General features: G+C 51.8%; 6 protein-coding genes across 7 annotated transcripts in view; 2 read left to right on the plus strand and 4 right to left on the minus strand.

The window, feature by feature from the left end:
- The window catches only part of Bcan (brevican), a 12,026-nt gene extending 7,844 nt beyond the window's left edge, over positions 1–4,182 (minus strand). The window contains exons 1-5 of the mRNA XM_026405044.2: positions 4,092–4,182; positions 3,178–3,549; positions 2,784–2,958; positions 2,425–2,552; positions 1,757–2,050 (exon numbers count right to left, since the gene is read on the minus strand). Of these exons, the coding sequence (XP_026260829.2) occupies positions 1,757–2,050; positions 2,425–2,552; positions 2,784–2,958; positions 3,178–3,549; positions 4,092–4,182 (1,060 nt within the window). The remainder of the gene's footprint in view (positions 1–1,756; positions 2,051–2,424; positions 2,553–2,783; positions 2,959–3,177; positions 3,550–4,091) is intronic.
- Positions 4,183–23,386: 19,204 nt separating this feature from the next.
- Positions 23,387–25,428, minus strand: Hapln2 (hyaluronan and proteoglycan link protein 2). The gene is made up of 5 exons (XM_026405079.2): positions 25,341–25,428; positions 24,764–25,117; positions 24,466–24,582; positions 24,172–24,354; positions 23,387–23,871 (listed from the first exon to the last, which is right to left on the minus strand). Exons 1-5 carry the CDS (start codon positions 25,426–25,428, stop codon positions 23,591–23,593), a joined length of 1,023 nt encoding a protein of 340 aa, XP_026260864.2. The 3' UTR covers positions 23,387–23,590.
- An 11,847-nt stretch (positions 25,429–37,275) lies between these two features.
- Gpatch4 (G-patch domain containing 4) lies at positions 37,276–46,461 on the plus strand. Its single transcript, XM_026405011.2, has 8 exons — positions 37,276–37,355; positions 40,867–40,995; positions 41,456–41,529; positions 41,625–41,717; positions 41,817–41,900; positions 44,016–44,107; positions 44,493–44,543; positions 44,752–46,461. Exons 2-8 carry the CDS (start codon positions 40,917–40,919, stop codon positions 45,572–45,574), a joined length of 1,296 nt encoding a protein of 431 aa, XP_026260796.2. The 5' UTR covers positions 37,276–37,355; positions 40,867–40,916; the 3' UTR covers positions 45,575–46,461.
- Naxe (NAD(P)HX epimerase) lies at positions 41,961–49,570 on the minus strand. Of its 2 annotated transcripts, XM_026405013.2 has the most exons (7): positions 49,323–49,570; positions 49,116–49,224; positions 48,883–48,993; positions 48,686–48,799; positions 47,256–47,403; positions 46,561–46,768; positions 41,961–42,119 (listed from the first exon to the last, which is right to left on the minus strand). In XM_026405013.2, exons 1-6 carry the CDS (start codon positions 49,502–49,504, stop codon positions 46,566–46,568), a joined length of 867 nt encoding a protein of 288 aa, XP_026260798.1. In that variant the 5' UTR covers positions 49,505–49,570; the 3' UTR covers positions 41,961–42,119; positions 46,561–46,565. The 2 variants fall into 2 exon arrangements, with proteins under 2 accessions (XP_026260798.1, XP_026260797.1); XM_026405012.2 differs by lacking the exon at positions 41,961–42,119 and having other exon boundaries at positions 46,550–46,768.
- A 3,213-nt stretch (positions 49,571–52,783) lies between these two features.
- Positions 52,784–60,110, minus strand: Ttc24 (tetratricopeptide repeat domain 24). The gene is made up of 9 exons (XM_026404903.2): positions 59,420–60,110; positions 59,083–59,286; positions 58,073–58,201; positions 57,794–57,906; positions 56,873–56,971; positions 54,833–54,930; positions 54,634–54,725; positions 53,314–53,407; positions 52,784–52,865 (listed from the first exon to the last, which is right to left on the minus strand). The coding sequence occupies exons 1-9, from the start codon at positions 60,108–60,110 to the stop codon at positions 52,784–52,786; spliced, it is 1,602 nt and encodes a 533-aa protein (XP_026260688.1).
- Positions 60,111–66,722: 6,612 nt separating this feature from the next.
- Positions 66,723–105,671, plus strand: Iqgap3 (IQ motif containing GTPase activating protein 3). The gene is made up of 38 exons (XM_026404980.2): positions 66,723–66,759; positions 69,205–69,292; positions 71,070–71,226; positions 71,957–72,034; positions 73,763–73,839; positions 74,476–74,543; positions 74,632–74,745; positions 74,968–75,146; positions 75,601–75,679; positions 76,236–76,399; positions 77,633–77,720; positions 79,362–79,525; positions 81,337–81,494; positions 83,276–83,397; positions 83,500–83,663; positions 85,782–85,872; positions 86,815–86,982; positions 87,076–87,215; positions 87,307–87,477; positions 90,822–90,905; positions 91,063–91,134; positions 91,235–91,304; positions 93,114–93,322; positions 94,706–94,858; positions 95,069–95,232; positions 95,961–96,185; positions 97,111–97,251; positions 98,548–98,632; positions 99,036–99,268; positions 99,619–99,751; positions 99,878–99,980; positions 100,577–100,703; positions 102,375–102,462; positions 103,239–103,451; positions 103,892–104,058; positions 104,298–104,399; positions 104,876–104,984; positions 105,558–105,671. The coding sequence occupies exons 1-38, from the start codon at positions 66,723–66,725 to the stop codon at positions 105,669–105,671; spliced, it is 4,899 nt and encodes a 1,632-aa protein (XP_026260765.2).
- Positions 105,672–111,452: the final 5,781 nt, after the last annotated feature.

Genomic DNA, 111,452 nt, shown 5'->3' on the forward strand with positions numbered 1-111,452 from the left:
TGCAGGCAAGGGCTCTGGGTTAGCCTGTCTGACACCCCGGGATTGTCTCAGCTCTCTCCAAAACTCTCCATGGAGGGTCCCAGGGGCAGCACCCACAACATGGTCACCAATTCCCCAAGTGCTCATCAAGGGTGTCATGCTAAGCCTTCTCCTGGGCATGGAGGACACAGTGTAGAGTCAAATAGCAAGCTTCCTGCCCTCGAGGGGATTTATACTCTAGATACAGGCAAAAAACAGATACGCACAGTTATAATGAAACCATATAAAGGACAACTGAGCGGGACTAGAAGACAGTGATGGGAAGTTCTGTGCCAGAAAGACCCAGGTGAGAGCTGATCCCTTGAGTGAGGGGTTGGAGGTGGAAGAATGGATGGGAGGGTCTCAGCACCTTGAGACCCTGGTCTTGGATTAAGGTGCCAGTCATCTTTTTTTTTTTTTTTTTTTTTTTTTTAAAGAGAGAGTGAGAGAGAGAGAGAGAGTGAGAGAGAGAGAGAGAATCTTCAATATTCACTCTTTAGTTCTCGGCGGACACAACATCCCTGCCGGTATGTGGTGCTGAGGATCGAACCCGGGCCGCACGCATGCCAGGCGAGCGCGCCACCGCTTGAGCCACATCCCCAGCCCGGTGCCAGTCATCTTAATTTTGTTTTTGTACTGGGGATTTAATCTCAGGTGCTTTGCCACTGAGCCACATCCCCAGCCCTTTCTATTTTTTTTTTTTAAATTTTGAGACAGAGTCTCACTAAGTTGCTTAGAGCCTTGCTAAGTTTCAAAGGCTGGCCTTAAACTTGAGACCCTCCTGCCTCAGCCTCCAGAGCTGCTGGGATTACAGGCATGACCCACTACGCCTGGTGGGATATTTGAAATGGATGGGGACAGGCTCCAACCCCCTGGTACCGGAGAAACACTTGACAGTCTCTACCTGAGGATCTGAGTGTTGACACAAGAGGGCAAAGGAAGGGGCCATGTCCTAGGGGCACCTGCTGTTTTCAAGTATCCAGAGGTTTGGGACGGATCACCTCATCCTCTGGGAAGGGGACTGAGAGCAGAAAACCAAGGAAGCAAAGGGCCAAGAAAAGTCCTGAGGGCTGGTCTGTGTCCAGCCAGGTGGAAAAGGGACAGTGCGTCCCTGTCCTCGTCACCTGCCCCAGTGAGCCTGGCTCCACGGGACCAGGAAACCTGGTCTCTGGGGCCTGTGCTCCACCTGTAGTCTTCCTCCCTTCCTCCCTGCTCCTCCTCCTCCATCTCCTCCTCCTGCTTCTTCCTGGAGAGAGGTTCTGGCCTCATAACTGTGCCCAACTGTCCTTGAGGTCCTGCTTCCTGTGGGGGTGGGGATCCTCCGCCCATCACTGTCTGGTGGCTGCAGATCTGACACCTCTAAGCTGCGTTCTAGTTCTAGAACCCTTCTGGAGGCCTGGGGTTAGCAGGAAGAACAGGAGCAGATGGTTTTCATTGGATGCAGAGGCTGTCAGTCATCTCTGCTCTGCCAATAAGCAGACAGGAAACGAGAGGCCGATGTGAAACTGGAGGAGACAGGCCTGGACTAGTGTTGGGAAGGCGACGCCAACGGTGACCACTCCCTGGGGCCACGGAGTGGAGTGAGACCACCCCAGGGGCAGCCCAGGAACTCGAGTCCTGGCTGAGAAACTGGGGACCAGGCCAAGGACCCAGGAGAAGGGCTTTGGCTGAAGCTGGGGCCGGACTTCCAGGCTGGCCCTGGTCCCTGAGGGCGGCCCCCCTCTGGGCAGGGGCTCACCTCGGAAGCAGTAGACGTTGAAGCGGCTGTGCTGGTTGGGGAAGCCGGTCTGGTTGGGGAAGAGGAAGAGGGTCTTGACGCCCGGCAGGCCCCCGCCACAGCGCTGGCTGGGTGTGACGATGGGGTAGCGCACACTGCCGTCGGCCAGCCAGCCCGGGCTGCAGCGGTCCAGGCCACCATCCCAGGCCGCGTAGAGCTGGCCCGTGGTGGCGATCTCGGCGCCCCGCTCCCGGCAGTAGGCCCGCGCCTCCTCCAGCGTCAGCTTGTCTGGAGGGGCACCCAGGAAGAGTTCTCCTGGGGAGAAGAGGAGGCCGGGTCACCGGCGGTCAGTGGACACTTCTACCCTGGACACTCACGGGACCCTGAGCAAGCTTCTCCGGGCTTCTGTCCCCTGGTGTGTGGTCAGCTGTCCCCCCAACCTCACGATGGATATGAGGGCTCAGGGGAACCTGGCCCCACTTCCTCGTTCTGCAGACCGTCATGGGCGGAGATCTATGATGACAGTTTACAGAGAGGGACACTGATGTCTCCTTACCCCCCCCCCCCCCCGCCTGCCTCCCTGCCTCGGGAAATGCATGAGGGACAATAAGGCCCTGTGAGGCGGCAGGAGGACCTATGGGCGGTGCTGGAGAAGGGACTTGTCCCCGGGAGCCCTCAGTTCCAATCACCGTTCAGGTCTTCAGCGTAACAGTAGACGTCGTAGAGGTCCTCCGGGTCCACCACCCCGTAGTTCCGGACCCCCGGGAAGCCGTCCATGTCTCCGTAGCAGGCCTCGCGGGGGGTCTGGATGGGGTACCTGGGACGGGAGGGCAGAGGGTGAGCAGGTGCCTCTGCCCGGGGGGCCAGCCTCCATGCGCCCTGCTCAACCCTGACCCTCTCAGCGCAGGGCTGCCAGCCCAGCTCTGCAGGGAAGCAGGTCCTCTCCCGTCCTCCTCGACCAGCCTCCTTCCCCAGAGGCCAGGAGCCTGGTGCCTCCAGCCTCATGCAGAACCGGAGGCCACGGCCTGGGTCACAGCCCCTCACGCACCTCACGGTCTGGTCCGACAGCCAGCCAGCGTCACACTGCTCGTAGCCCCCCAGGTAGGCGGCGTAGAGCTGCTCCGGGGTGGCGATGCGGGCTCCAATTCGGGCACAGGCTTCCTGGGCCACGGCAAAGGAGAAAGCATAGCGGGCAGAGCCCTCCCGGTAGAGGAAGACGACCCCTGAGGACAGAGAGGACCTGAGCCAGGTGATCACCCAGTGCGCTGATCCCCATCCCCCAGCCTCCTTGTGCACCAGGGGTAAAATCCAAATTGCTCTCACTCTACAGCATGAGAGACTTAAGTTAGACTGTGGCCCCTTTTCCAACTCAGACTGCGGGCTCCCCAGAGCAGGAGTCTTTGCCTCCCTCTTCCCGGATCCTCTGGGCGGCGCACTCTTACCTTTGACCTTGACCTCTATGGCGTCGCTGCTGTCGTCGATGCCGTGCTGGACCTCGCAGCGGTAGATGCCCGAGTCGTTGGGCCGCAGCTCGCTCAGCACCAGGGACACGTCGGTGAGCGACGCGGGGTAGGCGGGCAGCGCCACGCGGAACCGGTAGGCCTCGCTCACCTTGACGCGCAGCCCCCGCGCCACCAGCACCTCCGCCTCGCGGCCCCCGGACAGGAAGGTCCACTTGACCCGCGGGGACCCCGGCGCCGCCCTGCGGCTTGGCGGCCGCAGGTAGTGGACGTGGCAGGGGATGGTGAGGTCGCCGCCCAGCACCCCCCGCAGCGGCGCGGTGCCCGCGATGCGCACGCGGAAGGCGCGGTCCTCTGTGGGCGGGAGGGACACGGAGCTGGACTGGACCCTCGGCCACCGCGCAGTCGCCACTCCACCACCTGCAGTCCCTCTTCCACCCAGCACCCCGGCCGGCTGGACCGGGTCCTGCTGCCCTGACTTTAGGCCCTCCAGGACCGTCCCCTAGGGTCCCCTGATGCCACCCCAGGGTCCTCACTCTGCACCCCAAGGTCCTCCAACCAGGACGCCCAGGGCCTTCAGACTCCCAGACTCCCCGCCTCTCCCCTTCAGGGTTAACTCCAATTCCGCTCCTTTCTGCCTCCAGATCCACTCATCTGCCCTAGCCTCCCCCTCTGTCCTCCACTCAGAGGCCCTCAGCCTCGCCCTCGTGCTGCTTCCTAGCCCTGCCACCAACCAAGACACCCCTGCCTACCGTGGGACCCGCACCCTCTCCGCAGGCCCCCTATTTGACCTCCTCCCAACGCCCCCCAAGGCTGGAAGCAATTGTTAGGGTTGAAAAGAAACCAGCCTCTACCGCAGGGGACAGAGGGAAAGGACCCTGAGCAGGGATGCTCACCTGAGCTGTCCCCTTCCAGGACATCAGCGAGGGCTGCGGGGACCTGGGTCAGGGCCAGGGCTGTCAGCAGGCCTGCCAGGAGTGAGGCCATGCTGCAGGCTGGTGAAGATACTAGAGGAGGAAAGATGGAGTTAGACTTCAGGATGGACTTCCCCTGACTGACTGCCACACCCAGCTCCGGAGGTAGACAGCGTCTGCGGCACCATCAACTCTGTGTCTGGTCCCTGTCCCCTTGCCAAGGGATTCCTCCTCAGAGCCAAGGTCTTCCTCCTAGTCAACACTGTGTGACCTGGGCCAGGTTCCTTGCTCTCTCTGGGCTTTTTTTCTTACTGTGAAAACAGCATTATTAACTCCCACTTCATAAGCTGCACTGAGCCTTGGGCTTTGTGAGAACTTTACATTAAACAACCAGCATTGTCGGCCACGGTGGTGCAGGCCTAGAATCCCAGTCACTTGGGAAGCCCGGGCGGGAAGACCTCAAGTTCAAAGCCTGCCTCAGCAATTTAGAGAGGCCCTGTCTCAAAATAATAAATAAAAAGGGGCTGGAGGGCCCGGGTTGTGGCTCAGTGGTGGAACACTTGCCCGGCATGTGTGAGACACAGGGTTCCATTCTTAGCATCGCATATAAATATATGAATAAAATAAAGGTCCATCAACATCAAAAAATATATTTTAAAAAAAGGGGCTGGGAATGTGGCTCAGTGGTTAAGCACCCCTGGGTTCTATCCCTGGTATCTGCACCCCCCCCAACAAAAACAGGTGGCACATGCTTGTAATCCCAGCCACTCAGGAGGCTGAGACAGGAGGATCATGAGTTGTAAGCCAGCCTCAGCAACTTAGCGAGGCCCTGAGCAACTCAGTGAGACATTGTCTCTAAATAAAAACTATAAAAATGGCTGAGGATGTGGCTCAGTGGTTAAGTGCCCCTGGGCTCAATCCCCAGTACCAAGAACATAAAAGAACCCCTGTATCAATGCACAGCATGAGGCACACAGTAGGAGATTAGTAAATGCTTATAACATTAGTAAATGCTTATAACAGTTGGCCTTCCCTATCCGTGGGTTCCATATCTGTGCATTCTGCAGATCAAAATATTCAGGAAAACCTGTCTGCACTGAACGCGTACAGATCTTCTTGTCATTAGCTCCCGAGCAGCGCAGTGTAATAATAATGGTTTCCGTTGAACTGGGAAGTATAAGAAGTCCGGAGATGACTTAGAATCACAAGAGGTTGTGCACAGGTCATAGGCACATAGTAGGCCACTTTATATAAGGGACCTGAGCCTCTGCAGAGTTTGGTATTTGTGGGGGGCAGGGGTTCCTAGAACCAATGCCCCCCCCATTCTGGCAATAGTACTTAGAACTCCACCTGCCCTCCCGGTGCCACATGCCTTCCTTGAACCAGAGCCTCCTCTTCCCCTAGGACCCCTCCAACCTTTCCTGCCCATTCCTTCCTCCCTGGGGACCATACCCACCTGGCCTCCTCCAGGAAGGCCTCCTGGCCGGAACCTGGGCAATGCACAAATCCTCCCCAGCCCAGCCCCTCCTCTTCCTCTGTGTGGGGGTTTCCTTTTGGTTTTTGTGCAGGGGATTGAATCCAGGGCACTCCACCATGGAGCTAAGTGGTTGAGGGTCTTGCTAAGTGGCCCAGGTTGGCCTCGAATTTTCGATCCTCCTGCCTCAGCCTCCTGAGCTCCTGGGATTCCAGGCGTGGGCCACCGTGTCCAGCCAGCCCCCTGTCCCCTGCCTCTGCTCTGCAGGCCCGTCACCCTCGGACCCCCCTTCCCCACCGCCCTCCCTCTTCCTCCCAGCTATTCCTTTCTGCCTGGCGCGGGCTTTCCCACCGGATCTCCCGCTCACAACCCAGCTGGGACAAAGCCCCCGTCTCTGCCGGTCTGGACCCCATCCAGCCTCTCCTCCCCCACCCCACCTTTTGTAAAGGCCCCAGGCTGGGGGTAGGCTAAGGGGGGGTGAGAATAAGAGGGAGCGAGCACCCCTTCCTACCCCTGGTGGTCAGACGCTCCGGAACTCAGAATCATCTTCTAAATATCTCAAATCTTCTGAGAGGTGGAGTGGGACACGGGGAAACCGAGACTGATGCCCAGAAAGGGACAGAGCTGCCCCTAGGTCCCCAGCAAAGACAAGTCGGGCACATGCCAGCGTGCCCCCAGGAGGGAAGGCTGGAGAGCTAGTGTCCAACATCAGCTTTAAAGGTCAGCTAGACTTAGAAGAATATGGGGACCCGAGTTGGCCATGGAAGAAGCTGATGACGCAGCAGGAGGGATGAAGGTTAGACTGTAGGCAGGACTCCTAGAGATCAGGCTTATTCTTACTGGCTACTCACGGCCGCTCCTGGTACACTGAATGTTTAACCTCCATCTTCCCTGCCCTTTCAGGGTCTGCCTTCATACATGTCCTCTCCCTCCTGAGCCTGAACTGATGGGAAATTGTCCTCTCCTCCTGGATCCTCTCCTAGGCTCTCCTGCCTCTCCTCCACTTCAACCTCTGAGTTGGTCATACTCAGGGAGGAGAGGCAGGAGGCTCAGGGCCTCTGACCGGAGGAGGTTGCTGACAGGACCAAGCAGGGGGTGCTGAGGCCAGCTCCGGGCTGGGGACCCTGGGCTGGAAGGGGGACCTTTTGGCGTGAGCGGCAGGGCTCACTGGTGCCAGGAGACCGTGTGCCATGCATCTGAGCTGGCTGGGCCCCTCTCTCTGGTGGAAGCGGAGCTGGGGCCAGGACCCGGGCCACCCTCCCGCCTCTGCCCTACAGGAGGACGAGGGAAGAGGCTCTGAGGTCAGGGAGGACCATGGAGACCTGGAGGCCAACCCACCCCATCTCTAAGAGTGGGAGTCCCAAACCAGAGGGTCCAGTTCTTGGAGAGCGCCATCTCTCCTCTCCCCAGGGTCACACGGGAGCCCTAGATTTGGACACCCGGATCCCCTGCCCACACCACCCTCTCCGCTCCAGCCTGAGTCTCTGCCCTTGTCTTATGTCCCAAGCTGTTCAGGAACTTTCCTCCTGTTACAGGTCATTGCTGTTGACCATGGACGTCCACCTCCTGCCCAGACCCGGTCCACAGGGAATCAGGAGCCTCTGCACACGTGCCAACTTGAGCGTGTGGGCACGCGGGACACCCACCACCTGCATGCTGAGTGCCCACTGGGTGGCAGTCCAAGGTCTGCTCCAGAGGACCTGAGCCCCAGCCAGCACCCAGCCAGCAGGGTCAGTAGGGAGGCACTGAGGCCAGACCTCCACCTCAGCAGGAGGGAAGCTCTGGGTCACGCCTTGGTGACTGTCTGAGGAACAACTTGTACATACACAATACCAGTGAGGCCCAGGGGCACGATCCTGTAAATGGCCCTATTTATTGCAAGAACAACTAATAATAGTGTGAGCCACATCCCCAGCTGAGCTGTTACAGACCCTGTGAAGTCTGAGATGTGGGGGACACGTCCTCAGAGGCAAAATCAGCTGTAACCACCCAGGCGCTGGGACCCTGTGGGAGGACCTATTGGGAACACGGTTCACCAGGGATTGAACCCAGGAATGCATGACCACTGAGCCACCTCCCCAGCCAAGATCTGGCTGAGTTGCTTAGAACCTCTCTGAGTTGCAGAGGCTGGCTTTGAACTCTCCATCCTCCTGCCTCAGCCTCCCCAGCCTCTGGGACTAGGGAACATGGTTTCTGGACCCGACTGGTATCAACTGCCATCTATGTGATGCAGATCCCGGTGCCAACAAAATCAACATCCGTCCCTTGCTGGTCCTGCTAGAATCCTGACGTTAATGGGATTGGAGGAGGGTGTGGGAATACCTGGGGCAGGAAGCCTCCAGCGGGGGGGGGGGGGGTTAAGAAGGGAGGACAAGGAATCCCAGTCCCAGCCAACTGTTCCCGGGGTCCACAGGAACCAGGCCCCCTCCAAGGGCCTTCATGGATAACCTCTTTGTGCTTCCTTCAAGTAAGAAGGAGCCCAAGGTTCAAGGAGGTCGCCCAACTTGCCCAAGGTCACACAGCAAAGTAAGTGGCGGAGCTGGGAGTCCCGCTCCAGAGTGGGCGCCGCCACCACCCTGTGCTGCGCGCCCTGGGGAGGTTCCCAGAAGGCGGCCGCTGCTGCCCGCGGTTCCTCCCGGGGACCCACCGCTCCTGCGTCGCCCAGGGCCAGGTCGAAGTCCTCCCCGCCTGGAGGGGCGCGCATCGGGCAGCAGGATAGGGGGGCGCTCCCGTTGACAGGACCCGGGCTGCAGCCGGACCGCGAGCAGCCGAGTGCGCGGGTGTGCGCGGGTGTGTGCAGGTGCGCGGGTGCGCGGGTGCGCAGTGTGCAGTGCGCGCGCCCAGGCACCGCTCAGGGCTCCGGTGGCAGCAGGAGCCGGCGCCGGGACCGCTCCCCCGACCCCCCCCCCCCCGGGCGCCCGGGTCTGCGAGCCGCAGCCTCCGAGGCGGGGGCTCCGGGTGCGAGGCCGGAGGCCGGGGGGCGCCCCTCGCCTCGCCCTCCCACGCCCGGCGGCCAGGCTGCGGCGGCACTCACCTTCCCGGGGCCGGGTGCGGGCGGCACTGTCCAGCTCGCCGCCTCCTCCTGGGGCTCCGGGACCCACGGCCGGTCCTGCAGCCGGTGCGACTGCGGCGGGCACTGCGCGGGCGCGAGGGGAGGCCGGGCCTGCAGGACGCGCGGAAGAGGGCGCCGGCCCGCCGGGCGCCGCACAAAACCCCCTTTCTTCACCCCCCACCCGCCCCGCCCTTCCCTGGGGCCACCCCCCGCCCCCTGTCCCGGAACGAGAGGGGCTCGGGGTGGTCACGGGACCCGCTGCCTTCTCTGCGTCGGTTCCCGGCGGCAGCGGAGAGGGCAAGGACAAGCGAAGTAGGACATCGTTCCGGGGATACGATGAGGACTTGGAGTAGGAAGGGAGGGCAGAAGGGGCGGGGAGGGAGCGCCAGAAGATGATGTTGTAGCTGGAGGGAAGTTAGACAACTGGAGGGACTTCCCATTGGTCAAAGAGGGAAGAGGAGGGACTCAAACTTAGTAGGGAAAAGGATGAAGGATCCTGGAAGGAGCGATACCCCGCCTCCCACCCCCAAAATGGGAAGCTGTCTTTTGGAGACAAGGATGAGGTGCAGATGACCGCGGCCGCCTCCCTGGGGGATGTTCTGATTGGGTTCTGACGCCCGCGGTGCTCCCACTGCCTGCCCAGAGGAGGAGCTGACTTTGCAGCTGGGGCGATGGAGGTTAGACAGCAGAATCACGGGTGAAGCAAAGCGAGTCAAGAAACCTCCTGCCGAGGGGGTGCCCGGGGCACTCTGAGCCGGTGCCGCTGGTCCTGCAAACCAATGTGCAGAGTCGCCGCGTTGCCGGGCGCCCAGAGCCCGCTGGCCAGGGCCGCTGCTGCTCAATGTGCGGGCGGCTGCCAAGGGGTGGGCCTGAGGCCCCAGCAGTTGTCGGGGCTCCGCAGCGGCCAGAATACCAATGACGCTTCCCTCCGCTTTCCCAGGCCCTCTGCCCGGCTCCTCTCTCCCTCCCCCTCCTGGGACTCAGGGACACCCCTGGCACGGACCGCGGGCGACGGTGCCTGGATCCTCTCCTGGACAGGAGGGCAGCTTTGTGATCCCCGTAAAATGCAGCCACATCCTCAAAATATTGCAAGCACAGTGGGGTGTCCACCGCAGGCAGAGGCTCCCGCAGGCCCTGGCTCCCGCGGGACTGCACCCCAAGTCCCTCCTGGGGGTTCTGGACAGCTCCCTACCAGAAGCCCACCCCCAACCCCACGGCCTGCGCCTGCACCCCTGGGCCACAGGCTGAGTTCCCAGAGGCTTTGAGATGTCCCCAAGAGCTCCTCCCAAAGGCTTGGGGTGGAAGAAGATTCCAGCCACTCCCCAGAGGTCCCTCTACTGTAGGGACAGAAAGATCTGGGGTGGCAGTGATCAGGTCCCTCAGCAGGTGGCTCGCACAGATGCAAGACTAAAGGGCACAGGGCAAGGTGCCTCGGGAGGCCGGGGGAGGAGGAGGCCTCCTTGGTTCATTTCATTAAACAAATTTTTTTTTTTTAAGAGAGAGTGAGAGAGGAGAGAGAGAGAGAATTTTTTTTTAATATTTATTTTTAAATTCTCCGCGGACACAACGTCTTTGTTGGTATGTGGTGCTGAGGATCGAACCCGGGCCGCACGCATGCCAGGCGAGCACGATACCGCTTGAGCCACATCCCCAACCCTCATTAAACAAATATTAACTCAATATGAACTAAATGCCAGCTAGGAACCCACGTGGGCCAGGCACTGTTTAGGATCCAGGAATACGGGGCCCGGCCCTCACTGTCCTGCAGAAGCTGAAGAGATGGAGAGGTGGTACCCAGAGGCCCTCTGGGGACAGGTCTGAGCAGTGCCTGGTGGCTCCAGGGCCTGTTTGCTCACCTAGACCTCCGGACTCAGGGCTGGAAGAGAGCCCCCGCCCTCAGGAGGGTATTGACAGGGTGGCCTGTGTCCCCTGCCCCCACAGGCTGGGGCTCACCCCGACCAGGGCTCCACAGACAGGGCTTCAGGCCAGCCAGCCTGAGCCAGGCCACCAAGTGGCTGACATTCAATCCCAGTGGCTGCTGGATGTAACCACAGTTCCTGCCCCCGGAGACCTGCCTGGGACCAGAGAAGGCCCAGGAAAGTGACCTTCCCGGCCACCCCCCTCATGACCAGAAGTCCAGGTGCACTGCTGCTGCCCTGGGGGAGTCCGACCTTGACCAGGGCCAGCACCAGGGGCAGTGTGTTCAGGAGGCGGGCTCCTGGTGAGGGAGCAGGCACAGGGAGGGACCGGAGGGACAGGGAGGGACAGGGAGGAGGGGGAGTCTCAGCACTGCAGCCAGAGTCTCCACCTGCCATTCGCAGTGGGAAACCTCAAAGGGTGTCACTCCTCTGACACCATTTTGTCACCTGTACAACGCTCTGATGGACACCATTCACCTGCACTGGGAGAGGGGTGACCCAGTCCACGGCTCCGGCTCTGAGAAGATCTGGATTTTTTTTTCTTTTTTCATGTTTATATTGATACTTTTTTTTACTTTTTAAAAAAGTATTATTATTAGTAGTAGTAGTAGTAGAGTAGTAGTACGGGGGATTGAACTCAGGGGCACTCAACCACCAAGCCACACCCCCAGCCCTATTTTGTATTTTATTTAGAGACAGGGTCTCACTGAGTTGCTTAGTGCCTCATTTTTGCTGAGGCTGGCTTTGAACTCGAGATCCTCCTGCCTCAGCCTCCCCAGCTGCTGGGATTACAGGTGTGGGCCACCAGCACTGGCATAAAGCATTATTTTTTTTAACTTTTATGTTATTTATGTATTTTTATGTGGTGCTGAGGATCGAACCCAGTGCCTCACAGGTACTAGGCAAGTGCTCTGCCACTGAGCCCCAGCCCCAGCCCCACATTATTTTTCAAAATTGTCTATTTGTTCTTTTTAGTTACACGTGAGGGTAGGATGTACTGTGGCTTATTGAACATGCATGGAGTGTAACTGCCCATTCTGTGGTTGAACGTGATGTGAGTCACACTGGCAGTGTGTTCCTATGTGAACATGGGAAAGTGATGTCCCATTCAGCCCACTGTCTTTCCTGTCCCCATCCCCCCCCCTTTCCTTCATTCTCCTTTGTCTAATCCAGTGAATTTCTATTTTTCCCCCTCCTGTTGTGGGTTAGCATCCACATATCAGAGTATATTAGGCCTTTGTGTTTTTTGGGATTGGCTTATTTCACTTAGCATGATAGTCTCCAGTTCCATCCACTTACCAGAAAATGCCACAATGCCATTCTTCTTTATGGCTGAGTAATATTCCATTGTGTATATATACAACATTTTCTTTATCCATTCATCTATTGAAGGGCACCTGGCAGGCTGGGGATATAGCTCAGTTGGTAAGTGCCTGCCTCGCATGCACAAGGCCCTGGGTTCAATTCCCAGTACCCCAAACAAGAAGGGTCCAGAGCTTACCCATAGTGAATTGAAGATCTGGGTCTTTTCCTTTGCCAGACAGTGTTCTGCGTGTGTAGCCCTAATCTGCGCCAGGCCTCCTGGCCAGGAGCTCACAGCCCTCCCCTGTGAATGGAGACGGGGCTTGTCATTTGGGAATGGAGTCTTCCTGAAGTTTTCTCAACAAGACAATGAACATCTCTTTAAGATCCTTTCAACATCTCTAGCTGGGAAAGCCTACATGTCTAACCTGCACTCTGAGGTGGTAACTGCAGAGGGGACTTTCCTTGCCTTTACAGAGCCCTTCATCTGGATACACAGCCATAGGACTGTCCCCCATTTCTATTTGCTTTCTGAGAAAAAGCCCCTCCAAATCTGCAGGCATTTGCGGGAATCAAGCAGGACCCACAGAAGCAGGAAGGATAAAAGTCAGACTTCAGGTAGAAATCTCAGTTATCTTCGGGACGAGGACACTGAGACCCCCAAAGGTGAAGTAAGGTTCAGGGGCACACAGTAGGGAATTAACTGAGACCAGCACAAAAGCCCAACTCTGCTGCCTCCAGGGCCAGCGGTCCTGCCAACTCGGTCTTCTCAGGGGAAAGAAAAGGAGCCGGAGAGAGAGCCCGAGGGGGAGAGGGTGGGCAGGGGAGAGAGTGGGCAGCTCTCCCTGCCTCCTCCACGTGCAGCCCAGCTGGCCGCCTCCCAGCCTCCCTGCCGGGGAGGTTTCCAGCCTCTGGTTAAGAACAATCCACCTCCTGCGTCCACCCCACCCCCACGCAGGCCCAGGCCAGGACCCAAGTGGGGAGAGCCTCCCCATCCTCCTCCAGCCGTCAGCCCTGGCCGCCCTTGCTGGGCTCCCATCCACAGTGGACGCTGGGAGAGCCCATCCTTCCAGAGTTTTCTACGCGCTCCCACACCAGGAGGTGGGAGCCAGGCAGCTGAATTCCTCTGAGGTCTTGCCCGTCATCACACAGACACCTGGGTCCAGGCCTTGGGGACATGGGATGCACGGCTCGGCGCTGGCCCAGCTGTGTTCAGAGAATGGGGGCTTTGACAGCGTCTGAAAGACCCCAGCGCAGGCGGGCGGAGGGGAGGGCGCCTGGGGCAGCTCTGAGGGCTCTGCAGCCGCGGGGGCTGGTGGCAGAGATGTGGGAGACCCTGCTGCATCTGCCCGGGCCGCCTGTCCCCGACTCTCACCAGGGGGTACAAGTGAGAGCGTCCAGAGGTCACTCCCAGCCTGCTCCAGGGACAGCAGCCATGAAACCAAACCAGGGCTCACCCCAAGTCTGTGCCCATCTACTCTGGGGCAAAGTCTGTCCCCCCAGGAGGTTCCCTACAGCCCCTCTCCCCGCCTGCCCAGGGAGGCCCCTCGCTTCTCCACGTGGCTGGGACCCTAATCTCTTAGCTTCAGTGTCTTCATGCTTAAGATGGAGAGAACACCGGGCTGGGGATGTGGCTCAAGCGGTAGTGCGCTCGCCTGGCATGCGTGCGGCCCGGGTTCGATCCTCAGCACCACATACCAACAAAGATGTTGTGTCCGCCGAGAACTAAAAAATAAATATTAAAAAAAAAAAAGATGGAGAGAACACCGACTGGATTTGATTTTACTTATTTGGTATTGGAGATTAACCCAGGGGTGGGGTACCACTGAGGCTGCCTTTGAACTCTCCATCCTCCGGCCTCAGCCTCCCGAGCCACCATAATGACAGGTGTGTGCCACCACACCTGGCTCAACTCCCAATTCGGCCAATTCACGGGGTACAGTGGATCCAGTGAGTCTCCCACCCGCTCCCCCTTAGCCGTCACCCCTCCAAGCCCAGGGCCGCTTGCTCCTGAGGCTGTTTTTCTGTCTGCAGGGTTTTGCTTGACCTGAGTACACAGCCATCAGGAAACCAGAGGGTTGGTTCTGTTGGTGGTGATCCAGCAGTGACAGATGGGACAATGGACAATCAACACCTCAGCCTTCACGGCCGGGGTGGGAAGACTCTGAAGGAAGTCTGTCTCCCAGGGTCTCCCAGCACGGCCACGAGCTGTTCAATCACACACCTCTCCCGGACCCCGTCCCTGTTCACATGCCTGTCACTATCTGAGAACTTTCAGTGTCACCCCATCACAAGGACACCTCGGCACAGCAGCAACCCCCATGGTGTGTTTGTGGTTAGGTGTCAGCAGGTTCAGAGGTCCAATGAGCAGGTGGCCCAGGTCCCATGTCACCTACCTCTGCTGCCCCTGTGTCTTATCTTGCCTCATCCTGTACCTTGTGCAGTTTTCTTTAAGACCAGACTTCAGAGGAGCAGACCTCCAGGCCTGGTTTATGGACCCATCCATCCATCTGGCACAGTGGTGTGAGCTCAGTACGGGGGCACCCCGTAATCCCAGCAGCAAGAGGGTCACAGGTTCGAGACTGGCCTCAGCAACTTAGCGAGACCCTCTGCAACTGGCAAGAGCCTTGTCTCAAAATAAAAAGGGCTGGGATGTAGCTCAGTAGTTAAGTGCTCCTCCTGGATTCAACCCCAGTGCTACAATAAATTAAAAAACGTTAAAAATAAATAAGCCAGGGCTGGGGTTATAGCTCAGTGGTGGAGTGCTTGTCTTGCATGTTCGAGGCACTAGGTCCAATCCTGGGCACCACATAAAAGTCAGCAGATAAAGTAAAGGTCTCGTGTCCATCTACAACTAAAAATATTATAAATAAACAAATTAACCAGGTATGGTGGCGCACACCTGTAATCCTAGCAGCTCCAGAGGCTGAGGCAGGAGGATTTCGAGTTCAAAACCAGCCGCAGCAAAAGCAGGACCCTAAGCAGCTCAGGAGACTGTGGCTCCAGGGTTAAGCCCCTCCTCCCCCGGTGCTCAGTACCTAGTGCCAAATAAATAAAGGAACAAACATGCACTGTCACCAGACTCCAGCCACCTGGGGAGGGCAGGAAAGACCAGAGCGAGGGGAATTCTTCCAGGAGGAGGTGTCCAGCGTGGCTCCTCTGCCGCAGGAGAGGCGAGCAGAGGGCAGTATGTAGAGATGGACTTCTGAGCAGCAGAACGGCTTGGCTGGCTGGTCAGGAACCAGAAAGAGCGAGATGGGAGGGTGGGAATAAAGAAGTCGGGAACGGAGGTCTGTGGATGGACTCAGGGCAGGGAGCACACGGTACCCAGAGCTCTGTTTCTTAGGTCAGTGCCGTTACAGAGCGCCCACTGCAGAAGAGGCCTTGAACAGCTAGGGGACACAGGACTCCAGGGCATGACAGGCAGCCTCTGTCCTCCTCCATGTGCAGGCTGGCACGAGGGGACCTGAATGAGGTAGCTGTGCCATGGGTATGGAGACTGGGCCAGGATTTGGCAGCAGCAGAGCCCCGCACTCATCCCCCAGGAGCCACCACCCCCGAGTCAGCCCCCACACCAGGCAGGGTCTCTGAGCACGGTGGTTACAATGTGTCTTTCCAATCTGGAAGGAGTGGCCGGCCATCTGTCCTCCTGGGATTAGTGCATATTCTGGACGTGGATTTGCCTTACCTGACTAAGTGCGTTGGCCAGCACCGACATCCAAGGGCACGATGGAAATGAGTCCCCTTATGGTATCAACTGTCAGCGAGAGGATCCACTTCAGCTGGGCGCAGCGGCCCACACCTGTAATCCCAGTAGCTCTGGAGGCTGAGGCAGGAGGATTGCAAGTTTGAGGCCAGTCTGGGCAACTTAGCAAGGCCCTCAGCAACTCAGAGAGACCCTGTCTCAAAATAAAAAATAAAAAGGACTGGGGATGTGGCTCAGTGTAGAATGCCCTGGGTCCACTCCCCAGTGCTGTGAAACAAAACAAGGTCCACTTTATAGAGAAGGAAATGTGACAGTAGGCACATGACCCCTGATCCGTTGGCCCTACAATATACCACATCACCGTCAGTGCCCAACTCGATAGTTGACCAGCATGGCCTTTTTTTTTTTTTTTCTTTTAATACTGGGGATTGAACCCAGGGGCACTTAGCAACTGAGCCACATCCCAAGCTCTTTTCTTTTTTTTTATTTTTAAAAAATATTGACTTTTTAGTTATAGGTGGACACAATATCTTAATTTTATTTTTATGTGGTGCTGAGGATCAAATCCAGGCCCTCGCACATGCTAGGTGAGTGCTCTACCACTGAGCCACTACCCCAGCCCCCCAAGCTTTTTAAAAATATTTTATTTTGAGGCAGGGTCTCACTAAGTTGCTGAAGCTCCCTTCGAACTCGAAATTCTCCTGCCTCAGCCTTCTGAGGCACTGAGATTACAGGCGTGCGCCCCAGCACCTGGTTCAGCATGGTCTCTTTACAGCATATCCAAAACCAGTTTGGAGAGAAGGTCCTCTGGCATTGGGCTGCTGCTTCTCAAAATGCAGTATATTCTTTGGAGCCAACGGTCCATATGCAGTGCTGAATCCTAGGTAGCTAGGAACCACGGGGACAGGAACTAAGGCCTGAAAACGACCACCTCCCTCATCATCAGTCCTAGTGGTCCATTTGGGGAACTGGTGCTTCCACTTCCTATCCAGTTAGGCTCTGCAAGATCAGAAGCCCTGGTTCCTGGGGCAGAGGACGCATTACCAGAGGTCACAGTAAAGGTACCACTAAACCTAAAGCCACAGCAACTACAGGGCCATTTTGGGCACCTCATGCCAATTGGTCAGTAGGTAAAGAAAGAAATTATATTGGCATAGATATTTGATTTGTTTTATACTGTGAATGGACCCCAGGGGTGCTTTATGGGCCACTACCCCAGCCCTTTTCATGTTTTGAGACAGGTCTCACTGAGTTGCTCAGGCTGGCCTTGAACTTGCAATCCTCCTGCCTCAGCCTCTGGAGTTACCGGCTGTGCCACCATGCAGGATCTTGATCTTGATTATCCCATCAACAGGAAGTTGTAGAACGGTGGTCGGTGAAGGGTTTGATATTGAAAGACTGAGACCTTCAGGGACGAGAGTCTGTTTTTCCATTGGGAGAGCTCCAGAGAATGAATCGCAGAGGAGGGAAGTGTTACGTGTGATGCAGGTTTGGAACTCACGGAGCTATAGTGACTGTAGTTGGTCCCACTGACCCTTCTGTTGTAAGACTTTCTTTCAAAGCAACAGAAATCGAGCTAGGGATGTAGCTCAGTGGCAGGGCGCTTGCCTAGCATGCTGGAAGCCCTGGGTTCACTTCCCAGAGCGGAACCAGAAATAGCAATGAGAAGCTGAGGCAGGAGGATCATGAGTTCAGAGCCAGCCTCAGCAATTGGGCGAGGCCCTAAACAACTCAGGGAGATCCCCTCTCTAAATAAAATACAAAATAGGCCTGGGGAGGGCGCTCAGTGAAAAAGCAATGAAAGAAAAGAACTAGCAATCAGTCGTCACCTTGAGGCATCAGCGTGACAGGACAAAGGGAATCAGTAGATCTAACACAGGCACAAAGGATCTGAGCAGGCAGAGTGCATTGCAGCGGTGACCCAGTTTTCCAGCATTCACCTCTACAAGGAGAAGGGATCTTTGTGACATCTGTGACTCTGCCTGAGGGATTTTTTTTTCTTGTTGTGAGAACACTTTTGGACTCAGGACAAGCCAGAAATGCTTGAGAGCTAAAGCTCCCAGAGGGGACTCAACCAACAGTGGAGGTGACAAATAAAATGTGTATGAATATATGCATATATGTATATATTGGTACCAAGGATTGAACCCAGGTATGCTCTACCACTGAGCTACATCCCCATTTTTTATTTTAATTTTGAGAAAGGGTCTTGCTAAGTTGCAGGGACTGACCTCAAACTTGGGGCTCTTCCTACCCCGGCCTCCAGAATCACTGGTCTTACAGGTATGAGTCACCACGCGTGCCCCCTAAAGTACAATTTTGATAATGATCAGATTGGACAATGGAGTTCTTCATTATACCATCTTCTCTCTGTTGAGTATCTTTGAAATTCTCAGTAAGAAATAATCAAAAAGATGTAATGCTATGAGCGACATTCAGGGTAGTGGTATGATTCAATGGCATCGTCTCTACGGGTGTCAGAAATGGAGCGTTGCAGCAGATGGAAGGCTCTTCCCATGGCCTTTTTTGCTGCTTTGGGTAGTTTCGGTTGTTTGTTTTGGTACTGGCCATCAAACCCAGCGCCTTGACCTTGGCTCTGGGCCTACCACTGAGCTGCACGCCGAGCCCCCGGTCATGGCTCCTGTGGTCTCTGGACCAAGGCTGAAGGCACTGTACTGCAGAGAAGCCATTTTCCTGCTGTCTGAACTGCGGGAGCCCAGGGCCTTGGCTTTCTGGGGCTGTGATTTTATCATGTACTAGAACATGGAAAATTCTGGGGCGGGTGGGTGGATAGGAGACTTGAAACACGTCCCAGAATCTGGTCCTGGGTCCCCTTGGCAGATAGTCCCAGTTGTGCTTCTAGTCCCAAGTAGGATTGTTCTCTCCTGCCCCCTTGTGGTTGTGCGGGGCTATGCAATTGGTTCTGGCCAATGAGGTGTGATTTTAAGGGGACAGGTGTCCCTTCTGCGTGGGAGCCTTAATTGCTAGGGCTCTTTCTTTTTTTCCTCCTGGAGTGATGATTGAAGGCATTTGAGATGGTGGCTGCTCTCTCAGCCTGGGTCCTTGAATGTCTAAAATAAGATGACGCCTCTTTTTGAGGGGTGTGTGGGTGGTAACCAGGGATTAAACCTAGGAGTTTTTATATTTTATTTAGAGACAGGGTCTTGCTGAGTTACTTAGGGCTTAAGCTGAATTGCTGAGGCTGGCTTTGAACTTACGATCCTCCTGCCTCAGACTCCTAAAATGTTGGGATTACAGGTGTGCACCACTGCACCTGGCTAGATGAGCCCTCTTACTGACCACATGTAGACTGAATGAGAAATATACTTTTGCTGTTTTAAGCCCCTGAGATTTGGTCTAGCTAATCTTGAATAATACGTTCACATACAACAACCAATCCTACAGGCTGCCTGGTAACATCCTGAACAATAATTATTACTGTTGCTATGTTATTGTTACCATGGTCATTACTGGTGCCACTTTTGAGTGCCTCTTGTGTGGACCAGGCATATGCAACCCAGTGTATGCAATGATTCCATTAATGTTTACAACAAATCCAGGAAACAGTTATTATTATCCCATGATCAAGATGAGAAAACAGAGGCTTAGGGGTTGGCACAAATGTTTTACTTGCTGTACTGTGGTCATTGAAGATGCTGTTCACTCCCTGATCCTTAGCTGATGTCCTGTGCAATCAACGCTTTTTAACAATGAGAGCAAAATGATTAAACAGTTATTGTCCCTTGGAAGACAACTTTAAAACGTGTATCAAGCACCATTAGAATATTTATATATTTTACCCCACTCATAATTATGGTTTAGGATGTTACCAGGCAGCCTGTAGGATTGGTTGTTGTATGTAAATGTATTATTCAAGATTTGCAGTGTAGTTGGATTACTTGAGCAGTAAATACAGTCACGTACTGCACTTCAGTCAATTGAGGACCCCATATATAATAGTGGTCCCATAAGAGGATCATGGAGGTGGGAGGGAAGAATAGAAGAATACTGGACTAGACAGCTGGGACTGAAGGGAAGGGTGGAGCAACAGGAAATAGGAAAGACAGTGAAATGAATCTGACTTAACTTTCCTATGTACATAAATACACACAGTGAGTCTCCACGTCATGTACAATCACAAGACTGGGATCCCAATTAGAATAAGATGTATCCCATGTTTGTATGAATATGTCAAATTATGCTCTATTGTCATGTATAACTTTAAAGAACAAACTTAATTTTTTATTAGAGCTTTATAATTCTATATAGTCGTTGGGTTAACATACCATTTGTGTGTGTGTGTGTGTGTGTGTGTGTGTGTGTGTGTGTGCTGGGATTAGAACCCAGGGCCTTGTACATGCAAGGCAAGTACTCTATCAGCTGAGCTATAGCCCCAGGGCTTAAAAAAACAAATTTAAAAATAAATAATGTTTCAAAAGATGATAACGGAGCTGAAACGTTCCTATTGCCTAGTGAAATTAAAGCTAAAGAAAGGCAAGAGAAAAGGAAACTTCAGAAGAAAAAGAAGTCCCAAGAAAATTCACAGTGAAGGGCTTGGCAGAAGCTTTGTAAACCTCAGAAATCTCCTTAAAAAGTTTGAAAGCGTGGATGGGGTTGTGGCTCAGTGGTAGCGTTTTTTTTTTTTTTTTTTTTAGAGAGAGAGAGAGAGAATTTTAATATTTATTTTTCAGTTTTCAGCGGACACAACATCTTTGTATGTGGTGCTGAGGATGGAACCAGGCCACACGCATGCCAGGCGAGTGCGCTACCGTTTGAGCCACATCCCCAGCCCCAGTGGTAGCACTCTTGCCTGGCATGTGTGAGGCACTAGGTTCAACTCAGCACCACACATAAATAAATAAAATAAAGGCCCGTCAACAACTAAAATAAATAAAAAGTTCGAAAGCACAGACCCAACACTGAAAGGTTCTCATTTATAGAGAAGAGTATTATCCACGTGTAAGCAAATCACCATGAAGAAAGAAGCAAACCACCATGCACACAGTTCTGCAGAGTGCCACCTCTTCCAGAGCCCCAGGAGGCCCTTCAGGGGTGATTCCAAGAAGGCGTCTCTGTCAGCTCCCAGTGTGTTGCTGTCCTTAAATACCTTCCAGGGGGACAAGATGTGAAGATAGCAGATTGTGGCAATGATGATTCTGGCCTTGTGTAGGCTAATATGTGTGTGTGTGTGTGTCTTAGTTTTTAACAAAAAAGTTTTTTAAAAATGATTAATAAGGGCTGGAGGCGTGGCTCAGTGGTAGAGCGCTCACCTGGCCTGTGTGAGGCCCTGGGTTTGATCCTCAGCACCACATATAAGTAAATAAAAAAGATCCACTGACAACTTAAAAAAATAAAGAATGATTAATAGATGAAAGCTCATAGAGTGAGGATATAAGGTAAGAAATATTTTTGTATGGCTGCTATAATGTTTGTTTTCAACTAAGTGCTATTACAAACAGAGTGGAAAAGTTTTTAAAGATTTCAAAATTTATGAAGTAAAAAAGTTACAGTGCAGGGGGGTGTAGCTCAGTGGTAGGGAATTCCTCTAGCGGATGTGGGGCCCAGGGTTCAATCCCCAGTATCACCAAAAACAGAACAATCTAACAAAAAAAAGGGGGGGTGGAGTTACAGTAAGCTAAGGTTAATTTGTTAATGAAAAAAGAAAAATGTTCTTTATAAAGTTGCTGTGGCCTAGAGTGTTTATAAAGTGTACAGTAGGGCATCAGGTCCACTCACTGAACAGTCACTGACTCACCCAGAGGAGCTTCCAGTCCTGCATACTCCACTTACCGTGAGGGCCCTGGGCAAGCTCACCATCTTGTTGTCTTTCATACCATAATTTTACTGTAACTTTTCTATTTTTAAATCCCCCAAACACCATTGTGTTACAATTGTCTACAATATTATGTCCAGTAACATGCTGAACAGTTTTGTGGCCTAAAAGCAAGACTCCACCCTATAGCCTAGGGATACAGTAGGCTCTACCATCCCGGTTTATGTAAGTACACCCTGTGATGTTGGAACGAGGAGAAAATCACGTGAGTTCTTAAAAACATTTCCTTGTTGTTAAGCTATACATAACTGTGTGTGTATGTGTGTGTGTGTTTGTGTGTGTGCACGCACGTGCCTGAAATACATGAAAAATAAATTGGTAACATTAGAGTTTGTCTATTGATTAGTAATTTTAGCCATACATTTAGAGGGTCATTGTTCTAGTTCTGGGTTTCCCTGTGGCCTTTAGTTTGGTGTTTGTCTCCTCTGGAAGGATTAATTTCCCATTGATTTTAACAGCTGTCTTTCCTTTTGAATTTTTATTATTTATTTATTTATTTATTTATACGTACCAAGGATTGAACTCGGGACACTCGACCACTGAGCCACATCCCCAGCCTTATTTTGTATTTTATTTAGAGACAGGGTCTCACCGAGTTGCTTAGTACCTCGCCTTTGCTGAGGCTGGCTGTGAACCTCCTGTCTCAGCCTCCTGCACTCTGGGAGACTGTCAAGATGTAAACACATTTTGAAATATGTTTAGGTCCACAGTATATTTGTTCTCTGGGGCCCAGAGGGCAGGCCTGGGCGTATGCAGCTCTCCTAACAGGAGAACTAGAGGAACCCTAGGTGAGTGCGCGGCGCCCCCGCGTGGCACCTGTCGCAATAACAGTCTGGGTTCTCCCGCTGGGGTCCTGGGCCAGGAGACTTTCCTGCTCTCTCCCTTGGTCTGTGATAGCCCCTTTTTTTTTTCCACCTTTTAAAAATCACATTTATTTTTATACATTTACATATCACATATTTCTAAATTTGATACATACCATCACATATCAGGTTTGAGTATTTGTACAGCATGTTTCTATGTTTGGTAAGTTACATTTTAAATATTTTATTGCCTGTAGTATGCCTAGGGTGCTTCTTACTCCAGCGTTAAGCTTTGATTGTATTACCCTTATTGAAATATTTAGAATCTTTTAAGCCGTGACAAAGGCACCTAGGAAGTGGGCCCCAAAGATATGCTAGGCACTCTTACCTACACTTTTTAATTCTCAGTTTGGTCATTAACGTCCCCACTTCAACAAGGAGGCTGAAACCAAGGGGTCAGAAAAGCCCTGGCTATCGGCGTCCTTCACCCACGTCCTTCATCCACTCCGCGTTAGAGCCTCCCTATTCCTCTTCCTCCCCTTCCTCTTCTTGGAATCACAGGGTGACCCAGGTCGTCAGGTGTAGCCTGGGTGTGGGACTTCCAGCGCAGGTGTACCGTCGTCCTCTTCTACTGCACCTGCGTGGCCTGCCCTGCCCAACAGGGGCATTGTTCCCCAAGTGCGACCAGGACACTGGATCCCTAGTGTGTATGAACCCTCCAAGCGGGCGGTGGACTTTGCTCTTTGGGGACACTGAACTCACGGCCAGAACCTCCCCCTTCAGACCGCCCTGTTCCTCCAGCTGCTCCAGGAAGCTCCGCGCCGCGTCCAAATTGTGGCTCATGGCACCATCGGCCCGCAAGGTCCGGTCCAGTAGTTGCGCTCAGCGCTACCAGCCTGTGATAGCCCTTTTGTCGCAATGCTGTCTTCTGATAACCCATCCTTTGGAGGCAGTGGATCCCCTCCTCCTACCCTGTCTTCTCAGGCGCGCAGTCTGCACGCTGGGTCCCGGGTCATTCCTCCCGCACACCCACACCCCCACGCTTCCCAGCCTCATCAGACACCGAAGGTCCCCACGTTATTTTATTACTGTACGCAGAGGCCAGTTAATTCCTCGGGGCGACCCTCCGCCCTGTGTGTCTGCGTTCTCTGGGATAGGAACCCCGTGGTCTGCGGTCCACCGGTCCAAGGGTCGCACGCAGCCGCGAGGGATGCCACCACCTCCCTCCCCAAAGCCGAGCCAGCCGGAGTCCATGGCCCGAAGCCCCTGGCTGGGAAGGCAGGTCAGGACGGACCGCTCCGCGTGTGGCGTGACAGAAGGCTCCTGGGAAAGGGGCGGCAAGTGACCCCGCCACCACTCTTCTTGGCGGGCGCTGATGGGGGGCCGTGGATTCTACTCCGAGTAGCAGTAGGTCCCGTAGGCCGCCTGCTGGGGTCTGGGGAAGCCGAAGCTGCGCACCCCGGGGTCCGGGAGGCCCCCGCAGCGCGGCCTTGGCGCAGTGATGGGGAAGCGCACGCTGCCGTCCGCCAGCCAGCCGCCGTCGCATTGGTCCAGCCCCGAGAACTTCCAGGCGGCGTAGAGGTGCCCGACCTTGGCTACCACCGCCCCGCGCCGCCGGCACGCCGCGTGCGCTTCAGAGAGCGTCAGTCGCCCAGGCACGAAGAACACCTGGCCTAGGGACCAAAGCGGGGTCACTAGCCGCGAGGAGCGGGGAGGCGCGGTGGCGCCAGGATTCAGACCCCCGGGCTGCGGAGCAGGGCGCAGGGCCAGGTGGCAGAGAAAGGGTCGCGGCAACCGGATGCAGGTGGGTTTCGGAGCGGGGAAGGAGCCCCGGCGTCGGGCTGCTGGAGGGACGGCGGAACCTCGGGAAGGGAGGCCACCGCCGGGGACACGCGCTTTGCGCCCCGAACTTTCCGTCCCTATTCTTCAGACCCAGCCCCAAGTCCCGGTGGACGGCTCCCTCCGCCCCTCACCTGCCAGAGCCGAGGTGAAGCAGAAGGCGTCGTAGCGGTCGCGCTTGCGGTCGCGTGGCCCGTAGCTGCGGATGCCCGGCCGCCCTCGGCCGCCGCACGGAGCGCGCGCGGTGAGCACGGGGTAGCGCACGGAGCCCTCCAGCAGCCAGCCCGCGTTACACCAGTCCAGCCCCTCGGTCCACGCTGCGCAGGGCGGAGGGCGGGGAAGACAGGCGTCAAGTCACCGGGCTCTCCGGTTGGGCCCCCGGTGACACCCGGGGTGGGGTCGGGCGGTGCCGGGGCTTGGCCGCTCACCCTGGTACAGCTGGCTGTAAGTGGCCAGGCGTCCGTCCTGCTCCTCGCACGCCTGCTTCGCCTCGTAGTAATTGAACTGGTACCGGCCGCGGCTGGGTTGGTAGGGAAACACCACACCTGCCGGGGCGGGGAGTCGGGCGGGGCGACAGGTGGGCGGAGGGGAGAAGAGGGCCGTGCGGCCTGGGGAAGCTGCTGCGAGGACCCGGGAGCGGCGGGACGGTGCTGGGACGGAGTTCTGGGAGACCCGCGCCAGGCGACCCTGTCCAGGGAGGAGCAGAAGGCCGCGGAAGGGCCTCACCTTCCAGGCGCAAGGTCAGCGCCACGCTCTCGTCCTCGATGCCGTTGACGAGCTCGCAGCGGTACCGGCCCTCGTCCTCCAGGCGCACGCCCTCGATGACCAGGGAGGCGTCCAGGCGATGGCCCCTACGCATCCTGGCGCGCCCTCCCAGAGGCCCATAGCCCCGGGCGTGCAGTCCGTTGGTGATGAGGATCAGAGTCTCCCGGAGCTCCCCGGGCTCCACTTTGCTCCAGCGTACCTTGTAACTGGGAGGCGAGGCGCCCAGGACGCAGGGTAGCGTGGCCGTGGCCCCACGACGAGAGTGAATGACCTCGTGGATGGGGGGCAGGAGGTAGTGGGGGCCCGGGTGGAACGCTGGGCAGAGGGGGCCACAGTGGCAGGAACCCCCTGATCCTCACTGCCCCAAGTGCCCATGCAGACCCTGCCCCCAGAGACTTTCCCCTGGTCCCCTGACCCTCTCCATTGCCCATTCCCCACTGACTCTCCTAGTACCTCTAACAGCGGCCCTTTCCACTCTTCCCACCCCTGATGGCTCCCCCCAGTGTGTTCCAGGTTCTGGGCTGGGCTGGGGTCTTACCTGAATCCCCCAGGGTTTTGTGGAAGATGGCAAAGGCCCAAGGGAGAAGGAGTCGGCACAGTGCAGGAAGGGTGAGGCCACCTGGCATGATGGGCCGTCCGAAGGCACGGTCTGCAGGGCACAAAAGGGGCATTCCCTAGGACTGGGGGAATGGGGTGGGGAAAGAGGAAACCCCTTAGGAACTCCCGGAGGGAGCTATCCAACTGGGAAGCCCAGGGGGCAGAAAAGGAGCTGGTGACAAAAGGAAGGTATTGCGAGGGGAGGGAGTAAAGACCCCACCCACTCTGCCGGAGGGCCATCCCTCTTCCTGGCCTCCATCAGCAGGTCCTGATATAGCATCTCTGTCCCCTCCCATCCCAGGTGCTACTTCCTGAGCTGCCATCCAGTTGTCATCTCCAGTCTGTCCCCCCCACACCCCTTCTCCATCCCAAATTCAGAATAAATATAACCCTGACATCTCCTGCTTGAAACAGTGGCTCCCCAGTGTCCTGAGGATGAAGCCCAGTCTCCCAGTCTCCCTATGATCCAGTCTCCCCTGCACGGCTGAAATCCGACCGGTGCTGTCCCTCACCATCCCCCACTCTTCACTGTGCTCCAGACGTGCTGGACTTCTGGCAAATTCCAAAGCAGCCCAAGTTGAAGGTCACGTCCTTTACACAGGCATCAGTTGGCCCCCACCCCCTCTGGGAAAACTTTTCTCATTCCCAGTTTGCTATACTGTAGTGCACTGTGATCTAATGTACTGGACTGGGATTGTTTTTCCTTAGAAGTAATTTTATTAGTATCTAACCTAGTGGTGTGAATTTGAAAATAATCATGTGCATGTGTAGATTATATAAGTGAGGTTTTCCAGAAGTTATAAAGTATAAAATTATAAAGCCATAAAAACTATTTCAGGACTGTGGTTGTGGCTCAGTGGTCGAGCACTTGCCCAGCATACAAGAGGCACTGGATTGGATCCTCAGCACTATATAAAAATCAACCAATCAATCCATATATTATTAAAAAACTATTTCAAATGCAATTGTCTATTTTGTCAGAAGATTCCCTCCTTCTTTGTCATATCTATTTTAAATTAGACTGAGGACCCCTTGACCTGGTTTTATTTTTCAAATGTGGCTCTTCCACATCCTAACTGCAGAACTTTAGACAAGTTATTTAACCTCTCTCTGCCTCCTGTCTGCATTAGTAAAATGTGGATAATAATAGCATACCTATCTCACTGAGTAGTAAGTAGTTGTGAGGATTTGATGAATTAATATGGTAAATGTAAAGTGTTTAAAGCAGTTCCTGATACAGAGTGTGTGTGTGTGTGTGTGTGTGTGTGTGTGTTTGCGTGCTTTCATCACCATCATCCCCAGTTCTTAGCTCTTGTTTGTGACACACAGTAGGAGTGACTGTGGGTGTTTTAATGAATGAACTTATGTTAAGGACCTCTGAGAGGAAGAGAGAGGGTATGGGGAGAGAAAGGAAACTTCCTGAAGAGTAGCCAGAAATCTAGAGAACTGAGCTCCATCTTCCTGCAAATGAGGACCAGACACTAATGTGCTGGAGAAACAGTTTAGACATAAGTAAGAAGTTCCCAGTGATTCAAAGTGAGAGTACTTGGGACAGGATCTGAATGAGAGACCCTCTTGCACTGTTAGGAAAACCTGCTAAATAAGGGTGACCATGGCCAGGTGTAGTGGCACACACCTGTGATTCCTGCAGCTGGGAGGCTGAGGCAGGAGGACTGTGAGTTCAAAGGCAGCCTCAGCAACTTATCAAGGCACTAAACAACTCAGGGAGACCCTGTCTCTAAATAAAATACAAAAAAGGGCTGGGGATGTGGCTCAGTGTTTAAGTGCTCCTGGGTTCAATCCTCAGTTACCTCCCCCCACCAAAAAAAAAAAAAAGAGAGTGACATGAGAACTGACATTGAATCTGGAACCAACTATAATGACAGCTAGCATCAACATCTTAAATGTTCAACATGTATAAAGACATGAATTGGCGTGAACATACAAAGATATGAAAAATTGTGCTCTATATGTGTAATAAGAATTGTAATACATTCTACTGTCATGTATTTTAAAAAAACAAATAATTAATTAAAAAAGAACTCTGAAATGACTAAAAAAATGTTTAAAGTCAAATATGCCTGACACCACTTCAAGCACTTTGTGTATATACTTATATACATAAGTGTGTATTTCCCCTTCCTAGCAATCCTGTGAGGACAGGAACTAACAAACACCATATGACACATGTTGAAACAAAGGTGCACACTTTTTTAGGAAACTTCAGTGTGGTCACATAGTAAGAGGAAGGATCTGCTGGGATTTGAACCCAGATCTGACAAGCTCTTTATCACTGATCTATATTTCTGTATTGTTCAAAAAATATTTTCTTGTCAATGGACGTTTATTTATATATTTATATGTGGTGCTGAAAATCTAACCCAGTACCTCCCACGTGCTAGGCAAGTGCTCTACCACGGAGCCACAACCCCAGCCCCATATATTTCTGTATTTTAAAACGAGTCCACATAGTGTTTTCATCCTCTTGCCAAAAATGACACGGTAGCCAGCAGCCCCATTGCCTACCTGTGAGAAGCTGGTCTCTTCCAGAGACGAAGGGAGCAATGCTCAGCCGCTCTCTGTCCTGCTCAAGGCAGTCAAGTGGGTCCTGGTAAAGGTGTACCTGGGTCTCTCTGGAAGTCCAAGCACTTTGAAGCCCCAGGGCTTGAGCACTTGACCAAGGCGGTTACTCCCTTTATACCTGTGAGAAAGGCTTCCTCCCTGTGCTCAAAGAAGAAGAGTGCTGGAAGCTTCTCTCAACCATCGGTCACTAAGCCAGGCTAAGTGACCTGTGTCCAGCCCCGCACCTTTATCTGTGGAGCTCACCGTCCTGGGACCAGGAGGAGACGATGGGCTTGGGATGAGGGGTGGGAACCAGGAGGGAAGATGGAGGAAAGGGCTCAGAACTGATTACCTGGAAGAGTGCAGAAAGCAGGTGCCTTGTTTCTTCTAAACCCTCATGAACCAGAAGGGGGTGGACTGACCAGTGGGCGTGAAGGTGCAGGACCGGTGGATGGGAATGAACCCTGAATGTGGCTCACAGACCCATAGCAGTCAAGCTCCGTTCCTCTGCTCTTCCATGTGGGTCTCATTTAGGCAGCTCCTCTACCTCCTGCCCCAGCACCTCTGCCCACTGGCGTCTGGGTGTGCATGGCCCTTTGGGAAGAGGCTCTTAAGGTGGGCTGCTTCAAGGACGCTGACCCCTTCTATCCAGCTCTGCCCTCCCCATCTGTCCGTCTGTCTGTCCTTTCCTTCTCTGCTCCCACCCATCGGAAGCACAAGTTCCCATTGTCTCTGTCTTTCCCCCTATTGTTGACTAACAGGGCCCCTTTCTTTATGCCGTGGGTAATGGCAACGAAATGTCAACAGCTGGGGATGTGGGATGCAGGACCGGCTGGCACATACCACCGGAAAAAGAGCCTGGGTGGGGGGCGGGCTGGGCTCGGGACAGGAATTGACATCCAAGGAGAAGAGAATGGGCTGAGGGGGAGAGAACAGGTGGTGGGAAGGTTGAAATGGGGTCTCCCTCAGAATTCCAAGTTGCAAGATTCTGAAGAGATTTTATCTAAGTCCAGGGGAGTGGCCTGGTGCTACTATTAATGCAGAGACATAGAAGAGGTGGAAATTAGATGAGGAGGAGGACTTTTCTTTCTTCCTTTTTTTTGGGGGGGGGTACCAGGGATTGTACCCAGGGGACTTAGCACTGAATAAACCACACCCCCAGCGCTTTTTATATTTTATTTAGAGACAGGGTCTCACTAAGTTACTCAGGACCTCGCTAAATTGCTGAGTCTGGCTTTGAACTTGTGATCCTCCTGCCTCAGCTTTCCAAGCCGCTGGGATTACAAGTGTGTGCCAGTGTGCCTGGCTTAAAGTCTTTCTGTTGAGGGATGATTCACATATTCAAAGAGCACACAGATCTTAAGTGTACAGGTCAATGACTTTTTTACCTATGTACACATCATGAACACAGGTAACCCCCTCCAGATCAAGATACAAAACATTCCCTACAATCCAGAATAAATCCAACTCCTTTTTATTTGTTATCAAAGCAGATGAAGGAATCCCACTATACATCCCCATTAATAGTTGCTTAGGAAAATTCAGGGCTTTAAATTGCTTCTTAGCTTTTTTTTTTTTTTTTTTTTTTTTTCTCTGCTGAGCAAACCTACATCTGTAGCCTTGGGTTTCTAGAACCACACAGTTCCAGAACTGGGGGTCACCTCAGAACAGTGAGCTTCCTCATTTACCAGATGAAGAAGAGATGGGGAAAAGGGTGGTTTGTCCCAAACCAGAACTTTCTGCTGTTTTCCTCTAATCCCTCTTTGGTTTCTCTTCAAGTCACTAGAGCTCCAGGTTCTCACTTGGACCACACAAGGGCACCCCAGTTGTACTCTTCAGGGGTCCAGTTGGCTGTATTCCTTCTGTTCACTCCATCCCTGTCCCCAAGCCTTTCCTTCCTCCTCCCTGGACAGTCTCTCATGAGAGAAGACAAATAGCCCCCTGTCTCCTCGCACAGGACGCCCTGATCCAGTGCATCTGATTGGCTTCTTCCCAGTTCAAAGAGAGGGAGAGGGAGAGGCAGAGGGAGAGGGACAGGGACAGGGACAGGGAGAGGGAGAGGGAGAGACAGAGGGAGAGGGAGAGGGACAGGGACAGGGAGAGGGAGAGGGACAGGGACAGGGACAGGGACAGGGACAGGGAGAGGGAGAGGAAGAGGGACAGGGACAGGGACAGGGACAGGGAGAGGGAGAGGGAGAGGGAGAGGAAGAAGGATGGGAGGGGAGTGTAAATGGCTTCGCAGCCTGGATGGTTGTCTCTTTCCCAGGTTCACGGATCCTCCTCCTCTTCTCCAAATCACTTCTTAACTGTGGCTGGAAGTCTTTGGTATGTGAACCCATAAAGGCTGAGCAGGGCAGAGAGGAAGGCCTTGAAGTATTTGATAGACGCAAGAGGAACCCTTTGAGGACATCCAGAGATCACATAGTAATTAAGTAGCCCAGATAGTTCATCCCCAACGCTAGAGGAGTTCTTCCTTGCCACGAAAGAAGAATCCCTCCAAATGTAGAAAAAGGTGAAAGGAGGATTGCTTTGTCTCTCTCCCTCCCGCCCCGTTGTGTTTTGTTTTATTTTCTACTGAGCCACACAACACCCGCCCCACTTTTAAAATTTTTATTTTTTTATTATTATTAATTAATTAATTTATTTACTTTGGTGCCAGGAATTGAACCCAGGGCTGCTTAACCTCTGAGCCACACCCTCAGCCCTTTTTTATTTTTTGTTTGAGACAGGGTCTCACTAAGTTGCTGAGGCTGACCTCCAATTTGTGATCCTCTTGTCTCAGCCTCCCTGGTTGCTTGGATTACAGGTGTACACCGTGTACACCACTATGCCCAGCTTTTTTTTTTTTTCTAAATCTTATTTAAAGGTAGGGTTCTGCTAAGTTGCCCAGACTGGCCTTGAATCAGTGTGGGCAATTTGTGAGCCAGCCTCCCAAATCTCTGGGATTACAGGTGTGCACAGCCCCTCCCAGTTAATTTGAATAAAAATAAAAATGTTAGGCCTAGGGCTGTGGATACAGCTCAATGGTAGAGCGCCCGCCTGGCATGGGAGAAGCCCTGGGCCCCACAAAAAATTTAAAAAGAATCCAAAAAGCCAGGCGTAATGGTACACACCTAGTAATCCCAACTACTCAGGATACTGAGGGAGGAGGAGCAGAAGCTCTAGACCAGCCTAAGCACCTTAGCAAGACGCTGTCTCAAAATAAAATTAAAAGGGCCAGAAATGTTGCTCAGTCATACAGAACCCCTGGGTTCAATCCCCACAAAAATACATATATAAAATAAAATGAAATTAATTTTGGGAGTGTAGTTTAGTGATAGAGCTTTTGCTTCGCAAGAGCAAGGCCTCGAGTTGGGTTCAATCCCCAGCACCGAAGAAAAAATGAAAATTCCCCTTTAGCACTTTGTTATCTAACCTTCCAATCGTGCAAGGCACTTATATATTATACATTTCCATTTCCATACATTATACATATAATTTAAATGGTAACATGCAATACGAAAGTACGCCAGCAGGTGGAGCAAGAGGGCTGCGTCAGCCGCGCGGAAGGCCTCTGCAGAGTTCTGGGCGCCACACCCAGTTCCAGTCAGGGATCACCAGATGTTTAAGGCAGAGGATGCTCAAATCAAAGACTTCACCGCTCAGGTGGTGTCCTCCGACTCAGAGCGCCCTGCGGACGCTTGTTTTTCTTGTGTTCGGCTAAGCTCTAGTTGTGAAAGAGGGAGTCCCAATTTCTCAAGATGCCTTGCTTCATGTTTGGGGCAGCAGTGCCAAGAGAAGAATAAGGCTGGGATTCCTTGGTGTCTTTTTTGCATGGTGGTTCCCTTTCCCTTCTCTACTCTGGCTGGTGTTGAGATCTTTTATACAGTCCCTTTCGGATTTTTTTTTTTTTTTTTTTTTTTTTTGTACCAGGGATTGAACTCAGGGACACTCGACCACTGAGCCACATCCCCAGCCCTATTTTGTATTTTATTTAGAGACAGGGTCTCCCTGAGTTGCATAGCACCTCTCCTTTGCTGAGGCTGGCTTTGAACTCTCGATCCTCACATTTCCACCTCCTAAAAAGCTGGGATTACAGGCCACCACGACTGGCCCCTTTCAGAAAATTTTCCAAAGCTTTTTTGTTTTTCTTTCCTGTCTCTCTCTTTCTCTTTTTTTCTCTATCTCTCTCTCTTTGGTACCCAGGATTGAACCCAGGGGTGCTTAACCACTGAGCAACACCCCCAGCCCTTTTATATATATAAAATTTAGAGGCAAGGTCTCACTGAGTGCTTAGTGCCTAGCTAAATTGCTGAGGCTGGCTTTGAACTGGAGATCCTCCTGCCTCAGCCTCCTGAGCCACTGGGATTACAGGCCATGTGCCACCGTGCCCGGTTTCCACAGCATTTTTGCTGATATTTCTGAAACTATTCCATTTGGATTTAAAAAAAAAAAAAGCACAGGGTGCAATGGTGCACACCTATAACCCCCAGCTTCTCCAGAAGCTGAAGCAGGAGAATCACAAATTCGAGGATTACATAGGCAATTTAGCAAGTTTCTGTCTCAAAATAAAAAGGACTGGGAATGTAGCTCAGTGGCAAAGTGCCCCAGGGTGCAATACCCAGCAAGGAGATGCAGAGAGAATGAAAAAGAAATAAAAGAAAGCCAGTGTGTTGAAACCTGTAGTCCCTAGGACAACTCTAGAAGTCCAGCAAGCACTGCAAAGGAGAGCCGGCCACCAGCGTTTACACAGGTTGGGGTTCCAAGCCCCTTGAGAGAAGTGTGGCCATGGAAAGGCGAGGCACAACTAGAGGAACAAGGGGACTTAGGGGTGAGAGACAAGTCTTGACCCAGATCCCAGAGAACAGTGGCTCCAAGGGCAGATGACAGCACTGTGTCTAGAGAATAAATAGTGAGCTGCACCCATACCGATGGCAGTACTAATGCTGTGAGCACATTTTAGCCCACTTCCTGTCTCTGTGCTCTGCCTGGCCCTCAAGTTACTCATCTACAACTGGAGGCAATTACATAAAATATGGGATAATGGTGAGAATCAAAGAAATCACCCCTCAACATCCACAGGGGATTGGTGTTAGGACCACCTGCAGTACCAAAATCTGGATGCTCAAGTTCCTTACATAAAACAGCCTTGTATTTGCATGTAACTGTGGCACATCCTTTCAAAAACTCTGCTGAGCAACATCCCCAGCCCTTTTCATTTTTTTGAGACAGGGCCTCTTAAATTGCTACAGGCCTTGCTAAGTTGCTGAGGCTGGCCTTAAAACTTGCAATTTTCCTGCCTCAGTCTCCTAAGAGGCTGGAACTATAGGCGTGGGCCACCACACCTGGCCCTCCTGTATATTTATTTATTTTAAAAATTTCACATTTTTTTTTAGTTGTAGATGGACACAATACATTTTTTTTTTTAATGTGGTGCTGAGGATCAAACTCAATGCCTCACACCTGCCAGGCAAGCTCTCTGTTTTTCTTCTCCAACTTTTTTTTGAGGGGGGGTACCAGGGATTGAATTCAGGGCACTCAACCACTGATCCACATCCCTAGCCCTATTTTATATTTTATTTAGGGACAGGGTCTTACCAAGTTGCTTAGCACCTCACGGGTGCTGAGGCTGGCTTTGAACTTTCCGTCCTCCTGCCTCAGCGGCCCTAGCTGCTGAGGTTATAGGCAAGTGCCACTCAACCTGGCCCCGATATTTTTTATCTGTGCTTGGTTGAATCTGTGGTTACAGAGGGCCAGTTATATGTTGATGTTTGTGAAAAATGATATTTTAAACTATAAACCACTGTGCAAAAATGTTATTTTATTTATTTAATTTTATTTTCATACTTGAGATCGAAATCACAGGCACTTAACCGCTGAGCCATATCTTCAGCCCTTTTTATTTTTTATTTTGATGCGGATTCTTGCTAAATTGCTGAAGCTGGTCTCCAACTTGAAATTCTCCTGCCTCAGGCTCACAAGTTGCTAGGATTACAGGCGTGTGCCACTGTGCCTGGTAAAAATTATTTTTAAATGGTAAAGCACAGTATGCTAGGAACTATAAAATTTTTACTCTCATGAACTCAAATGGTTAATGAATTAGGAAAATTAGAAACTGCCTAGACTGAGGATTAGGAAAGATCTTATAAGATCAGGCACACCTTTTTTTTTTTCTGAACAGAAAGAAAAGTAAATAACATTCTCTTAGGTAAATATTGCCAGTATTTGTTATATAAGCATTAAAAAAATCTCACATTGTATTGCAACCACAGATAGTTTCTCTTTCTGCAATTTCAGACCCACTGATGGGAATAAAAATGAGAAGAGGGGGAGGAAGAGAAATGGCACCCTAGTCCATGAGCCACGGAGGTTTTCTGAAATGGAATGCTTTTTATAATTGTTCCTCACCTTTGGCCCGTTTCCCTCTGCACTGAGAAACTCTAATTTGTATCCATTTGCTATTTTGAAATTATTATTCCTAATGAAAATAATGCATTAATTGATTTTTTCGAATGGTACTGGGATCGAATCCAGGTCCTCATTCATGTTAGGCAAGTGCTTTAACACTGAGTTAGCACTCCCAGCCCTGATCGCTGACATTTTTAATTGCAAAGATTACTGTTAAAGGGGCTGGGGATGTGGCTCAAGCGGTAGCGTGCTCGCCTGGCATGCGTGTGGCCCGGGTTCGATCCTCAGCACCACATACAAACAAAGATGTTGTGTCCGCCAAAAACTAAAAAATAAATAAATAAATATTAAAAAAAAAAGATTACTGTTAAAGAAAAAGCTTATTTGTTGATGTTTGTCAAAGCACAGTAAGGCCGACTTCATTCAGGGCCAGAGAGACAGGTTTAGATAGGTCATGGTAATGGAATTCTGCATTGGGGGAGAAGGATTGGGTTAACTCTGAATAGAATAGGGGCAAGTGGAAATTTATAGCCAAGGAGTAGGATGGGTTATGAAGAGACAATGTGAGGGGTGAGGGGATTCTGGCTAAACCAGCCTAACAAGGTGATCAGGCATCACTTGGGGCTGGTAAAGGATGAAGAACCTGATCAGATATTGAGAATGATCAGATATGAAGGGTGGGGGGTATTGCTGAATGGATTTAGCAGGGTTCTTTGCTAAAACTGAATTTTATAAAGTGTGTAGATTTGGCTGTGAGAAGCTTCAATATATTCAATAGCCTGACTCAAGTTTGGCTAAGCAATCATTGTCAATATAAAGAAGGGGGAAAGGGCATGGGGGTGGAGCACAGGATTAGCCTGTTCAAGGGTTCAATCCCCAGCACTCCATACCTGCACCCCTCAGAAGAAAAGAGCAGGCCAGGTGCAATGGCGCACACCTGTAATTCCAGCAGCTTAGAAGGCTAGGGCAGAAGGATCACAAGTTCAAGGCCAACCTCAGCAACTTAGCAAGGCTCTATGCAATACACTGATGCTCTTCCCTTGTTATTTTTGTGTGCTTATGGAGAATGGTGCATGCCTGTGAACCTAGCAAATCAGGAGACTGAGGCAGGAGGATTGCAAGTTTGAGGCCAGTCTGAGCAATTTAGTGATACTCTGTTTCAAAGTAAATAAAGCCAGTCATGTGTGTAATCCCAGTGACTCAGGAGGCTGAAGCAGGAGGACTGCAAATTCCAGGTTGCTTCAGCAACTTAGTGAGACCCTGTCTGAAAATAAAAAATGAAAAGGGCTGTGTATGTAGCTTAGTGGGAAAGAACCCCTGGGTTCAATCCCCAGTTCAGGGGGGGGAAATCTGGATGGAAAGGAACCTTGAGGGCTAAATCATTTGTTTTCAAACCTGACTTTCTATATATATATATACTGTATATACACACACACACACACACACACACACACACACATACATACACACACCCATTTTTGTTGTTGTTGGAACTGGGGATGGAACCCAGGGCTTTGCCAATGTGAGGCAACTGCTTGGTGGCAGAGCTACATCCCAGCCCTCAAACACACAAATAAGATAATGGGGGTAGAATTGGGGGAGGGGTAGTAGAAATTGAAGTCCTGTCTGTGGAATTTCTGGGATCCCTGAAATACTATAATAAAACTCACTTTGTGAAAAATATTGAACCAGTCCAGTACTCTAATTGAACATATTAGGGCAAGGGTGTTCTTGATGCTAAGAAGTGATTTGTTCAAGGTCACACAATTAGTAGCAGAGTGAGAAAAGGTCTCCCATTCACAGAATGCTCTTCATTTGGATCCCGCTAGAGGAATGTCTTTGTGGCATCCCAGGTTCCTTCTGCAAGCATCTAAATTTCCAATATCCAGGATCCAGAGTTACCATATTTTAAAGTAAAGGTAAGACGCGGCGTGGTGGTGCATGCTGTAACCCCAGGGATTCGGAAGGGTGAGGCAGGAGGATGTAAAGGAGGATCCTAAGTTCAATGCCAGCCTTAGCAATTGAGAGAGGTCCTGTGTCTAAATAAAAACTAAAAAGGGGCAGAGGACGGACGTAGTTCAGGGGTAGAACATCCCTGGGTTCAACCCACAGACTAAATTAAATAAATAAATAAATTTGTGGAAAAAAACTTCACGGAGGATGAACTAGGTATAGTATTCTAAGTATCGGTGCCAGGCCTAACTGTGAAATGGCATTTTGTTTTTCTTTTTTCTGTTTACAAGTGTCCAGGGGCGTTAAGCCCTGGGAGGACGGATGTGCGGAGGCGGGTGAGGGGCACTTGTGGTCCTCCCTGGGCGGCTCAGGAGACCCGGGGCCGGTGAACACTGGGCACAGCTGCGGTCGGCGGCACGTGCGGCTCCTCCCGGGCTTCCTGGCGGTGTCCTCCTCCCTCCCTGTTGAAAGACCCTCGTGTCCCCAGGGAAGCCCAACGGCCGGGGCAGGCGTGCGGGCGGGATCCCGCGGGCTCGCGTCTCCGCCTCCCCGAGTCCCAGGAACCGGCAGGTCCAGGCACCCCGGGAGGGCTGGGGCGGGCACAGAGTGTCCGAGGAACCTACCGACATTTCTAGTCTCAGAATAACTGTTCCCTAAAGCTGAGGTCCACTCCCGTCCAGCACAGCTCGGCGGCCACCCCCTGCCGCCCCACGACCTGCTCAAGCCGCCCCCAGCGCAGCCCAAAGCTGTACTCGGCATCCCGCGGGGACTCGGTGACGACGCAGTCCCCTGCCCCTCGTGGCCTGCGGGGAGGAAGCAAGTGGACCACCCAGGGAACCCGGGGCAAGGCACACCCCAGCGCCCAGCGTCCACGGCACCGAGCCTCCGAGACGGCTTCCGCAGTGGTGTCTCCTGGGAGGACTGGGACCCTAGGGCCCACTAACGTCTCTATGGTCCCCGCAGCCTAGAAGGACCGGGACGCGATTTCCGGGAAAATGGCGGCGCCCGAGTCAGGCGTGGCACATGTTTCCGCGGAGAGCACCTCTCGAGGAGGGTAAGGCTCCCTTCCCCGGGCTAGGAGCAGCTGGGAGGGTAGGAGAGTAATTCTGCCCGAGAGACCCTGCAGCAGGAGGTTGGAGGCCGGGGAAGAGCAGCCGGCTCCAGGGCTGCTCTAAGACAGAGGCCCTGCGCCATCTGGGAAGACAGGTTGGGCAGAGAGTGTCCCCAAGCGTGCCCACGGCCTTCACGAGGATCGCGGGGCACCCCCCGAGACTTAGTTTTCCCCGCACCCACTGGAAGTCCGTTTAAAGCGATCCCCATGCATGTCATTCGGTTCGACAAATGACCCAAAGCATTCTCGATTTCTGGAGAGGCTTTACGTGTCAGGCGAACAAGGCCTGCTTCTGAATTGAGGGCGTGTGGTTTTGAATTGTCAAGACAAGGGTAGACTTGGTAAGCCTTACCGCAGAGAGCAAGAGGGGCTGTAAGGAACCGAAGAGCTAGTGGTTAAGGACAACAGTTCTGGAATTGCCCGACTGCCGATCCTGCATCCACTCCTCGCTTGCTATTTGATTTGGGCAATAGCGTGTCTGTTTGCTTTTTTTTTTTTTTTTTTTTCAGTTGTAGATGGACACAGCATCTTTATTTTTATGTAGTGCTCAGAATCAAACCCAGGGCCTCATGCGTTCGAGGCAAGCGCTCTACCACTGAGCCACAACCCCAGCCCCCTGTTTGCTTTTTTTTTTTTTAATTACTGATAACGCTTCCTAATGTCGTTGTTGATCAGGTGAAATGTGATAATCCATGTGAAGTAGTTAACAACAGGCTGATACAGAGTAAATGGGCAATGTGTAAAATACGATTGTTGAAATCTGGGGATTGATCGGAGATGACTTCTGAAAGGAGATTGTTTTGAGGTGGCCTAAAAGGCTTCAGCATTTGAATTTTACTTGTCTTAGGGTATCAAGAAACAAGATAGAGCAATTTCTTTACTTAAAACTTTCTGTCGAAGCTCACAAGGTAGCAGCTATGGTTTCAGGTTATCATCTTTCACAGTAGAAATGTGAAGCATCCTGAATTTGTACTGGGGCTGCTCACCATTCTTCTTTTTTTAATTTAATGGAAAATGCTTAGAGCAATGCATGTTTACACGTGGATTAGAAAAAAAAAATGGCAGAATCCCCAGGGCTCTTCTGCTGGGATGGAAGAGGGGGGATAAGAGATTCACAAAAACCCCCTTAGATAGAAACTGCCCCTAAATATTTCCAAACAAGCTTACAAAACAGGCCAACAGTCCCCTGCTCACCATTCTTAAATCTAACATTTAGATTATTATGTTTAGGAGGAGTGGCTGTAATGGTGTGTCTCATTTTTTTTTTTTTTTTAAAGCTACTTACTATGTCTTCTTAAACAAAAGTTTTCCCTTAAGAGTTGTCACTTTGGAGACTGGGGTTATGGCTTAGTAGTAGAGGGCTTGCCTAGCACATGTGAGGCACTGGATTCAATCCTCAGCACCGTATAGAAAAGTACACTCATAAAATAAAGTTGAAAAAAAAAGTTGTCACTTTGGGGGCTAGTCGTTAGTAGAGCACTTGCCTAGCATGTGTGAGGCATTGGGTTCGATCCTCAGCACCACATAAAAATTAAAAAATAAATAAATAAGTAAAGGTATCGTGTCTGTCTACAATAACAACAAAAAAGAGTTGTCAGTTTGGGAGGGTATGAATTACCCTGAGTTATTCTTGACAGTCATCTGCAATAAATGAAATGTCTATAATAAATGAAATGTCTACAGATATTAGCACAAGTTAACTGTGAGTCAGCATTGATAATCTTAATTTTCACTGTCTTATGTGATAAGACACTTTAACCATTTCAGAGGCAAATTTACATATAAGTTGGATAGTACCATTCTGGGTTCAAATAGAACAACATGAGTTACTGTAAAGAAATGCCTCTAATCGATGGAGTCAGGTTGATTGGGCTATTATTCCATTTTCATCAGCTGTGTGCTCGGACAAGAAACTCATAAAGGAAGCATAACTTATCTCGGAATTGTCAAGATTATATGACAGTATGTGCAATCTACCTGTTAAGCATTAAATGCTCAGTATGAGTGTCCTTCTAAGCCAGGCATGGTGGTGCATGTCTATAATCCCAGCGACTTAGGAGGATCACCAATTCAAAGCCGCCTCAGTAATTTAGTGAGGCTGATGAAACTCAGTGAGACCTTGCCTCTAAATAAAATATAAGGGCTAGGATGTGGCTCAGTGGTTAAGTGCCCCGGGGTTCAATTCCTCAGAGTGCCCTTCTAAGCTGGACATTTTCAGAAGGGGAGCTCCACCAAGGCAGACATAGCAGCACTGGGGGAAAGTGTAGCTCCTTACCAAAAGGACCCTGTAAATGCTGTGACATAGTAGAGAATGTAGGTTTTCCTAACTATTACCTTAAAATTCAGGTTGATAAGGACCTTATAGCTTTATTTTTATAGGATAATATATTTTGGGAGATGGTATATATGGTGGTAGAGTGTGGACTCTGCAGATAAGCTGTCTGATTTGAATTTTGTACACATTCCTGTGTGACCTTAAGCAAGTTACCTAACCTCTTTTGTAAAATAGAGATGTTTGTTTATATTGGTACTGGGGATTGAACCCAGGGATACTTAACCACTGAGTCATATCCCAGCCCTTTTTAGTTTTTGAGACAGGGTTTTATTAAGTTGATTAGGAACTCGCTGACTTGCTGAGGCTGGCTTTGAAGTTGTGATCCTCCTGCCTCAGCCTCCTGAGTCACTGGGATTACAAGTGTGAGCCACTGTGCCCAGCTAAAATAGAGATCATTATAATACTTTCCTGAATCCACATTCAGGAAAGCATTAGCGTACCTTTGTGGTGAGCTCTCCATAAATCCAGGCATTAGTGTTAACACCGTTCCTTCTTGACTCTGAGATATGTTGGTGTTGAACAGTCAGGGAGCTCCCCAGGAGCAGTCAGGAAGAAACAGGCCCTCCTTCCTGTCTCTCCTGAGAGCTCAGGAAAGAGAATTCTTACAAGAGCAGCCAGAGTAGGGTTCATTCTGCCATGCGACCAGCGCGAGCTTCATAAAAGAAGGTTCGATGCATAAGAAATTGCTAGTGAGTTTTAAATTAAAGAGACAGACTTTCATTTACCTTCAACTCCAGCTCATGAGACGGCTTCTCCTAGCTCCCACCTCCAGCCACCTAATGCGGTGGTGAGGTTTACAGAAGAGACAAACGAGAGAGGGAGAGCATCCCAGGGAGTGAGCTTTTTTGGGGGAACAAAAAATTCAAGGGAAAATCCCATCCAATGAAGGTTAAGGGGGGTAGCATCCCAAGGTCAGGGCCGGCGATTGGGTCTTCAGGTCAGTGGCCAGGCGTGCCTCTGCACAGACAAGCCCTCAGACCTGGGAAAGGGTGTGGGATGGCTTTAACACCGCTGTGTCCAAGCCTCTCACCCAGCCTGGGAGGTAACTCAAATCACCTGCGAGGATGGCCTCCCACAGTTCATGGCTGCTATGGGCACTTTCTTCTTTCCTCTTAAAAGGATGATGTCATTTCTCCTCCTCTGGTGAAAGCCAAGCCTCTTTGCCCACCATGAGCATCACCCCAGAGGTCAAGAGTCGTGGGATGAAGTTTGCTGAGGAGCAGCTGCTAAAGCATGGATGGACTCAAGGTTATCCCCATGGAGCCTCTTCCATAATCCCCAACTCCCTGCCTACCTTCTGCCTTGGGGAGAGGCCTCCTGGATTACCCACTGTAGTCCTTTAGTCAGAGGAAAAGGTAGTTTAAAGGAAAATTTTACAGAAGAATAAGTTTTCTGATTTATTCAGAAGAGAGAAGAATGGGGAAAATTTGACAGTGGATAACAAGAAGAAGTGGTTGGGAGGACCCAGGGAAGGAGGGAGGGACCTGGACTCTGTCCCTGAAGAGTCAGGGTAGAAGGTTAGCTCAGGTTTAGACACAGTGGGAATGCATAGAGTGGCACTAGAAAGAATGAGGCTAGAAGTCCTTCTAAAAGGGACAAAGTATACCCAAATGCTAAGGTGTACAATGGCAAGGAGTGACATGTGTGGAGTGGCTGGTGGCTCAAGGCAGGCTGCAGAATAAGCCAAGTTATTCACTGTTCTCTGCAGGCAAAGGACTAGGCCGGAAGGAGAATGGCATCACCCAGGCCATCAAGGTGACTCTGAAGCAAGATACTCATGGGGTAAGACTGGGCAGGCTGGTCAGCACGGACAAGAGAGGGGACCCTTGAGGGCTTGATGGACAGGTACTCAAGGTTCATACTTATTCCCCTGGCAGGTAGGACACGATCCTGCCAAGGAGTTCACAAACCACTGGTGGAATGAGCTTTTCAACAAGACTGCAGCCAACTTGGTAGTAGAAACTGGGCAGGTATGAGCTCTGATAGGCAGGCACAGGAAATGGAGGGCCTGAGACATGGTGGGAAGGGAACATATGGTATGTCACCTACTCACTGATACCTTCCTGCAGGACGGAGTGCAGATAAGACGCCTTTCCAAGGAGACCACTCATAATCGTCCCAAGCCTAACATGCTGTATCAGAAGTTCGTGAAGGTATTAGAGGCTGGGGTGAGAGGGCCATCCTTTTTGCCTTCCTGGCTTCTCTTGAAGCCTGAGCAATTGCTTTGTGTGCCTTACCAATTATCAGGACTGTCATAACCTAGTATGATCCTGTGCTCATCTTTCTGGGTTAACTTAGACTGCCCAAGTTCTTAAGTAAGAATGGAGATCTTCAGAGCTGGATGAGTGGCACATGCATGTAATCTCAGCAACCTGGGAGGGTGAGGCAGGAGGATCATAAGTTCTAGGCTTGCCTTGGCAACTTAGCAAGACCTATGTCAAAAAACAAAAAGGGCCAGAGAGGTAACCTAGAGTGCACCTGAATTCAATCCAGTACTAACACACACACATACAAATATTAACAATATAGGGGGGATGTAGCTCAGTGGCAGAATGCTTGCCTAGTGTGTGAGAGATGCTGGATTCAATCCCCAATACTGCAAATATACAGATCTTCAGCTGCATGGATCCCTGCCAGTCACTGGGGGAGGAGTAATAGGGAATGGAGGGTAGGGTCCAGATGGTGGCATCTGTGTCTATTCAAAGGACTTAGAAGGTAAAGGGGACCTGAGAATTTATCTAGTCCATCCTTATTTTGCATGTGGCTAAATGGGTGAAAAGTAACTTGCCAAAGAGCCCAGTTGGCTAGTAACAGCAAATAGGACCAGAACCCAGGTGTTTGGTCTCTCTCTTTTTTTTTTTAATATTTATTTTTTAGTTGTAGTTGGACACAATACCTTTATTTTATTTATTTTTGTGTGGTGCTGAGGATTGAACGCAGGGCCTTGCACATGGTAGGCAAGCACTCTACCTCTGAGCCACACCCCCAGCCCTAGTCTACTTTTTTTTTTTTTTTTTTTTGGCACTGGGGATAGAATTCAGAGGTGCTGTACACTGAGTACATCCCCAGCCTTTTTATTTCTTTTTTGAGACATGGTATTGCTCAGTTGCTTAAAGCCTCACTAAATTGCTGAGGCTGACCTTGAATTTGTGAGTCTCCTGCTTCGGCCTCCTGAGTTACTGAAATTACAGGTGCGCACCACCACGCCCAGCTGGTTTGATTTTACTGTACCAGTAGAAGGGAGCTAACATTGAATGGCTATTATGTGCTCAGGGCTTTGCATATTACCTAGCAGATCTTTCCACTCTCTGTTTCTCTCTGTTGTACTACTCCAGTTCATGTCATGGTCACTTCTTTAACAGCCTCTTCACCCCTAGTCTCGCTCCCCACCCCAATCACTTTACCCTCTACAAAACATCCAGGATGTGGGCTCTAAAAATAATTTTCAGCATGTCACCAGCTCTTCTTGGACTGGGATGGTGCGGTCCAGGTTTATCTGGCTGTGTACATGGCCCTTCATGCCTTGTCCCTGCCTTTTCTCCAGCCCCACATCTTGCCAGTTCCTCGAGGACAGTTACACTTTAGCCAACTAGAATGTTTCTTTTCTTTGAAGGTACTGTGTTCTTCCACCTGCAGGTTTTTGCATGTACTATTCCCTCTGCCAGGCATATTCTCCTTTTGCTGATTTTCTTGTCTTCTAGACTACTCATCAGTTACTTTTAGAAACCCCCTCCCAAGCCCTTAAGTCTGACTTGGGTCCCCCTCTTCTACCAGAGGTAGCATTTCCATCATAACTGCCTATGTTAGACTGTATTTCTTACCCCTTTCCCTGTAGCTCCACCTGGGCTGGACCCTTCTCATTTTTATTTAACTTTGTATCCCCAGCTCCTTGGCCCATTGTAGATTCTCAGTTAATCTAATTAAATGAAGGTGCCGTGAGTCGGTATTGGGTGGGGGTGGGTGGATGCCATCTTTATTGTCAGTTGTTGGCACCTGTTCTGTGACGGTCTGATGACCCAGAGCACTCCCTTCCTGTCTGTTCTGCCCACCAGCCAGCTAGGAGCCCAAGGTTGCTTGCCTCCAGCATCTGCAGTCCACCTTCTGCCAGGTTAAAGTATGCAGGCCCCCCGTGCCTGTGGCTCTGCAAGGAGCAAGTTGGGGGCTAGCAAATTCCTGCCTAGGCTATGAATTCCTGGGAGGCTTCCACACAGGAAGAGGGGTGGTAGTGGTGTTGAGTGGGCCATGTCCACGCACTTCATCCCTCCTAGACGGCCACGTTGACTTCGGGTGGAGAGAAGCCAGACAGAAACTTGGAGAGCGGCAGTGATGACGACAGCCAGGGGCCCAGGCCCCCAAAGATGTGAGAGTCCACTTTAGCATGGTGGGCGGGGGTTGGGGAGGGAGAAAGAGCCGAGTTCAGTGCCTGCCTGGGTTTCTTGGGGGTGGAATTGAGTTGTATTAATTAGTATGTCCTTAGCACTTCAGAAAGTGCCAGGTCTTGGGCCTGGGTTGTGGCTCAGAGGTAGGGCACTTGCCTACCATGTGTGGAACGCTGGGTTCAATCCCCAGCACCACATAAAAATAACATAGAGATATTGTGTCCACCTATTACTAAAAAGTAAATATTAAAAAAAAAAAAAGTGCCAGGTCTTGAACAAAAATCTCAGTGTTAAAGAAACATTTTAGAGGGAAGGAGAGGTCAAGCCTTTCTGCCAGTCTGTCTGTAACTCCTCATCTGCCCCTAGCCTGACTGATGAGATGCTGCTCCAGGCCTGCGAGGGGCGAACGGCACACAAGTAAGTAGTAGTCACTTCTGGGCTCCCTCCCTTTCTGCCTACCAAGCCTGTGCTACCTTTTGATTATTTCTACCCCAAAGAAATAATTCTTGCTGTCTACCCATATACTGCCTGAAAATAGGTAGTTCTGTATCCCCAAGCCCCAACTTTCCCTGCAGGTCTAAGGATAGGCCCAACTCCCAATACCCTTGCTGACACTCTATTTCAGGGCTGCACGTCTTGGGATCACAATGAAGGCCAAGCTTGCTCGGCTAGAGGCCCAGGAGCAGGCCTTCCTGGCTCATCTTAAAGGCCAGGTCTCTGAGGCCTCTCAGCCACAGTCTGAAAGCCAGCCTCCCAACCCCCCCAAAAAGAAAAGGAAACAGAAAGAGCCTAGAGCAACTGAGCAGAGTGTGGATGAGGAGCACCCAGAACACACTGAGCACAGCACCAGGAAAAGCAAAAAGAAGAAAAGACGACATCAAGAAGAGGTCTCAAATGAGAGAGGGAGTGGAGAAAACGAGGCCGTGGGGCCCAGGGGGCTCGAGGAACCCGGGAGCAGAGAGCAAGCCCGTCAGTCTCTTAAGAAAAGGAAGAAGAAGAAGAGGCAGCACCATGAAGGGGAGGAGGGGGAGGAAGAGATGGGGGTGTTGGGTGGAGAAGGAAGAGGGAAGGATCCTGCAAGTGATGTCGGGAGAAAGGAGGTGATGAGCAGAGTGCACAGGGACCCCTGCCACAGAGACAAGAAAAAGAAAAAGCAGCAGTGGCATGAGGAGGACTTGAGCGTGGCTGATGGGGACGGGGAGGAGACTGCTCTAGAGGGTGCAGCCAGGGAAGCAGGAAGCTTGCCCTGCGGTAACAGAAGCAAGAAGAGACAGCAGTGCAGGAAAGAGGAGGAGGTCTCGGAGGTAAGCTGTGAGGGTGACAATGACAGGACTGAGGAAATAGAGAACAGAGGTAAGAAGAGGAGGCGGCAGCAACTCGGGGAGGAGAGAAGGCGAGTCAGCACTGACCAAAGCACCACAAAGAAGAAACAGAGGAAGAGAGACTGAAGGCCTCTCAAGCTGGAGTAGTTCCTTTTCAGTTGTAGCCTCCGAGACCAGGGTCAGCGTCCTACAGGAGGAACCCCTCCCAAAGAGGAAACTGAGCTCAGGGACAGCAGTCTCCTGCTGGAGAGTCAAGGGAGTGGACGTGGTCTCTCCTACTCTCCCTGCAGCCTCCAACCCAGAGACATGAACTCGAGTGCCTCCAGGAGCCAGGCAGCTAAGGAACAAGGTAGACAGGGGGCTGCGGGAACAGGAATATAGACAGGCGCATCCCTACCAAAATACACCAAAATGCAGACTTACGGGAAAGGTCTTGGCTTTTAAATATCATGAAGGCTAAGAAAAACACAAATTTGGGGTTATGGGCTATATTCAGCTCATAGGTTGCTTGTTTCTAACACTATACCAATTGACTATAAATAAAAAGAACTTGAGCTCCCAGTCTACAGGTACATACAAATTGGCATCTTTAATTCCAGCCTTGGAAGGTCCTGAATACAAGGTGTGGTACACACAACTAGAATCCCAGTTGAGGCAGAAGGATCACAAGTTCAAGTTGGACCCTTTCTCAAACTAAAAACGGGTGGGGATCTGATCAGTAGTAGAATGCTTGTGTAGCATGTCAGAGGCTTTGGGTTCAATCCCCAGTACCATAAAAAAGAAAAAGAAATTTCCTTGAAGTCTTTTGAAGAAGTTCCTTCTGTTAACCTCCTGGAGTCTTGCTACATTAATGTAAATGGAAGTAGCTTAAAGACAGCATTCAGCTCGCTGTCTCAAATGGGTAAGTGTCACTTGTGTATGAAAAACGGCACATCTGACTTGACAACTAGTTAATTATCATTTTTTTCTAAATGCCACATGACCTCTCTTGCCTGTTCTGTTCCCCCAGAGAGGCAATACCACCACCCATTAATCGTTACATCCACAAGAGCTCCCAGGACAACAGTTCTGGGAAAGGCACTGAGTCTTTATTGAGGAGAATTCCCACCCACCTGCCTCACTGCAGGCGGTAGACGCATTCAGTGTCCGGGTAGGATGGCAGGTTCAGCTGATACTTCTTTTCCAGAGCAGGTGGTACAAAACGACCTCCCAAGTAATGGTAGCGACCAGTGAACTGGGTAGCAGACTTTTTAGGTGCTGTCAGAGAGATGAGCAAGTCTGGCTGGATCCCTCCAGAGTTTCCCTTCTCCACATCCCATCCTGAAAAGAGGGTGATGCTCAGAAGTGTGGAAGAGGCCATAGGTCTAGTCCCCTTCTTCACTTCGCTTTACCCTAGCCTTTTTTTTTTTTTAATTTAGTTGTAATTGGACACAATACCTTTATTTTTATGTGGTGCTGAGGATCAAACCCAGGACCTCGCACACGCTAGCTAGTGCTCACCGCTGCGCTCCAGCCCCAGCCCGATTTACCCTAGTCTTAAGGACTGGGATGCCCCTTCAGCCCTTGCTGGAGGAACTGTCACCATAGGAGCTCCAGATACCTCTGGGCTTTGTTTTCTTCATGGGGCCAGCATGTGAACTCCTCCTCAGCCCTAAAAAATGTGGGACCTGGAAAGCTGTGTTCAACCCCTCTACACTCGTCATTTTAGACCTGGTCCGAGCTCTGGCTCAACAATCAGGATTCCAAGGTACCTGCTTTGTGACAGAGGGTAGAGCCCCAATTCCCCCAACCTTCTGGGTCCCAGCACCTGAGGGAATGTCGATGCTGGCAATCGGCACAGTGAGTCCACTGAGGACACTCAGGATGCTGCGGAATGGCTCCCGAACATCACCCTTGAAGCTGAAGCCAAAGATAGCATCCACCACCAACTCGTACAGCTCATCAATCATCATGGGCTGTGGTGGAGCAGGAAAAGGCAAGGATGTCAGACCAGCAGCTGCACAGAGAGCCTTAACTGGGGAGGGCTGTCTTCTGTACCCACAGAGCACTCAGAGGCACAGAAACTATCTCACTCGAAGCCATCTTTTTTTTTTTTTTTCTTGGTACTAGGAATTGAACCTTGGGGTGCTCTAACATTGAGCTACCTCTCCAGCCCTATTTATTTATACCAGAGATTGAAACCAGGGGTGTTTAACTACTGAGCCACATTCCCCAGTCCTTTTACTTATATTTTTTTAATTGTAGGTAGACACAATTCCTTTATTTTTATGTGGTGCTGAGGATCAAACCCAGTGCCTGACACATGCCAGGTGAGCCCCAGGCCCAGTCCCTTTTTTATTTTTTGAGACAGGGTTTCACCAAGTTGCATAGGACCCTTGCTAAATTGCTGAGGCTGGCTTTGAACTTGGGATCCTCCTGCCTTGTTATTCCAAGCCACTGGAATTACAGGCATTTGCCACCATGCCCTGCTTGTTTATTTATTTTAATTTTTTTGGGGGGGTGGTACCAGGGATTGAACTCAGGGCACTTGGCCACTGAGCCACATCCCCAGCCCTATTTGGTATTTTATTTAGAGACGGGGTCTCACTTGAGTTGCTTAGTGCCTCACCATTGCTGAGTCTGGCTTTGAACTTGCAATCCTCCTGTCTCAGCCTCCCAAGGTGCTGGGATTATAGGAGTGCACCAACAAAGGGCATACTAGAGAAAGGGGGGCATGGCCGCGGATTCAGGCCAAGCTGAGTTCACACACATTTTCTGAGTGCTTGCCACTGGAGAGGCTACAGTGCAGAAGAGCCCAGGACAGAATCAGGAGGGCCCAATTTCTGGTCTCGGCTCTGGCATGATTCAATTCTGTGATTTTGGCAAACCACTTAACTGCAACTCTGTATCCTTGTCTGCAAAATGTGTTAAGAATTTTTCTAATAAAAAACTCATGCATCTGCAGAAAAGAGTGAGGCAGTTACTCCAGCCAGAGAGGGACAAATCATGTTTACAGCATGCGAGGGGAAGAGGATCTGACTACAGAGGGACTGGGGAAGAAAGCTGTAAAAGTGGTGGCATTGGGGACTCATATGAGAACACCTTGTGGAGGAGGAGGGGCTACCACTTGTATTCAGATAGCATCCTTTAGGCATCTTCTGTGCTGGGACTGGGTAAGTGAGCTCCGCCTGGAAATGGGCAGAAAGCAGAGCCTGGAGTGGTTACTGGGGAGATGGGCTATTGAATGAAGCCACCTACCTCTGGGGGCATTTCACCAAGGAAAGGGATGTCCATTTTCTGGCACTGAGTCACCAGTGCAGTGAAGAGTGGTTTGTTGGGCCTTTTGGGGTAATAGATGGTTGGCTGGTAACCCTAAATGCAAAGGGAAGTGGCAATTTCACTTCAGATCCCAGAACCCTAAAGCCCTCCCCCAGGGCTCCTCCCCACATACTCACAAAGAGTTTGAGATGTCTAGCGCAGACCAAACCGTCTCCTCCGTTATTGCCGGGGCCACAGATGACCAGGACAGTAGGGGGGTTCCTGGCCAAGGACGAGGAGGGATATGCCTGAAGACAGAGTCAAAGGGTTTTCAGGCAGTAACAGACCAGTTGGGCCAGCTCCTATCCTTTATGCTCAGGAGTGTCACACCTCCTTGCTCCTCCCGGAGATCGCGGGTTGTGCCACTGACCTTGGCAATGGCTGTAGCGCAGCTCAGCCCAGCCAGCTCCATAAGTTGGTCCACGCTGAACTGGTACTCGTTGAACAACTCCTGGTCCACGGCCTGGGCCTCCTCCTGGCTGAGGGAAGCCCTAACCTGAGATCCTGCCCTCGGGTGTCACGAGGCGCCGGGCCGAGGACAGCCGTCCACCGCGTGCCCGCCCCCGGCCTCGCCTACCTCAGGTACTTTACCGCGGTGCTCGCCATGGCCTCTGAGTCCCGGGGCCCACCCACGCTCAGCCGCTGCGTTCCCCACCACGTGGGGCCCGCGCGGCAGGCGCCGGCCTGACTTCTGACTCGAGGCAGGCGTGAGCCGGCAACCAGCAGCCCGAAGCCCAGCAGCGCCCGCAGCCCCGACATCAGCTCGCAGGCGCGCGCCTCCGGCCCGGCCCAGTTCCGGCGCCTGCGCGGCGCTCCTCCCACCCGGAGAGGCCCGGCCGCCGCGCAGGCTCCGGAAGCGGCCTGGCGGCGGGCGGCGCGCGGAGCTCTGCGTTCCGGCCGCTCTGCCCCCGGCCGCGGGATTCGGGTCCGCCCCGCCCGAGGCCGGACTCCCGTGCGCCTTCAGTGACCGCCGGAGCCCAGCCCTTCCCAGCCCTTCCCGAGAGCGTGGACTCGTCTCCTACTCGTAGACGTACTGAAGGCCTCGGGGAGTGACCCGCGATTCTCCAGCTCTGCCTGGCTGTGAGCGCGGCGGCCGCTGGACCTGCTGGGGGACTTGGGCCTCCTGGTGGCGGGGCCGCAGACACACACCGGGGAAGGGAGCTCTTGTTCATATTTACCTAATCTAGGAACCCCCTCCACTACGTTAGTTCCCACCTCGGTTCCTACCAGAACATCACGCCGTACTTGTCTACCATAAATCCTAAATAGGTTAAAGATGTCATTGAAACCAGAGGTTCCCAGGTCACGCGATGTTCCATTAGGAACCTTGAGGAGAATAAATTTTATGCAAGTACTTTTATTTACCTATTTGCAATACTAGGGATTGAACCCTGGGCCTCGCACATACTGGACACCCTACCACTGAGCTTATATGCTCAACCCTTTATTTATTTATTTATTTATTTTCTTAATTTCATTTTCAGGTAGGGTCTTGCTGAATTGCCCTGGTTGGTCTTTTGTAATCCTCTTGTCTCAGCCTCCGGAGTAGCTGGTGTTACAGGTGCACATTGGCTATCCAAGTACTTTATTTTGGGGGGGATTGAACCCAGGGACACTTAACCTCTGAACCACATTCCTAGCCCGTTTTTTTTTTTTTTTTTTAACTTAGAGACAGGGTAGCATCTCTCTTGGTTGCTCAGGGCTTTGAACTTGTGATCTTCCTACCTCAGCCTCCTGAGTTGCTGGGATTACAGGCATGCACCACCACACCCTGCTATTCGAGTACTTTTGAGAATGCAAACAGTGCTGCATGGGTAAGAAGCTGGGGAGTGTACTCCCTGTGAATTCGTTTGTGGTACACCAAAAAGCCTCGAAGGGTGACAGAGTATGCCACCTCAAAATATGCCACTTTGGCATAAGGATTATTTTGAATTAAAGTCATTGGAAAAACAGTAAGAATAGAAGGCATTCCTACCTCCCCTTTTCTTCTCGTACCAGGGATCGAACCTAGTGGTTCTTTACCACTGAGCTACATCCCCGCCCCCCCCCCCTTTTTTGAGACAGGGCATTGCTGGGATTACAGGCATGCATCACTTCCTGCAGCTCTCCCTTCCTTCTTGAAAGCAGGAGAAATAAGATTCTCATGTGAAAGACATGCTCCCTGTACTAGGAGGAAAGAAATATTCTTATTCCTGAAGACGGGGAACAGAGGTTAAGAACTCTGTACAAACTCTGTTAAAATTCAACAGTGTATCTTCCTTTAGCCTCCATATATATTTTAGTTGATTTTCCACAATTTCTTCCCTTTTTTCACCCTAAAACATTTAGGTTTTGTTGCTTTTTTGAGTTGTTCCTTTTGTTATGATCTGAGGGGCCCTGTGTCACAAAATTTATATTAAATATATTTGTATGTGTTTCTCTTTAATCTGTTTTACATCAACTTAATTCTCAGGCACAGTCAGAGCCTCCAAGGAGAGTAGAGGTTAAATCTTGCCTCTCTTACACCCTCTTATCAAATATGATCAGGATTGAATTATCTCATTTCAGCTTAAAACACAAAACACATTCATTTTGCTTCTTGTCAAACTGGGACCCAAGTCTTTTCTCTGAGGTTAGGGCCCCCTTTTTTCTTACATAAACCTCACCAATTACTTATTACCTGCAATTTCCAGTTTTCTTAGTTTTTGTAGAAACACTGCTTGTTTTCACACTTAGTTCATCAATTTATACAATATTTAACTAAGTTATATATTATAATAAAACAACCATCCTGAGCACATTGGAATAAATCACTGGCTGAGGATGTGGCTCAGTGGTAGAGCGCTTACCTAGGATGTACAGTCCCAATCCCTAGTACTGCATGCATAAATAAACAAATAAATAAATCACACCAGACAGCAAGCACCTAAGTTTGAATCCTGCCTTCTCCACATATGGCTTGTGTGACCTGGAAATTCCCCTTTGAGATTTCTTTTTCCTATCTGTGAAAGGGGATAATAATAGCACCTCATAAATTTTGTTGTAAGGAGAAAACACTAGTAAAGCACTTAGTATACGGGACATGTGCTAAGTACTCAATAAATATTAATAATGTCATTGCTAGCCGGGCACAGTGGCACACACCTGCAACCCTATGGCTCAGGAGGCTGAGGCAGGAGGGTCACAAGTTCAGAGCCAGCCTCAGCAACCAGGAGGCGCTAAGCAACTCAGTGAGACCCTGTCTCTAAATAAAATACAAAATAGGGCTGGGGATGTGGCTCAGTGGTCAAATGTCCCTGAGTTCAATCCCCAATGACCCCAAATAAATAATGTCATTGCTATTGCCCTGGCTGGCAGCTGGCCTTGTCCTACAGGCTGTGGGCCTGAGAAAGCAGTGAACAGAGGTCTGGTCGGTTAGTATAAGGTCTGTAGCATTACACCTCCATTTCCCATCTGAGAAAAGAAGGTCTGCAGAAAGTCAGTGACTTCAAAACCACCTGACCAAGAAGTCAGAGTTTTAGTGGTTGATTGTTCCTGTGTTGAGCCCACGGGTGCTTTACCACTGAGCTATATCCACAGCCCTTTTTAGTTTCTATTTTGAGACATTTCACCATGTTACCCAGGCTGGCCTTGAACTTGTTATCTTCTTGCCTCAACCTCCCAAGTCTCTGGGATTACAGGCATGTGCTGCTGTACCTAGCAAGAAGTCATAGTTTTTAGAACTGGCAAGGGCTTTAGCAATCATGAGGTCTAGACTCAGAAGGAAAAAAAAAAAAGAGAGAGAGAGAGAGAGAGAGAAAAAAAAAAGCAGGGTAGGAGTTCACTATCCATTTTCTTTTTCTTTTGCCTCTTGAGTCCAATTAGGAGCAAAGAGAATCTCTTGGAACTGGGACTGCAGAGCCCTTAGCCCACCTGCTCAGGAGTCCACTCAGTGACTGTGTTGTTCTATTTCCATACAGGGTTCAATGATTTGGGAAGAGGCTCAGTCCCCAGAAGTCTATGAAGTGTGTGTGTTGAGGAGTCCTGCAGAGGTGAGGGCTGCAGCGAGCAGGGTGCAGGTCACATGATTATGCAGAAGCCAGACTGGGTGACTTTCCTCTGAGGGTTCTTGTGGAGGGCTTCCCTGGGCCGCCTGGCTGACCTGAAGGAGGGAAGGAGGGGTTGGCCAGTGGGATCAGCGAGGGACAAGAGCAGGGGGCCTGCCCTGGCTCCAGCTCCCTAGGCCCTCACTGGCCTCCACTGGTGGGCTCCAGTGGAGGAAGCAGAAGGCTTAAACTTCATGTTCCCCACTTCTGTAGAGATATCTCTCTCTCTCTCTCTCTCTCTCTCTCTCTCTCTCTCTCTCTCTCTTTCTCTCTCTGATTCCCACAGTCAGGCCATGCAGGAGGCAGGGAGACCCTGGGCTCCAGAGCTGGGTGAGGGTTGTTCAGACTGCTGAAGTAAGACAAACATTCAGGGCCCCATATCCCAGGCACCAGATCATTCCTTTTCCCAACTATGACAGTGGTCATGTTCCATCAAATATCATCCCAAGCCACACACATCTTCTGCTTCCTTCATCCATTCTTCTCCCCTCCTCCAGGACTCACCTATTGGCTTGGGAGCCATTGGGTATCAGGATACCAGAGTACTCTCTAGGGGCACCCAAACCTCCAAATGGAAGATGGGTCCTGGGTCTTGGACCTAGAATGGAGAGGGTCAAACATTCACCACAAGCCTCTTCACACCAAGGAACATCATGGTGGGAAAGAGAAAGCTCTGGGGGAGGAACAAGGAGGGTGGGTGTCAGAAAATGCATTGGTCCTGGTACAGGGAGGGTGTAACAAAGACTGTGCCCTCAGCTGGGCATGTCTGTAATCCTAGTGACTTGGGAGGCTGAGGCAAGAAGTTTGCAAATTTGAGGCCAGATTGAGCAACTTAGTGCAACCCTGTCTCAAAAATAAAAATAAAAATTTAAAAAGGGGGGTGCTGGGGATGGAGATGTAGCTCAGTGGTAGAATACGCTTGGGTAATCCTCAGTACAAAAAAAAAAAAAAAAAAGAAAAAGAAGAAAGAAGGAGGAGGAAGGAGGAGGAGAAGGAGAAGAAGCCGGTGTGGTGGCACATGCTTATAATTCCAGCAGTTTGGGAGGCCAAGACAGGAAGATGGCAAGTTCAAAGCCAGCCTCAGCAACTTAGCAAGACCCTGTCTCAAAAAAAAAAAAAAAAAAGCTGGGCTGGGGTTGTGGCTCAGAGGTAGAGCACTCGCCTAGCACGTGCAAGGCGCTGGGTTCGATCCTCAGCACCACATAAAAATAAATAAATAAAATAAAGTTATTGTGTCTGACTACAACTAAAAAAATATTAAAATAAATAAAGGGGCTGGGGATATGGCTTAGTAGTAAAGCACCCCTAGGTTCAATCCCAGATTAAAAAAAAAAAAAGGACTATGCCCTCTCTCTATAGGGGCACATGGGCCAACTTAAAAGCTAGTAGTCAGTACAATTTGCTGTGCTTGGAAGGAGCTCAGCAAGTAACAAGGAACTTGGCTCCCAGAGTTGGGAGCCTTTGAGGAACATTCTAGTGAAGATTAAGCTGGGGGTCAGAAAAACACCCAGCCTAGTACCTGGCAGGTAGCAAGCTCTCAACAAACCTTGGTGCTCTGAGATGTAAACTTCTAGAGGTTAGGAAAGCCTGAAGCATGGAAGGAGAGGCCAATCTGGAAAGGGCTAGGGTTGGGGTGGAGTTGAGGTGTCGAGGAACAGGCCAGGGCCTTGAGAGGGAGGCAGGAGTGTGGGGAGGACTCTTCCAGGGGTTGGCAATCTGGAGAGCTGGATCTGGGTGACTCAAGGACAGACGGAGGGCGGAGGACCAGGAAAGTAAGGAGAGAGCACCAGCTGAGGTGAGACGGGAACCACCTACTGGACTCACCCTCTAGTTTCTGGGACACAGACGTGGGAACATTCACCGATCCCTCCTCTCCTTTCTCCTCCTGGCGCTCCTCCAATTCTTTATCTTCCCATCTACCAGAAGGTCTGCAGGGGCAGGTGACCCAGATGTGGAGGGGCAGAGGAGGTCCCACCCCTGCCACACCTCCCAACACCCCAGTCTCTGACCCAAGCTGCCTCACCTGTGCTGGGTATCTGCTGTACTGCTTTGTACCCTGGTTGAGGTCCCTGCCACTTGGCTGACCCTGCCTGGAGCCTGGGGTCTTCCTGGTGCTGGGGTCTGGGAAGAAAGAGGAGTCCAAAGAATTGATTTAAGAAAAACCCTTCTGGGGCTGGGGATGTGGCTCAAGCGGTAGCGTGCTCGCCTGGCATGCGTGCGGCCCGGGTTCGATCCTCAGCACCACGTACAAACAAAGATGTTGTGTCCACTGAGAACTAAAAAATAAATACTAAAAATTCTCTCTCTCTCTCTCTCTCTCTCTCTCTCTCTCTCTCTCTCTCCTCTCTCTCTCCTCTCTCACTCTCTCTTTAAAAAAAAAAAAAGAAAAAAGAAAAACCCTTCCCCACTGCATATGCGTAAGTGAGTGTGTGTTCCCTTCACCTGCCTGCAGGGAGACATCATGGCCCCAGAGAGACCGTCTTACCTAATAGAGACACCCCAGGTGTGCCCACATTACTGGGAATAAAATTCCAGGATAAAGTTCTTTATTCCATTAAGGTCCCCAGTAACAACTTTCAAGTTAGAACTCAGGCTCATGGACCTGGCCAGAGCCTGACTACTGCCCCATCCTGCCTAGGGCCTCACCTAGCATAACCACAGAGTTAGTGGCAGATTTCAGGTGGGGCCCAGGTCTTCTGACCACAAATCCAATCTCCTGCCTGAGCCAGGCTAATATTTTTTTCAGAACTATTTTCATTTTTCCCATATCTTCTTACTGGTGCATTATAATTATACAAAATAGTGGGATTCATTGTTACATATTTGCACACACACACACACACACACACACTATATATAACAATACAATTTGGCCCAGTGTTCCCTAGTATCTCCTCAGCCCCATTCTGGTCCCTTTCCTCCAGTCTACTGGTCCCCCTTCTATTTCCAGGAGATTCGCCCCCCCCCCATACAACACTTTTCCTCCCTTTTTTTCCATAACTTCTACATATGAGAGAACACATATGACCCTTGACCTTCTGAGTTTGGCTTATTTCACTTAACACAATGCTCTCAAGTTCCTTTATTTTCCTGCAAATGATATAATTTCATTCTTCTTTATGGCTGAATAAAACTCTACTGTATATATATATCCCACATTTTCTTTATCCAGTCATCCATTGACAGACACCTAGGCTGGTTCCATAATTTGGCTATTGTGAATTGTGCTGCTATAAACGTGGGTATGCATGGGTCACCAGGGTATGCTGACTTTAATTCTTTAGGATAAATACCAAGGAATGGTATAGCTGGGTCATTTGGTGGTTCCATTCCTAGTTATTTGAGGAAATCCCATACTGATTCCCATAGTGGTTGAACTGATCCCCACTAACAGTATAAAAGTGTTCCTTTTCTCCCCACATCCTCTTATTTTTGCATATCCCTCCCCCAATCTGGAGACTCTCCAGTAAGATTTCCTCAAACCAACATCCCCATCCTGTGGCCATTTAGGGAACTGCAGATAAAGATTTACACCTTTCAACCCTTCACAAATGGCTTAGTATCCTTGCTTGAACTCATTTACTTGCACCCAATGGGCTTGCTGCTACCAACCAACCAAAGCCCTGGAGCAGCCCTTGTTTTGCTTTCTTTTTTGGTGCTGGGGATTGACCTCAGGGGCACTTTACCACTGGGCTACCCCCACTGCCCTTTTTATTTTTTATTTTGGAGACAGGGTCTCACTAAGTGGCTTAGGGCCTTGCTAAATTGCGGAGGCTGACCTCCAACTTGCAATTCTCCCGCCTCAGGTCTCCCAAGTCACTGGGATTACAGGAGTGCACTACAGCTCCCGGCTCCTGGAGCAGCTCTTGTGCTGGATGTGTGCCACAATCCCTGCCCACCTCCCAGCCACTGAGAAAGTGATACACATCCCACACGCCAACCCAGATGACACAGATGAGCAGTCAAGCTCGGCATCCCTGAGAACATCAACCCTGCTCACTGCCCCTTCTCCAGGCAACCTCTCCCTCCTCCCCTGCTTCGTGTTTCAGGTGTCGTATCTCACCGATGGGTGAACCTGGACCAGCCCCACCTGGGCCAAGTGGGTCTTCATGGCATCTGCCAGCTTGGCCACCAGCCGTTCCCGCACAGAATCTGGCTCCTTCTGGAAAGAGGGAGATAGTGGGGGAAAGGAAAGGCCTGGACTTTGTAGTTCTCAGGCAACTGGGTGAGAAAGAAATAGGAAGGAGGGGAGGGAGAGGGGCTTTATCTCCCCTCCTCAACCCCAGCCCTGTGCCTTTCCCAGTGTCCTGACACTGACCGCTCAGTGGACAGAGAATGCCTCTTCCTCCCAGTAGTATACGGGACCCAGCACTCAATGTGTCCAGTGTATGGTTTCCTTTTTAAATTTTTTTTTAGTTGTAGATAGAGAGAATACCTTTATTTTATTTATTTTTATGTGGTGCTGAGGATGGAACCCAGGGCCTCAGATGCGCTAGGCAAGCACCCTACTCCTGAGCTACAATCCCAGCCTCCAGTGTATGTTTTCTTTTCTTTATTCCTTTTCTTTTCTTTCTTTCTTTCTTTCTTTCTTTCTTTCTTTCTTTCTTTCTTTCTTTCTTTCTTTCTTTCTTTCTTTCTTTCTTTCTTTCTTCTTCTTCTTCTTCTTCTTCTTCTTCTTCTTCTTCTTTTTTTTTTTTTGTTTGTTTTGATACTGGGGATTGAACAGAGCCACATCCCCATCCCTTTTTATATTTTATTAGAGACAGAGTCTCGAAAAGTTGCTTAGGGCCTCACCAAGTTGCTGAGGCTGGCTCTGAACTCAGGATCCTCCTGCCTCAGCCTCCGGAGCCCCTGGGATCACAGGTGTGCACCATCACACTCAGCTCCAGTGTGTTTGAGAATGAGTGAGTAAAGGAGAAGGAGTCAAGGCAGGAGTGTCACCTGGGAGGGCTTCTTGGAGGGACAGTGGGGAAGAGGACCTCACCTGACACTGTATCAGCGCTTCCTTATAGTACTTCAAAGCCTGGTCATATTGTCCCAGTCTGGCTGCAGCAGCCCCAAGACCCTCGTAGGCCTGCCACTGCCCCTTCGTGTCCCCTGGGAAAGAGAGTCTGAAAGGTTCTCTCATCCTGTCCCATCCTGTGTATCGTCCACTCCACAGGTACTCCCCACCCCTAGATCCCCCGTCTGCCTCCCCATAGCCCCAAGGATCCTCAGTTTGGGGGTACCCCACCCAAGTCATGGCTCCCCCCTCAACTCTTACCAGCATCCTGGGCAGCCAGCAGGGCATGCAGATAGTTGTCCCTGGCGGCCCTGTGGTCCCCCAGCTGGCTCAGGGCAAATGCCAGGCTGCCAAAGCTTCGTCCCTGCTCCCACCGCTGCCCCAAAGAGCCTGATGATAGATCGCAGCCCGTCCTAAGAGGGGACTTTGGTTGCCGGGGCATCAGGACCCTGCCTCCCAGCAAGTAAGGAAGGGTGCCCAGGGATCCCGCGCCCAGCCCCGGCCCAGCTCCAGGTGCACCACGGAGACCTGAACTCTCTGTGCCAGCTTTTCTGTCCTGAGCTCTGACCCCGTTGCCCACCCTGGCTTGTTTTACCATGCACCAACCTCATGAGGGAGGCAAGGCACATGTTTTGGTTGGTTTGGGTTTTTTTTTTTTTTTTTAATCGTCCTGGGGATTGAACCCAGGGGCTCTTTACCACTGAGTCACATCCCCAGCCCTCTAAACTTAATTTTTTTACTTTTAGGTATCGAGGAGGGAACCCAGAAGTACTTTGTCACTGAGCTGCATTCCCCAGTCCTTTTTATTTTTTATTTTAAGACAGGGTCACACTAAGTGGCCCAGGCTGGCCTTGAACTTGTAGTCTTCCTGTCTCAGCCTCTGACTGGCTGGGATTACAGGCATGAACCTCCTTGCCTGGCAAAGCAGACCTTAATAGCTCCATTTTATATGGGTGGAAACGGAAGCTCAGAAGGAGAGCTCACACACTCAGTCAGAGGAAGGGCTGGGCTCCGCCCCGGGCCTCTTATCCCAACCAGTGCCCTTCCCTGTGTCCATCGCTGCCTTTGCAACATGGGGCCCCAGCTCCTGGGGCCACAACCCTCTGTCCCATCTGGCTGTCCCATTTCCTTTACTCTCAGCCCTCACCTCCTCACTCTCGGCTTCCAGGCCCAACGACCTTGCAAAGGTCATCTACCTTGAGTCCTGGGCCCCACTGAAGCCCCCCCTTACTCCTTGAGCCCCCGTCTCATTCCCCAGCCCCTGCACTCACCATGGAGGTCAGCAGCCTTCTGGTGAAACTGCCGGGCTTCCTGATAGTTGCCAAGGGCATTGTGGGCCATCCCCAGGTTCCTTAGCACAGTGGCCTGCTCTCCTGGCCTCTGGCACAGGGACAGGGCCTGGAGGAAGGTCTCCACGGCCAGAGGGAACAGCTGGAGCTGGGAGTAGCCCAGGCCTAGATCGTTATAGAGCTGTCCTGGAGGACACAGATAGAGCAGTCACGTCTAGGGCCTGTAGGTGCGACCGTCCACTAGCCCCTTCCCCGACCTCACAGTAGCATCAGCTTGGTGTCGCCCCAGACCCCACATCTTCCCTGCCCAAGGCCTCACCCAGCAGCCCCTGCTTGGTGCTCCTCTTGGCCAGCCTCCGGCTCCCCTCCAGTGCCTGCACCACCTCACCCACCCCGTGCCGCCCACTCTTGAGCATACACCCCGCTGCAGCCCCCAGTGCCAGGGCTGCAGCCCGAGGCTGGCCTGCTTCGGCGTAGGCTTGGCTTGCTTCCTTCAGGCACTGGGCTGCTCTCTCGGGCTGTCCCAGGGCTTGGTAGCAGGCTCCCATCTTTGCTTGGGCTTCCCCCTGGTCACCCTGTGGCTGGTAATGACTCAGGGCCTTGTGGTACCAGTTCAAGGCTTGGGGGAGGTCACCCAGGGCATGGTAAGCCAAAGCCACGTTGAAACACTGGTCACCATGACACGTGCCCTGTGCCTTCTCCTCAGGTTGGGCTCCAAGGAGCAGCTCAAGGCCTCTGGCTGGGTCCCCAGTCTCCACATAGGCAGCCCCCAGGTTGAAGGCACAGGCCCGAAGCACAGGGGTGTTTCTGGTTCGTGGGGCCTCACAGGCCAGGAGGAAAGCCTTCTGGAAGTTGCTCAAGGCCTCGTGGTTCTGACCAGCTTGCAGAGCCTGGTGGCCAGCTCTGGTGAGGGCCTGGATAATGGGCTCTTGCTGTAGCCACTTTCTTTTCTTCTTGTCACTCGAGGGCTCTGGCTCCTGGGGGATATCCTCAGGACTGGGGGGAGACATTGGGCTGACAGTGGGGAACAGAGGGTCAGTAGGTCCACCCTGGCTTCCCCAACAGGATCCCTGAAGGGCAATCCAACTCTGCCCCTGTCCAGGGGAACCCACAGGTTCCGGGGTCTCCCTCTGACATCTCACCTCATGTCATCTGTCCCATTGTGCTGCAGATTGACACTGATTCTGAGGTCTTGTTCTTAGCTCTCCTTCAGCTCTCAGGATTCTTATTTTTTCTTTCAGAAAGTCCCCTTCCCTGCCACCGACTGGAGACTTCTGTGGTCCTACAGCCCCTTATGCCTGTGTCTTCTACGGTATTTATTACGCTGGTTTGGAGATGCTAACTTTCTTGTCTGTCTCTCTCATTAGATTTGGAGCAACTTGAAGGCACAGAATAGATTCTTAATAAACTTAATGAATGAGATCTAGGGACGGCTGCTGGTGATGGGTATATAGTGTGAGTGTACTCAGTGCCACCAAAGTGGACACATAAAAGCCTGTAATCCCAGTAGCTCAGGAGGCTGAGGCAGGAGGATAAGCAAGTTCAAGGCCAGACTTAGCAACTTATCGAGGAAAATTTAAAAAAAGATAAGGAAAAAAATGGTGAGAATAACTGGGCATAGAGGTGCAAGTCGGTAATCCCAGCTACTTGGGAGGCTGAGGCAAGAGCATTACAAGTTGGAGGCCAGCCTGGGCAATTTAGTGAGATCCTGTCTCAAAATAATAATAAAAAGGGGTTAGGGTCATAGCTCAGTGATAGAGCACCATTGGGTTCAATACCTAGTACTGCCACCACTTCTGGCCTCAAAATTTTCTTTTAATGAAAATGGGGGTGTAGCTAGTGGCAGGGTACTTGCCTAGCATGCATAAGGCCCTGGGTTCAATCCCCAACACACACAAAAAAATTTTTTAAAGGTTAAAACAAATTTTATATTATATCTACTTTGCCACAATAAAAAAGTTTATGCAAGCCAGGCACAGTGGTGCCCGCCTGTAATCCCAGCGGCTCAGGAGGCTGAGACAGGAGGATCTCGAGTTCAAAGCCAGCCTCAGCAAAGGTCAGGTGCTAAGCAACTCAGGGAGACCCTGTCTCTAAATAAAATTCAAAATGGGGCTTGGGATGTGCCTCAGTGGTCGGGTGCCCCTGAGTTCAATTCCTGGTACTCCCCACCACAAAAAAAAAAAAAAAAAACCAGTTTATGCACAAAAAACTTAAAGTTTATAGAGTGAACAAAGAAAGAACAAGAAACACAGGACCCCTGCTCAGACCCCTCGTCACACTATGCCTGCACATACACTTGCCCAGTCATAATCTAGGCTCCTGCTGTCAAATCCAAGATGTAGTTGAGGTCAGTGAGCCCCTGTTGTGGTCAGGAGCCACATGAGGCATCGGGGGGGGGGGGGGGGGGCCCAAAGCTGAACAGGCTACTGAATGGGCAAGGAGCCAACCTCCAGAAGAGCAATTCAGTCTCCAGATCTACATCCTCCCTTCCTCAGGAGGGGCTTCTCTCTCCCCGTCTCTGCCTTCTACCTGCTTGTCGGTTTCTGTCCCCCAACATCCTGCTCTAGTCCCCAGAGTTCTCTTAAACCCCAATACATTCATCTCATCCGCATGTGTATCCTATTAGTATTTTTCCTGTTGAAACAAATGCAAAGCCCATTCCTGAACTCTTTCCTAGGACACAGGAAAAGGAGTGGAAAAGACCCAGGTGTTGGGCTCTTGGCCCCCTCCTATTTCTCCCCTGTCTCCATCTTTTTTTAGGAAGGGCTGGCAGAAGTGAGGTGTTCTCTTTTTAAATACAGTCTCCTTGGCCGGGCGCAGTGGCACAAGCCTGTAATTCCAGGACCTCAGGAGGCTGAGGCAGGAATATTGGAAGTTCGAGGCCAGACCCAGAAACTTAGTACGACCCTGTCTCAGAATTAAAAGGACTAAGGAAATAGCTTGGGGGTAAAGCATCAATCTCCAGTACCAAAGAGTTCAATCTCCAATATCAAAAACAAACAAAAACAGACCCAGACCTCCTGACTTTCCAAGATCCTCGACCCTGGGGTGTTCCTGGCCATCCCCACCCAGTCTGGGTGCCCTGCTGCAGAACGCCTTACCTGTTGGGTTTCTCTCTGCAGCTGGCTTTCTGGAATGGTTCCTCTGGCTTGGGTTACTTCCCCTAGCTCTAAGCTCGGAGCCCCCAGGGTTACCAGACAACGGGTACCGCCCTCCACTCCCAGGGAATTGAGTGACAGCTCAGGTGGCCTATGTTAGTGCTATGCCCTGATGGTGCTGAGACACAGACACCAGAGATCTATTCCCCTTCCTGTCCCCCATCCCTGCAAACACCCCCACCCCAAGTCCCTTCCTTCAAGGAAAGTATCAGCCTCATAGGGCTGGTTACTAATTAAAACTCTAGAGCTCATCTCTCCTATCCCTTCCCTGCACAGGCAACATGGCTGAGGCTCAGAAAGAAGATGTGACTTCAAACAGGGCCCAGAGCAGTCATGTAGCTGGGATTAGACCCCAAGTTTTCTGGTTCAAGATAATTAGCCCTTCGCCCCTTCGCCATGCCGCGATTACAAGCTTTAATGGGCTTGGGCTGTTCTGGAGGTGAATCCTTTCACAGACACACACACTCTGACAAACTGTGCCTCTGTGTGGTAGTCTCACATTTGGGAACAGGATGAAAAAGGTTGATGGTCAGAAAAGGCCTGAAGATCAGAAGATCTCCCTGCCCCCAAACTCTTTTTCCTAGCTCCACTGATCTGCAACCTCCAGGTTCTGCTTAATGAGAGGACAGCAGGCCCCAGGACCACAGGGACCTAATGACCCAACTCTCCAAGGGTGGCCTGAATCAGAAAGCACATGTCCTCATTTACCTAGAGAAAGGCTTCTTTTAAGTAGAGAGTTCTTTGCCAGAAACGAACCTATAAGGAAGTTGTTGGGCTCACCTGCGTTTGCCCTGCAGCCTCTGCTGAGTGCTGGCTGTGGGCAGGCATCCTGCCAGACGTCCTAGAGGGTGCCCTTGCCCACGGCAGGCTCCTCTAGGCCTTCAGGACCCTACCACAGTCTAGCCCCGGGCTAAATTCGCAGCTCAGTCTGTCCTTCAATCAGCAGCCTTCCTTAAGGACAGATAGGATGGTTTGTGGCCAGGGAAAGGACCCAAACTGCTCTCACCAAGGTTCCAATGACCTTCCAATGATCCAGCGACCATTTCTGAATTATTTATTTTTTTTTGTACAGGTGCCAAGCTACATCCACAGCCCGTTTTATATGTTATTTAGAGACAGAGTCTTGCTAAGTTGCGTAGAGCCTTGCTAAATTGTGCTGAGGCTGGCTTTGGACTTTGTGATCCTCCTGCCTCAGCCTCCTGAGCTGCTGGGCTTACAGATGTGGGATTACAGAAGCACATGGCTTCTGAATAATTTCCTTGTTTGGTTTCACGCTGTATCTACTACATCCTTGCGCCTCTCCATTTACTTTCCATGACCCGTGTGTCCTGGCTCCGTCTTTCCTTCGCTGACAATTCCTCTTTCCACCTCCTAAGCTAGTTTTCCCCAAACTCTGTCCTTTGCCCTCTTTCAAGAACATTTCATCCACTCCTTTGATTTTGACACCACTGATAAGTCAATAATTTCTGTAGACTTAACTTGTCCAAATGAAACTCCTGTTTCTTCATGTTCATAGTGTTACTAGTAGAAACCCAGGAGAAAAACCTCAGCTCCTTCTTTGATTCTTAGCCCAATGATTGCACCTTTCTTTCTTTTTCTTTTGTTAGTGGGGTGGGGAGTGGGTACTGGGGATTCAACCCAGGGGCATTTTACCACTGAGTTACATCCTCAGCCCTTTTTATTTTTTGAGACAGAAGCGCTTACAGCCTCACTAAGTTGCTGAGGTTGGCTTCAAACCTGCAATCCTCTTGTCTCAGACTCCAGAGCCACTGGGATTACAGGCTCTCCAGTCCTTTTTTAAAATTTTGAGATAGGGTCTCACTAAGTTCCTCAGAGAGGGTGTCCCTAAATTGCTGAGGCCAGTCTCCAACTTGCAATCCCCCTGTTTCAACCTCCTAAATTGCTGACATTACAAGTATGTACCTCCTCACCTGGTTAATGGTTTTACCTTTGAAATTCATGTCCAGTGTATAATCTTTTCCACGGTCTCATGACTCTGACCTTGGAGGTGAAACTGTATATAGTGGCTAAGAACTTAAACTTGGAAGGGGACTATCCAATTTAAATCTTGGCTCTACCTGTTGAGAGCCACAGCCTAGTCGGAATGGCACCTGGCATACTACCAGAGGAGTGGTTGAGAGGTGACTCCATCGAGCCATTAAGATGATGATAATTAAGTTAAGCTGTGTATAATTGCTGTGACTGGATGGTGCTGGATTGAAACAGGCTGTCTATTCAGTTGTATATGGACCCCTGCTGTCTGGCAATAGGGCAGCTCCTGCTGCCTTGGGCTCTCGCCTGCCCAGTTGAGTTCCCATTGAGTTCTGGTTGAGCTCTCGTGGGGATTCCTGAAGAGTTCCTGTTGGTTGGTGAGGTTCCGGTGGAGAGAGTTCCGGTTGGTGTGTGGTGTTCCTGGGAGGGCCGCGTGGGTGGTGTTCGCGGGACTTGGGGCAATAAAGGAGTTCCTGTTTGAACCTACAAGTGCCTCGTGACGGCTCCGTTATCTTGTGCTTAGCCAGACTGCGGCATCTACCAATTATTAGCTGTGTAGAGCCTCAGTTTATCATCTACATTGTGAAGATTAAGTAAGATGGTTCTTATGATGCTAAATAAAGCATCTGGAATATAAGCACTCAATACATATTGACGTCATGTGTTGGTATATAACTTTGGTGTACAAGAAATACATCTCTACTCGTCTCTGTTTCTTGCCCCAATTCTGCTGGGGTTGTGGAAGCAATGTGAGTCCGTTTGGGGGTTTGCTCTCTTCTTTCTCCCAGGGTGGGGCCCAAGAGGAGATGATATGATGATATGTGCTACCAAGTCTTGAGAGGGGAGGCCCATCTGGTCCTCAGCCATCTGTTCACAAAGGTGTCCACTGACACCACCCTCCTTCTTATCCTGCTGACCCTTTCAGGCCCAGACCTTCACCAAGCAGAAGAGGAGGGAACTTGACTTCGTATTGGCTAGGGAATTTCTGCACAGCTGTCTAAGGGTGTATCTGCCTGGCTTCTGAAGCTCTTCGTCTCAGGGTCCAGTACTACTAGAAGCCTTCCCAGCCTCCCAGGAAGTGGAATATGGAACTCCTATCACCAGGAGCACCCGGGCACCTGGACTCTCTCTACTTCCCCCAGCTGGCAAGAGGCAAGGGGAATACTCACTGTCTTCAAATCTTACTTTTCTGAGTATTGCCTCAGCACTGAATCTTCTCTGTTCCTCTGAAGGCTGTAGGTTTGGATGCTTTCTGTTTTCTGCCCATTCACACGTCTCCCCTGATTCAGTGAGCATAGATGGCCTGGTTACTTGAGTGGAGATAGGAAAAATACAAGATGAGGGACCCCATCAAAAAACATGCCAAAAATATTTTCCAGCATAATTATTGTTATAGTTCTCTTTTATTAGTTCAGGTCTTTATTATCTTTCATCAGGGCTACTGCATTAGTCCCCCGTTGGTCTCTGTCCTTAGCAACATCTTCCTCCAAGCCCCTGCTAGAAGAGGACTCTTTCTAAATTGTAAATCAGGTCCTGATCTAGGTCTAAAGGGCTCCCTGTCTGATAACTGCTAACCAGACCCCATCCCAACACCTTAGCATGACACCAATGTTGTGTGGGACCTGGCTTGACCTCAGAGATCCCATCCTGCCTCTCCCTGGCTGAGCTTTGTTCTCCCCTGAAGCTGAATTTGGTTTTATTTCCTCAAATCACTTAAAAACAAAAAACAAAAAACCGGGGATTGAACTCAGGGGCACCCGACCATAGAGCCACATCCCCAGCCCTCTTTTGTATTTTATTTAGAGACAGGGTCTCACTGAGTTGCTTAGGGCCTCTCTAAATTGCTGAGGCTGGGGTTACAGGCAAGAGCCACCCCTCAGGCTTCTCCAAATCACTTTTTGAACAAGCTGTTTCCGCTGACCCGAATGCCTGTCTCCTTCAATCTGATAAATTCGCTTTCACTTTTCAACCCACATCAGCTGTCAACCTCCAAAAGGAAGACTGCCCAGCCCTCCACTGCAAGGACTGCCTCCCCCCTGTGTGTCGCTGACCCTAATGTATCTGACGACACGGCTGTCCGGCTGTCCGTCCTAGAACAGCAAACTCAGCTCCAGCTTTCACTGCATCATCCATTGCTGCTCCACCACCTGCTTTAGTGCACAGCACCTAGTAGGCCCGCAAGCTAGCGAGACCCAAAAAAACAATGGGAAACAGGGCCGGTAACGGGAACACTACGGAGGAAGGACAGAGGCGAGGCTAGGGGCAACGAAGGAGCCTGGGGAAACGGCGAGGCAGGAGAGCGCCGCCTCAGGTGGCCCGCATCCTCCCCACCTGGGCCGCCGGACTCCGCGGCCGAGGACTACAAATCCCAGGGTCTCCCGCGGCGGACACCGGAAGTGTCCTTCCCAGGGTGGCGACGGAGAGGGGCGGTGGCCCAGCGGCGGGAGATTCAAACCTGGAAGAAGGAGGAACATGGAGGGGAGAGGAGCGGGCCTGGGCCGGGCGGCCTGTGAGTGCTGAGAGGGTCCCTGAGGGTCCGGGGGGCTGCTGCTGTGGGGTCGTGGCCATGGCGGGCAGGGTGGCTCGGGGGCTTCACCGGGCTTGCGGGGCGAGCGGCGGGGGACCTGGCCGGTGCGAAACGCCCCCCGCTGCCGGAGCTTTCCAGAACCTTCTCATGCCCGAACCGTGGGACTGCAGGGCGGGAGAACGCAGTGGCCTAGGCCCCTGAAAAACTCAGCTGTTGCTGATGACCGACGGCCCTGCCCAGCGCCGCCGAGGAACGGGACTCCTGGGGAACCTGGGAAGCCCTTGGGCTTTGAGACAGTGTCCCCCAGGTGCCCGAATGGCCCGAGAGGCTTGTTAGAGTGCAGATTCCCAAGTTCCACCCCGGAGTTCCCGCTCCGTAGATCTGGGCTGGAGCCCGTAGTCAGCGTTTATAAGGAGCACCCCACCCAGGTGGTGGAGGCCGGTGGTCCTGAGCCTCACTTCCAAGGCACTGCGCTAGGGACCGAGATGGGTTGGAAGGAAGGGAGGGCAGGTCTCCGTCAGATAGTCTGAATGACAGGCAAAACCTGCTAGCTCTTCCTTCACCCCCCCCTTCTCCGTTAGGATTGAGAGAGAGAGAGGGAGAGAGAGAGAGAGAGTGAGTTGTATGTGCAAAGTCCTTCAGTCCTCAGTTCATAACTCTGAGGTGATGTCACCCACTTACTGTTTTATTTTCCATGCTCAACAGCCAACACTTGTTCCTTGTACACCCCCTCAGAGGAACTGATGGATTTCCTGTGGTTGGCCAGTGCTTTCAAATCTGTACTTGGAGATATGTGTGTGTGTGTGTGTGTGTGTGTGTTAGCTTTCATAACTGCCAGTTCATAACTGCTACTGTCCTGCCCTCTCCCAAACCATATTGCTGGATATGCAATATGAGGAAATAGGATCAGGAGTGAGAATGACATTAAATGCTGAGTCAAAGACAGAATCACCAAGCTCTGACTCTCTAGGATCTCTCTGTTTATCCTTCTGGTGGGTGTGTTTCAATTTCTCTTACCCTTTGTGTTTGATTTTGAACTGTCTTCCCTAAAGAGAAATATATATATATATAATTTTTTATTTTTATTTATTTTATTTATTTATTTTTAAAAAAAATTTTTTTTTTAATATTTATACTTTTTTTAGTTCTCTGCAGACACAACATCTTTATTGGTGTATGGTGCTGAGGATCGAACCCGGGCCGCACGCATGCCAGGCGAGCGCGCTACCGCTGAGCCACATCCCCAACGCCTATTTATTTATTTTTTATTTTTTTTTGAGAGAGAGAGAATTTTTTATTATTTATTTTTTTAGTTTTCGGTGGTCACAACATCTTTATTTGTATGTGGTGCTGAGGATCGAACCCAGGCCTAGAATATAGAGTTGGGGGAGAGGAGGAGGCAGAGCTTAAATGGAGGCTGAGGCTAAGTTCACATGGGAGGACAATATCATTTAAGGCATTTCCACTTCTCAAGTTTAAATTCAGAATGCTGTCTGCATTTTATTTAACTTGAAAGTTATTTTGCTCCTCGATGACCTATAACAAAAGAATAGCTAAAGTACCTTTGTGGTTTACAAAAATTCTCTTTGCCCTTCCACTTAATCCCAAGTGAGTGGTGTGGTTCTCACTGCTGGACCACCTTTTCTTCTTTCTGTTTGTTTGTTTATTTATTTCTGTAATACTCAGCACCACATATAAATAAATAAAATAAAGATATTGTGTCCACCTACAACTAAATATATATATATATATAAGAAAAAGTAAAGTTCTGGGGGCTAGGAACATAGCTCAGTGGTAGAATACTAGCCTAGCATGCATGAAGCCCTGGGTTTGATCCCCGGCATCATTAAAAAAAAAAAGAAGGGGCTGGGGTTGTAGCTCAGTGGTAGAGCGCTCACCTAGCACGTGCAAGGCCCTGGGTTCCATCCTCAGCACCAAATAAATAAATAAAGGCATTGTGTCCAAGTACACCTAAAAAATAAATATTAAAAAAAAAGAAGAAGAAGAGTAGAATCCACTAGTGCCCAGGGCCTGGTCAGAAGGAGGTATTGAATGAATGAGTGGCTGTTGAATGATGAATCCTGGGTGGTTCTGTTAATTGAGCCTTTGAGGGAGCACCTGACGAGGATGGCACAGGTCACCCTCTCGGAGAACTCAGAGGCTAATTAGGAATAAATTATGGAGTGAAATTTTCAGCCAAGGAGGGTTCTAGAACAGCCCTGCTCGGGCAGGATGGAGGGAAGAAGGAGGAGGACAAGAAGATGTCTACAGAGGCAAGGGAAGAAACACCTCTGGCATAGGAGGCCCCCTGGTAAAGGCTGTCCTGGAAGAGGAATGGGGACGCATCAGGACTCTGAGCAGGGCTGCCTCGGGAAGTCTGCTAAAGCTTCGGTGCTGAGGCCCTCACGGACCTTCTTCCCTCCGCAGACGAGCGCCTCACAGCTGAGGAGATGGATAACCAGAGGAGGCAGAACGTGGCCTATCAGTACCTGTGTCGGCTGGAAGAAGCCAAGCGGTGAGTGAGGCCCAGCAAGATGGACTCCTCCTGGTCTCCTTTCCCACTCCCCCACCCCCAGGCACCTGCTCCCAAAGCCCATGCAACAGGATGAAGGTCTGTTCTGTGGGAAAGGGCAAGCTGAAATAGCATCTTCTCTCTTGAGGGGGTTATTTTGGTACTAGGGGCTGACTCAGGGGTGCTTTACCATTGATCTACTCTCCCAGCCCTTTTTTATTTTTTATTTGGGACATTCTCACTAAGTTGCCCAGGCTAGACTTGAACTTGCCTTTTGCCTTAATCTCCCAAGTTGCTGGGACCACTTGCGTGGGTCAGCATGTTCTGTTTCTTTAAGGCAAACCCCAAACATTACATCTTTTTAATCCCTTTCATACTTCAATGCATATTTCCAAAACCTGTGGACATTTGCTTACATAACCTCAGCGCCACTATAAGACCCAACTAAATTATCTGTCAGTCCCTGGAAGATCAATGCCCAGGCCACTTTCAGATTGTCCTGATTGTTGAAAAGGACAACTAGTTTTTTCCCTTCGACTCATTCAAATAAGGTTCTAGAGAAGCTCTCGTCGTATTACACTTACCTCTTCAGTCTTCTTTAATCCAGAGCAGCTCACCTCCCCATTTTCCGTTTTTATGTCATTGACTTCTTTAAGAAACTGGATCACTTTTCCTGTAGAACATCCTACATTCTGACTTTATTTGCTTCCTTGTGTCATTCAACTTGTTCCTCTAAACCCCAAATTTCCTATAAATGGATGTTGGTTCTAAAGGCTTGATTAGATTCAGGTTCAACATTTTTTTGACAAGTAGACTTCATGGGTGGTGGTGTGTTTCACTTCACATCTCATAGGAGGAACAGTGTCTGCTTGTCCCACTTTAGGGATGTTAGTGTGATCTGGGAGCTCAGGTTATAGCCTTTTCTTTATTTCATAAAACTCACCATTACCTTTCTAAAGGCTTCCTCCATGGTTGACCCACCAGAATCTATTATTTTATTGGAAATGCAAAGTAACTGTTTTCTAATTCTGTTATGTCTTCTTCATTAATCAGCTGAAAATCTGCTCAAACAAGACCAAACAAAACTTTCCCTCATCATCTTGGGACTATTTGGTTATTCTACCATCCAATTTATCCAGGAGGAGGAGCAGGATAAACATCTAATTTCTTTCCTTTTGTGTGTGAGGGTGGGGAGGGAGTACTAGAGATTGAACCCAAAGTGCTGTACCAGTGATCTAAAGCCCCAGTCCTTTTTATTTTTTATTTTGAGATAGGGTCTCATTGAGTTGCTGAAGCTGGCCTTGAATTTGTGGTCCTCCTGCCTCAGCCTCCAAAAACTGGGATTACAGGCATACACCACTGCGCCTGGCCAAAGCTGAGTTATGAGCCATATAACATGAGCTTTCTGCACCCAAACATGAGCAAACATGAGCTTTCTGCACCAGCTTCCCAGGGAACAATGCAATATGGAAGAAGAAGCAGATTCACCTTGGTTCAGCAGACTGTTACACAGCCAGGCAGACGAGAGCTTATGTTATCTAACAAGCAAAGTCTGTTTAAGCCTCACTGAAGATGGGCAGGTGCAGGATCCCTGAGGGAGGATTTTCTGGCTGAGGGTTGGCTTGTCCAGGTATTTGGGGCAGCTTGGAAGAAGGTGGGATCAGTCAGGCAACGGGGCAGAAGGGGAAGGGTGTGGGAGGGAGGACAGGTCCTGCAGTTGGTATAAACTAGCATGGCCCACCAGAGCCAGTGAGAAGGCTCTCTGCTTTCCTGCTCCTAGCTGGATGGAGGCCTGCCTGAAGGAGGAACTTCCTTCCCCGGTGCAGCTGGAGGAGAGCCTCCGTAACGGAGTGTTGCTGGCTAAGCTGGGCCACTGTTTTGCGCCCTCTGTGGTTCCCCTGAAGAAGATCTACGACGTGGAGCAGCTGCGGTACCAGGCGAGCACTCTCTATTTTCCTCCTCTCAAGCTACCCCGTCACCTTGCAGCTGCGAGCATAGAGTGCCCATATAATTTATTGTCCAAATCTGGATACTTTAAATGATGAAAGAGGATGCTATTAATTATTGCACTGGGACAACAGGTATTCATCAGTGTGTCTCTGTCAAGTGGGCATGGATCATTTTTAGCAGCAAGGACACTTGCTAGGTGTGGTTTAAGATGGCCCTGAGGGCTTGGGATGGAGCTCAGGGATGGAGCTCAGGGACAGAGAACTTGGGTAGCATGTGCAAGGTCCTGGTGTTCATTCCCAGCACAGCAAAGTTAAAAAGAAAATGATGACCCTGAGATTAGAACTGCTTGCAGACTCCTCTGCCCACAGGCTTCACACAGTGACTTGTGGGCTTTGCCACCTGAGTTCTTCCTGGGCATGCACCTCTTCTCCATGCTGTAGCCAGCTCAAACCTCCTCTCAGCTCCAGACTCCCCCTTGCTGGATTGTTAGCCCCACCCCTGTGCCGTCAATTCCAGCTGTCCAAGTGGATCATCCATTCCTGGTGGCTTCTCTGTCGTGTTCCTCTGTCCTGGGAGGATGGGAAATCCACAGGGCGGGGTCCTACGAGGCTTTCCCCACCCTTTCCTCTTGACTCTCTAAGCTGTGGTCTGCTCTCTGCCCATAAGGAACACTGACAACTGTGGAAATAAATTCTTCTCTCTTCCCTTCCCTTTCAGGCAACGGGCTTGCATTTCCGCCACACAGACAACATCAACTTTTGGCTGTCGGCCATTGCCCACGTCGGTCTGCCTTCGGTAACACTGGGCCTCAAGATGGTTTCCCATGTTCGGGCTCTGGGTGGGGCTCAGTGGCAGGATGCTTGTCTAGCATGCATGAAGCCCTGGTTCCATCCCCAGCACCGCAAACAAACAAACAAAAAGATTGTTGTTCATCTTTACCTTCATCAGTGCCCCGTCCGACCCCCAGCTCCATAAGCTTTATCTTCCTGGGCTCCCATCTTCATGTATCTTCTAAATGACTCTAAGAGAACAATTCCTTGGGGCTCTGTGTCTTTGAACTGAGTTCCTTAGTCTCTGTTCCACTTCCCTATGGATAAAATGAGGTGAAGGTCTTCTGGCCTGAGTTGCAGCTGCCATTCTGCAGTGGGGCCCCTGTGTAACCCCACAGATATGCTTATATCAGCCAGCCATCTCTCCATGAGAATTCCAATGGAGTAGGAACATCCTTAGGTGGTGGGCTTCAAGTTGGACTCCTAGGCCCAAGACCCTGGCTGGGTGCCTGCTGCATGTTCCTTTACTCTGTGAATCTCAATTTGTTTCTCAACTTTGAAATGGATAAAGAACCCTGCCCTGTTTTATCTTCTGATGGGATCCCATGCTCAGTGCAAATCTTCTTTGTAAAGAACTACAAGGCATGATAGGATTCTCTAAGGTGTGGTTCTTTTGCATTTTGTTTTCCTTCCCTGTAGAAGGGAAACAGTAGTGAAGAAAGATGCCCTTTTTTTTTTTTTAAGATATAGAGAGAGAATTTTAATATTTTTTAGTTTTTGGCGGACACAACATCTTTGTTGGTATGTGGTGCTGAGGATCGAACCCGAGCCACACGCATGCCAGGCGAGCGCACCACCACTTGAGCCACACCCCCAGCCCCCTTTTTTGGTTTTTGACAGGAGGCAGAAGCAATGGAGGGCGTGTGCCTTCCGTGGGTCTGGCATTAAGTCTCTAGATTTGGTCCTTTATCCTAAGCCTACATGTAACCAAGATGTATTGAGGTTAGGTCTCATTATAGTCACCAGAGAAGACATGCCTGGGGTGACCCAGTTCTTAAAGGGGCCATCACTGATCAGGGCCTCTGACTTGGAGACAGGGATGACATACCCTGATGTCTTTGTGCTCCCTGGCAACGCATGCCTTGTTGGGCTCCCCAAGGGAACATGGCCAGCCCCCCAGCATATCGCCTTTCTGGTGGGAATCTAAGGTGAGGGGCACAAGCATAGGCTTATTGTGGCTATAAGTGACTGGGGCCTGTTTTTCCTGGAATATGGGGTTTGTATCCTGTGGCCTTGATGGCATCATCTGGGGTTGAGTTAAACCGGGCACCCTGTGACTGAGTGACTGTGGCTGTCTTGGCTTAGTGTGTCCCCAGTGCCGTTCTTTTTTTATTATTTTTTGGTACTGGGGATTAAGCCCAGCGGCACTTAGCCACTGAGCCACATCCCCAGTCCTTTTTTATATTATTTAGAGGCAGAGTCTCACTGAGTTGCATAGGGCCTCGCTAAGTTGCTGAGGCTGACTTTGAACTCACGATCCTCTTGCCTCAGCCTTCTGAGCAGCCACCGTGCCCAGCTGCCTTTCATTTATATTGAACTGCCTAGAAATGGCTAAGGAGACTGACGTAGAAGCCTCGGGCATAGGGGACACACCTCGGGTTGGAGAGGAAGACCCAGTTGCTCCGCTCCTCTGTACATGCCTGGTGCTGCTCAAAGGTCCTCAGTGGTGGTAACTGGCTGGTTTCCCCTCTAGACCTTCTTCCCGGAGACCACAGACATCTATGACAAGAAGAACATGCCCCGGGTGATCTACTGCATTCATGCTCTTAGGTGAGAGATCCCAAATTCTGTCACCCAGGTTCCTCTGGGTAAATGTAACCAACAATTGTCAAGAAACACAATAGGAAGGAGGGAGGGTAGACCACAGAAAGCACCTCTCCAGAAAGTTAGATTCACCAGGGTAAGTTGAGATTTATGTGACATTTATGTGAGAAAGAGCAGTTGGGGTGGATCCTTCAGCTTGTGACTGGGGTATAAAGGAATCAGAATAGGACCCATCCAGAGCGTCACACGCAAGCCACTGAGTGTGAATGGCAAAGGCTGTCATTTAACTAAACCACAGACCAGTTCCTGTGGTCACCATGCCATCTCTTCCTGCCTTCCCCTGTCCTTTGTGCCTCCATTCCTGGGCTTGCTGAGCCCTTCCTGTCCTCCGTCTCCATCCTGTGACCTCCTACTGCAGTGTACCCTTTGCAAAGCCTTCCCAGTCCCCCAGACCTCCCACAGCATCTTGCTGACCTTCTGTAGCACTTGCTTTGGGCTGATGGACGACATTTCTCCCTGTGGACTGGGGGTGGCTTGAGGGCAGGCGTTGAGTGGCCTTCTGGTCCCCACAGTGTCCCCACAAACTCACTGTAGGCAGAGCACTGAAATGAACAGGCCCCAACGCCTTCCGTTCTTCCCCAGTCTCTTCCTCTTCCAGCTAGGATTGGCCCCTCAGATCCACGATCTCTACGGGAAAGTGAAATTCACAGGTAAGCCCAGCTCCTTCCCAGACATCACCACCTGGCCAAGGCCTGGGGAGGCCTGGCCTGACCAAGGGCACCTGTGGTCTCTTTCCAGCCGAGGAACTCAGCAACATGGCTTCTGAACTGGCCAAATACGGCCTCCAGCTGCCTGCCTTCAGCAAGATCGGGGGCATCCTGGCCAATGAGCTCTCTGTGGATGAGGCTGCAGGTGGGGCCTGGGCTCTGCCCTGCTGGGAGTCGGCCCAGTGAACGTGGGAGGACTCCAGGCCTCCCAGTGCCCGGCTCTGTTCTCTGACGTCCATAGGCGTGGGTGGTCAGTTACCTGGCTTCTGGGGATGAAAAGGGGGTGACGTAGAGTGGCCCACAACGGGTTGGGCTCTGGCCTGGCATTTTTCCTGGCCTTCTGACCTGTTCCTGTGTCTCCGCCCAGTCCACGCAGCTGTCCTTGCCATCAATGAGGCAGTGGAGCGAGGGGTGGTCCAGGACACCCTGGCTGCCCTGCAGAACCCCAGTGCCCTTCTGGGGAATCTTCGAGAGCCTCTGGCAGCCATCTACCAGGAAATGTTGGCCCTGGCCAAGGTGGAGAAGGCTGCCAATGCCAGGAACCACGTAAGGACCCCAGGGGAGGGCGAGCCAGAGTGAGTGGCTGGGGAAGTCTCAAGTGGAACAGGACACCTGGGTCCCGTCTCTAAGTCCCGAAGCTGCTTCTTAGAGAAACTGTAACTAGAGTATCTTAGAGAAATGGAGAGGAACATGGGAGAAGGGTGTGAATTCAGAAGAGTCAACTGGAGAAGAGGCTCTGGCAGCATGGTCTCCAGGGGAAGCCTGAGCGGCTCTGGAATGGGGGACAGGATGAGATTAGACTGGAGATTCCAAAGGTGGGTCTGGTTTAACTGTGTCAGGGTCAGGGGTTCGACCCCACACTATCCCCAGAGTCCTTAGGAGTGGACTGACCTTTGGTCTTGGGAAGGTCTACAGAAGAAGAAATCAGTGTAGACAGGGAGGGAGGAGAAGAAGACTCCACTGGTCTTCCTAGGAGTCCCACTCAATGTGGTTTTTGCAGGATGACAGGGAAAACCAGGACATCTATGACTACTACCTTACCCAGGCTGAAATCCAGGGCAACATCAACCATGTCAATGGTAAGAGACAGGCACCACCTTTGCACTGAAAGGCTGAGGGATGCCTTCTCCGGCCAGGAAGCCCTTTGGCCCCACTTGGGCCACCTGTTACCTCTGGGAAATCTAGGTCTGAGGAGTGCTGCCCTGCTTTCTAGCTGTCAGTGTCCGGAGGAGAAGTGGTCCCTCCAGGGAAGTTTCTGTTTGCTTGAAGGCCCAAGGAGGGAGCAGAGACAAAGGGGCAGAACTTTCAGCTCCTGGTGCAGGGGGGCAGTTGGACCTGGGGTCCCTTGGAGAAGGGAATGGGGTAAAGATGAAGGAGATCAGGGCAGGAAGGGCAAGATGGGTGGGCATTTTCCAGTTGGGGTTAGAATATCCTCAGGGTCCAGGATGGTAAGATGGAAAGGCTGTGAAGACCAAGCTGGAGAATTGGGGCTGGACCAAATGGGCCCTGGAACCCAGGGGACAAGGGTGGAGGTAATTCTGGGCCTGTAGGAAGAAGCAGATTCCCAGGGCTGGGCTGGGCTGTAAGAGATGGGCTGTCTCACACTAATCATCGTGGAGTCTTGGTCTTTATCAGTCCGTGGGGCTCTAGAAGTCATTGATGAAGCCCTGGAAAGACAGAGCCCTGAAGCCTTGCTAGAGGCCCTTCAGGACCCTGCCCTGGCCCTGCAAGGGGTGAGAAGAGACTTTGCTGACTGGTACCTGGAACAGCTGAGCTCAGACAGGGAGCAGAAAGCACAGGTGAGGTTCTGTTACCTGACACTCTTTCCCGCGAGGTAGGAGAGGGCTCTTCTCAGTGTCTCCACTGTTAGTTCTTTGTATTCAGCAGGATGTGATCAACTGCTTAGATGGTTCAGTCACCCCAAAGCCTAGTGCATGAGACTAACCAGCTTCTACTCTCTGACAATCCCTCAGACTAACTGGGAGGGACCCAGGAGCCGTCTAGTTGGCAGACTCCCCCATTGCTGAACTGAGACCTCAACTTAGTCTTGTTTTCAGTGCTGCGGACTTTCTCTCTGACACTGTGGACATTTGTGTTGTCTAGGTTGTTGCTTCAAGTTCTTGGTAAGAAAAGTTAACGATGGGTTAATTGCCTGGGTGTCATAGTGCACACCTGTAATCCCAGCTGCTTGAGAGACTAAGGCAAAAGGATCACAAGTTCCAGATCACTCTCAAAAACTTAGCAAGACTGTCTCAAGATAAAATAAAAGGGAGGGCTGGGGCTGTGGCTCAGTGGCAGAGCGCTTGCCTAGCATGTGTGAGGCACTGGGTTCGATCCTCAGCACCACATATAAATAGATGAATAAAATAAAAATTCATCAACATCTAAAAGTATTTTAAAGATATAAAGGCCTGGGTGTCAGATGCAGTGATACCCATAATCCCAATGATTCGGGAAGCTGAGGCAGGAGAATTGCAAGTTTGAGGCCAATCTGAGTAATTTTGTGAGACCCTGTCTCAAAATTTTAAAAATAGCTGGGGCTATGACTCAGTGTTAAAGTACCCAGGGGTTCATGGAGGACACTTGTAATCCAAGCAACTCCAGAAGCTAAGGCAAGAGGATCACAAGTCCAAGGCCAGCCTAGGCAACTTAGGGAAACCTTGTCTCAAAAACAAAAAAATTTTTTAAGAGATGGGGGTATAACTGAGAGACAGACGCACCTCGGTTCAATCCCCAATGCCAATAAGAAGAAGAAGAAGAAGAAATAAATAGAAAGGGCTGGGAATGTAGCTTAGTGATAGAGCACTTGCCTAGCATGTGTGAGGTTCTGGGATCAATTTTCAGTACCAGAAAAGAAAAAAATATATATATGGGTTAATAGGATGGGTTGACCAGGTTATTTTGCCTAAAGGTGAGAGAGGTAGGACTGGGGGAGGGTGGGTTGGAGGAGCTGGGAGCTCTTGCTGGCCACTCCTGAAGCATGTCCCAGGTCCTGGAGACTTTTCTTTTACTGGCTCTCTTCCCTCTTTCAGGAGCTGGGCCTGGTGGAGCTTCTGGAAAAAGAGGAAGTTCAGGCTGCTGTGGCTGCAGCCAATACCAAGGGTGATCAAGAGCAAGCCAGTAAGTCCTCCCCAGGCCGAGGCCCAGCCTGGGTGGCTCCCAACCCCTTAAAAGAGCATCCCATCCCTTCCTGGGTTCTGTATTGAGCAAGGCTCACGACTGCCCAGTGTCCCAGCCCAGCAAGGGACTTTCCCCCTCACATACTCGGCTCCCATTCCTGGCTGGCTGGAGGGACACTACAGATAAGTTAATCAGGGCCTTAGAGATAGTGCCTTGTCAGTGCTGCACTGGCCTGGACTCCTGGGCATGCAGTTTCCATCCGGGCAGTTCACCTATAATTTTGACAAGTGTCAACCTGCTTGAATTTCTTTGGCTTATGAAATGTAGTGATTTCCCAGGTGAGAGAAGAAACTCATATTCTAGCTCAGTTTCCTTTAAAAACATTACTTACGAATATCATTCCTTATTCAAAAAATGTGAATGAGTCATGATTTCCCTCCAAGAGGTCAGTCTGTCTAGCCAGAGTGAAGAGAGGGATGCTCAGGCTGGCTACCGTGGCCTGCAGACACTAGATCGGTCACGACTGCTTGACTCGGTCTGACTTGCTGTCAGGTTCTGAGGTTGCTTGGTAGCCATTTACCTATGCCTAGCAGCTTTCCAATGCCAGCTCACAGTAGCCCCCAGGTCACTCCTGGCTAGCTGCTTGCCTTATCTGCGTGGCTGGAACATTCCCGCTGGCTGTTGCCAGAGGAATCTCGAGCACAGATCAGATCTCCTCTCCCTTGTTGAACATCTTCAGATCTTCCTGGGTTCTTTCATTATTTATCCTCCACTTTGGTCCTATCTCCTTGGCCTGGCAGATAAGACCTTTCCAGAATTCTTCCCCACCTCTTCTGTCCGCATTCCATTCCGCTCTGCTGAGCCGAGGACCTGCTCCTGATGCCCCCAGCCTTTCCCAGCACCAGGCCTCTGGTCCTCTGGATTGCATCTCTCCCACATTTTCACCTGTCAGGAGCAGACGGAGACACCTCTTAAAGCTGTCTCAAAGACATGGTTTTCCTCCGTGAGGCCTCGCTGCTCCCTCGCAGCCAGAATCCCTCCTCCCCTGCTGCCGTAGCCTTCCCTGGGGACGGGGAGAGTACTTCTCACCTGGCCTTGACAGCAGTGCTCCACGGGTATTTTTGTAGCCGTATTTCTCCCCAGGAGGCTGTGTGCTCCTTGATGCCAGGGTCCACATCTGCCCAGAGTTTGTAAACTGAAACTACTCAAATGCACCATGGCCCCCTTCGAGTTTATTCCCGCCTGTTGAGCTGGTTCCATACTCCTCTGCGCTGTCACCAAGGTTTGGTCCCTGGAGCCCCTTGACTAAGCTTCTCTTAGTTACGCTTCGTAGCCACCTGTCAATCTTGTGCTCACTATCTTAGGAGCTCACCTCTGCCTTGACAGCCGCTCCTGTTCTTGCTGAGCTACTCTACTTCCAGGCCTGACAGATTGCTTCTTCAGGAGCCTCTTCTTAAAGCAACCCAGCCCCTTTTCCTCCTGAACATTTAGAAACACATTTTGAGCCTGAAGAATGAATGGCTTTCTAGAGCGATTACAAGGCCATTACCCCTCGGAGGTCCCCCTCAGAGCCCAGTTAGCCAGGAGAACCCAGGCAGGGAAGGCTGAGCCTGGGCATCCTCTTGCTTTCCTCCCCTGCAGTGCTCCAGGCTGTGAGGCGGGTCAACAAAGCCATCCAGAGGGGAGTGGCCGCTGACACTGTGCGGGAGCTGATGTGCCCCGAAGCCCAGCTGCCTCCAGTGTATCCCTTTGCCGCCACTGTGTACCAGAAGGAGCTGGCAGTGCTCCAGCAACAGCAGCAGGGGGTAAGCCCAAAAGGGCAGGGCCAGGGGCTGCAGGCAGAGGGACCAGGGCAGTCCCTTCTCCCAGATGCTGGCAGGAGATAGGCCAGGGAAAGTGCTGTCACTTTTGCTTTCCTGAGCATTACCCAGCCAATGCCCCTGAGCAAACCCTGTTCTGCACTCACTTAGTCCTGAAGGGGACCCCGCTGGGTAAGGAGGAGTATTTCCATTTTAGAGGTAAGGAAACCGAAATGCAAAGTAACTTGTGCAACCAGCAATGCTGGGAGTGAATGCAAGGTGGAATGTACTGGAAGCACATGCTCTGGACAACTCCACCATTCACCTCAGTCCAGTCCGTCCAGCTTCTCTGACAGTGAGATGATGGGACCTTGCTCAGGGACTCCCTGTCTATGGGGGAGTTATAATACCCCTGTGGGTCCAGACAGAGACAGGAAGGGAGAGCAGACGACATAGCTGCAAGAAGGCTTCAGAGCAGGGGGTGAGGCAGCAGAGCCTGGGCCCTGGGAAGGCTTCCGGAGACAGGAGAATCGTCCACCCACAGCAGGCATTTGCAGGGCGGCTACCCTGGCATAAGCTGCGCCTTCAGGAGGAGCAGTCGCCACCTGTGAATCCCCTTAGAACAAGGAAGCACGAAATGAGTACCAAGAGGTAAACCAGAGCGAGCGAGGTTAGGGACTTCAGAGGCCCCAGTTTACGTCTGCTAGTCCTTAGCTGTGTGACATTGGGCAAGTCGTTCACCCTCTCCACCCGTCACTGTTTTGTGAATAAAAAGGGAACAATAAGCCAAGCATGGCGTCTCATGCCTGTAATCCCAGCAGCTCAGGAGGCCGAGGCAGGAGGATCGTGAGTTCAAAGCCAGCCTCCACAACTTAGTGAGACCCTCCCTAGGCAACTCAGTGAGACCCTATCTCTAATATATATATATATATATATAAAAGGGCAGGGGATGTGGCTCCTTGGGTAAGCACCCTCTGGGTTCAATCCTTAGCGCTTGCCTAGCATGCATGAGGCACCAGGTTCAATCCTCGGCACCACTTAGAAATAAACAAATAAAGGCATTGTCTCTACAACTACCAATAATAATAATAATAATAAAAAAGGCAGGGGCAACAATCATATATCTACCTCATCGGATTGTCCTAAGGATTCAGTGAGTTAACAGGTGCTTCGAGAGAGGGCCTGGTAAGGAGGTCCTGGCTATCTTTACTATTTGTTGTTAGTTGCACTGTTCTGTTTATAGAAAGCAGGAAGGGTGCTCAGACAGAGAGAATAGCATCAGCAAATATTTGAAGAGGAGGTGGATGAGAACTGGGCAGAGAAATGGGTCCAGGGCCTTGCCATGCGCAGCACAGGGTGGAGGTGCCCTCTGCCCCCATCTCTGGCCTAGCGCAGTTCTCTTTTCCCCTGGTACTGAGGATGAAGACCAGAGCCTTGCTCTGCTCTCAGCCCAGAGCAGGACTGACGTGAAGTAGAGACTAGAAGGTCTCTGGCAGAGTCCACTGCTTAGGTCTGCGCTCTGGAATCGGCAGTTGGGTTCAACAGACATTATTGGCCACAGGCTTGGCTGTGAGATGGGACTCTTCATGATACTCGCCTCATTGGCTTGTTATGAAAATTAAATGGTGTTATGTGTGAAGTGCTTCTAGTTGCACAGAGTAAGCATCCCCAGGTTTTGAGTACGATTGTTGTCAGTGAGTGAATCCAGACCCCGGGCTTTGAGCATAGTCTAGGGGATGGTAGGACCCTGGGCAGGCCCGCAGGATTCCCCCAGGGGCCCGGCTGCCCCTTGGGAACCACCCTCCCTCCCGTTGCAGGAGCTCTGCCAGGAGGAGCTCTTCGTGGCTGTGGAGATGCTGTCGGCCGTGGTCCTGATCAACAGGGCCCTGGAGGCCAGGGATGCCTGTGGCTTCTGGAGCAGTCTGGCGGATCCCGCCACCGGCCTGGCGGAGGTGGAAGGAGCAAATGCTCAGCGGTGAGAAAGGTTCCGCCCTGTGGGAGCCGGGGATGGAGGGAATACGTATGAGACTAAGAGTTGTGCTGGAGATCAGCCTTTAGCGGGATGCTCCACCCTGGGCCCAGGCGCGCTCTGGGTCTGTTCACAGCTCTGGGCCTGTTCTCCAGTGTGGGTGGGTTCGTTCCCCTTGTCTCCACTGACGGATTCTTTCACAGCAAATGTTTGAGTAGCTACCCACAGGCCAGGTACTATTCTAGGTGCCGCTCTCCTCAGACCTCCGTGAGAGAGCAGGAGAAGGGTGATTACCAGAGTGGAAGCCAGGAAAGCCGAGGGCAGGCGCACAGGAGGGGCGAGCTTCCTGTTCCCACTGTGCGATTTCAGATGACCTTCTGCATGGGGGGTCATCCAAGAGGGACCTAAAGGGCCTAATGAGGCAGAGGCCTAAGAAAGAAATATTCTGGGTGCATTCAGAGGACACCAGGAAGGACTGGGCTGTTAGCTCAATGGCCAAGCGGGTAATTAGCATGCGCAAGGCCCTGGTTTGATCCCATCCCTGGGGCCACAAAAAGTGAAAACAGAACAGGAGGAAGCCCGGGTAGCAGGGTGACCTGAGGCAGGGAGAGGGGTGGGAGGTGAAGACGAGTAGCAGAGGCCAGACCAAGTGAGCAAGGGGGGAGACAGCTTGACCTACTTTAGCAGGGTCGTTCTGGCTGCTGGGCTGAGGATCGATGGCAGGGATGCGAGGGGCGAGGCAGGAAGACCTGGTAGGAGCTATTAGAGTAATCCAGACACTAGTGATGGGCTGTGGCCCAGGGCAGCAGCAGTGAGGGTGGAGAGAAGCGTCAGCTTGTGGCTGTTTTGAAAGCAGAAGTAGCAGGGTTGGGTGGTGGAGTGATGTGGGATGTGACAGGGAGTGGAATCAGGTATGCCTCCAGGGTTTGGGGCAAGGAAGAGACCTTGGGACACAGTTTAATGGGGAATCGGGAGTCCAGATGTGAGCTGAGGGGTGTCTGTGCGTTTTTTGTTGTTTGGTACCAGGGATTGAACCCGGGGTGCTTAACCACTGAGCCGCAGCCCCAGCCCTATTTTGTATTGTATTAAGAGACAGGGTCGGGGCTGGGGATGTGGCTCAAGCGGTGGCGCGCTCGCCTGGCATGCGTGCGGCCCGGGTTCGATCCTCAGCACCACATACCAACAAAGATGTTGTGTCCGCTGAGAACTAAAAAATAAATATTAAAAATTCATTCTCTCTCTCTCTCTCTCTCTCTCTCTCTCTCTCTCTCTCTCTCTCTCTCTCTCCTCTCTCACTCTCTCTTTAAAAAAAAAAAAAAAGAGACAGGGTCTCACCAAGTTGCTTAGGGCCTTGCTAAATGTCTGAAGCTGCTTTGAACTCCTATCCTCCTGCCCCAGCCTCCCAGGGCACCAGGATTACAGGCGTGTGCCACCGTGCCTGGCCCAGGTGCTCCTTGTACACTCAGGTGGAGGTTCTGAAGAGGCTGCTGGGATATCTGGCAGCTGGAGGTGTGCCTTGGGAGTCATTAGCATTTAAGTCCTGAGGTTAGGGGTGAGAATTCAGGGAGAAGAGTTCTACAGACAAAAAATTAGGATGCACCTGTTTAGAGATCCAGAGAAACCTGCAGAGAAGCCTTAGAAAGAACTGCCTGAGGCGGAGGCAGGGGTGAGGGAGAGCCCAGAGAGTGTGCTGTCCCGAGGCCACGAGAGGAACTGGCTCAAACGTCTCCTGACTCTGGCTGACAGTGCACACACCACTCACCTCGCTCCCCTCTCCCTGCTGCCAGGTACTTTGATGCCTTGATGAAACTGCGACAGGGACGTGGAGTAGATGGGACCTTCCTGAGCTGGAATGACCTGCAGGCCACCGTGAGCCAGGTCAATGCCCAGGTCCAAGAAGAGACCGATCGTGAGTATAGTCCAGGCCAGGGGGAAGGCGGTCTCACTAAGGCAGTCCCTTCCCTCGGCCACAGTTCTGGGGCCTCTGCCCATCTTGGTCTCTCTTTCTCAGAGGTCCTTGCAGTCAGTCTTATCAATGAGGCTCTGGACCAGGGCAGCTCTGAGAAGACCCTGTCTGCCCTGCTGCTTCCTGCTGCTGGCCTGGAAGATGTCAGCCTTCCTGTTGCTCCTCGGTATCATCTCCTCCTTGTGGCAGCCAAGAGGCAGAAGGCCCAGGTGAGGTTAGGGCTGGCCGGGTGGGTCACCAGAGCAGGAGGAACAGCCCTGTGGGTACAGCTATGCCCAGCATGCACCCAGGTAGAGCTCCATCCTGATGGCCACACGCCAAGGTGTGGGGCACAGGCAGGATTCAGATCTCACGGGGGAAGCATGGTTCCAATTGCCAGGGCACTGGACAGCTGGGAAGAGCACAGGCCTGCTGCCTCGGGCGCCTGCTACTTTTTAGTTCCCGTTGAGTTCCGAGCCCTGTTGAGGGCAGGGAGAGTTCCTGGGGAGTGGGCATGGAGTGCCAGTGAGAGTTCAGGCAATAAAGTAGTTCCTGTTTGAACCTACAAGTGCCTCGTGGCGGCTTGGTTCTTTTGTGCCCAGCCAGACTGCGGCACCTACCCATACAGGGGACCAAATGTTGCAGTCTGGCTGGGCACCAAATTGGGAGGTCACGAGAACTCAATGGGAACTCAACGGAGAACTCAAAAGGAGAACTCAAAAGTAGCGGCAAGTAGCTGGAGGCTGCAGGAGCCGCCCTATTGCTGGACAGCTGGGGTCTACATACAACTGAATAGACAGCCTGTTTCAATCCAGCATCATCCAGTCACAGCAGTTATACACTGCTTAACTTTATCATCATCTTAATGGCTCCCTGGTGTCAGCTCTCAACCACTCCTTCTGGAAACATGCCAGGCGCCATCCCGACTCAGCTGTGGCTCTCTACAAAGCACTAAGCAACTCAGAGAGACCCTGTCTCTAAATAAAATACAAAATAGGGCTGGGGATGTGGCTCAGTGGCCAAGTGCCCCTGAGTTCAAATCCCTGGTACCAAAAAAAAAAAAAAAAAAGTACTTCAGCAGGACACAGTGGCACACTCCTGTAATCTCAGTGACTTGGACGACTGAGGCAGGGGAATCAAATTCTAGGCCAGCCTGGGCAACTTAGTGAGACCCTGTCTCAAAATAAAAAAGGGCTGGGGATACAGCTCAGTGGTGGAGCACTCGGGTTCAATCCCTAGTACTGATAATAGGATCCTTCTTTCTCTCTTTCTCTCTCCCTTTCTCCCTCCCCTCCCCTCCCCCCAATTCTCTCTGCACCTGGCACATATTTATTAAGAAAATGTTAGTTTCCAACGTCTGCTACTTATGAGGAGAGTTGGGTGTCAGACTGACACTGTCACAGGCACAGGCTGTGTTGTCCTGTGGTCTCACCTCATCTTCCTTCTACCTTGTGGAATTTGTCGGATTGAGGCCTGTGGAGCAAGAACAGTAAGGAGTAGGTAAAGGTTGGGGCCAGGACCAGCCTGAGAAGGTGTGAATTGAGGTGTTGAGAAGTGGGGGTGGGGGCTGGTAGGTGGAGACTCCAGAGTGGGCTGTCCCTAGGCAGGGCTGAGACACAGGGCAGGGAATGGAGCTATTGGGAAGGTGGTAGAGACTGAGATGTTGGTTGGAGTGGTGCACACCTGTAATCCTAGCTACTCGGGTCACTGAGGCAGGAGGATCACAAGTTCAAGACCAGCCTGGACAATTTAGCAAGACCTTGGGAATGCAACTCAGTGGTGGAGTTCAGTTCCTAGTCCTGAGGGAAAAATAAAAAAATATATTGAGGGTATGAGAAGATAGGCAGGTAGAGACCCATGGACAAGTGGAATCAGTGCTTGGGACAGCCTGGATAGAAAAAGAGCCTTCTGAAGTTGAGTGCAATGGCACACGCCTGTAATCCTAGTGGCTCAGGAAGCTAAGCCACTAGGATTAGATTAGGCAGGAGGATCGTGAGTTCAAAGCCAGCCTCAGCAGTTTAGCAAGGCTGAAAGCAACCTAGCAAGACCCTGCCTCAAAATAAAAAACAAAAAGGGCTGGGGGTGTTGCTCAGTGGTTAAGCACCCCCAGATTCAGTCCCTAGTATCAGACACACAAAAAAGAAAAAAAGCCTTCTGTGCCTGGGTGCCTGGTGGCAGTCCCAGGGAGCCACAAGGCCATGCCTGCACAGGAAAGAAGGGAATGAAGTTTGCCATTCCTGGGCTCCTGGTGTCTGCCTGCAATTCGGTTCTCCCTGGCTCCTTAGCCCGGGAACCTGGAGAGGTCAGCTTAGGGTCTTATCTTTTTTCTGTCTCTCTCAATTTTCCAGGTGACAGGTGATCCTGGAGCTGTGCTGTGGCTGGAGGAGATCCGCCAGGGAGTGGTCAGAGCCAACCAGGACACAAGCACAGCTCACAGAAGTAAACCAGCTGAGCAGGGGCACTGGGAGGGCAGGGGAGGACACAGGGACTTAGCAGCATCCCAGATAAGCAGCCACCCAGCACCCCCACACCCCACCCCGCCTCTCCCTCCAGCTTCTGAGAGGAGGCAGAACAGGAGGCTTGCTGCCTGCACCACAGGGTGGATTTCCTGGCAAGCAGCAGGGCAGGAAATTCTTAGGAATGGATAGCCTAGCCCACCACTGCTTCCTGCTTTGCCCTCCTGTGGGCGCTTTCCCTGCAACATGAGCCTATAAGATCATGGGGTGGCCCAAAATCCACCCCATTTCTGCTGATCAGTTGAGTTCGCTTCCAACAATGAGCTCTGGCTTGGCTAGAGAATGTTGATCCTGGGGAGGAGAAGAAAGGTTGGCCGGAGTTGGAGGGGAACGGGCAGGATTGACCCTGGTGTGCTGGGGTACTCAGGGGGCCAGTTTTCAGGGTCTGTGGGGACTGGAGGGCAGGTGCGCATTAGCCCTTCCCACTCCTGTACTCTCTTCTTCTAAGAAACTCTCCCAGAATTCCTTGCCCATATCCTGCCTTTGACCTTGGAATGAGCCAATTTTGCTTCCCCTGAGCGCCTGCCTGCCTGGCCCACCTGCTTCCTCGGGAGCCTCCCGCACGGCCAGCTCCTCCTTCAAGCACAGCACCTGCTGTTGCTCCTCATGACTATCTGTCCATCCTGGGATATCCCCATCTCCATCAGATAGGGTGACCTCATGGCCTTCTATTTTTTTTTTATTTTATATTTATGTGGTGCTGAGGATGGAACCCAGGGCCTCACACCTGCCAGGCGAGCGCTCCACCACTGAGCCCCAGCCCCAGCCCTGTCCTTCTTTTTTGAGTCCTGCCCCACGGGGTGGGACAGGGCCTGTGGGAGGGACTTGGAGGGCAGGACTGACTGCTCTCTCCTGTGCCTGTCAGTGGCCCTCGGTGTGGCTGCCATCAACCAGGCCATCAAGGAGGGCAAGGCGGCCCAGACAGAGCGGGTGTTGCGGAACCCTGCCGTGGCCCTCCGAGGAGTGGTTCCCGACTGTGCCGATGGCTACCAGCGGGCCCTGGAGGGTGCCGTGGCCAAGAAGAGGCGTGCAGGTAATAATGGCCCCGCTGGCCCTCGGCTTCTCTGCCTACCCCGGCCAACTCGTGCCTAATCAAACCTTGTCTGCTTCCTTGGCTCCCGCTCAGGGGACACGGCTTTCTGGGTTCAACATGACATGCGGGATGGCACCGCCTACTACTTCCACCTGAAGACCTTCCAGGGGACCTGGGAGAAACCCCTCAACGGCCACCTCCACACCTCCCACCTGAGTCGTGAGGAGATCCAGGTGGGCAGGGACCCTTCCCGGGCGAGGGGTTACCCTAAAGGAGAGGCCCCTACCTGTCAGAGGACTTAGGCTTTCTCTCCTGCCTCCACAGTTGGCCATCACCAAAGTCACTGCTGCCCATGACCGCCAGCAGCTCTGGAAGGCCAACGTCGGCTTCATCGTCCAGCTGCAGGCCCGCCTCCGTGGCTTCCTGGTCCGCCAGAAGTTTGCTGAGCGTGCACACTTTCTGAGGACCTGGGTCCCAGCCGTCATCAAGATCCAGGTGTATCTCGGCTTTCTAAGTGTCCTGGGCCCGGGCTGACCTGAGCTGTAGGGTGATCACTCCCCTTCCTCCTGACCACGGGGATTGGGAGGTCCTGGGCCTGTAGACGGTGGCGGTAGAGCACGGAGCCTGGAAGGGACAACTGAAGTTGGAAGCTGGCCCTGCCCCTGTTAACTGTGTGACCTTCAAAGTCACTCTCTCTGCCTGTTTACTCCCAGAAAAATAAGAGATGATGGTAGGGTTGTTACAGAGGTCAGTGAGTGACGTTCAGTGTTTATGAGCAGTGCCTGCAAGCAGGCAGGAACATGAGGTGACCTGGTTAGTGGCCTCTTCGTCACTGTCCAGAGAACGGAAGGGGTGCTTTTTAGCCTCCCCAAAGGAAGAGTGAGGTAAGATTTAGTCAGACACCAGGGGGATGTCCTCACAAGAAAAGGGGGTGTGAGGAGGTGAGAGGGCTGGACTGTGCCTGGGGACAGGGGAGCCTTCCGCCTTTCCTCTGCATCCAGCCAGCCCTTCGGGTTCGTCCACCCTCTGGGTGGTCCAGTGTGGCCTCTGAGGCTGGCCCTCACACACCTGGCCAGTTGGGAGGATAGCCAGGGGCACTGTGCAAGCCGGGAATAAGGGAGACCTTCCAGGCAGGGATATCTGGAGGACCGCGTGGGGATGTTAGCTTGATCTATTTAGTGCCTCTGAAGGCCCCGCATCTGCAAAGCACGCCACACGGCAAGCAGGGGAGATGGGCTTGAGACCCAGTGAGTGGTCACATCTCTCCCCTTGCAGGAACTGCAGGCGACGTTAGATGTTGTGACAGTCAGGATACAAAGACACCAGCAGAAATACCAAGGGAGACAGATGTGAGCCTGAGACTGGCAGATGACCCTCGATTATGACCTGGGGCCTACAGGGCAGGAACTGAGAGCTCGGGCTTTGAAGTCAGAGGCCAGAGTTTGCCTCCTTGACCTACCCCTTCCAGGTCAAAGACGCCGTCTGTGCCCCTTACCTGCACCCTTCCAGCAGTCAGTTTTCTCGTTGATAATGACGGTACTCGCCTCCTCTGTTGATGGTGGGGAGTAAGTAGGAAATCACGTGGAAGGCTTAGTGGCTCCATTAGTGGTTGCTGTTATGAGATGTTGCGATTAGGGCATTGGTCCCTCAGCTCAGTACAGAGCTTCTGGAGTTTCAGGTAGTGCTCTGAATCATGGGGACTCCCCTCCTGAGCCGAGGCTAGGATTTCACACCTGGAGATGAAGAGCCACACGACAGTGGGAGAGGAGACGGGGATGGTGTGCGTGTTTGTGTGCAGGGGCATTTGTCTCTCATTCTAGAACTGTGGGGTCCTGGATAGAGAGGTAGCTGAGACCCTCAGGCCACTTGCCCTCCAGCCTCAAAGATGAGACTGACTGGGCATGCTGAGATTTCAGTCTTCCCTGAAACCTCTGATCCAGCTGGAACCCAACCAGGGTTCTGAATTCTGACTAGTCCAGATTAGGAAGCATGTGTCTTTTGGTCATTTTTGGTCATTTTGTGGTGCTGGGAATCCAACTTGGGGCCTGGCTTATCTGAGACAGATTCTCTGCTACTGAGCCATGCCCCAGCCCGGGAGGCAGATTATGAAGGAAGCGCTTTGTCGGGGCTGGGTAGGGACTGAGCAGAGAGAGAAACCCTCTGGTGGCAAGTATGGTGGCACACTCCTGAAATCCCAGCAACTTGGAAGGCTGAAGCAGGAAGATTGCAAGTTCGAGGCCAGTCTTAGCAATTTTGTGAGACCCTGTCTCCAAATTAAAAAAGAAAAAGGCTGGGTGCAGTGGTGCACACCTATAATCCCAACGATGCAGGAGACTGAGGCAGGAGGATCACAAGTTCAAGGCCAGCCTCAGCAACTTAGCAAGACCCTGTTTAAAATAAAAAATAAAAGGGGCTGGGGATGTAACTCGGAGTTTAAGTGCCCCTGAATTTAATCTTTAGTACCAAAAAAGAAAAAAAGAAAAGCAAAGAGAGAAGAGCCCTCTGCCTTTCCCTACAGTGCCTTCCACTGGGTACATCAGCAGGGGCTGAAGTGGGCGGGGGAGTACAGAGGGCGGGCCGGGGAGTACAGAGGGCAGGCAGGGGTTTGTTGGCCTCTGGCCTCCAACATGGACCGCTGGTGGGGGGCCAGGCTGCCTCTCTTTCATCCTAGCTTAACAGGGACTGAGTAGCCTGAGGAAGAAACCTATCCAGGAGAAGTGGCTTTAGGCAGGATGGGGGGACAACTGGGTGAAGCCACAGCAGTGTCAGTGGTAGAGGACCACCTAGGCTTGCACACTGGGAAATGCTTGGCACTGGCCTAAAAGACAGGAAGAATTTCAGTGTGTAGAGGTAGAGCTGGGGCTGGGGGTGGGCACAAATAGCGATTCAAGGCCACAACCTCATAAGGCGTGAAATGTCCGCTGTGGCCAGCATCCTTAAGATGGTCGAAGACCAGTGGAAAGTCAGGTGGGGGTGGGCCAGAGGGTCGGGAACTTGTGTCCAAGTGCTATCCAAGTGGTACTTCAGAAAGGTTGATCTCACCCGAGCCTGGGGTGAAAGGAAGAGGTTCCTGGGAAAGACTGAAACAGGAGGGCTGTGAGGTTTACATTTGAGAGAGGAAATGGGGTGTGGCTTGGGGAGGGGTTGGTCAGGTAGACCCTTTGCAGCAGACCAGCCCCGGAGAGGCCAACAGACTGACAGCTATTCAGGAACCTTGGCAGGAAGATTTGCTGAGAGCTGGGGTCCACTGCTGGATGGTGTCATTATAGAGAAAAGTGTGACTTATCAGAACAATAGGAACCTGCTGCCCAGGTGGCCGCTGGCGGAGATGGACACACGGCTCTGTGCCTGTACGCACTTCCCATCCGCAGCTGCATGTTGCTCCAGAATGTTCTCTACCCACTTTCTGTGCGTGTGAGGGAGGGAGTGTGTGATAGGGTGTGGGTGGTCTGCATTTGGGTGTCTTGAGTGTATTTTGGGGGGATATGGTGGATGCTTTGGTGAAGTTGGTGAGTAGGTGTTTGCTCTATTAATAGATCATCTCTTAGGCCTGTTTCTTGCAGTTGAGTTTCCATGAGGGGGTGTTAGTGTGGAGGGGTGGTGTCTGTGTGTCTGTGTCTGTGTCCTCTGGGGCCAGGGAGTGTGCAGGAGACATGGTTGGCTACATGTAACCATTCAGTCTTCCCCATGAAGTGGGAAGTTCTTTGAGAACAGGACCAGATCCCTTCCTCCCTTTCTCCCCACCCTCTCTGCAAACCCTAGGACAGGCCATTCCTGCAGGTCTCTTGAGCCAGAGGACACCTGCTGTGGTTACCTCCTTTTTCTCTCCTGCTCTGCAGGCTCACTGGCGGGGTTATAGACAGCGCAAAATTTACCTGGAACAGTTGCAGTATTTTAAAGCAAACCTGGATGCCATAGTCAAGGTAGGTATCGTGGCTTGGTGGGTTTCTGAATTTTGAGGGACGCTCTGAGAACAATTCTGTAGTCCTCTCGCAACCCTGTGACCTGGAGTTGGCTGGGTTGGCCTGGGTCTGTGGCTGGGTCTCTAGCCTTGGGCTCTGAGGCAGCATCTCCTCCCAGATCCAGGCCTGGGCCCGGATGTGTGCAGCTCGGAGGCAATACCTGAGGCGCCTGCGCTACTTCCAGAAGAATGTGAGTGTCACCCTGGTCCCCTGGCCCCTAGTCCAACCTTTGCCCATGAGACCAGAGCAAGGACAGCCAGCCACCTTGTTGCCGTCTGTGTTCCCGGCAGGTGGACTCCGTTGTGAAGATCCAGGCATTTTTCCGAGCCAGGAAAGCCCGGGATGACTACAGGATGTTAGGTGAGCTGCCCGGCCTACCCTGCCCCTCTTGATGGGGACATAAGACCCCAGAGCCAGGCAGGTCTAGGTGGTCCTTCTTGGGGTGCACAGCAGTTAGGGGACAGGCATTCACAAGTTGCCCGTGCAGGAGTGTGGAGCGGGGGTGGTAACACAGTAACAGCCCGTTGCAGGCAAAGGGCCTCTCGCCAGGTCCTCTCTGCTTCCGGCGTATCTACCACAGCAGACCAAAACGACAAGATTCCCCTCCTCTCCCTGGGGCTCCCACCTTCTCCAACTCTGTCGCTTCCCTGGCCCGTGACTCTGCCACCTCACTTTGTGGCCCCCACACCTGAGGCCTTAGCAAGGCGGGCAGTCTTTGTACCACACAGGGGAACTTGGAAAGCACTGGAGGGGGCGCCATCTTCCTGCCCTTTATTTCCCAAGAACACCCTTCTCTGCTGCTCTTGGCCCCGTCCCTCAAATCCAGAAGCCTAGCCTTGAGGTGCCTTTCTTTTCTGTGGAATTGACTAGTGTCATCTCCGTGTTTACCTCTGGCCCCGGTCCTGCGGCCCCCTGCCTCTCTGGCTGGAGGCTATGCACTCTTGGGCTTCACGTTGAACGTGCCATCTAGAGTCCCCTCCCTCACTCCTCAGTCCTCTTTCCCCCTTCTTGCCCTTCAGGGGCCTCGGGCATCTCCAGGGCAGCCAGCTTCCTTCCCTGCCCACCTCTCCCAGCCTGGCTGTTGCACTAACACAAGACCGTCCTTTATCTTTTCAGTTCTTGATTTTTCTAGAAAAATTTGTTCTTCCCGGTCTTGTTTCCCAACTTCTTCAGCCTCCAGACTCTTCCCAGAGCTCTGCCACTTGCTAGTTGTGTGGCTCAGACAAGTTACCTAACCTCTTTATTGCCTCAGTTTCCTCCTTTACACGGTAGAGATGGTGACACCCATCTCGTAGGGTCATCAGTAAGATGGATGGTTATGGTGTCTGGACCTCGTGGAGTGATTTTAAAACACTTAGAACAGTGTGGCGCACCCCTGTAATCCCAGCAACTTGGGAAGCTGAGGCAGGAGAATCATGAGTTCAAAGCCAGCCTCAGCAATTTAGTGAGGCCCTAAACAACTCAGTGAGACCCTGCCTCTAATAAAATATAAAGGGCTGGGGATGTTAAGGTCTGGCTCCATGGTTAAGCACCCCTGGGTTCAATCCCCAGAACCCCTCCCCCCCAAAAAAAGAAAAAAACCAAAGCCCTTATCATGACGTCCATCCTATAGTGGACGTTGTCTGCATTGGTGGCTTGGCAGCTCAGAGCTGCTGCTTCCTCTTCTTCCTCTTCTGTTGCTCCTCCTCTCCTCCCACCTTTTCTCTGTCTTTCTCTGACCTCCCCGTATTATGGAACACGTCAACCGCCCCATCTCTTGGGCTCCCCTGCATACACAGACCCTCCCCACAAGAGCTCTGTGCCAGGCAGCGGGGCCAAGAGGAGGCTGGTCAGTGCGAGGAGAAGCAGCTCAACCCAGTAAGAGGGGGATGGATGGGAGGAGGCCTCCAAGGAAACCCGGAGGGAGTTGGGCTCTGGCTGTGGTGTGGCAGGTCACCTACAGAGGGCAAGGAGCACATCAGGGCAGAAGAACAGCTCCCTGTCCACCCCAACTGTAAGACAAGGAGCCCAGGGACAGGCCTGGCCGGGAGACAGAGCCAGTTAGAGCAGATCTGAAGTTCAGGGCCTGTGGCCTCGAACAGAGGTCAACAGAGGGGCCTGAGGGCGAGCTGACTGGAGTGGAGAGAGGCTGGGGGAGGCCTCTGACCCCACACCTCTGCCCTCCGGCAGTGCACTCAGCCCACCCCCCGCTCAGTGTGGTGCGCAGGTTTGCCCACCTCCTCAACCAAAGCCAGCAGGACTTCTCAGCCGAGGCCGAGCTGCTGAAGCTGCAGGAAGAGGTGGTCAGAAAGATCCGCTCCAATCAGCAGCTGGAGCAGGACCTTAACCTCATGGACATCAAGATCGGCCTGCTGGTGAAGAACCGGATCACCCTACAGGTGAGGGGCCCTCAGCCCCACACAAACCCCCACCGCCAAATCCAGCTGCCTCTGGGGAGGGCACCTTGGCCAGTCTCTGGTTGCTGATGAAATCTTTTCAAAATGTGTGGATTTTTTTCACTAAAGCCTGAGTCCTGTTCCAGTGGTCCTCTGGCCTTGCAGTGAGCCATTGGCTGGGGATGTGGGCAAGAACAGGGGAGGTGGAATTGGAATGTCCGGCTCTGCCGCCTGCTAGTGAAGAGCTGTGGGTGGTCATTTCACCTCTAAGCCTGTTTCCTATTTAGGAAACTGAAATAATAAGAGTGTTTACCGCCCCACCCTCAGGCCACATGTGAAGGTAAATATGGAAACTTCTTAAACTGTTAACGGACGTACAAACATGCAGTGAGAAGATGGTAGTGACACTGTGATATTGCCCTCAAATTTGCATAACAGTCTAATACGAAATAATAGCAAACTGGGCACAGTGGCACACACTTGTAATCCCAACCCCTAGGAAAACTGAGGCAGGAGGATTGCAAGTTTGAGGCCAGCCCTGGACAACTTTGGAGACACCCTGCCTCAAAATAAAAAACAAAAAAGGAGGCCAGGTGCAGTGGTGCACACCTGTGATCCCAGTGGCTCAGGAAGCTGAGGCAGGAGTATCACAAGTTCAAAGCCAGCCTCAGCAACTTAGCAAGGCCCCAAGCAATTTAGTGAGACCCTGTTTTAAAATAAAAGATAAAAAAATATAAAGGGCTGGGGATGTGACTCAGTGGTTAACAGCCCTGGCTTCAATCCCCAGTACCAAATTAACAATAATAATAGTAATAATTAAAAATAAATAGGACTGGGCTGGGGCTCAGTGGTGGAGCCCTTGCCTAGCATGTGGGAGGCCCTGGGTTTGATTCTCAGCACTGCATATAAATACATTTTTAAAATGACCATTGACAACTAAAAAAAATTTTAATTAATTAATTGACTTAAGGTATTGTGTCCATCTACAACTAAAAAAAAAATTAATAAATAAATATACATAAATAAGGGCTGGGAATGTAGCTCAGTGGTAAAGTGTCCCTGGGTTCAATCCCCAGTCTTGAAGGGGGGAAAAAAAAAAAAGAGAGAAAGAAAGCAAAACACAAGTAGACACAATCCCTCCAGCCTGGCAGCCGGGTCCTCTTTGGGGACTCACTCCTGTGAAAGCAGAGGTGCCAGATGGAGTCTGGGCAGTAGGAGGGGCCCTCCCTCAGAACCGCTCCCCAGAACCGCTGCTCTTTCCTGGCTCACGCCTGTTCCCTGAACAGCAGAGAGCCCTGGCCCGTCCAGGCGCTGATTCTAGACCATATGTTCCGTGTGCGGTGCTGGCCTGGGCTGGTCGCATTGCCTGCTCTCCTGTGCCTGCAGGAAGTGGTCTCCCACTGCAAGAAGCTGACCAAGAAGAATAAGGAGCAGCTGTCAGATATGATGGTTCTGGACAAGCAGAAGGGATTAAAGTCGCTGAGCAAAGAGAAACGGCAGAAACTAGAAGCTTACCAGCACCTCTTCTACCTGCTCCAGGTGAGCAGAGGACTTTGGAAGGAGAAGTCTCTACCACCCCCTCAGGGCCCAAGACCTTTTCTGTGTCTTTTCCCCCTTGCAAGGTATCCTTTCCCATAATCCTAATGCCCCATCCCTGGGGGAGAGACTGTCTGCTTCCTAAGACGGTGAGACTACTTTCTCCAATCTGGGTTCCATATCAGCCCTTCCTGTCTCCCCAACTGTTTGCAGACTCAACCCATCTACCTGGCCAAGCTGATCTTTCAGATGCCACAGAATAGGACCACCAAGTTCATGGAGGCAGTGATTTTCAGCTTGTACAATTACGCCTCCAACCGCCGGGAGGCCTACCTGCTGCTCCAGCTGTTCAAGACTGCGCTGCAGGAGGAAATCAAGTGGGTACTCCAGATGCAGAGGAGGAGAAAGGGTGGGCTCAGAGCTGATGCCCCTGGGACTCCCTCACAAGGGACGGCTCCACTGGGCACAGTGGCGCACACCTGTAATCTCAGTATCTTGGGAGGCTGAGGTCGGAGGATCATGAGTTCAAAGCCAGCCTCAGTAATTTAGTGAAGCCCTAAGCAACTCAAGGAGACCCTGTCTCTAAGTAAAATATAAAACAGGGCTGGGGATGTGGCTTGAGAGTCCCTGGGTTCAATCGTGGTACCGAAAAACCACACAAGATGATGGCTTGTTGAGGTGCAGGGTAGACTGGCAGCAGAAGCCCAGTCTTCTCTGCCTCCGTGGAAGGACTGTAGGGCATTTCCGGGTAGCACAGTGGGCCGACATGGGCTGACATATTAACAAAAAGGATGAAACCGAGATAGCAGGTCATTTCTTAAAATAAAGACACTATCTGGGCATGGTGGTGCATGCCTGTAATCCCAGTGACTCAAGAGGCCGAGGCAGGAGGATTGCAAGTTTGAGCAACTTAGCGAGACCCTATCTGGAAATAAAAAATAAAAAGGATGTAGCTTGGTGGTAAAACACCCCTGGGTTCAATCCCCAGCACCAAAAAAAAAGGGACACCAGAGCAGGCTTCCAAGAACCAAAATCCCAAAAAGGAAAAGCAACTATCTGTCCTACACAGAGCGGAGACCAGCTGCACTGATCTTTTGAGCCACAGGTCAAAGGTGGAACGGCCCCAGGACATAGTGACAGGCAACCCAACAGTGGTGAGGCTGGTGGTGAGATTCTACCGTAATGAGCGGGGACAGAGCGCCCTGCGGGAGATCCTGGGCAAGGTTATCCAGGATGTGCTGGAGGACAAAGGGCTTAGCATCCACACGGACCCCGTCCACATCTACAAGAGCTGGATCAACCAGACTGAGGCCCAGACGGGGCAGCGCAGGTGAGCAGATGGGCAGAGGAGAGCTCTCTCTGATCAGCTTCAGCTGGACCTCACTGGGGAAGCCTGGGTGTGTTTGAAGGTGACATAGGGATGAGCATGCTGATTCATGCAAATATGACACCACCCCTATAGGAGTAAATAAGGTAGCCTTTCAGACCCGCTCTGGTGATTGACACCGGTGGGTGGGCTCAACATAAAGTGGGCACACATGACTATGCTAGTGTGCCTCATAGCTGTGGGAGTTAGGATGTAGACTTCTTATTGATAGGGGATCATATGAATATTCAGATTTACAGATAAATTAGCAAATGAGAACATGGAAGTAATAGGTTATCCTTGTAGGTTGGGGGCATTGCTCAATTTCACAGGTGCTAGGGAAATGGATCCAGTGAGGAGATCTGGCAATCCCAGTGGCTGCTCTGGATGGCATAGGAGGCTATAAGTGAGGGAAATACAAGTCCCCAACTTTCCCTGTTGTCCCAAGTGCCAAAGACTATTTGATGGGGCAATGGCGCACACCTGTCATCCCAGCAACTTGGGAGGCTGAGGCAGGAGGATCACAAGTTCAAGGCTAGCCTTAGCAACTTAGCAAGACCCTGTCTCAAAATAAAAAATAAAAAGGGCTGGGGATGTAGCTCAGTGGTAAAGTGCCCCTGACTTTAATCCCAAGTTCCATACACACACAGACACACCTCGATGGGCAGTCCCCTTATTTCCTCTGGTTCCCTTAGGAGTCTTGACAAATTCTAGGTTCTCCCTTCCTTCCCACACTCTCCAGCCTCTCGTGGGTACGCTAACTCTTCCTCCCCTGCCACACAGTTCTGTAAACCTCCCTGAGTCCTTAGCAAGTCAGTGTGAAACCCTGGTGTTGGGGGAGAGAGGCAGCAGGAGGGGCTCTGGCTTCACCTGGTCTCTCTGCCCACAGCCGGCTCCCCTATGACGTCACCCCCGAGCAGGCCTTGAGCCACCCCGAGGTCCAGAGAAGGCTGGACATCTCCCTGCGCAACCTCCTTGCCGTGACTGACAAGTTCCTCGTGGCCATCGTTTCTTCTGTGGACCAAATTCCGTAAGTAGGACTGCTGTGCCGCAGGCTCGGCACTGGATGCCCAGGGCAGCCATCAGGGGAGGGCGGAAGCCAGAGAGGGGAGTGAGGCTGGAGGTGCCCGAGCCGGCCGGGAGCCACTGCCAGGGTGGAATTCAGCGGCGGGTCTGTCGCATTGGAGGTCACGGGAGCCAGAGCAGGGAACCTGAGATGATGATGGGGACATTACTGCCTGAGCAAATGGGGATCAAATGGAACTCTTTGATCCACAAAGTCAAACAGAAGAAATACTTCGAAACAGTAAAGCACCTTATAGTTTTTCCCTTCTTAAAACTTAGTCAATAAAAGCTTTTGAAAGTCATCTGACTAGAGCTGAGTATGGTGTTGCACATTTGTAATCCTAGCTGCTTGGGGGGCTGAGGCAGGAGGATCTTGAGTTCAGAGCCAGCCTCAGCAACTGAGCAAGGCCCTAAGCAACTCAACAAGACCCTGTCTCTAAAGAATGGGTGGGGTTGTTGCCCCTGGGTTCAATCCCCAGTACCAAAAAATTAAAAAATTAAAATAAGCTAGAAAAGGACAAGAGTGGTCATTGCCACTTTCCAGACCAGAGAACACATCCTCAGAGGGAAAGGAAAGGGCCTGAAGTCTCCGGCTGGTGAGCAGTCGGACCGGAGTGTCCACTCCCGTTCATTGACCTCCTTGGGCAGGCCCTGCCCCGGCCCCGGCAGGCCCTGCCCCGGCCCCGGCAGGCCCTGCCTCGGCCCAGACAGGCCTCTCACAGCTCCTAAGATCCCTGACAAGATTGGCTGCCTCTGGGGCTGGGTCGTGGCTCAGTGGTAGAGCACTCGCCTAGCATGCGTGAGGCACTGGGTTCGATTCTCAGCACCGCGTATAAATAAATGAATAAAATAAAGGTCCATCAACAACTAAAAAAAAATATTTAAAAAAATAGAGCCTCCTGGGTTGTCTTGGGCCAGTGTTGTGTCTATGAATGCCGGATACCCCAAGGGGTAGGTTAAAGCCTCCCTGGGGAAGGCCAGGGATAGGTGACCTAGGTATTCTGCAGAGGAGCCGGGAGTCTCAAAGGAGAGACTCTCCAGCCGTGTTGGAGGCAGCGGGAGAGCTTTAGTAGATGACCAGGCCCTGTCTCTGACAAGGCTCAGAGGTGTTGGAGGATGGCCGCAGGGGCCTGCCTGTGGAAGTGGAGGGACAGGGATCGGGCTCAGCTTTGGTGAGGCTGGGAAGGCAGAAGCAGCCAGCCAGCCAGGCCACGCTCTGGCTAGGGATGGCAGAACCAGCAGACCTACTGCTTTTCCCCAGCTATGGGATGCGGTATGTGGCCAAAGTTCTGAAGACAACCCTGGCAGAGAAGTTCCCCGATGCCACAGAGACTGAGGTCTATAAGGCAAGTGTCGTCTCCCCCTCCCCCTCCTGAGCCCTGCTGGCGCCGTACTCCCCAGACAGGCAAAGGGACAGAGAACCCTGTGCTGTAAAATCTAAGGAGGAAATATGCTCCCCCCTGTGAACCGAGCCTCGCCCGTCAGCAGGGCTTCCTGCAACAGAAAGGAACCCAGAAAGGAACCAGGGCCTGGGTAGCTTCTTAGGAGACATGGGTTCTAGACACGCCTCCTGCTCAAGTTTGATGCATGACCTTGAGCAAATTGCCCACCTGCTCTGGGTCTGGTTTCTTCTCTGCCAAGTAAGGGGTTGGCCCAAGTGGTCCCTTCTAGCTACGAGAGCTGGGAATATAGAGGGGTAGCTGTGAGGGTGGCCTCTGGGCGTTTCTGGGAAAGTGCCTCTGCCCTTAGGTGGTGGGGAACCTGCTGTACTACCGCTTCCTGAACCCCGCTGTGGTGGCTCCTGATGCTTTTGACATCGTGGCCCTGGCAGCGGGCGGTGCCCTGGCCGCCCCCCAACGCCATGCGCTGGGGGCCATAGCCCAGCTCCTGCAGCACGCGGCGGCTGGCAAGGCCTTCTCTGGGGAGAGCCGGCACCTGCAGGTGCTGAATGACTACCTGGAGGAGACACACCTCAAGTTCAGGTCTGGCCCTGGCATCCCGTTGCCCTCTGTCCTTTCTCTCCATTCCCACGGCCCGTGGCCCACTTCTCCCCTGTGGAGAGCATGAGGGAGGGAGGGAGGCACAGGGGTGAGAGGCGTGGTGACCAGGCGGGGGCCAGGCGGTGGGAGGGCTGCCCAGGGGAGGGGGAGGGCTATATTAGAGGAGGTTGGTTTGAGTGGGACACTGGGACAGAGCCAGGGCAGGAGCTGAGACTGGAGAGTCAGAAGTGGTCCCAGCGGTCGCTAGAGAGGGTCAGGGAAGGAATGACGGGGACAGAACACCGTGGGGATGCCAGCCCTCCCCATCTCACTTGCCCTCCCTCTGGGGACAGGAAGTTCATCTGCAGAGCCTGCCAGGTGCCAGAGCCAGAGGAGCGCTTTGCGATGGACGAGTACTCAGACATGGTGGCTGTGGCCAAGCCCATGGTGTACATCACGGTCGGGGAGCTGGTCAACACGCACAGGGTGAGGGGCCGGGACAGAAGGATGCCGGCTAGGTGGGGAGGGGGTTGGAAGCCCATGGTGGGCAGGCTGGTCCCAGAAGGAAGGCCTTGCTGGGTCCCTGCAGCTTCTGTCCTTCCTCTGCCATAGCTGCTGCTGGAGCACCAGGACTGGGTGGCTCCTGACCACCAGGACCCCCTGCACCAGCTCCTGGAGGACCTTGGGGAGCTGCCCACCATCCCTGACCTCATCGGTGCGTGCCCCCCCGCCCCGGCAGCTGGGACCTGCCAAGAGGGAGGGACAGGAAGGGGCAGTGGGAGGGCACGTGGGCATGTCTGCTCAGCCTGGGGTACGTGCCAGCAGCTGGTGATGTCTCCCTCCCTCGCCTCCCTGTCCTGAGGTGGACATGGGCCTGCAGACTGACCTGGAGAGAGTGGACAGATCCCAGGGGGACCCACTCCCATTATGTCGATGGCCAGTTCAGTCATGTGCAAGAGACATGGAGGGACAGGGCCTTTCTGGGGTCCCAGAAGGTTTCTCTGATAAGGAGGAATTTCAGGCTGAGGAGTGAGAGGAAGATGTCTCCAAGGGTAGGGGACGGAACGAAGGGGTTGGGGGAGAGCAGGGGCACCAGGCTGTGGGGGGGGATGGCCCAGCCCCCGCTCTGGCCCCCAGGGCTGAGGTGTGGGGAGCATCACCAGCAACGCAAGGTCCTTCCGTGGCACTCAGGTCGAGGGTATCGTGTGGAACTATGGGGCAGCCCGGGAAGGGCTCCTGGGAGAGGGTGTGGGGAGCCCGGTGCTGGGACCCCATCTGAGCACTGTCCCTCTCGTTCCCCAATCCACCCAGGGGAGAACATAGCTGCAGATGGGCACGTGGATCTGAGCAAGCTCGAAGTGTCCCTGACACTCGCCAACAAATTCGAAGGGCTTGAGGCAGAGGCTGACGACACCAAGGCCCAGAGCCTGCTTCTAAGGTGGGTGTGGTGGCCCCTGCCCCCCTGAGACCCTCCCTGGCCTTGCGCCCCATACTGTGGCTCCACTTTCCTGTTGGCCCCTGAGCCTAGGAGGTGCTCCCTGAAGCTCAGCTTGAACTCCCCTTGCTTCCGTCTCAGCCCTCTGCCACCTTAACTTTGTGCTCGGGTTATGGCTGAAGAAAAGGACGGTTCAGAAATGGGCGACAGCCAAGCCTGTCACCCCAGCTGCTCGGGAGGTTGAGGCAGGAGGATCATAAGCCCAAGTTCAGCCTGAATAACTTACCAAGCTCTTGTCTCAAAAAGAAAATTAAAAGAGAGAGAAAGAAAAGAAAATGTAATAAATCAGTCCTTGGTAGAGCACCTGCTAGTTCACACAGGCCCTGGGTTTGATCTCCAGCACCACACACACAAAAAGGGAAAAAGAAAGGTTTAAGCAAATCCTGTAATCTTAAATAAGACGTTGCCTTAGTTGGGAAAGGTGGAGCATGCCCGTAATCATAGTGGCCTGGAGGATCACAAGTTCAAAGCCAGCCTTGGAACTTAGTGAGGCTCTAAGCAACTTAGGGAGACTCTGTCTCAAAGTAAAAAATAAAAAGGGCTGGGGATGTGGCTCAGTGGTTAAGCGCCCTTGGGTTCAATCTCTGATACAAAAAAAAAAAAGACCATGACTTAAAATAAAGAAAGGGTTGGGGCTATAGAATGCCCCTAGGTTCAATCTCCAGTCCCCGCCTCCAACCCCCCCCCCAAAAAAAAAAAAAAGATATGGACAACAATCAGAGTTTGAATATTGTGCTATCTATACAATTTTTGTAACTAGAAAATTTTCTGTGGGTGGTACTGGGGATTAAATCCAGGGATACTCTACCACGTAGCTACATCCGAGTCAGGGTCTCACTAAGTTGCTGAGGCTGGCCTTGAACTTGTGATTTGCCTGCCTTAGCCTCCTGAGTTGCTGGGTTTGCAGGCAGGTCCTGCTGTGCCCAGCCAAATTCTTTTTAATGCCAGCGTTTAGGACAAGCTATGGGTGGTGGTTTCCCTCTTCATAGCTAAAGCAAGGAACTCAGTCGGTAGGAGACTCCTCCAAAGTCCCACAGGCCGTGGGTGAGGGAGCTCACGTTCTCATTCCCATTCCTGTGATAATAAGGATGGGGCGCGGGGCTTTTCTTCTTCACCCCACTGCTGCAAGAGTGAGGCAGGACCCCAGCAGGGCTGGGCCAGTCACCTGGGCAGAGGAGGAGCCAGGCAACCAGATAGTCTCCTGGCCAACGAGGCAGCTGCTTCCATTCACTTATTTGCTCAGTAAACGAGCCAGCAAGGCCTGTGCTTGGTCCTCATCAGAGCGCACAGTAGGGTGGGCTGGGCAGAACACAACCACCAGGAGAAGGAGGTTCCAGGTACCCTGAGAGCGCTGCAGAAGGGACACCAGGGCTGCGAGGAGGACGTGTCCCTCAGAGGAGGACGTGTCCCTCAGCCGAAGGACTCCAAGGAAGACACTCTGAGGGAGAGGTGTCCTTGGCCACACCCCTCTCCCCCCGCCCCCACCCAGCCCTCACTCTCTCCTTACCCACCGAGGGCCCCAGGCAGCTGTGATATGGGGCAGGGTACGCCCACCCTCTGGTCCAGGCCCTGTCCTGCCTCTCCACTCCCTTCCACCACTCCTTCCCTCCACAGCACCAAGCAGATGTTGGCCGATATCATACAGTTCCACCCTGGGGACTCCCTCAAGGAGATCCTGTCCCTCTCAGCTACCGGAGAGCAGGTGAGTGGCCAGGTGACCAGGCCAGCCCACCCACAGCTTCTGCCTCATTCACCCACCTCACTCCCTCTGCGCTGCTGGTTCGCATGGCTGGCTAAAACGGGCCCGGCCTGCCCGTGACAGGGCTCCGAGGCCAAGCATCTGCCCTCCACCCTGAGCAGGCTGGGGAGCAGCCTTGCCTCAGGTACCTCGGATTGCCGGGTGGTGGAGGCCATGTCCCTCCCACTCCCCACGCTGAAATGAGCTTTCCTGCGGGGTCTGCTGTGCTGGGGCCGCAGGGGGCATTCCAAGAGGTACTTGGAAGAGTGCAGAAGGGTTTCGCTCCCCAAATGACGGCTGCAGGCAGGAGAGGGTGGGAAGTGGGTGGGGGCTGGGGCCAGCTGGAGTAAAGACAAAGCCGGGCTCCCCAGAGGAAAGGGGTGATGGCAGTAGAGGCAGGTCCTCAAGTAGAGCAGGGAGGGAGGTGCCCCCGCACCCTGAGCGGCACAGAGCTCCATGGTTGGGAAGTCACAGCCATGTCCATCCAGATGTTTTATGCTGCAGCCTCTGTCTGGTTCTCCTGGGGGCCCCTCCATCCTGTGGCAGTGCACGAGGCCTGTCCGTGTGTCACACCAAGTGTCAGGATGTCACACTCTGATGTTTTCCACTGCTAGGCCCTTTCCCACCACTGTTCCCCCCAGAAGCTAGGCTCTGGGGGTGCTTTCCCTGGGTTGCTGGGGTCCCTGGCCTGTCCTGGTTGGGGGGAAGAATGGCGTCCCATCCAGCATCTCTGCCCCTAGGAAGCAGCCCACAAGCGTCTCATGAGCCGACGCCAGGCCTGTGAAGCCCAGACCCCCGAGCCTCTGCGTCGACACCGCTCCTTAACGGCTCACTCCCTCCTGCCCCTGGCAGAGAAGCAGCGGCGTGTCCTGCGGAATCTGCGTCGACTAGAGGGCCTGGGGCTGGTCAGTGCCCGCGATGGCTATCAGGGACTGGTGGATGAGCTGGCAAAGGTAATGACCTGGGTCTGAGTTCTGGGTATCTGCACGCAGGCACCTGTGTATGTGCGTGCGAATGCTTGCACACACCTGTACCAGGTACCTGCACACCGGCCTGAGGGGTCCATGGGCAGGCCTGTCCCTGGTGAATGCTACCCAAGATTGTCACCTGCCAGAGGAAGGACAGGGTTCTTTTCAAAGAAAACGTCCTAAATTTAGCCAGGGAAGGGGATGTTCTTCCAGTTCTTTTACTAAGAAACGAGGGGCCTGGAAACCAGTCAGAGTCGCGAATGCCTTAAGGGCCTGGGATGGCATCCTCGAGATTGTCTCCTAGGAAAAACAGTGGAACTCTGCCTCTTCCTGCTCTTCCTAACATCCTCCAGTGAGTGTTTCGCAGCCTGTCAGGCCCTGGGGGGGAGGGCCAGCTGACCCCCTCCCTCGGTCCCAAACTCCAGGACATCCGCAACCAGCGCAGGCACCGGCAGCGGCGGAAGGCGGAGCTGGTGAAGCTTCAGGCCACGTTCCAGGCCCTGAGCATGAAGACGGCCTTCTACGAGGAGCAGGGCGACTACTACAGCCAGTACATCCGGGCCTGCCTGGACCACCTGGCCCCCAGCAACAAGTAGGTGCTGCCGCCCTGCACTTGGAAGTTACCTGTGACCGCTACCCTGCCCACGCCCCCCTCTGCCCTGTCTCCCAGTTTGGAGCTGGGAATCTCAGCACAGCAGCCCCCTCCTTTGTCTCCCACCCTGAGTGAGGCACCTTCCTCGGGCCTCGGTTCCTTCCTGCATCCCGGGGAACAAGGGCCTGTGGTGCTGGAGAGCTTGTTGGATGAGTCCTTTGGGCCCTTCTTTTCATCAGGAGCTCCAGGAAGGGGAGGAAGCAGCCATCTCTTCATTACACTGCTGCCCAGCTCCTGGAGAAGGGCGTCCTGCTGGAAATCGAAGATCTCCCCACCTCTCAGTATGTGTGTTTGGAAGGCAGGATGTCAGCCCTTCCTGTCCCCTGTTGGGGACGGCTCTGGGCAGGGCACAGGGTAGCAGGGGGTAGAAGGGAAGGAGGAGCGTGGGCCCTGCCTTGAAGGAACCGCTGGCGTGACTGTGCAGGCAGGGCACCCAGAGTCGAGGACCGTGAACGTGGTGTAGGACGGTTCTGGATGGACTCAGGGTGCTGGGAATGGTTCCGGAAGTGAGGACACCAGGCAGGATCAGCAGGACAGATAACCTGTGAGCAGATGCAGAACTGGGAGAAGACAGAGCTGCCCCCAGCCCACCCTGCCCCTGCTCCACCCTCCCCCCACTCCACCCACCCAGGGAGACAGACGGGAAGACTGGGCTCTGGATGTCGCACACTGTCACCCAGGAAGAGAAGCAGCAAGAGCCAGGTTGTAGCTCTGGAAAGAGGCCATGGGTCCCTGTTTTGAATTCTGTTCCCGACAGCTTCAGAAATGTCATCTTTGACATCACCCCTGGAGATGAGGCAGGAATGTTTGAAGTCAACGCCAAGTTCCTGGGTGTGGACATGGAACGATTCCAGCTTCACTATCAGGTGAGGGGACACTCCATGACCCTCAGGACACCCAGTGGTGGGCTTTAGGTGCTGGCCTCAAGAGGATGGCCACCTGACTTCCCTAGGCCTCATGACTTCCGCTTGGCTCTCCACCCCATCAGCGGGAGGTCCGCTGCCCTGACACAGACACCAGCACTACCCTCGGGGACAGTGGAGTGGCTGGTGGTGTCGGAAGCCCTGTCACATGTACCTCATTTAGTCCCCTCCGCTGCTCTGAGGCCAGCGTCATCCCTGGTTTACAGTCCCTGGGGCTCAAAGGTCAGGAAGCCAGCCTAAGTCAGAGCCGGTGTTCAGGGAAACGGGTTTTAAATCCAGATCTTTCTGCTCTGCCGTTTTGCCTTTTGAGTGAAAAGACTGATTTCAACCCCGCTCTGCCCACGTTGCTGCTCTGCCCAGTGACCGCACCCCTCTTGGCCTTGGCCGCCCTGTTTGTGAAGTGGGTTTTCAGGGCCCTGTCTCAGTGGCATTCAGCCAGTGCCACCTGTGGTGAGGGAAGGCTGCCTGGGCCGCAGCCAGAAGCCCTCAGCCGCCCTGCCCTGCCCTGCTTCCTAGGACCTCCTGCAGCTCCAGTATGAGGGCGTGGCTGTCCTGAAGCTCTTCAACAAGGCCAAGGTCAACGTCAACCTTCTCATCTTCCTCCTCAACAAGAAGTTCCTGCGGAAGTGATGGAGGCAGTGGGTCCACGCCAGACGCCCTCACCTTGCTGGACGTCCTTCCTCGACACTAACCTGCCACCGTCCCCGCAGACATGCCCAGAGCTCAGGATGGCCAAGGCTCAGGGACTCTCCCCCAGTCCCGTTGCCAGAGTCCGCCTCCCTGGCCACACAGTATTGCTTCTTATGGCGGAAGTGGGCCTGGCCTCTGGGTCTGGCTGCGTGGCTCTTACCACACAGGACCAACCCGTGATTCCCCAGCCAGTGGGGGATGAGCCTAGGGCTTCCACCTTTCCTGGGAAGGTGGCTGCTCTTGGGTCTGCCACTGCCTCCCGGGGTCACCCCAATATTACAAGCACTGTCCCGGCAGCCTGATTTCCCCTCTCCCTGCCTTCTCTCTGCAGACCTCCAAAGCCTGGGCCGGGCTCCAGACCCTGCCTCCCACTCCATCAGCAGGGGCTGATCCTGCCCTAGCCCGGCCTCGCTGCGGCTCAACACCACAGCACACGTTCCGACCCCTCGCCCACACCCCCGCAGGGACCAGGGAATGCAGTGTCTATGGGCGCCCATGTGGCACCCTTGTCCTCTGGGGCAGGATGGGCAAGGTGGCCTTCCATGACCCTCCAGCCTCGCCGTGTTTATGGTCTGTTTATATGTGGGTCCCTGGGGTATTTATTTTCTCTCCCATCCTTCTGCTCCAAGCCAGCGTACAGCCTTAATCACGATTTTAATTCTTTCATCTTCTTGAGCTCAAAGAAAGAGTTCTCATTTGCCCTGTTCAAACTAATATCCATGCTGGTCTTTCCACCCGGTGTTGCAGTCACCTTGGGTCAGGGCAGTAGGGTTCCTGCTGGTGTTTAAAATCTCGTTATCTCAGCTTCCTACGGTACAAAGAGCTGTCTCACTTTTCCCTCCCACCCTCAGGACTCTTATGCCTTACAGCTGTCTCCTCGGGTTCTACAGATCTGCAGGCTCACTCTGCCACTCTCTGTCCACCCCACCTCTCCCAACTTCCTGTCCCTGTTGCCCTTCTGATTTCTTCTTAATAAAAGCAGCTGTCAGCCTCACATCTGTTGTTAACCCCTTATTTCATTTCCTGCAGAGTAGGCCTCAAGTTCTGGGCTCCGCTCCCCCAGCCCCCTCCTGCCTCGGGTGTGGGCCCCCTCTGCCTGCCTGAGCTCGCAAAGGCTTAATGAGATGTGGCACTTGTCCCTCTCTTCCCTCCCCCGGGGACAAAGAAGAGGAAGGAATGCTTAGGTTTCGATTCTGTGTTTTTGGCCACTCAGAAGACTAAAGCTCGGAGAAGAAACAGGCCCAGGCTCTTCCCACACACTGTGCCCACAGTTCCAGCAGGTCCCTTTCCTGGGCCTTGAGTGACAATACCAAAGGTACCTGAGCCACACTCTGGGTACTGCAGGTCCTATGCTGTGACCAAGATCCCCTTTCTGCTGGAAAAGCGCCCTTTCTCTCTCCCCTGCATTTGGGAAGTGAGGAGGGGGCACGCGCGCACGCACACACACACACACACACACACACACACACACACACCTGCCCTGACATCTGAACTCCCCACAGCCCCTACTGGGCACCCACGCTTGCCTGGCGCAGCCTGCCTCTCTCCACTTTATTCCGTTCTGTCACTCAGGATCTGTCTTGCTGTCACACTCAATCTCAGTCACAGCCTCTCCCCCCCCCCCAACGTGTCACAGCAAAGATTTCAAGTACTGCCTTGCTCTGGGTGACAGTGACACATACCAGTGGATCCTAGCTTCTACACGTGCTCAGTCATCATTAAAAATCTCACACTCACCAAATGGCTCCAACACCACCCCCACGGTGATGCCCCCACAGTCACAGGAGCTCAGCCACATATACCACATATAGAAATGTCACAAGAGCTACTGCTGTTGAGGGCCTGTCATGGGCTGGGCTATTTATGTGTATTTCCTACTCAGAACAACCCTACAAAAGTAAGCAGTCACCATCTCGGTGCAACAGATGATGAGACTGAGGTTCAGAGGGCTGGAGAGCTAATTGCCTGTGGCTGCTTAGCTGGTAAGGAGCAGGACAGGTTGTAAGCTCAGGCCCTTCTGCTCAGAGTTCAGATTCCCCCACTTTTTTCCCTTTTCTGAGGAACATTTTCATCATCTTCAACCCACCCTCTCTGCCACCCTGTGTATGTATGCGAGGAACAGGGGATGGACCGCAGGACCTTGTACTTGCTAGGTAAGTGCTTGACCACTGAGCTACCCCCAACCCTTTTTAAAATTTTATTTTGGCACAGGGTTTCACCAAGTTGCTGAGACTGGTCTCCATCTTTTGATCATCCTGCCTCAGGCTCCTGAGTAGCTGGGATCTCAGGTGTGCACCACCACCCCCTGCTGATGTCACTTTCTCTCTAGCCCACCCCACGCTGTTCCACCCTGGGGATGGTCCCCGTATGCTCATCAGGTTCATCAATGTTCTTGCTGACCTTTCATGGCCAGAGATGCAGGCTCCTTTAGGTGAGAATATACACCCAGACAACCTCTTTGGAGGACAATTTGGCAATATCAAAAATGTAAGTGCAAAGTGCTGATACGGTTCCATGGGGAAAGAGTAGTCTCCAACAAATGGCACTGGGAGAACTGGAGAGCCACACAGAAGAGAATAAGGTCGGAGCCCTACCTCACACCACATACAAAAATTAACTCAGAACAATCAGCGAACTAAATGTAAGAGCTGAAACTATAAGACTCCTTGAAGAGAGCATAATTATAAATTTTCCTGACTTTGAGTTAGACGATGGTTTCTTAGCTAGAACACTAAAAGCACAAGTGATAAAAGAAAAAAGTAATTGGCTTCATTAATGTTAAAAGCTGATGCTACAAAGGACACCTTCAGGATAATGAAAAGGACTCTGAATAGGAGAAAGTATTTGCAAGTCACAGGTCTGACAACAGACTCACATCTACAAAATATAAAGAACTTTCACAACTCAATAAAAAGATAATTCAAGGGCTGCGGTTGTGGCTCAGCAGTAGAGTGCTAGCCTCAAGGCACTGGGTTCGATTCTCAGCACCACATATAAATAAAAAATAAAGGTCCATCAACAACTGAAATAAATAAAATTTTTTAAAAAGACAACCCAAGCCAGGCGTGGTGGTAGACTCCTTCAATCCTAGTGATTTGGGAGGCTTAGGCAGGAGGATTATGAATTTGAGACCAACCTCAGCAATTTAGCAAGGCCCTAAGCAATTTAGCAAGAAACTGTCTCAAAACAAAAACGATTAGGGATGTGTTACAAAAAAGAAAAACAGAAATGGGCGAAGGATTTGAATAGACATTTCTCCAAAGAAGGTATACAATGGCCAATGAGCACATGAAAAGATGCCCAACAACATCACTAGGGAAATGCAAATCAAAATCACTATGAAATACCACTTCACCTCCGCTAGGGTGGCTAAAATAAACAGACAAGAATGAATCTTGGTGAGGATGTGGAGAAAGTACAACTCTCTTACGCTGCTAGATGGGTTGTGAGCTGGGTGAGCCCCAACTGATAAATAATTTGGCAATTTCTTCAAATATTAAATAGTTACCATATGACCCAGCAATTCCACTCCTATATGTACCCAGGAAAATTAAAAGTATATGTCCACACAAGAATCTGCACACAAATGTTCATGGCAGAGTTAGGCATGGTAATGTCTCAAAATAAAAAATAAATTGTCACAGGCTGGGGATGTGGCTCAAGCGGTAGCGCGCTTGCCTGGCATGCGTGTGGCCCGGGTTCGATCCTCAGCACCACATACCAACAAAGATGTTGTGTCCGCAGAGAGCTAAAAAATAAATATTAAAATTCTCTCTCCCTCTCTCATTCTCTCTAAAAAATAAGTAAATAAATAAAATAAACTTTAAAAAAAATAAATTGTCAGGATGAACCCAACTACTACATACAACTATAGAGTTCTAATAAAATAAATAAGTAAAAAGGTTGGGGATGTAGCTCAGTGGTAAAACACCCCTGGGTCAATTTCCATTCCAAAGGAAAAAAATGTGGTTGCACAATTCAAGAATATAGTAAAAGCCACTCAATCATATTCTTTTAAAAGCTCAATGTTATGGTATAGGAATTATATTTCCATAAAGCTTTCTTTGTGTGGTGCTGGGTTATCGAACCAAGGGCCTCACATCTGCTAGGCTAGCACTCTGCCACTGACCTGCATCCTCAGCCCTCAGGTTTTTTTGTATAACTTTACTTTGTTTATTTTCTGTTTATTTTTTTAATGTGGTGCTGAGGATCAAACCTAGTGCCTCACGCATGCAAGGCCAGTGCTCTACCACTGAGCCACAACCCCAGTACCTTTTTATTTTTTATTTTCAGACAGGTTCTCACAAAGTTGCCTAGTCTGAGCCCAGCATGGTGGCGCAGGCCTGTAATCCCAGCAGCTAGGAAGGCTGAGGCAGGAGGATCACGAGTTCAAAGCCAGCCTCAGCAGCAGCGAAGCCCTAAGTAACTCAGTGTGACCCTGTCTCTAAATAAATACAAAAAAAAAGGGGGCTGGGGATGTGGCTCAGTGGTTGAGTGCCCCTTAGTTCATTCCTCAGTAGCCCCTCACTTCCGCCAAAAAAACAAGTTGCCCAGTCTGGCCTTGAACTTGCTATCCTCTTGCCTCAGCCTCCCAAGTCACTGGGATTACAAGCATGCACCTCCATGACCAGCAAAGCTTTCATTTAAAAAAATGAAAGTGCACATGTCCAGCACTTAGGAAATTTCTAGAAATTTTCTTGTGTATCTATCTGGATATTTTGGCAAAGAGCTCCAGAGTATTTATTGCAGCATTGTTTGCAATGGTAAAGCACTTAGTAGGGCAGCCACACAATGGAACATCGTGCAGTCACCGGGAATGATGAACTAGATTGTGTGCTGAGGTGCAAAGCTGTCAGTGCCATCTATTGTCTGGATTGATGCAGAGGCCATTTGGCAGTGGTGTCACCTTAGGGGAGGAGCGATGAAGGAAGTCTCTTTCCAGGCTGTTATTAAAATGAGCTTATATTACTTTTAGAAAAGGAAAGCCCATACAGAAGTCGTCTCTAGACTCAGGTGTGCGCTGGGGGTGCACGTCGCTCCGTGGTAGAGCACTTCCTAGCATGTGCAAGGCCCTGGGTTCCAGGAGGAGGAGGAGGAGGAGGAAGTGCAGAGGGAGGGAGAGGAGGAGGAGAAGGAGGAAACAACTGAGATCTGGGCCCTGTGGAGGATGGCTTGTCCCTTGTCCCTACACTCTAGAGCAGCGTAAAGCCCACTGCAGTGAACTTCACAAGCTGTTACTAGTCTGCAACCAGATAAAGCAGGAACTGAGGACAAGCATTCAGAAACTTACAGTAAGCCACTAATAATTCCATGCCTGATAATAGGGAGAAAAAATCGAGGCTTGTCTTTTTAATTTCATTTTTCTAGTAACTCATTTGTTTTATATTTCATAAAAGTATCAATACCTAACAGATTGGATTTTTTGTTTCCTTCTCTACGCTCTAGCAGGTGTATTTTAGTGTTTGTTTTGTGTTTTATTGTTTTCACAAGCCCTGGGAGTTGAACCCAGGAGTACTCTACCCCAAGCTACATCCCCAACCATTTTAATTTTTGTTCAAAGACAGGGTTTCAGTAGGTTGCTGAACTGAATTTTTGATCCTCCTGCCTCAGCCTCCAAAGTTGCTGGGATTACAGATGTGTGTCACAGTGCCTAACTGGAAAAAAAAAAATTGTAAATGCATTCTTCTCTACGCTTTAGCAGGCGTATTTTAGTAATGTGAC

The sequence above is a fragment of the Urocitellus parryii genome, chromosome 11, assembly GCF_045843805.1.
Source record: "Urocitellus parryii isolate mUroPar1 chromosome 11, mUroPar1.hap1, whole genome shotgun sequence".
Taxonomy (NCBI): Eukaryota; Metazoa; Chordata; class Mammalia; order Rodentia; family Sciuridae; genus Urocitellus; species Urocitellus parryii.

Coding starts and splice junctions, on each gene's coding strand:
- Hapln2 (XM_026405079.2), bottom strand. CDS start 25,428: ATGCCAGGTGGCCTCACCCTTCCTGCACTGTGCCGACTCCTTCTCCCT. Junction 24,355..24,465: donor TTACAGCCAGCTGTACCAGG/GTGAGCGGCCAA, acceptor CGCCCTGCGCAG/CGTGGACCGAGGGGCTGGAC. Junction 23,872..24,171: donor CTTCACCTCGGCTCTGGCAG/GTGAGGGGCGGA, acceptor TTTGGTCCCTAG/GCCAGGTGTTCTTCGTGCCT.
- Gpatch4 (XM_026405011.2), top strand. CDS start 40,917: ATGAGCATCACCCCAGAGGTCAAGAGTCGTGGGATGAAGTTTGCTGAG. Junction 40,996..41,455: donor AAAGCATGGATGGACTCAAG/GTTATCCCCATG, acceptor TGTTCTCTGCAG/GCAAAGGACTAGGCCGGAAG. Junction 41,718..41,816: donor TGGTAGTAGAAACTGGGCAG/GTATGAGCTCTG, acceptor ACCTTCCTGCAG/GACGGAGTGCAGATAAGACG.
- Naxe (XM_026405013.2), bottom strand. CDS start 49,504: ATGTCGGGGCTGCGGGCGCTGCTGGGCTTCGGGCTGCTGGTTGCCGGC. Junction 47,404..48,685: donor TTGGTGAAATGCCCCCAGAG/GTAGGTGGCTTC, acceptor GCTCCACCACAG/CCCATGATGATTGATGAGCT. Junction 46,769..47,255: donor CAGCATCGACATTCCCTCAG/GTGCTGGGACCC, acceptor CCCTCTTTTCAG/GATGGGATGTGGAGAAGGGA.
- Ttc24 (XM_026404903.2), bottom strand. CDS start 60,110: ATGTCTCCCCCCAGTCCTGAGGATATCCCCCAGGAGCCAGAGCCCTCG. Junction 54,931..56,872: donor TGGTCCAGGTTCACCCATCG/GTGAGATACGAC, acceptor CTTTCTTCCCAG/ACCCCAGCACCAGGAAGACC. Junction 54,726..54,832: donor ACAGCAGATACCCAGCACAG/GTGAGGCAGCTT, acceptor ACCTTCTGGTAG/ATGGGAAGATAAAGAATTGG.
- Iqgap3 (XM_026404980.2), top strand. CDS start 66,723: ATGGAGGGGAGAGGAGCGGGCCTGGGCCGGGCGGCCT. Junction 66,760..69,204: donor GGGCCTGGGCCGGGCGGCCT/GTGAGTGCTGAG, acceptor TTCCCTCCGCAG/ACGAGCGCCTCACAGCTGAG. Junction 104,400..104,875: donor GAAGATCTCCCCACCTCTCA/GTATGTGTGTTT, acceptor TGTTCCCGACAG/CTTCAGAAATGTCATCTTTG.